We start from the raw sequence: 144,179 nt of genomic DNA, 5'->3' as shown, positions 1-144,179 counted from the left end.
AAAGTACCACTGAAAAATACAACTCATCTTGCAAAAATCAAGTCCTCAGAAAGCGACGACAATGGACAAATAAAAGAGTTATGATTTTTTAAAAGGGGACAAAAAAACATAAATGGGGGGAAAAGTGCCTTGCCCTTAAGGGGTTAAAAAGGGAGGAGAAGATTTGATGATTTAATTACAAGCAAACTACAAAAGACTGGTACACAATCTGCACAGCACTGAAAGAGTTAGCCTCAAAGTTTTTTATGACGTACTAGTAAGTTCCATTTTCTGCCACATCTTGTTGTTTACAGTTTATAGGAAAATGGCGACACCGCAGGAGAATTTGTTTTGTGTGCTTGAGTTTGCTGAGTGTGAATCCATTGTTCAAGTGCAACGTGAATTCCGGTGTCGCTTCCAAAAACAGCCGCCTCGTCACAAGCAAATTTAAAAGTGGCACAGAAAATTTGTTGAACTTGGTTGCATATGTATACAGAAAAGCACTGGTCACCCATGCACATCCCACGAAAATGTGCTGCAATCTGGCAAAAAGTGGAACTTTAAACCTTTCTCTTTTCAGTGATGTGAGGATTGTGTCCCTCTCTTTTGTAGATTGTTTGTAATTAAATCCCCAAATCTGCTGCTTCTTTTTTAATAACCCTGTACATTGCATTGATAGGCGGTCTGTATGCATTCTGCTTATGCAAAAAGCAACAAGATAGCAGCATAACCACTAAAGAACAGCTCAGTGAATAAATACTGTACCAGAGCCAAGCTCATAAGTACAATAAGAATAAGAGTATAATTCATGCAACTCCACATGACGCTGCTATATGGAGGAAGATCATCTTGCCAGGTGGATCTAAGGGAGGAGAACACCCAAGCCTACATCCACTGAGTGCCCTCCTACTATACAGGTTGGTGGCTGGCACTGCACAATTTTACAAGGAAATTGATAAGACCAGGGACTAATTAGGCTGCAGAGCCTTTTCAGTTACGGCATAGGGGTATCCCACGCCGATGTGAACGGTCCCCAGCAGCGCAAAAAGTACAGTAAAATGTGCTAAAATGTGAGAGATAGCACGGCCTTCACAGCGCAAAGAGTCGTGCTATCACAATTATTTTGTCTTTATGCTTATGTGAAGCTGCCTTTAGACTGTGATGTGGTCTCCAATCAATGAGGAACAAAAATGGGATGGGGACACCAGGACCACCTTCTCTGGGTGAGGCGAACGTCACATGGGTGAGTGTGAATCACAGCCCGATATTGCACTCACCGACATGCGATTTTTGCCTCAGATGCGAGGCGTTTTTGTAACAATACTGCCTTGCACCACTTCGGTGAAGTAGTGATACTCCGCCGCGGCTGACAGCGATATGGGAAAATGGGGTTCATATTCGTGCAAGATTTGTGCATCTCGCAACACACAAATCTCGTGCGATTTTCTTGATCGTGTGAAGCATATAGATGGGACGACAGTCAGCTAGAAGACTGCACGAGCGCAGCCGCTAAGGTCGTCAGCGCTCGTGCAGAATGTTTAGACAGCTAGAGTTCGCTGCTGGACCACGGGCTTCTTGCTCAGCACTTCACATTCTATGTAAAGTGCTGGGCGGGGAGCGTCTAAATGCAGCAAGAAGTCCGCGTTCGAGCAATGTTTTTTATAATAATCAGCAATAACGAGAAGTGAACGAATAGTAAATGATTTTTTTGCACTTAGACTCGACAATTCTAAATTTTTGAAAGAATTTTGAGCGCTAATCGTCCCGTGAAAAAAGCCCTGTAGTTTTTATATCCCATCCCTGATGTTTCAGGTGCATTCTACATTATATATACACCAGTTTCCCTTTTCCTATTGTAACAGGGTGAGAGGTGTGGTCTGGAGTGGAAGGTATATGTCACAGAGGTTATTAGCCTCTGTGATGTAGTCCGGTCCTCTTTTACTCCAGGCCAGATCTTACAACCAGTCCAGCATGCCATTTAAGGAGACAGGTGGAAGGTAGAGGGAGGTGTGTGTGTGTCTGGGAGATTTAGGCTGCAGTTAAACTGTGGCTTCCTTTGTGAGCAGAGAGGTGCTGTGGACGAGGCGTTGCGTGGTTGTTACCATGCAGGGCGGCGCTGGGTCCCGCGGCCGGCGCGCGCCGCTTCGAGCTCGGCTTCGGCGCCCCGGAGCTGTGCTGTCAGGGATCTCCCGGCGGCGTGGAGCAGCCAGCGTGCAGCAGCGTGGAGCAGCCAGCATGCTGCGGCGTGGGCGTGTCCGCCCGTAGGGTGCCGCCCGCTCTCATCCACCTCCCTTATGCAACAGGGGGAGAGTCGGCTCCTCCCACTCTCCGCCCCGGGGCGGAGGCTTTTAGTTAAAAGGCTGGCAGTGACCTGAACTCACTGCCAGTTATTGGTTCTGCTAGCCTCTAGTCAGGTCTATTCTAGTCTGTCCTAGTTGCTTGTCAGTTTCCTTTCGTTTGCCTGTGAGCTCCACCTCCAGCCTTGTTTCACCTCGTAGTTTTGTTGGTCTGTTTCACCTGCCTCTTCTGTCGGCACTCTGTCCCCTGTTAGTTGTTCCATCCAGGTAGTCGCCAGGCCCCTAGCCAGTGCAGGGACTGCCGCCCAGTTGTCCGCCTGGGGTTAGCCAGGGCCGAGGCAAGTAGGCAGGGACAGTGGGGTGCAGGAGATCAGGGCACCCCAACTGGCGCTCGGGGGGCAGAGTGCCGTAACATAATAACTGGCCATTTAAAACCGTTTTTGTCATGGAGGCGATCAGTTCCCTCACGAACCAGCTGCAGGCCCTGGTGCCTGTGATCCAGGATTTATCCGCCCGCATGGTGGCCCAGGAGCAGCGGGGGGTGTCGCAGGGGTCGGACGCCTCAACCAGCCCCGAACCCAAGTGCCCTCTTCCCGAGGTGTTTTCTGGGGAGAGGAACAAGTTTTTTGTTTTCCGACAGGCGTGTCGCCTGTTTTTTCGCATGCGTCCCCGTTCTTCCGGGTCGGAGGCTCAGAGGGTCGGGCTGATAATGTCCCTGCTGCGGGGCTCGGCACAGACATGGGCTTTCTCCATCCCCGAGGGTTCCTCCTGCCTGCAGTCCGTGGACTCCTTTTTTCAGGAACTCGGGGGTATCTTCGACGAACCGGACCGAGCGGGGTTGGCGGTTTCACAGTTGTTGGCGCTGCGGCAGGGGTTGTCGTGTGTGGAGGATTATTGCTCCAACTTCAGACGCTATGCGGGGGATACGACATGGAACGATAGCGCGCTGAAGGACATTTTTCTGCAGAGCCTCTCGGACGCAGTTAAAGACCTGTTAATTTCCCATCCCGTTCCCGGGTCCTTAAGGGAGGCTATGGAGCTAGCGGTGAGAGCAGATAGGAGGCTCAGGTCTAGGAAGCAGGACAGGCAGACCCGTAGAGTCAGGGAGGTCAGTGGCCCTGGTCCCTCCTCCTCCTTACCAGTCTCTGCGCCCGAGCCGATGGAGGTGGACCCGCTGGACCCCAAAGAGCGACGCCGGATCCGTTTGTTGCATCGTCTCTGCCTCTACTGCGGGAAAGCTGGACATCGGGTGATAACCTGCCCACTGAGGTCTCAAACGCCCGCAGCCGGGACCGGCGGAAAACTCCGAGTCCTAGGCGATTGCAGGGAGGATCGCCTAGGACTTCAGGTACTTCCTAAACTTTTGGTACCGTGTCATGTTAGATTCGGGGATTTTTCCCGATCAGGGCGGGCGTTTATTGATTCCGGAGCAGCCGCTAACTTGATAAGTCTGGGTTTTGTCCGTTCTCTGATGGCGGAATTTGTGGCGTTGAAGACGCCAATTCATTTTACCAGCATTGATGCTACCCCTCTCTCTACAGGCTTGGTACGATGGAGGACCCCAAGATTACAGTTCACGGTGGGGGTCCTCCACTCGGAAGAACTGTCTTTCTTGGTTATGGAAAAAATGTCGGTTGATGTGGTGCTTGGTATGCCCTGGTTGGCACTGCACAACCCCCAATTTGATTGGTCCACCCGGGAATTGACTCATTGGGGGTCATCGTGTCACAATCACCTGTCTACTATAGCTGTGTGCTCCGCAGATACGGTGCTCATTCCGGAGTATTTGTCAGACTTTCAGGATGTATTCTCCAAACGACTGTCTAAGGCTCTGCCCCCCCATAGGGAGTGGGACTGTGGTATCGACCTGATTCCCGACGGTCCCATCCCTAAGGGAGCCATATTCAATCTGTCAGGTCGTGAGCATGAAGCCCTCAAGTCCTATGTCTCGGAAGCTCTGGCCAACCGACATATCCGGCCGTCCAGGTCCCCGGCCGGGGCAGGTCTCTTCTTTGTAGAGAAGAAGGACGGGACACTAAGGCCTTGTGTGGATTATCGGGCCTTGAATAAAATCACTGTGAAGAACCAGTGCTCCTTGCCCCTAATTCCTGACTTGTTGAATCAGGTGGTAGGGGCTCACTGGTTCTCCAAACTGGACTTAAGGGGGGCTTACAATTTAATTCGCATCAGAGAGGGAGATGAATGGAAGACAGCGTTCAACACCCCGTTAGGACATTTTGAATGTCTGGTCATGCCTTTTGGACTCTGTAATGCCCCCGCTGTGTTTCAGGGTTTTATGAACGCAGTCTTCCACGACTTCCTGGGGGTATTTCTGGTCATTTATCTGGACGACATCCTGGTGTACTCACCTGACTGGGATTCACATGTGCGGCACCTGAGGTTGGTCCTGACCCGTTTGCGCGAGTATCAACTTTTTGTCAAATTAGAGAAATGTACATTTGGCTCTAAACAAGTATCCTTCCTTGGTTATGTAATTTCCCCCACAGAGATTCAGATGGAGTCTGATAAAGTAGCAGCAATCTCCCAATGGGTCAGACCCGACAACCTCAAGGCTCTCCAGCGGTTCTTAGGTTTTGCAAATTTCTACCGCAAATTCATTAGAAATTACTCAGTTATTGCTCAACCTCTGACCGACCTGACTAAGAAGGGGGCTGACTTGGGTAAGTGGTCGCCTGCAGCCCTTGAGGCCTTTAGCCGTCTAAAAAAGGCATTCACGACTGCCCCGGTGCTAATACAGCCGGACGCACTACTACCCTTTTTTATTGAGGTAGACGCGTCGGAAGTGGGGACAGGAGCAGTATTGTCGCAGGAAGTCAGTGGGAGGTCTGGCTATAGCCCATGTGCGTTCTTTTCGCGAAAGTTCAATTCAGCAGAGCGCAACTACGACGTGGGTAACCGGGAATTGTTGGCTATCAAATGGGCTCTGGAAGAGTGGCGACACCATCTTGAGGGTGCTAGACACCCAATTACCGTATATACTGATCACAAGAATCTGGTATATCTCGCCAATGCGAAAAGACTCACTGCTCGTCAAGCCAGGTGGGCGTTGTTCTTCGCCAGGTTTAACTTTGTCGTGACATATATCCCCGGAGAGAAGAACGTGAAGGCGGATGCTCTGTCACGGAGTTTCGGGGTACCAGACAGTGGGACCATGACTCCCAAGAATATCTTAGCCCCCGGCGTGGTGGTGGCAGTGTTAGAGTCTAACTTCGTCCCTCAACTACAGGATGCCCAGCAGGACGCTCCGTCAGGGGTGCCGGAGGGCAGATGGTTTGTGCCAGAGACCCTACGCCCTAGAGTCATGGATGAGTCCCACTCGTCGGCTCTCGCCGGGCATCCAGGGTTCCAGGGGACCCTGGAGCTTTGCTCCCGATACTTCTGGTGGCCAGGCATGTCTCAGGAGATCCGCAACTTTGTGAGGGGTTGCTCGGTCTGTGCTCGCAATAAGAGTCGGCGGCGTCCTCCGGAGGGTCCTCTGAAACCACTACCGGTTCCTTCCAGTCCCTGGTCTCACTTATCAGTAGATTTCATCACTGACCTACCAGAATCCCAGAAATGCACCACTATCTTAGTGGTGGTCGACCGGTTCTCAAAGATGGCACATTTTGTGGCGTTAAAAAAGCTACCCTCGGCAAAAGAATTTGCCACGATTTTTGTAAAGGAAATAATTCGCCTACATGGGGTTCCCCAAAATATTGTATCTGATCGCGGGGTTCAGTTTGTGTCGCAGTTTTGGCGTGCCTTCTGCAGAAACCTGGGAACGTCGCTTTCCTTCTCGTCAGCGTTCCACCCGCAGACTAATGGTCAGACTGAGCGGAAGAACCAAGACTTAGTGCAATATTTACGGTTGTTTGCCAGCGAAAAGGCTTACCAGTGGGCAGAGTTCCTGCCGTTGGCAGAGTTTGCACTAAACAACCGCCTTTGTTCTTCTACTGGGGTGTCTCCATTTTTTAGTGTATACGGTCAGCATCCTCGCTTCCTTACAGCAATCCCTACTCCGTCGCTCTGTCCGGCAGCGGATGACGCCACAGATACGCTTCGGGGAGTATGGAAAGAGGTGCAGAGAAACTTGGAGGCAGCGGGGGCCCGTATGCAGTTGCGCAGTGGGAAGAGTCTGTCTGTGTCTGAACCTTACAGGGTGGGACAGAAGGTATACCTGTCTTCTAAAAATCTCAAATTGCGGGTCCCGTCCTTGAAGCTGGCGCCACGTTACGTGGGGCCGTTTGCCATCACACGTGTGGTGAACCCACTCGCCTACGAGCTGGGGTTGCCAACCACATGGAGGGTTCACAGGGTATTCCATAAGTCGCTGCTGAAACCTTTTGTCCCTTCGGTGATACCCACCTCCGGTCCCCCTCCGCCCACCCTGGTCCGGGATGAAGTCGAATACGAGGTCCAGGAGATACTGGACTCTCGTCGGTGTCGAGGAATCCTACAATACTTGGTGGCCTGGAAGGGTTTTCCACCAGAAGATCATTCCTGGGTGGCCGCATGTGATGTTCATGCTCCCGTGTTGGTACGGCGGTTCCACCGTCGTTTTCCAGATAAGCCTGGTCGAGTTTCCGGGGGCCCGGAGGTCCCCCGTCAGAGGGGGGGTAATGTTACCATGCAGGGCGGCGCTGGGTCCCGCGGCCGGCGCGCGCCGCTTCGAGCTCGGCTTCGGCGCCCCGGAGCTGTGCTGTCAGGGATCTCCCGGCGGCGTGGAGCAGCCAGCGTGCAGCAGCGTGGAGCAGCCAGCATGCTGCGGCGTGGGCGTGTCCGCCCGTAGGGTGCCGCCCGCTCTCATCCACCTCCCTTATGCAACAGGGGGAGAGTCGGCTCCTCCCACTCTCCGCCCCGGGGCGGAGGCTTTTAGTTAAAAGGCTGGCAGTGACCTGAACTCACTGCCAGTTATTGGTTCTGCTAGCCTCTAGTCAGGTCTATTCTAGTGTGTCCTAGTTGCTTGTCAGTTTCCTTTCGTTTGCCTGTGAGCTCCACCTCCAGCCTTGTTTCACCTCGTAGTTTTGTTGGTCTGTTTCACCTGCCTCTTCTGTCGGCACTCTGTCCCCTGTTAGTTGTTCCATCCAGGTAGTCGCCAGGCCCCTAGCCAGTGCAGGGACTGCCGCCCAGTTGTCCGCCTGGGGTTAGCCAGGGCCGAGGCAAGTAGGCAGGGACAGTGGGGTGCAGGAGATCAGGGCACCCCAACTGGCGCTCGGGGGGCAGAGTGCCGTAACAGTGGTTCCAGCAGGACCCCTGGGGTACGCCTGCCCTTGGACTAGAGTCTGAAGATACTGAAGGCATAAGGACCAGCTGCGCTCTGGACATCCACAGGTCTGTGCAAACCTACGGACTTGTATTGTTTCCTCAGCTAAGGATGTACTTGCTTCGCCTACGGACTGTGGAGGGTTAAACTTGAAAAGAGACTTTGTTGTTGACATCATTTTTTATTTCTCTGGAGACCCAGTCGTCTATGTTTTCTGTTAAAAATTATATGAATAAACCAAACAAGAAGAAAAGTGACCGTTTGACGTGCTCTTTAACCCCCGCTGTGCTACACTATGTTGTTGTATAACAGGCCATAATACTATCACGCCTTAGAATGGTTTATGTATTAATATATCCTTTAGCCTCCAAAATCCCAGATATGTAGAATAAATGGGATTGGATTTAGAAAGGGCATTAAGATATTTAGGATGTTGTCCAACTTTAACAGACACCTCCCAGTCAGGGAATTTGCGTCCAACAATGTAACGTCTTGTATAAATACAATTCTGAGTCATTACTTTGGCTTTTAAATATAGTGAAAAAAAACCTTATGAAAAAAACTTGATGTGAAGAATTTAAGACACTTCGTAAAGTTTTATACATTGGATTTCACGGCTCCTGGAATCGAGCTGACCTTCTATAAGTGTTAAGTGCGCTATCTTCCAACAATAAGATGCTCCACCCAAGTCTGTGGATCTCGTAGATTCATTTGCCTGAGAACAAGTAGAGAATGCAGACAATGCGGACGTCGCTGTTAACCGGACGGATTGGAAAGAATGAACTTCTAAAAGTTACATAAGAGAACAGCAAAACCCATTTGGAAATAAATGCGTGCCTAATAGTAGCTGGACATGACGAGACGGAATCATAAAAAGGGAACAATTTAATAAAAATAGGAAAAAAATGAATTGTCCTATTGAATTTATTACGCATTTGTGATAACATTTAGTAATGATCTCACACCCAGCGCAGCGTACAGTTTGTCCAGACCTGAGCTAAGCAGGCATTACTGGGGACTAGTGTGTTCCCCTAATAAAGATAAGCAGCCTCTCAGTTACTAAGTAAAGGTCAGTCTAACCCCCTTACGGTCTCAGTTTTAACCCTAACCCGAACACATCATCAGAAAATAACATATTTTTTAAATCAGCTGTTTGTTTTATAACTTTTTTATGTGGCTATATATATAAGAACTCTTAATTCCTTAAATTATCGGTTTTTCCTCCCCCCTTTTAAAAAATCATCACCCTTTTATTTATCCATCGCCATCCCTGTCTGAGGGCTTGTTTTTTGCGGGAATAGTTGTATTTTTTAATGGTGATATTTAATGAAGCATATAATGTACTGAAAAACTTTAAAAAAATTCTAAGTGCAGTGAAATGGAAAAAAAAACAAAATTCCACCATCTTTGTGTGCATCTTGTTTCTACAGCATACACACTGCAACAGAAATAGCATGATAACTTTATTCTTTGGGTCAATATGATTACTACGATACCAAATTTATATAGTTTTTTTTTTCTTTTAGCGGTACTACTTTTATTTTTGTTTTTTCAAAGATATTTAATTTTTTTAATTATTTTCTGCCGCCATCTTCTGGCCACCACAACTTTTTTATTTTCCTGTTGACATAACTGTGCGAGGGCTGATGGTACCATTTTGGAATACTTGCAACTTTTTGATCATTTTTTTTTAACATTTTTCTTGGAGACAGGGTGACCAAAAAGGGGAATTCTGGCATTCTTAATTTTTTTTTTCTGACGACATTCATCATGTGGAATAAAGAATGCTTTACTTTGATAAAGCGGACTTTTACAGATGCAGCAATACCATAAATGTGTTTTTGTTTTGTTATTTTGGTTATTTTATGATAAATATGGCAAAATATTTTTGTTATAATGATTACTGAAACTTTTGAAAACTTATTTTTGCTTTTTTTTTAGTCCCCATAGGGTACAAGAACTTTCACTGCTTTGATCACTCCTGCAGTATGATGTAATGCCATAGTATTACATTATACCGTGATCTGACAGGCATTCTATCAAGTGACGGCAAGGGCATGGCTTGATAGCCAATATACAATAAAGGCCCTGACTGCCATGGCAACTGCACAACAACCTGCAATCTTATCGGGGAAAGCAGTGTGGGACACCCGAACATCTGTAGGGACATTTAAATGCCACTGTCAGAATTGACAGCAGCATTTAAAGGGTTAACAGCTCCAATGAGTGGCGTGGCTTATCGGAGCTGTTGTGGGAAGGACGTAGGGGTGTCGGCTGTAAGAAACAGCTGGCGCCCACGTTGTATGCAGCGAGTTCGTCTCGTCATCCCCCTTCATACATACCCCGAAGCTGCAGAATGTAACTTTACACCCTGCAGTGTTATGGGGTTAACCCCTTAGTGACGGAGCTTTTTTGCTTTTTGCCATTTTTGTTTTTTCCTACTCCCTTTTAAAAAATCGTAGCTCCTTAATTTATCCATCGACGTCGCTGTATGTGGGCTTGTTTTTTGCGGGATGAGTTGTATTTTTCAATGGCACTATTTATTGTACCATATAATTTACTGAAAAACTTTTTAAAAATTCTTAGCGGCGAGAAATGGAAAAAAAACGACATTCCACCATCTTTCGGTGCGTCCTGTTTCTACAGCACACAAACTGCAACAAAAACGACCTGATATTTTTATTCTATGGGTCAGTACGATTGCTACGATACCAAACTTGTATAGTATTTTTTTGCTGTAGTACTTTTATTTATTTTTTTAAGATATTTAATTATTTTCAATTATTCTCTGCGGTCACTTTGTGCGCGCAATACCTTTTTTTTTTTTCATCGATGTAGTTGAGCAAGGGCTCATTTTTTGCAGGATGTCCTGTAGTTTCCGATAGTATCAATTTGGAATACATACGACTTTTTGATCGCTTTTTATTGCGTTTTTTTCTGGGAGACAGGGTAACTAAAAAAGTGTATTTCTGGCGTTCTTTATTTTTTTTTTCAGACGACGTTCACCGTGCAGGAAAAATAATGCACTACTTTGATAGATCGGACTTTTACGGACCGGCGATATCAAATACATATTTTTATTTTATGATTTTGATTTTTTAATAATGGATATGGCAAAAGGGGGGTGATTTAAACTTTTATAACTTTTTTTTTTTTTTTTAACAATTAAAAAAACTTTATTGATTATTTTTTTTACATTACTTTGAAGTCCCCCTGGGGGATTTTAACATGCGATGCTTTGATCGCTTCTGCAGTATGACGTAATGCTATAGCATTAGGCCCCCGGCTGCCATGACACCTGCACGGCTCCCCCGAGGGGGGGCCGTGCGGGACCCCCGAACAGTGTTCGGGGGATTTAAGTGCCGCTGTCAGAACTGACAGCGGCATTTAAAGGGTTAATAGCCGCGATCGGCTGAACGGCCGAGCGCAGCTATTCCCCGCGGGTGTCAGCTGTAATAAACAGCTGATGCCCGCGCTGTATGGAGGGAGATAGCAGCGCTACCTCCCTCCATACACGTCCTGCAACAGCAGAACGTAGTTTTACAATAGGGCTGTCACTAAGGGGTTAATAGGTTGCCCCACAAAGATATTGGAGGAAATTTATCATTAGTGGAATTTCTAAAGCCAATTTCCTGCCGCTTTTCTTTACTTCTCGACAATATTAATAAGCTTCTTGCATTGTTAAATAGGTCTAGAGATGTGGAGTCACTTTGTACACCACCCAGCATCTACAGTGATGTTGCGCAAAACTTTTATGACTTTTTAAAAAGTTGCATCCTCAAAATGTCTCTAGAAATCTTAACCCTTTACAACCCACTGTCTGACGTCTTCAGGCATTCTGATTGAAGGCTGTACAGCTCCGATGTTGAAAGAGATTCGGCAGGGTATTCTTACTGTATATTACTGGCCGCTCTGTTGTCGGGTCCTCTCCAGCATGTCCCCTACCGCAGTACTGGCTTTAGCTAGCAGATGGCGCCATTGTATAATGGCAGAAAGAGAAAGCCCCCTAGGAAACCCGGAATCCAAAATTGGATTGCAAAAGGGTTAATGCACTTAAACCCCGCCCCCTTTTCTGGACACTTTTGAAAAGTGGAGTGAGAGGTGTAACCTCTCAATATCTGTTCTTCAGGAGAACTGCCGGCCGGCCGCGGCTGAACTCCCTCTGCCAGGACAAGGTGAGTATATTTTTTTTTTTACTTTTTACACATTTCTGGATGAATTTCAGGGAAGGGCTTATATTTTTAAGCCCTTCCCGAAAATTCATCCTGAGATCGCCCGCAGCCCATTGCTTTCAATGGAGCTGACTGTATTGCCGGCTCCATTGAATTCAATGCGCTGGACAGCACTGCACTGCTCCGGCCCGTTACTAATGAAACGCGACTAGGAGCAGATTTTTCGGGCGATTTTTTTTTTTTTTTTTTTTTTTTTTTTTTTTTTTTTTTTTTTTTATTTTTTTTTTTCCCGGCCCCGCGATTTGCGGATGCGCATCCATCATGCGATCCGCAAATCACGGGACAAACCGCTCGTGTGACCGAGGCCTAAGGGATTCAGAATGACGAGGCTCCAGTGAGCAAAAGAGTGCAAAAATTTGATCATTGAGTAGCGGAAAAACATTGCCTGGTCAGATGAATTCAGATTTCTGTTGCATTATGCTAATGGGAGGTCAGAATTTGGTGGAAGTGTTATGAATTGAAGAACGATTCTTGTAAGGTGTTTAGAGCATGTCAACTGCAAGACCTGGGCTCGGGACAAAGGAGCTGCAACGTGTTACGAGGTGGGTCCTCAACCTACCATGTACCATTTACAATACTGATGTCTTATGTGAGTCTTTAGAGCCTCTGCAACACCAAGGTCTGGGGGCAACTGCTACTTCTGCAGCTTCTACATCTTCATCGCTGGAGAGCTCTCAACTTCCCACACTTTGGTTTCCTATTTCCATTTTTCAGCATACCAGATCATTCTACAGTTCAATATAATATTTTTGCACTTTTTGGCAACTATAAAAACAACAATGTAACATCCATAAAATTCTACGATCCCACAATTGTTCTTCTATTAAATCTGGCACAAAAGAAAGTAAAGATCAGGATTTAATCAGGAGAAACCAATTTCAGGAAATTGTGAATTGTTAAAAAAGTTGCACTTTATTGACTACTTTCCTCGTCATTCTGAAATAACTTCCTTTTTCATTCAGCTTTGCAACTAAACTGATGATTCATGTGACCGGCATATTAAATACTGGTGCTTTTGTGTTCACAGAGAGTCTTGGAAGATGAAGAGAATATTCTGGGAATATTCTTCTTGGCAATGCAAGAATTAATCTAATATTCTAAGCATACGGCTTAAATCAAGGCAGAGCCAAATGGTCTACGCAATTACTTGCCGAGATGTACAGCCTACTGTAGCTATAACTGGATCCCATCCATGCTGTCAAGGGAGGACGAAATATTATGTGAACGCGAAAGTTTAAGATTTAGCGTGTACAGAGAGAAGAACAAAGGAGGACAGGCAACATAATACAAGACATCTTGAGTTGGTTTTTTTGGGGCTCTCCCAGTCTATGGCTCGAAGTCAATTGGCTATAGTAATTATGAAACCTTTGTGGTGCCTAATAGGACCTTTTGGAGACAATGAATATAACTGTGGCCAACCACTCATTGTGTCATCATCCTGCTAGCTTCCACACCCATCTAGTAATACTAGTCATTCACCATATGACCTTTACCATTGCCAACAACATAAACAGACCATTGCCAACAACAAACCAAAAACTGGAGCAAGAATCATACTGTTACACAAGCTTTCTGGAACTATTAATCTTTGGACAAGAAATGGGTGGGAATCCATAATGTCTGAAAAATGAGGAAATTGAACCTCCTTCCCTGAGATTGGTATCGCTATAGAGCTTGCACTTTTGATCATTCGACAGAAGCAGAATCTTAGAGAGGTTGTCTCAGGTAGACAATATCGCAAGCCGTGCTTTGACCAGCCGTTGTCGGTCTGGTCAGTTAATATGATTGCAAATTTCCTTACCTCATTACTAGAGATGAGCGAACGTACTCGTCCGAGCTTGATGCTCGTTCGAGTATTAGCGTGTTCGAGATGCTCGTTACTAGAGGCGAGCACCACGCAATGTTCGAGTTACTTTCACTTTCATCTCTGAGACGTTAGCGCGCTTTTCTGGCCAATAGAAAGACAGGGAAGGCATTACAACTTCCCCCTGCGACATTCAAGCCCTATACCACCCCCCTGCAGTGAGTGGCTGGCAAGATCAGGTGCCACCCGAGTATATAAATCGGCCCCTCCCGCGGCTCACCACAGATGCATTCTGACAGAGATCAGGGACAGTGCTGCTGGTGCCGGAGCTGCTATAGGGAGAGTGTTAGGAGTGATGTCTGGCTTCAAGAACCCCAACGGTCCTTCTTAGGGCCACATCTGACCGTGTGCAGTACTGTTGAGGCTGCTTTTTGCAGTGTTGCACCATTTTTTTTTTTTTGTTTGGATATCGGCCGTGCAGAGCATTGCGTCCTCAGTCTGCAGTAATTTTACATAGTATAGGGCCAGTAGTGCTGAGGCAAGGACAGTGAAAAATGTGAAAGACATATACTGTCTATATAGGCAGTGGGCTTTTCCAAAAAAATTTGGGACAAAAAAATATATTTGGGCTGCCTGTGACCATCCTGACTGTACTGCATCTCTGCTGGGGGTAGTAGTCCTAATTAATACGCAGCCAGCTAAGTGTTACAGCAGGCTTGCGCAAAATTCTTTCCTGGCTCTGCATTGCCCGTTACATCATTGCTGTCATGCTGTCCAGAGGGAAACAGTCTGCACTGCAGTAATTTTACATAGTATAGGGCCAGTAGTGCTGAGGCAGGGACAGTGAAAAACGTGAAAGACATATACTGTCTATATAGGCAGTGGGCTTTTCCCAAAAAATTTGGGACAAAAAAATCTATTTGGGCTGCCTGTGACCGTCCTGACTGTACTGCGTCTCTGCTGGGGGTAATAGTCCTAATTAATACGCAGCCAGCTAAGTGTTACAGCAGGCTTACGCAAAATTCTTTCCTGGCTCTGCGTTCCCCGTTACATCATTGCTGTCATCCTGTCCAGAGGGAAACAGTCTGCACTGCAGTAATTTTACATAGTATAGGGCCAGTAGTGCTGAGGCAGGGACAGTGAAAAACGTGAAAGACATATACTATCTATATAGGCAGTGGGCTTTTCCAAAAAAATTTGGGCTAAAAAAATATAATTGGGCTGCCAGTGACCGTCCTGACTGTACTGTGTCTCTGCTGGGGGTAGTAGTCCTAATTAATACGCAGCCAGCTAAGTGTTACAGCGGGCTTGCGCAAAATTCTTTCCTGGCTCTGCTGTGCGTTCTGTAAGCGAAGTCAGCCTCCAACCACAGGCCAATAAGCGGCACATTTATTTACAGCATTCTGTTTCTGCACTACTGGTAATACACCATGCTGAGGGGTAGTGGTAGGCCTAGAGGACGTGGACGCGGGCGAGGACGCGGAGGCCCAAGTCAGGGTGTGGGCACAGGCCGAGCTCCTGATCCAGGTGTATCGCAGCCGACTGCTGCGGGATTAGGAGAAAGGCACGTTTCTGGCATCCCCACATTCATCTCACAATTAATGGGTCCACGCGGTAGACCTTTATTAGAAAATGAGCAGCGTGAGCAGGTCCTGTCGTGGATGGCAGAAAGTGCATCCAGCAATCTATCGACCACCCAGAGTTCTGCGCAGTCCACTGCTGCAACTCTGAATCCTCTGGCTGCTGCTCCTCCTTACTCCCAGCCTCCTCACTCCATTACAATGACACATTCTGAGGAGCAGGCAGACTCCCAGGAACTGTTCCCGGGCCCCTGCCCAGAATGGGCAGCAATGGTTCCTCTCCCACCGGAGGAGTTTGTCGTGACCGATGCCCAACCTTTGGAAAGTTCCCGGGTTCCGGGGGATGAGGCTGGGGACTTCCGGCAACTGTCTCAAGAGCTTTCAGTGTGTGAGGAGGACGATGACGATGAGACACAGTTGTCTATCACTCAGGTAGTAGTAATTGGAGTAAGTCCGAGGGAGGAGCGCACGGAGGATTCGGAGGAAGAGCAGCAGGACGATGAGGTGACTGACCCCACCTGGTTTGCTAAGCCTACTGAGGACAGGTCTTCAGAGGGGGAGGCAAGTGCAGCAGCAGGGCAGGTTGGAAGAGCCAGTGCGGTGGCCAGGGGTAGAGGCAGGGCCAAACCAAATAATCCACCAACTGTTTCCCAAAGCGCGCCCTCGCGCCATGCCACCCTGCAGAGGCCGAGGTGCTCAAAGGTCTGGCAGTTTTTCACTGAGAGTGCAGACGACTGACGAACAGTGGTGTGCAACCTTTGTCGCACCAAGATCAGCCGGGGAGCCACCACCACCAGCCTCACTACCACCAGCATGCGCAGACATATGATGGCCAAGCACCCCACAAAGTGGGACGAAGGCCGTTCACCGCCTCTGGTTTGCACCACTGCCTCTCCCCCTGTGCCCCAACCTGCCACTGAGATTCAACCCCCCTCTCAGGACACAGGCACTACCGTCTCCTGGCCTGCACCCACACCCTCAGCTCCGCTGTCCTCGGCCCCATCCACCAATGTCTCTCAGCGCACCATCCAGCCGTCGCTAGCGCAAGTGTTTGAGCGCAAGCGCAAGTACGCCGCCACGCACCCGCACGCTCAAGCGTTAAACGTGCACATAGCCAAATTTATCAGCCTGGAGATGCTGCCGTATAGGGTTGTGGAAACGGAGGCTTTCAAAAGCATGATGGCGGCGGCGGCCCCGTGCTACTCGGTTCCCAGTCGCCACTACTTTTCCCGATGTGCCATCCCAGCCCTGCACGACCATGTCTCCCGCAACATTGTACGTGCCCTCACCAACGCGGTTACTGCCAAGGTCCACTTAACAACAGACACGTGGACAAGCACAGGTGGGCAGGGCCACTATATCTCCCTGACGGCACATTGGGTGAATTTAGTGGAGGCTGGGACAGAGTCAGAGCCTGGGACCGCTCACGTCCTACCCACCCCCAGAATTGCGGGCCCCAGTTCGGTGGTGGTATCTGCGGCGGTGTATGCTTCCTCCACTAAACCACCCTCCTCCTCCTCCTCCTACGCAACCTCTGTCTCGCAATCAAGATGTGTCAGCAGCAGCACGTCGCCAGCAGTCGGTGTCGCGCGGCATGGTAGCACAGCGGTGGGCAAGCGTCAGCAGGCCGTGCTGAAACTACTCAGCTTAGGAGAGAAGAGGCACACGACCCACGAACTGCTGCAGGGTCTGACAGAGCAGACCGACCGTTGGCTTGCGCCGCTGAGCCTCCAACCGGGCATGGTCGTGTGTGACAACGGCCGTAACCTGGTGGCGGCTCTGCAGCTCGGCAGCCTCACGCACGTGCCATGCCTGGCCCACGTCTTTAATTTGGTGGTTCAGCGCTTTCTGAAAAGCTACCCACGCTTGTCAGACCTGCTCGGAAAGGTGCGCCGGCTCTGCGCACATTTCCGCAAGTCCCACACGGACGCTGCCACCCTGCGCACCCTGCAACATCGGTTTAATCTGCCAGTGCACCGACTGCTGTGCAACGTGCCCACACGGTGGAACTCTACGCTCCACATGTTGGCTAGGCTCTATGAGCAGCGTAGAGCTATAGTGGAATACCAACTCCAACATGGGCGGCGCAGTGGGAGTCAGCCTCCTCAATTCTTTTCAGAAGAGTGGGCCTGGTTGGCAGACATCTGCCAGGTCCTTCGAAACTTTGAGCAGTCTACCCAGGTGGTGAGCGGCGATGCTGCAATCATTAGCGTCACCATTCCTCTGCTATGCATCTTGAGAAGTTCCCTGCAAACCATAAAGGCAGCCGCTTTGCGCTCGGAAACAGAGGCGGGGGAAGACAGTATGTCGCTGGATAGTCAGAGCACCCTCCTGTCTATATCTCAGCGCGTTCAGGAGGAGGAGGAGGAGCATGAGGAGGATGAGGAGGAGGGGGAAGAGACAGCTTGGCCCACTGCTGACGGTACCCATGCTGCTTGCCTGTCATCATTTCAGCGTGTATGGCCTGAGGAGGAGGAGGAGGAGGAGGATCCTGAAAGTGATCTTTCTAGTGCGGACAGCCATGTGTTGCGTACAGGTACCCTGGCACACATGGCTGACTTCATGTTAGGATGCCTTTCTCGTGACCCTCGCGTTACACGCATTCTGGCCACTACGGATTACTGGGTGTACACACTGCTCGACCCACGCTATAAGGAGAACCTTCCCACTCTCATTCCCGAAGAGGAAAGGAGTTCGAGAGTGATGCTATACCACAGGACCCTGGCAGACAAGCTGATGGTAAAATTCCCATCCGACAGCGCTAGTGGAAGAAGGCGCAGTTCCGAGGGCCAGGTAGCAGGGGAGGTGCGGAGATCGAGCAGCATGTACAGCCCAGGCAGTGCAACAGTCTTTAAGGGCCTGGACAGCTTTATGGCTCCCCACCAAGCCTCCAACCGGGCATGGTTGTGTGTGACAACGGCCGTAACCTGGTGGCGGCTCTGCAGCTCGGCAGCCTCACGCACGTGCCATGCCTGGCCCACATCTTTAATTTGGTGGTTCAGCGCTTTCTGAAAAGCTACCCACGCTTGTCAGACCTGCTCGGAAAGGTGCGCCGGCTCTGCGCACATTTCCGCAAGTCCCACACGGACGCTGCCACCCTGCGCACCCTGCAACATCGGTTTCATCTGCCAGTGCACCGACTGCTGTGCGACGTGCCCACATGGTGGAACTCTACGCTCCACATGTTGGCCAGGCTCTATGAGCAGCGTAGAGCTATAGTGGAATACCAACTCCAACATGGGCGGCGCAGTGGGAGTCAGCCTCCTCAATTCTTTACAGAAGAGTGGGCCTGGTTGGCAGACATCTGCCAGGTCCTTGGAAACTTTGAGGAGTCTACCCAGATGGTGAGCAGCGATGCTACAATCATTAGCGTCACCATTCCTCTGCTATGCCTCTTGAGAAGTTCCCTGCAAAGCATAAAGGCAGACGCTTTGCGCTCGGAAACGGAGGCGGGGGAAGACAGTATGTCGCTGGATAGTCAGAGCACCCTCATGTCTATATCTCAGCGCGTTGAGGAGGAGGTGGAGGAGCATGAGGAGGAGGGGGAAGAGACAGCTTGGCCCACTGCTGAGGGTACCCATGCTGCTTGCCTGTCATCCTTTCAGCGTGTATGGCCTGAGGAGGAGGAGGATCCTGAAAGTGATATTCCTAGTGAGGACAGCCATGTGTTGCGTGCAGGTACCCTGGCACACATGGCTGACTTCATGTTAGGATGCCTTTCTCGTGACCCTCGCGTTACACGCATTCTGGCCACTACGGATTACTGGGTATACACACTGCTCGACCCACGGTATAAGGAGAACCTTTCCACTCTCATACCCGAAGAGGAAAGGGGTTCGAGAGTAATGCTATACCACAGGACCCTTGCGGACAAGCTGATGGTAAAATTCCCATCCGACAGCGCTAGTGGCAGAAGGCGCAGTTCCGAGGGCCAGGTAGCAGGAGAGGCGCAGAGATCAGGCAGCATGTACAGCACAGGCAGGGGAACACTCTCTAAGGCCTTTGACAGCTTTCTGGCTCCCCAGCAAGACTGTGTCACCGCTCCCCAGTCAAGGCTGAGTCGGCGGGAGCACTGTAAAAGGATGGTGAGGGAGTACGTAGCCGATCGCACGACCGTCCTCCGTGACGCCTCTGCCCCCTACAACTACTGGGTGTCGAAGCTGGACACGTGGCCTGAACTCGCGCTCTATGCCCTGGAGGTGCTTGCTTGTCCTGCAGCTAGCGTCTTGTCAGAGAGGGTGTTTAGTGCGGCTGGGGGAATCATCACGGATAAGCGTACCCGCCTGTCAACCGACAGTGCCGACAGGCTTACACTCATAAAGATGAACAAAGCCTGGATTTCCCCAGACTTTTCTTCTCCACCAGCAGACAGCAGCGATACCTAAACAATGCGTAGGCTGCACCCGCGGATGGAAGCATCGTTCTCTATCACCATAAAAAACGTGGACCTTTTAGCTTCATCAATCTGTGTATTATATTCATCCTCCTCCTCCTGCTCCTCCTCCTGAAACCTGATGTAATCACGGCGAACGGGCAATTTTTCTTAGGCCCACAAGGCTCAGTCATATAACTTTTGTAAACAATGTTTATACGTTTCAATTCTCAATTGAATAAAGCATTGAAACTTGCACCTGAACCAATTTTTATTTTAACTGGGCTGCCTACAGGCCTAGTTACAAATTAAGCCACATTAACCAAAGCGATTAATGGGTTTCACCTGCCCTCTTGGTTGGGCATGGGCAATTTTTCTGAAGTACATTTGTACTGTTGGTAGACCAATTTTTTGGGGCCCTCGCCTACATTGTAATCCTAGTCATTTTTAGCCCACCTGCATTAAAGCTGACGTTACATCAGCTGTGCTGGGCACTGCAATGGGATATATTTATGTACCGCCGGTGGGTTCCAGGGAGCCACCCATGCTGTGTGTCCACAGGGACTTCACATTAGGGATTTGTACCTGCCAGTATCTAGGTATTAAAAACCCCGGTCAGACTGGGGCATGCAGTGTGGGCCGAAGCCCACCTGCATTAAATCTGACGTTACCTCAGCTGTGATGGGCAATGCAATGGGATATATTTATGTACCGCCGGTGGCTTCCTGGCACCCACCCATGCTGTCGGTCCACACGGAGTTGTAACTGCATGTGTCCACTTCTAAAGAACCCCAGTCTGACTGGGGCATGCAGTGTGGGCCGAAGCCCACCTGCATTTAACATGACATTACCTCAGCTGTGATGGGCAATGCAATGGGATATATTTATGTACCACCGGTGGGTTCCAGGGAGCCACCCATGCTGTGGTTGCACACGGAATTCCCATTGCGGAGTTGTACCTGCCTGTGACTATTTATAAAAAAACGCGAACTGACTGGGGCATGCAGACACCTTGACAGAATGATTAGTGTGTGGCACATAGGTTCCCCATTGCTATGCCCACGTGTGCAGCTCCAGATGGAGGTGGCACAGGATTGGATTTCTCATTGCTTCGGTACAGCATTGTGGGCTATCGCCCCGCCCCTTTTAAAGAGGGTCGCTGTCTAGCCATGCCAACCCTCTGCAGTGTGTGCCTGCGGTTCCTCCTCATGGCAGACGCACTTATAAATAGACATGAGGGTGGTGTGGCATGAGGGCAGCTGAAGGCTGCGCAGGGACACTTTGTTGTGCGCTGTGGACACTGGGTCGTGCGTGGGGGGGGGGGGCAGCATGTAACCCAAGAGAAGTGGCAGCGGAGTGTCATGCAGGCAGTGATTGTGCTTTGTTGGAGGTAATGTGGTGCTTAGCTAAGGTATGCATTGCTAATGAGGGCTTTTCAGAAGTAAAAATTGTTGGGAGGGGGGGGGGGGCCCACTCTTGCCACTATTGTGGCTTACTAGTGGGACCTGGGAACTTGAGATGCAGCCCAACATGTAGCCCCTCGTCTGCCCTATCCGTTTCTGTGTCGTTCCCATCACTTTCTTGAATTGCCCCGATTTTCACAAATGGAAACCTTAGCGAGCATCGGCGATATACAAAAATGCTCGTGTCGCCCATTGACTTCAATGGGGTTTGTTACTCGAAACGAACCCTCGAGCATCGCGAAAATTTCGTCCCGAGTAACGAGCACCCGAGCATTTTGGTGCTCGCTCATCTCTACTCATTACCTGTTCAGCTCTGCTAGATCATTTGAGTTACTACACCCAGGGTCTCAGAATAGTAGTGGGGAACTCTGCTCATTGGTCTCAGTTACTGAACTGTACAGTCTTTACTAATTTACTTGGCTACAGACTTTTGCTGTTTCAGAGCTCTGCTGCCTATTAAAGGAGTTTTCCAGGACATAAAAAAAGAATTAAGGGCTTAAAATGGTACAAAATAAAGTAAAAAAATGCATACTCACCTACTCCATCGGTTCCTTATCTAGAGCTGGAGTCCTGGTGCCCGCTGCTCGATACCAGAAGAACCTGACAGGTGGTTACTTGCTGTTCATTGTGCACATAACCGCTTAGCCAATCACAGTCTTCAGTGGTGATTCGTCCATGACCACTGAACACTGTGATGGCTGAGCTGTCACATGCACAATGAATGCCTGATGGCTTCTTCTGGGTTACGAGTGGCGGGCATCAGAGCTGCTTTTTAAGCCCATACATTTTATAAAGTCCTTGAAAACCCCTTTAATGTTGCTTTTTGTCAATGTGCTCTGGTGTGATTTATTCAGCTTGTCTACCTGTCTTTCTGAAGTGTGTTGGGCTCTAATTTATGATTTCTGTCTGTTGTGTTGGTCTTTGCTGTCCTCCTGGTTCTGACTCTGCTTTGCACCTGATTTTGTCTTCAGCATATCTTTTGGCTTTGGCATTCTTCTTTGATTACTCTGTACTGACTAGCCATGACTAAGGGCGTGTGTAGCGTATGAAATGCATTGGAATGACATTTGTTCCCCACTATGTGACAATTTTTATGGAGCATGTATTTCTACAATGAAGTTTTTGAATCATCTTATTCCTTGGCTGGAGCTGGATCGTTCTGTTTTTGACTGATATTTTTGACTTGGCAATAAGCCTTTCATGCTTGCAGAAATTGCAACAGTATTTAGATGAGCTGGTCCCTCTTTCTTTTACTGAATACTTTGTACTGACCCCAGGCTTGTTTTCTGGCATCCTCATGGTTCACATTCATCCCATCTGCTTGCTGGATGGTCACTCTTTGGATATAACCAGTGGGCTCCCTGCAGCCACATCCAACATGGAAGTAGACGGCCAAAAGCTGTGCTCAATGATATACCTGGTGCTTTATAACAGGCACTGTGAATATGAGCCTCTGTGTGCAGGACGCTGTCTACCCCGTCTGATGGTGATACTAAAGCTAAAAGTCCCAGTTACACCCTAAGAAAATAGAGTGAATAATCCCTTTTGTGTGGTGAAGAGATATATGACACAGTGGGGCCTATTTATTAAATCCTGGATGCCAGAATCTGGAGTCGAAAAATCGTAGTTTTGCAGACTTGCCAAAACTGAGATTTTTGTTTTAGAGTATTTTTGCCCATCTGTAGGGAGCATGGCCACGCACAGCCCATCAAATTTGTTATAAAATTTACCAGAACTGGCAATAGCTGCAGTAGGCATAGAGGTGCCACCAAATGGGACGGATTAATTAAGAGGCTTGTGTCTCTTAAAGGGGTTGTAGGTTTTTGCTAAAAAAGCCTTTCCTATGCAGTAAAATAACTAAGTCATATACTCACCTCTCCCTTCTTCCACTGTGGCTCATGCCGCTGCTCTAGGTCTTCCCTCTGACGTCACATTTACACACTGAGCTCTGCTATTGGCTGCAGTCCCCTGTGACGTCCCATAAACCGCACCTTGTAAATAAACAAAGCAGGGGCGGGCCTAGAAGCGATGTGGGACACAGCAGGAGAGATGAGTATACCCTGTTAATTATTTTACTGCATGGGAAAGGCTTTTAAGTAAAAACCTACAACTCAGACAATCCCTTTCATACATATGTTTCTCATCAGCAGGGGCGGTCTTTACTTAGATTGGCATATGAAATGCCAGTGTATTCAAACAAGTATGTTAGAGGAGGCGAGCTGGCACCAGGACTGTCTAAAAAAATAAAACACATCCTGTGAACCTACACCGGTGCTGCGAATGGTTAACCCTTTCCAATCCACTGTCTGACATCTTCCTACATTCTGATTGAAGCTTGTACGGCTCCAATGTCAGAAGACATCCGACAGGGTATTCTTACCATCTATTGCCAGCCACTCCGCTGTCAGAGCCTCTCTGGCACACACACTGGCTTTAGCCAGCAGATGGCACCATTGTATAACAGAAAAAAAAAGAAAACCTTTTAGGAAACCCTGAATCCAAAATTGGATTGGAAAGGGTTAATCTATGCAGTCTGTTGCCACAGACTCCTCCTGAGAAGAGGAGAGGTAAATCACGACATTCACAGCAGGTCTTATGGAGGCTGTGTAGTCAGCCACAACACCACTGCTTCAGGCAAGAATTATTAATATTTTGCGCACCGCAAGGAGATACCACCAATACCAGTTGGGCCACACTGGCACTTGTGAGATATACATTTACTATTTTTAAGAACTGGGCCTCCCGCTAAAGACAACTGCCTTCAGAATTACATAATACTTTGCAGTATCCCATCGTTTTTTTCTTTATAGTTTATTACACAATAACCGACAATTCTTCTGCTGCCAACAGCTCCGATTTCGTATTGTGAACCTTAATTTGCTCATTTGTTATTAATTACCAATGCTGTGGGGGAAGTGAGAGCAACAATACAACATCAGACACATTGTGAGAGCTCACTTCTCATTTTTTGTGGAATCAGACGACCTCGATACCCTATCAACACTTAGCCGCCCTCTAAAACATGATAACTGTTATTATTTATTGCTGGTGTGTCAGGGAAACGCGTACGGCTCATGTGGCACCTGCTGTATGCCTCACTGTATGATACAATGTTGTTTCCTTTGTTCAGATGACTGTAGAAGAAGATACTATTTGGGGCACAATGCAACTGTAACAATAGCAAAAGAAAATTACCAAAATAGTAGAAGAAGAAAAATAATATAAAAATGTATATACGAAATACATAAAAAGCAGTATAATAATAGTTTTATTGTTACAACTGAGAAATTTAAATCTATGAGAACATTTTTTGTGACCGTTTTTATGTATATTTGTTGGAAGTTCTGTGGTTCTTGATTGCAATTGTCAATTTAATGGAAGGAAGACTCTCAAAGTAGTTCAGTGTTGCATTGTTGCATTTCACCGCTGGGGTCTTTGGTTCAAATCTGACAAGGACAAGATTTGCACAGCAGATAAGAACTAGGACTGCTAACCACTATATATATAGTATATCTACTTCCTACTCCAGAGGAACTACAAATAAAGGGAGAACATACAAACTTCATTCAGATGTTGTCCTCGGTCCAGCGCTTACAGGTAATTTATTTATTACCAAGCTGGGTACTCATTTTACTGACCTCGGAGGGATGGAAGGCTGAACCTGCAACCTTCAGGCCTCCCTGAGCCATGCGGGGATTGAACCTGCAACCTTCAGGCCTACCTGAACCATTCGGGGATTGAATCTGCAACCTTCAGGTCGTGAGCGTTCTGCTACCTCAAGACTCTGCGCTACATGATTTTAGAATCTATTAGAATTTGGGACTCCAGTACTGCAAGGCACTGCTGCTGCTTTCTTTCTAGTTTTAGGGATTTTTACAAACTTACTTCCAGTTCAGTCACAATTTATGCACTTGAGGTTCAGGTTCGTTCAGAACCTAACTTTTAGTAAAGTTCGACCTGAATTCTAATTCTTTAGGTTCGGTTCACTCATCTCTAATTAGATGGTCAATAGAGATGAGCGAGCACGCTCGGATAAGTTTTGCACTTGTACACATTGAAGCATATTTACTTAGGACTCGCTCACACAAGCCGAGATCCGTGTGTATTTCCACGTGGAAAAAAAACCACACTGCCTGTGCGGGCGAAAATCCACAACTACCAAAAAAGAACATATGGGTGGCAATGGACGTGGTCATGCGGATTGTTTCCTGCACGTGATGCGGATGTTTTTACGCAATGATCTCCGCTCGTGTGACCGAGCCCTTAGACTGGTAGTTCATAACTGGGTTCCTATGACAAATGTACTAAGAGGTTTGCGCCTCTTAATACATCATTCGCATTTGCTGGCACCTCTGTGCTTCTAGCTGATGTAGATTTTGGAAGTTCCATGATACACTTAATATATGAGGAGGCCTGTGTCTTATTATATATTAGGTGCATCGTGCACCGACAGTGATAGTATTAAGAATAGAGATGAGCGAGCACCAAAATGCTCGGGTGCTCGTTACTCGGGATGAACTTTTCGCGATGCTCGAGGGTTCGTTTCGAGTAACGAACCTCATTGAAGTCAATGGGCGACCCAAGCATTTTTGTATTTCGCCGATGCTCGCTAAGGTTTCCTTGTGTGAAAATCTGGGCAATTCAAGAAAGTGATGGGAACGACACAGCAACGGATAGGGCAGGCGAGGGGCTACATGTTGGGCTGCATCTCAAGTTCACAGGTCCCACTATTAAGCCACAATAGCGGCAAGAGTGCCCCCCCCCCCTCCCAACAACTTTTACTTCTGAAAAGCCCTCATTAGCATGGCATACCTTTGCTAAGCACCACACTACCTCCAACAAAGCACAATCACTGCCTGCATGACACTCCACTGCCACTTCTCCTGGGTTACATGCTGCCCAACCGCCCCCCTCCCCCCACAGCGCACACCAAAGTGTCCCTGCGCAGCCTTCAGCTGCCCTCATGCCACACCACCCTCATGTCTATTTAGAAGTGCGTCTGCCATGAGGAGGAACCGCAGGCACACACTGCAGAGGGTTGGCACGGCTAGGCAGCGACCCTCTTTAAAAGGGGCGGGGCGATAGCCCACAATGCTGTACAGAAGCAATGAGAAATAGAATCCTGTGCCACCGCCATCAGGAGCTGCACACATGGGCATAGCAATGGGGAACCTATGTGCCACACACTATTCATTCTGTCAAGGTGTCTCTGCATGCCCCAGTCAGACCGGGCTTTTTAATTCATAGACACAGGCAGGTACAACTCCCTATTGTGAAGTCCCTGTCGACCGACAGCATGGGTGGCTCCCTGGAACCCACCGGCGATACACAAAAATATCCCATTGCATTGCCCAACACAGCTGAGGTAGTAATGTCGTGCTTAATGCAGGTGGGCTTCGGCCCACACTGCATGCCCCAGTTAGACTGGGGTTCTTTACAAGTGGACACATGTAGGTTAAACTCCGTGTGCACCTACAGCATGGGTGGCTCCCTGGAACCCACCGGCGATACACAAAAATATCCCATTGCATTGCCCATCACAACTGAGGTAGTAATGTCGTGCTTAATGCAGGTGGGCTTCGGCCCACACTGCATGCCCCAGTCTGACTGGGGTTCTTTACAAGTGGAAACAGATGCATTTATAATTCCCTGTGGACCCACAGCATGGGTGGATGCCAGGAAGCCACCGGCGGTACATAGAAATATCCCATTGCATTGCCCAACACAGCTGAGGTAGTAATGTCGTGCTTAATGCAGGTGGGCTCCGGCCAACACTGCATGCCCCAGTCAGACTGGTAATATGTACCTTAACAGTAACCGCGTTGGTGGTAATGTGGTGGTGACTGCGGACCTAGTAGCGCGGTTTTATTTTGTTGGTGTTCGGAATGTGGCCAGGATTAAGTGGGCCGTGGCGGGGGATGTTTTGGAGGCACTACGTGTCCTCTCCACGTGTCCGTGGTTATATGCACCTTAACAGTAACAGCGTTGGTGGGAAATTTCCACACCCCAGAGACATACCATTAGCAGCGGTATAGGCAGAGCCCAGAATTAGTAACATTTCAGCCGTAGCATTAGCGACAGGCCCCACTAACATATCACTAGCAGCATTATAGGGGGAGCACAGTCTTAGTTCCATTTCAGTAATAGTAGCAGCCTACACAGGCCCCAGTAACAATTCCGAAGCAGCAGTATAGTGGGAGCGCAGTCTTCGTTCCATTTCAGTCATTGTAGCAGCCTACACAGGCCCCAGGAACAATTCCGAAGCAGCAGTATGGGAGGAGCATAGTCTTCGTTCCATTTAAGTCATTGTAGCAGCCTACACAGGCCCAAGGAACAATTCCGAAGCAGCAGTATAGTGGGAGCGCAGTCTTAGTTCCATTTCAGTTACTGCAGTATAGCAAAGGCCCAAGTTACATTTATGTAGCTAAAGTGTAGGCCAACCCCACACACACTTCTGTACCATGAGTGCAGGCGAAGAACATACAAATTGCTATGATTACACTGTAGGTGAGGGCCCCAAAACATTGGTGTACCAACAGTACTAATGTACCTCAGTAAAAATTGGCCATGCCCAACCAAGATGGCAGGTGAAACCCATTAATCGCTTTGGTTAATGTGGCTTAAGTGGTAACTAGGCCTGGAGGCAGCCCAGTTTAACGAAAAATTGGTTCAAGTTAAAGCTCCAACACTTTTAAGAGCATTGAAACGTATAAAAAATTTTTAGAAAAATTATATGAGTGAGCCTTGTGGCCCTAAGAAAAATTGCCCGTTCAGCGTGATTACGTGAGGTTTCAGGAGGAGGAGCAGGAGGAGGAGGAGGAGGAATATTATACACAGATTGATGAAGCAGAAATGTCCCCGTTTTGGATGGTGAGAGAGAACGTAGCTTCCATCCGCGGGTGCAGCCTACGTATTGCTTACGTATCGCTGCTGTCCGCTGGTGGAGAAGAGAAGTCTGGGGAAATCCAGACTTTGTTCATCTTGATGAGTGTTAGCCTGTCGGCACTGTCGGTTGACAGGCGGGTACGCTTATCTGTGATGATTCCCCCAGCCGCACTAAACACCCTTTCCGACAAGACGCTAGCCGCAGGACAAGCAAGCACCTCCAGGGCATACAGCGCTAGTTCAGGCCACATGTCCAGCTTCGACACCCAGTAGTTGTAGGTGGCAGAGGCGTCACGGAGGACGGTCGTGCGATCGGCTACGTACTCCCTCACCATCCTTTTACAGTGCTCCCGCCGACTCAGCCTTGACCGGGGAGCAGTGACACAGTCTTGCTGGGGAGCCATAAAGCTGGCCAGGCCCTTAAAGACTGTTGCACTACCTGGGCTGTACATGCTGCTTGATCTCCGCACCTCCCCTGCTACCTGGCCCTCGGAACTGCGCCTTCTGCCACTAGCGCTGTCGGATGGGAATTTTACCATCAGCTTGTCCGCCAGGGTCCTGTGGTATAGCAACACTCTCGAACCCCTTTCCTCTTCGGGAATGAGAGTGGGAAGGTTCTCCTTATAGCGTGGGTCGAGCAGTGTGTACACCTAGTAATCCGTAGTGGCCAGAATGCGTGTAACGCGAGGGTCACGAGAAAGGCATCCTAACATGAAGTCAGCCATGTGTGCCAGGGTACCTGTACGCAACACATGGCTGTCTGCACTAGGAAGATCACTTTCAGGATCCTCCTCCTCAGGCCATACACGCTGAAATGATGGCAGGCAAGCAGCATGGGTACCGTCAGCAGTGGGCCAAGCTGTCTCTTCCCCCTCCTCCTCATCCTCCTCATGCTCCTCCTCCTCCTGAATGCGCTGAGATATAGACAGGAGGGTGCTCTGACTATCCAGCGACATACTGTCTTCCCCCGGCTCTGTTTCTGAGCGCAAAGCGGCTGCCTTTATGGTTTGCAGAGAACTTCTCAAGATGCATAGCAGAGGAATGGTGACGCTAATGATTGCAGCATCGCCGCTCACCACCTGGGTAGACTGCTCAAAGTTTCGAAGGACCTGGCAGATGTCTGCCAACCAGGCCCACTCTTCTGAAAAGAATTGAGGAGGCTGACTCCCACTGCGCCGCCCATGTTGGAGTTGGTATTCCACTATAGCTCTATGCTGCTCATAGAGCCTAGCCAACATGTGGAGCGTAGAGTTCCACCGTGTGGGCACATCGCACAGCAGTCGGTGCACTGGCAGATTAAAGCGATGTTGCAGGGTGCGCAGGGTGGCAGCGTCCGTGTGGGACTTGCGGAAATGTGCGCAGAGCCGGCGCACCTTTACGAGCAGGTCTGACAAGCGTGGGTAGCTTTTCAGAAAGCGCTGAACCACCAAATTGAAGACATGGGCCAGGCATGGCACGTGCGTGAGGCTGCCGAGCTGCAGAGCCGCCACCAGGTTACGGCCGTTGTCACACACGACCATGCCCGGTTGGAGGCTCAGCGGCGCAAGCCAACGGTCGGTCTGCTCTGTCAGACCCTGCAGCAGTTCGTGGGCCGTGTGCCTCCTATCTCCTAAGCTGAGTAGTTTCAGCACGGCCTGCTGACGCTTGCCCACCGCTGTGCTGCCACGCCGTGCGACACCGACTGCTGGCGACGTCCTGCTGCTGCTGACACATCTAGATTGCGAGACAGAGGTTGAGGAGGAGGAGGAGGAGGAGGGTGCTTTAGTGGAAGAAGCATACACCGCCGAACATACCACCACCGAGCTGGGGCCCGCAATTCTGGGGGTGGGTAGGACGTGAGCGGTCCCAGGCTCTGACTCTGTCCCAGCCTCCACTAAATTCACCCAATGTGCCGTCAGGGAGATGTAGTGGCCCTGCCCGCCTGTGCTTGTCCACGTGTGCGTAGTTAAGTGGACCTTGCCACTAACCGCATTGGTGAGGGCGCGTACAATGTTGCGGGAGACGTGGTCGTGCAGGGCTGGGACGGCACATCGGGAAAAGTAGTGGCGACTGGGAACTGAGTAGCGCGGGGCCGCCGCCGCCATCATAGCTTTGAAAGCCTCCGTTTCCACAACCCTATACGGCAGCATCTCCAGGCTGATAAATTTGGCTATGTGGACGGTTAACGATTGAGATTGCGGGTGCGTGGCGGCGTACTTGCGCTTGCGCTCCAACACTTGCGCTAGCGACGGCTGGACTGTGCGGTGCGAGACATTGGTGGATGGGGCCGAGGACAGCGGAGGTGAGGGTGTGGGTGCAGGCCATGAGACGGTAGTGCCTGTGTCCTGAGAGGGGGGTTGGATCTCAGTGGCAGGTTGGGGCACAGGGGGAGAGGCAGCGGTGCAAACCGGAGGCGGTGAACGGCCTTCGTCCCACCTTGTGGGGTGCTTGGCCATCATATGTCTGCGCATGCTGGTTTTGGTGAGGCTGTTGGTGGTGGCTCCCCAGCTGATCTTGGCGCGACAAAGGTTGCACACCACTGTTCGTCGGTCGTCAGGCGTCTCGGTGAAAAACTGCCAGACCTTAGAGCACCTCGGCCTCTGCAGGGTGGCATGGCGCGAGGGTGTGCTTTGGGAAACAGTTGGTGGATTATTTGGTCTGGCCCTGCCTCTACCCCTGGACACCGCACTGCCTCTTGCAACCTGCCCTGCTGCTGCCCGTGCCTCCCCCTCTGAAGACCTGTCCTGTGTAGGCGTTGCACACCAGGGGGGGTCAGTCACCTCATCGTCCTGCTGCTCTTCCTCCGAATCCTCTGTGCGCTGCTCCCTCGGACTTACTGCCCTTACTACTACCTCACTGCAAGACAACTGTGTCTCATCGTCATCGTCCTCCTCACCCACTGAAAGCTCTTGAGACAGTTGCCGGAAGTCCCCAGCCTCTTCCCCCGGACCCCGGGAACTTTCCAATGGTTGTGCATCAGTGACGATAAACTCATCTGGTGGGAGAGGAACCACTGCTGCCCAATCTGAGCAGGGGCCCGAGAACAGTTCCTGGGAGTCTTCCCACTCCTGAGCAGGTGTTATTGTAGTGGAGTGAGGAGGCTGGGAGGAAGGAGGAGCAGCAGACAGAGGATTCGGATTTGCAGCACTGGACGGCGCAGAACTCTGGGTGGATGATAGCTTGCTCGAAGCACTTTCTGCCATCCAGGACCTGCTCACACTGCTCATTTTCTAATAAAGGTCTCCCGCGTGGACCCATTAATTGGGCGATGAATGTGGGGACGCCAGAAACGTGCCTCTCTCCTAATCGCGCAGCAGTCGGCTGCGACACACCTGGATCAGGAGCTCGGCCTGTGCCCACACCCTCACTTGGGCCTACGCGTCCTCGGCCGCGTCCACGTCCTCTCGGCCTACCCCTACCCCTCAGCATGCTGTATTGCCAGTGATTTCCAAGCCAGGAAAGAAATTGGCGCAAGCCTGCAGCCAAAATAGAATTTTTTCCCTAGTTTTTCAAAGGACAAGCCACACTGCGTGTATTCAATGAATACTACTAAGTTTAATAACTGTGTTGTGGCCCTGCAAATGTGTCAGAGAACTGCAGTGATGCAAAGTTATTGGCTACAGCAGATCAGGGATTTCCCATGCAGGAAAAAAATTGGCGCAAGCCTGCAGTAAAACGTAGCTGGCTGCGTCTGATTTTTTTTAACGTTCTGCACGCAGCACACACGTACCCAGAGCCCTGAGGACTGTCAGAGGCAGGCGAAATAGAATTTTTTCCCTTGTTTTTCAAAGGAAAAGCCACACTGCGTCTATTCAATGAATATAAATGTCTTCTGGCCCTGCCTACACAATTCTATCCCTGTAGTATTAATGCCGGGTGCAATGGTCTGCACAGCCGGTTTTGAGAAAAAAAATAAAATATGCAACACTGCTAACAGCAGCCTGGACAGTACTGCACACGGATAGATGTGGCCCTAGAAAGGACCGTTGGGGTTCTTGAAGCCTACACTCACTGCTAACACTCTCCCTGCCTAACCACCACTTCTGTCCCTATTGCAGGGCGCAATGCTCTGCAGATCCAATTTTGAAAAAAAAAATTAAAATACAGTGCTAACACAGTACTGCACACTATTACCGTATATACCGGCGTATAAGACGACTTTTGAACCCCGAAAAATCTGCTCTGCAGTCGGGGGTCGTCTTATGCGCCGGTAATACAAAAAAAAAAAAAGTGTAAAAAAAAAAAATTCATTACTCACCTCCCACGGCGTTCTGTCGCGCTCCGGCAGGATGTCGCTCGCTCCGGCAGGATGTCGCTCGCTCCTCGTCCCCGGCGCAGCATAGCTTTCTGAATGCGGGGCTTGAAATCCCCGCTTCCAGAAAGCTAATACACACGCCGGCAGCCATGACAGCATTGAATGGCTGTGATTGGCTAAAGCACACGTGGCTTCAGCCAATCACACTATTCAATGACATCATTGAATGGCTGTGATTGGTTGAAGGCGCACGTGTTAGCAATCACACCCATTCAATGATGTCATTGAATAGTGTGATTGGCTGAAGCCACGTGTGCTTTAGCCAATCACAGCCATTCAATGATGTCATGGCTGCCGGCGTGTGTATTAGCTTTCTGGAAGCAGGGATTTCAAGCCCCGCATTCAGAAAGCTATGCTGCGCCGGGGACGAGGAGCGAGCGACATCCTGCCGGAGCGAGCGACATCCTGCCGGAGCGCGACAGAACGCCGTGGGAGGTGAGTAATGAATTTATTTTTTTTTCTCCACTGTATACCGGCGTATAAGGTGACAGTTGGGGGGTCGTCTTATACGCCCCGTCGCCTTATACGCCGGTATATACGGTAGATGTGGCCCTGAGAAGGACCGTTGGGGTTCTTGAAGCCTACACTAACTCCTAACGCTCTCCCTACAGCAGCTCCAGCACGATACCACTGTCCCTCAGCTAACTCACAAGGCATCTGAGCCGAGCCGCGGGAGGGGCCGATTTTTATACTCGGGTGACATCTGATCGCCCCAGCCCCTCACAGCAGGGGGGTGGTATAGGGCTTGAACGTCACAGGGGGAAGTTGTAATGCCTTCCCTGTCTTTCAATTGGCCAGAAAAGCGCGCTAACGTCTCAGAGAGGAAACTGAAAGTAACCGGAACACCGCGTGGTACTCGTTACGAGTAACGAGCATCCCGAACACCCTAATATTCGCACGAATATCAAGCTCGGACGAGTACGTTCGCTCATCTCTAATTAAGAACACTGATCTTAATAAATTTCCCCTGTTGTTATTTACTTTATACTGTCCATTGGCCTGATTATCTTGGCTATATGCATACTATATACATACTACTCTTTCGTTGTTGCTTGGCCCTCAGTGACCCTTTAATGTCCCTCTCACAGTATCAATGTACTTCTCAATAATAGTCAGATGACAGTTCTACACAGTGATAGTGATTGCAGTGTACTTACCTCCCATGATCACGTGATGTATTTTCTTATTAAAGTCTGTTTCAGTATTTGTGCTCTATCTTGGCCTGGATCACCATGAAGGCTATTTCCAGCCACAACCCTTATCTGCACAGACTCCCCATCTTGCCAATACCATCAAAGCCCCTCTCAGTAATTCCCCAATAGTACTAATGCCTCCTTCTGTGACCCCAGTTAAATCCAGTTAAGCATCCTGGCCCCATTACTCATCTCATATCTATCTATCTATCTATCTATCTATCTATCTATCTATCTATCTATCTATCTATCTATCTATTTATCTCATATCTATCTATCTATCTACCTATCTATCTATCTATCTATCTATCTATCTATCTATCTATCTATCTATCTATCATCTCATATCTATCTACCTCTATCTATCTATCTCATATCTATCTATCTCACATCTATCTATCTATCTATCTCATATCTATCTATCTATCTCATATCTATCTATCTATCTATCTATCTGAACACGGACGGGCTCTTTAACAGTAAACAAGCACAGAAATCCTTTCAGTCCTCTATGCTTTGCCCTCCTAATTTTTTCTTTATTTCTCTTTCTTCTATTCTTGCAAGTATAAAGTTCTACGTTTTGTTAATTTCAGCTACTTCAGACTGTTTTTTATTCTTCTAGTACGGTCTCTTTTCTGTATCTTGCTGAAAGGACCTGCTTTATCTTATTTCTTCTGCTTTCAATCCCAACTTTATATAACTTGGCGATTTACACTTTTTCTCCCTCCCATCATACTGACTTCTCCCATCCTCACTACTCTGCTGCTAGCACTCCATGATTCTGCTCTTCTGGGCTCTCCTGCTCTACTTCAACTGCACCTACTCTCAACTTTTTAAACTAACTCCTGTCAACCTACCTGTGGGGAGGACCTGCCTACCAATTATATGCTGCCTATCTCCTGGCTATATATATATATATATATATATATATATATATATATATATATATATATATATATATATATATATATATATATATATATATATATATATATATATATATATATATATATATATATATATATATATATATATATATATATAAATATAGTGTACAGGAGAGTACACACCATTATAGCAGTGTGGATGTTATGTATATCCAGTTATTTTCTATATTACATATATAATCATCTTTATTTCTATTGTACCGACATATTCCTCAGCGCTTTACAAATCAGAGGGGCCATGCACGGGCAAATCAGACATTACATACCGTATTAACTGATAAACAATAATAAAAAAAAAGGATTAAGCGTCCTGCTCACAAGAGCTTACAGTCTATGAGAATATAGGGCTGATAGAAGAGGTACAACTACCATATGCCAATAGTCCAGCCATGTTATATATAAATAGGATAGCTTACATACAGCTGTATGAGTGCATATACAGTTTTATTTATGTATGCCGTGATACATGAAGCAATGTTCACTAGGTTGTACTGGGATAAGTGTTCACTTGTTTTATGTAACTGTTTCTTTAAAAAATTGGTACCTGGAGTTGCTGGGTAAAATAGTCCAATGGTACAGGGCATTAGCTACGGAGGTGGTACCTCCTGCAACTAATCAACCCTCAAGCTTATAAAGTTCAGCGGAGTAACAGAAGTTGGTGTGTGATGCAGCAGGTGTTGGTCCGGGAAGAAGGGAACGTGCTATACTCCAATGAAAACTGAAGGGCTGAGCATTGCTGAAAGTAGCTTTGTGAGTGAGTCAACAGTAGGCTGTACCACCTGTGCCATGAAGCTCCGCATTGGACGCTAAAGAGACTACAAGATATTTCTAGTAGGTGTGGCATCCGGTGTTTCTACCAATTAACACTTTGTTAAGTCAGAGATGATGTGGTCCTTCTATGGCAACATGGGTTTTCTCCACAGAACACCCAATGTGCAGACCTGCTGCAGATTGTCATGACGCGGGTATATCGGATGTGACCTCTGTGACCTAACCCAAACCTCCCCCTTTCTTCAATTAAAACGCTGCAACTTCTAGCTTGGATAAATTTTTGGCCACAGCGGCCATTTATTAAAATTCTTATTAACAATTGATAAAAACATCAAATAAAACAACCCACTGAAAAGGGGGAAGTCCCCGGAGCCTCCAACCCCCTCTGTCGCCTCCCCAACAGGGAAAAGGATTTCCGTCCTGCCTCCCGCCGCTCTCTCCCTCTATCCGACTCGGGAGACTGAAATCCTTCCCGCTAAAACCCTCCCGTCGCAAGACAGCCGACTCGGGAGGCAACACACAACCGGTTGCCCCTAGTCGCCCTCCTCCTCCCGACTCAGAGAGGCGCGAGCCGTTCCTCGGCTAGCCACGTTTCTCTGCAGGGACTACGGCCTGACAGAGCCGGGAGGCGACAGGCTGACCACACACACTATACCAAAAAGGGGGAGGGGGGGGGGAGGTAGCCATCAGCCCCCGTTCCCCCCCCCCCCGCCCCGCACATCAGCTGGCTCCAAGAACTCCCCCCCCCCCCCTTCCGAACGCCGCTATGACAATGTTACGATACCTCTACGACCCTTTCTACTAACTAAACTGCCCCCTATATGCTAAAGTAAGGGCGGGTGGGTGGGACTTCCTCGTGGCCTCCGTCTTCTCCTTCTGCTTCTTCTTCCTCCGTTGCCGCCTAGGGATGCTCCTCCCCCTGCTGTTCCCGCACTTTCTCTCTAACTTCCCCCTCTACTACACCCCCCCCTCTTCACCCTTCCATTAACCCTGGCCTCCCCGTTAACCCTGTCATGGGCTGCCTCCATATATATCCCCGGGGGCTACTATTCCGGCGCCTCTTGACGCGGGTATATCGGATGTGACCTCTGTGACCTAACCCAAACCTCCCCCTTTCTTCAATTAAAACGCTGCAACTTCTAGCTTGGATAAATTTTTGGCCACAGCGGCCATTTATTAAAATTCTTATTAACAATTGATAAAAACATCAAATAAAACAACCCACTGAAAAGGGGGAAGTCCCCGGAGCCTCCAACCCCCTCTGTCGCCTCCCCAACAGGGAAAAGGATTTCCGTCCTGCCTCCCGCCGCTCTCTCCCTCTATCCGACTCGGGAGACTGAAATCCTTCCCGCTAAAACCCTCCCGTCGCAAGACAGCCGACTCGGGAGGCAACACACAACCGGTTGCCCCTAGTCGCCCTCCTCCTCCCGACTCAGAGAGGCGCGAGCCGTTCCTCGGCTAGCCACGTTTCTCTGCAGGGACTACGGCCTGACAGAGCCGGGAGGCGACAGGCTGACCACACACACTATACCAAAAAGGGGGAGGGGGGGGGGAGGTAGCCATCAGCCCCCGTTCCCCCCCCCCCGCCCCGCACATCAGCTGGCTCCAAGAACTCCCCCCCCCCCCCTTCCGAACGCCACCGCCAGCATGGCATGACCACCTCATGCCTGCGCAGCACCCCACAGAACTAACGCGCGTTCTATTCCCTCCTGAACCCCCTCTAACCACAGATCCGTCCCAATCTCGTTGAGATGCACGCCATCGCTCCTCCAATAGTTTCCTACTCCCTTCTCAAGATCTATGTGCCGAACGGCCACTCCTCCATTACGCGCAACGAAGCGTGAAACCTCCCGGTTAACCTTGATCCTGGCCTTGTCTATCCCCCGCACTGAGCGCGCGTTGCGCCACACCTTGCGAGGGACCATCTCTGACCAGACCACGATCAAGCCCCGGTACATCTGCATCATACGAAGCATATCGTACCGGATGTCCCTACCTAGGTCCCTAAAGGGTCTCTGCCCCAAATCGTTGCCCCCGACGTGCAGTACGAGGATGTTAGGCGGCCTGTCTAGGGAGACTAAGCGCTGAACGTCCTGTAACACCCGGAACCAGGCCATGCCCCGCACTCCGATCCATCGAATTACCGCCGTCTCTCTACTCAGCCTTAACTGTCTACCGTTAGGCCTGATCTTAGCCCTCTCCCCCCCCCAATACACAAAAGAGTGGCCCATTATCCACACCAACGCGGCTCGATGATCTGTAACAAAAGAAAAAACAACTAGTCGTAATTAACCCCGCCGCAAAACGTACCCCCCCCCCCCGCTTAAAGCAAGTGCGGCCTGATATAACGTTTAAACCGTCCCGACTTCCACCGACCGATGCCCATCACCGCCTGACTATCCAGTCCCCTCTCTGCTGCCTCCGTTGCCGCGCCTATTCTAAAAGAATGTGTCCCGAAATTAGAGCTGTCTAACCCCAGCGTATCTATCGCTCTTCTTAACACCGCCTCGAACTGGAACCTTGACAAAAAACGACCATCTCGGTGCTGCAGAAGAGGCCCCACCCTGACTCCTGCTAACAAACTATAGTCCTCCCAACATTTAACTGGGCACATGGACTCTCCCCGCACTTGTCCTAGCGACACTCTCCGACCTCTACCCTCCTGATCCATCTTAGAACGACGGATGACTAATTCCAACCGCCCTTTTATAACCTTGGTATCCTCGCTTTGTAAACCCCCCCCTTTCTTTTTGCTGGGGGAAACCAGTTCCCCCAGCCGAAGAGCCCCAAAGAAAGCTAATGAAAAAGCCAACTTAAAAAGCGAGTATTCAAACCCTTCCCCGCATATCTCCCCCAATGCGCCCCCCAATCTCTTCAACAAGTCGAACGAGATTGGCCGACGCATATCTGACCCCCCCCGCCCCCTTCTAAACCCCTTTAGTGCCTGTCTGACTACAAAATTCTTTGTAACATCAGTCAAACCCCGCAACTTAGCGCCAAACGCCACTCCTCCCATAAATTTGTTAACTCTGGCGACTGACAACCCTGTCTCAGAACTTTTCCCCAACCATCCTAACAACGCCCCTACCCTGTCCTCGTCTGAACGCACGATTCCCCACTGCTGCAGCCACTCCTCCCATTCCGACCAGGCTGCCCTATAAGACGTCCACGTACTCCGACCCAGTGAGGTACCTATCAAGTGCCTCACTGCTCGCTGACCACGCTCCAGATGTGTCTCGGGCAAGACACCCCTTCCTTCTCTGCTGCCGGGGCCAAACGTCGGAATCGCTCCCACTGGCAACGAGAAAGAGCATCCGCTAGTGAATTGCTCACCCCCGGCACATGTACCGCACCTATCCAAGCGTTAAGTGATAACGCTTTCAGCACCAGGTGGCGCAGTAAGGCCACCACTGGAGGGGACGATGCAGACAATTTATTTATCGCCTGCACGACCCCCAGGTTGTCGCAGTGAAAGCGTACCCTCTTGTTCCTAAATTGCTCGCCCCATATCTCCACCGCCACTATAATGGGGAAGAGCTCGAGTAGCACCAAGTTCCTTACCAACCCTGACGAGAACCAATCGCTCGGCCATCCGGCCGCGCACCACTGGCCCTGGAAGTAAATCCCAAAACCCGAACTCCCTGCGGCGTCAGTAAACAATTCCCAATCAAAATTGTTTACCATTTCCTCCATCATTACTGACCGACCGTTGTAGTTCTCTAGAAACGCCGCCCATACTGCTAAATCCTTCTTGAGTTCCTTACCTAGCCGAATAAAATGGTGGGGTAACCGAACCCCCGCCGTTGCTGACGCTAGCCTTCTGCTGAAAATTCGCCCCATCGGCATTATTCGGCAAGCGAAATTAAGCTTGCCCAATAACGATTGGAGCTCCCTCAAAGTGACCTTGGTGACAACCCTTGCTCTCTTTACCTCCGCCTTTAACTCTGTCAACTTCTCCTCGGGCAATCTGCATTCCATTGCAACCGTGTCAATGGTAATGCCCAGGAACTTTAAACATGTAGTGGGCCCCTCTGTCTTCCCAGGCGCCAAAGGCACCCCGAATTGACCGGAAACCCATTGAAGTGACCCCAGCAAAGTTGCACAAATAGGCGAACCTGCTGGCCCTATGCATAGGAAGTCATCCAAATAATGGATCACAGACCTAATCCCCGTGCAATCCCTAACTACCCATTCTAAAAAGGAACTGAACGCTTCAAAATAAGCGCAAGAAATGGAACAGCCCATGGGTAGGCACCTATCCGCAAAATAACTTCCCTCCCAAAAACACCCTAACAAACGAATGCTCTCGGGAGCAACTGGGAGCAACCTAAACGCAGACTCGATATCCACCTTTGCCAGCTTCGCTCCCTGCCCATACCTGCGGACCCATTTTATTGAGGCGTCAAATGAAGTATACACCACAGAACAAATTTCCGGGTCTATACCGTCATTTACTGACGCCCCCTTTGGGTATGACAGATGGTGTATGAGTCGAAACTTGTTAGGTTCCTTCTTAGGAACAACCCCCAGCGGTGAGACCACCAGGTCCGCCACGGGCGGGGAACGGAACGGTCCCGCCATGCGGCCTAACTGAACCTCCTTAAACAATTTTTCGGTCACCACAGCCGATTGCCGAATCGCTGACGGCAAATTCTTGGTTGTGACCGGAACCCTATGAACTGGGGCGGGAATCCTAAAACCGTCCCTAAAACCCTCAAACAGTAAACTAGCCTTATCTCGGTCGGGGTACCTATTTAGAAACGGCACCATCTTTGCCAGTTTCACTGGTGTCATCCCTTTTCCCAGGTGCCCCGAAACCCTTTCCTTTTCCTTTTTTAAAGCACTTTGCTGCTCCATGTGACGTGCCGTTACACACGGAGCAGACGTGCTTGAACCTGCAAGAGTTCCCGAATTTGCATTGGCCGTCGTTAAACTGCCAACACAATCCGAGCCTATGACTCCCTGACTGACCTCCCTGCCCCCCCCCTTGGGAACCACTGGCCGAGCTGCTAGTCCCGGCCCCCCCCTGAAAGGGCTGGCCAAACCTAACTGGGGCCATTACCCGCAACCATAGGCCAATATCTTTCTGATCCCACCGAATAGACGGTCGGATCGCTTTCCGCTGACGAAATTGCTCGTCGTACCTAAGCCACGTTTGGCCCCCGTACACCCTGTACGCCTCACCTATCGCATCGAGATAGCAAAAAAGGCCGGAGCAGTTCTCCGGCGCCTTTTCACCTATAACGCTGGCCAGAATAGCGAAGGCTTGCATCCAGTTGGAGAACGTCTGTGGAATCAGTTTCCACCGACGTTTCTCCTCCTCTTCCTTCTTATATTCTGTCCTTTTCCCTTTATCTAAATTGAATTTTTCCAAAGGGAGAAGGGAAAAGATCTCGACGTATTCGTCGCGCCAAATCTTTTCTCTAACCTCCTTCTTTAAGTGTGCACCTAGGGGGCCCTCGAAACACACATAAACTTCCCCCTTCGCTCTGTCATCCAAGCGAATCCCTTCCCCATCTTTCTCCGTCTGGACCCCTACCGTAACGGGCGCTACCTGCTGCCCTACAGACGCCCCCGCCGTGCTACCACCCCTAGCGCTCTCGTCGGCGATCGACGCGTTGGACGGTAGCGTCCAAGCAGCTACTGGCGACGGCCCTGCTCTTGCGTCTTGCTTGCGCCACAACTCCCATAATCCACCCAGAAATAACCCAAAATCACTCGCTGCGCCATGTGTGCCTGCCATCGCCCCCCCATCCCCTGTCCACCCCCCAAAACTATCTCCCGCGTGCGCAACGCGGCTAACTGCATGTAATGTAGTGTCCCCGTGTGTTTGCTCACCTGGCTGCGTAGGGGCTGTAGTCCCACCAGCCGCCGATCCTCCCTCCAGCGGATCCGATTCCTCGTCCGAATGTGGTCCGAACTGACGACCGGGGTCCTCCTCTGGCTGCATACGCACCTCCGGATTCGCAGCCGCCTGCCTGCTGCTCGGCCTGGCTCTCACGGGCCGCACTTCAGCTTGTCCCTGGAAGTTACTGTGGGGCTGCTCTGCTACCACCGGCTCTCCTGCAGAGCGGCCCCACGCTGTAGCTCGGTTCACCGCCGACAGCCCGGTATTAGGCCCCGCCCCCCTGGCAGCACGGGACCTAGTGCCGGACGCTGCGCCGTGCCGCCCGGCGAGATTCCTCCCGGGCCTGCGCTCCCCCGATGGCATGGATGGTGCAGGGAGCCGGCCCGGAGGGGCCCGTGAGGGACTCTCTATGCGGCGCCGACGCTGTGGAGCCTGATCCGGGCTCAGACGCGCCGGAGCGCGGGCCCTCCTAGTACTCGGCCCTCTCGCCGATGCTGCCGGTGTCTGCCTGCTCCCTCCTGCCTCCTCCCTCCGGCCGCTAGCAGTCCCCGACAGCGCTCCCGCTGCTGCCTCCGGTGTGCGGCTCCCCGCAGCGGCTGTCCTTCGCCCCCTTTCTCTCACCGCAGTTGCTGCAGGGGCTCCGGACGCCTCTCCCCCCGATGCTGCTGACCGTGCGGGTGCCGCTTCCACCTCCGATGGGCCCGGGGCCCCGACATCCAGGATCCTCATGAGCCAGTCGATGCCCCGCTCCTCCGCCGCTGCCCGGATCTTCTCCATGGCGGCCTCCATGTCCGGTAAGTCCTCTTCTGGGCGCTTCCTGACGATCACCTTCGGGCTCTTCACGGACAGGTCTTGGGACTTCGGTCTGCAGACTTCGGTCTTGGGACTCCTGTCTGGGGTCTTGGGACTTCTGCCTGGGGTCTTGGGACTTCTGTCTGGGGTCTTGGGACTTCTGCCTGGGGTCTTGGGACTTCTGTCTGGGGTCTTGGGACTTCTGTCTGGGGTCTTGGGACTTCTGCCTGGGGTCTTGGGTCTTCGCTACCTCTTCCCTCTTCTTCCTCGTGGCCTCCGTCTTCTCCTTCTGCTTCTTCTTCCTCCGTTGCCGCCTAGGGATGCTCCTCCCCCTGCTGTTCCCGCACTTTCTCTCTAACTTCCCCCTCTACTACACCCCCCCCTCTTCACCCTTCCATTAACCCTGGCCTCCCCGTTAACCCTGTCATGGGCTGCCTCCATATATATCCCCGGGGGCTACTATTCCGGCGCCTCTGGAAAGGCCTTTGAATGGACCTTCCCTTGCTTTGGACAGCATAAACCTGATGATCGGTGCTCTTTAAGAAAAAAAATCTGACAACTCTTCTAAGATACATGCCTGAAACTTCACACACATAGACATATTGCTTGAAAAAGGCACTTGTATGTGCCAAAACGCGTTGCACTTAGATTTTTATAATAGTGAATAAACTAAGTATGCTAATTAGCACAGTGGATACTTGTGCATGACACCTATCGTGCGCGGAGGGATTTTCTGGTATTATTGGATATATTACACATAGACATATAGACTATGTACACCTCCTAACTAGAGGCTCCTGAGTCCCAATGCAATATCAGTAATAGAGCACCCAACTACCATGTGCCATTTATAATATTAGAGTCCTTATATGTGACAAAGGCAACTTTGGACTCCCTCGAACTCCAAGACCCAGGAGCTACTGCTAGTGGACGTCCCTATAACGGTCTCTCTGGAGAACCTGACATGGTTGTGTATTACGCAGATGGCCCATTAATTTCAATAGGCACTATGCATTTCTCATGTGGTGATGCTATAGAGTCATTGAACACTTGATGAGAGGCTCGCCAACAGATTACTGCTTATCTATTTTGCTATTATTATTGCCTCTATGACAGACATTTACGTCATCGGTCCTGCGCCCGAAGGATCACAGCAAGATCCCTGTGTTAACTGGCAGCCAGGCTACCGCTGTAATGGCCAGCATCATAGTAAAATGTGTCTGCCATTTAACTCCCTACATGCTATGGTCAATGGCGACCGCAGCATCTGGGTGGTTAGACGGAGGTAACCACGGTAACCATAGGCCTATGAAAGGTCTCCAGGCATTCCACAGCTGTATGTGCATTAGGTTGCGCTTTCAGCACCGCGTAATACATTGCTTTGCAGTTTTAGACTCACAGGGAATAATTCTTTGCTATACTGACTGTATCAAAGCAATATAAAAGAAATCAGACAATCACATTGGGACGTCCCCGGTGGAGCTAAATAAATAGCAGAAAAAAATTCAGAAAGTTTATTTTAAAAATGTACACAGTACCTTTTTGTGCATACAGTACTATTATATCCACTGATCACAGGTGACATCCTCTCTGACTGGAGTCAGTCATTTTGCCCTGTCTTCTCTATCTGGCCCAGATGCCATGACATCTTCTCCGGGTCACAACCTGTCTGCAGAATTTGACACATAGACATCTTTCACTCCTCAATTTTACAGCCACCTGGCTTTGCATTACAAATGTCTACATAATGTTCCCATTCATAGTACCCCAGATAGTAATAATGCCCATCAAGGCCTCCATTCAGCAATAATGTGCCTCATGGCCTAAATAAAGTAATAATGCCCGTCATGGTCAGGATAAAGTAGTAGTGCCCCGCATGGCCTAAACAAGGTAATGATGCCCCTCATGGCCTGAATAAAGTATTAATGCACCTCATGCTTCAAGTAAGGTAATAATAGTCATCATGGTCCAGGTAATGTAATAATGCTTCTCATGGTCTAAATAAGGTAATAATGGCACTCATAGAATAAAGTAATAATGCTCCTCACTGTCAGGATAAAATAATAATCCCCTCATTGTCAGATAAAGTAATAATACCCCTCATAGTCAGCATAAAGTACTAATGCCCTGAGGCTGAGGACTGGTCATAGCAATCACATGATTGCTCTACCAGGTAGTCCCATGCGGTGTAGACCACAGAAGCTAGGAGAAGGAGGAGTAATGCAGTTGAGTATATCTCTTTTTTATTGTTTTGCACTTCCCCAAATGAATTGGAAATCAATTATCAACCCTATACAGGCCAAAGACCTAGCTGGCCCGTGGGAGTTTTCCTAGTTGGTTCAATGGCCAATCCACCCCTGTCTATAACTTTAAAGCAAACATCCCTTTTAGGAATTGTATCAGTACCAAATTATGTGATCAGTAAATGATCAAGCCGCAAACAAACTGTATTCTGTATGACACAGTACTTTGGCATACAGTTTTACAGACTCTACATGACACAACCATATACTCTCATATCATATCACAGCATGGATTTATTTCCCCGCATTGCAGCTGCTGTTGTGCTATATAACAGTTATTCTACTGATTTATATGACTACATTTTACAGATTACTCTGATTCTTTATGGAGTGGTTACATAAAGCGATGACAAGGGCTCAAAGGCTCAATCTTATCATGAGGTTGTTTATATTAATCGGCTAAGTATTTAGACATGACAGAACAATAAACCCCATTATACGATCTTAAGACTGGAAATTTACTAAGCATAGGTTTGTATAATGGTTGTTTAAATGTGAAACATCTCATTTTACTGTAGTTAATATGGCAGATCTAGACTTTAAATAACCATAGATATTAGACCATAGAAATATGTTTCGAGAAATGCCAATCTTTATGAAGAATTTGGAAAGTTTCAAAATAATATACTAGGAATAAAGTATGTACATGATAATCTGTTTTTTATTCACCTTTTCTCTTCTTTGGTTTTGTTAAGCATATTCAGCCATAGGACCAATACAGTACACTACCTTTTAGAGGCCATCATCTCACTACTTTCTGGAAGCCAACAACTCAATACCTTCTGGAAGCCAACATCTCACTAGTTCTAGAGCCCCACAGCTCATTTTTTTCTGGAAGCCAACATCTTTGTGCCTTCTGGAGACCAACATATTGCTTCCTTCTGAAAGCCAACATCTTAATACCTTCTAGAAGCCAACATCTCAATATCATCTAGAGGCCAACATTTCACTAACTTCTGGAGGCCAGCATCTCATTATCTTCTGGATGAACAATATTACTACCTTCTGGAGTCCAACATCTAAGTACCTTCTGAGACCTTCCTATTCTTATTAATTTTCTAGTTTGTAGGCTGACCAAGTACTCTTCTAGTACTCTGACGCCTCTATCTTGGTTTCTGATACTATTATTTGCTTGACTGCTGTCTGTGATGTGATTTGAACAAATTTTCCCAGCCATGATGCTAGCATAGGCTGTGATTAGAATACATTCCGTCTGTTAACAATATTTAAACATGTCAGCTTACTTAAGAACTTCTGCTGTCTGGTGTCATCAATATGGGCAACATCATCAGCTGTCAACAGAGAATGGTGATACCTCCTTGTAAATATGATGGATGAAGACTCTAATTCTGGACTTAGTCAATCCTACTAAGATATTCAATGGCTCCCAATCATTTAGTTATAAATAAGAGTGGTGCAGTACATTGCAAGATGTCACACATAACACAGTAATCCAATGTGGTACGAGAGTCAAAAATCATATAAAGAAGCTGTCATTTGCTGCATAGATGATTATTCTTAATCTACATAATGATTATGGTCATTATCATAATTAGTACTGTAGGACCAAGACTGCATGTTTGGAGATATAGAGTGTTTCATCAATTAAATTTCGTCTTCCCTCAGTATAGTACCAGTTATACCAGATACTTTTTTGTTCCCATTATTCTACTTCTTTCATGGATGTGATCTTTGACCCCTGATTTTGACCCAGTTTGTCCTGATTTCTATTATGTTTCATGCCTGGTGCTATTCTATTGTCTCAATAGTCTTAATATATGCATTAGATGAATGTCGTCTGAACTAGCCAATTTTGGTGGGACCGGCTGACCTTCTAATGTCTATGGTAATGTCCAAGCTCCCCCTTTAGGTAGATGTTGGTGGAAAGATAGGTTGGGCATGTTTTAACATGCCTGACCCTTTGTTTTCAGGGGGGAAAAACACTGCCAGAGGTGATTGGCAGCGGTTTACTCTCTTCACCCTATTAAGACCACAATTGGCCAAGCTGTTAGGACATGTGTAAGGGGGGAGGGAAGAAATAGCTGTTGGCTCAATGATTATTTGAATAACCGATATCTAAAGTGGATAGCCATATTTACTTACCATTTCTCATTTTAATAAGCATTCTTATTGTTTTTCTACAATATTGTAAAATCCCTTATCCTCACCAACATTATCATCCATTTGAATCTGTGGAATCCTCCATAACCTGACTATCAAGCTTAGTAGGAGACTGTCCTCAGATAGATTCATTCAACAAAGGTTTCACTCCAAGAAAAGTCTAAGATATGAGCTTTTACTGTAGTGACATTGACTACAGAACCCACTACTGTGTGTTCATTTGAAAAACCTCAATACCAGGTTGGTGTAAGAAAGACCACCAATTGCAAGCAGATATTTTTTTCTAACATTTCTTGGGTTTATTTCCTGTTGAGTTACAATTACAACATTTGCATTCAATCTTTCCTTAATGGATAGCAGAATGATTAATATGTGTAAAAGTTATTAGGATATCCTCTTCTTGACCTTGACTTTCACCATGTTGGTGCCATGAACATTTTCACACCTACGGGACCTCCATGATCCTAGACCATCAACATGATCTCCTGTGATTGCTACATGGTCTTTATTGTTAATACAAGCAAGGTAGCTCATTTGTATGTGTGGCTGCACCTGGTACTGCAGCTGCTCCCATTGAAGTGAAAGGGGCAAGCTGTAATGCCAGGCATAGTCAGTCACATGGAGTAGTAGGGATCAATGTTAAAGTCTGGAGAGCCACTTTAAAATTACATAAGTCTTTGGTATGAAACCACCATGAGAAGAATGTCTTTTAGCACAATATCCCTTGTTGCATTTGGGCATCTTGAAGAAACAGAGATGTGACCTAATAGCAACTCGCCAATAATAGCTAGGGCCAGGAATGGTGTCTTGTGTGACCCTCTTCAGATGCCCATTGAAAGCACTATTCATTTAGTACTTTACACACAATTTATGGATTCATTTAGTGTTGGGGGATAATACATTGGCCTCTATAGTGTACAGTATATGCCTATGCTCTACAGTAGGTGACATTGTATAATATTGTCCATCTCCTACCACACTGCAGGAGTAGTAATCATCTGGCTGAACTCTATGTCACTGTTGGAGGGAACATGTCCTGTTCTATCCTTGTCTTCTAAGTTACACTGCAATTATTAGTAGTCATCCAGAAGAGTTTTACACGGAAACATAATTTTTTATTTACCACATAACATAGATTTGATGTTTCTTCACATTCCTGCTGGTTTCAAGCCAAACGATTGTAACCCCGGACCTCCCATGATGAGTCAAGATGCAGATTATTTTTCTTAGAAGATATTCTATGCATCAAGTTCTGAAACAGGAGAGTTCCAGGAACCCCATTAAGGGTGATTATTTCAGGCTGTAAAGCTTTGAGCTTGGAAATACTTAAGTCAAATTCAACATCTTTCTTTAGTTCATCAATATTGACAGGCAGAGAGGTGCGGAAAGGTTCTCACAAAAATTCCTATATTTCCTGCTGAGTATGAAAGGGGTCATAAAATCAGAAAACACTGAGGCTTAGGCGCTATAAGGTGAGATAGCTTCCAGTTAAATTGAATTCCCACTTGCCACCCAACATTTTACAAGGTCGAGTTGCTAAAAAAAATTAATTTTAAGTAATTTAGTTGTTATGACTACCGGCTGTAGCCAACAGTACGTCTCCTCACCTCCCATCTCACAGGTTGCAGCCATCAGCATCTTCTGGGTCTTCGGTGTGGCAATCACCGCATTATTTACCCTGCTGTGTTTTTTACCTGTAGGGTACGCATGCATGCCTCTGCCTGTCCCCTAAGGGGCCAGCACATGCACCCAGCTTTCCTTTCCCCAGCCTATCCAGATGCTTTCCTGATTAGACTCCTAGTTATACCGTGAAGGTGTTTCTGTATCCTACTTGATCCTTGGTTTTGATCCTCTATCTGTATACCCAGCTTTTCCAAATTCTCCCTGTCCTGACCATGTTTATGGAATGAACTCTGTCTGTCCTGACCTCAGCCTGTTATACTAACTATAGGTGCTTTTACACGGAATGATTATTGTTAAAAAAAAAATGCTGGATCGTTCAAATTTGAATGACAATCATTCCATGTAAACACGTCGGTGAACGATAATTCATTCACTTATCATTCATTTTAGGCTAAAGTAAAAATCATTGTTGCTTCTCTTGATAATCGTTCAGTTTAAACATTGATTGTTCAGTTGTTCTCATTCACTGGTACAGCAAACTGAATGATCCTTCTTAAAAAAAACAACAAAAAACAATTTATCTGTGTTTTTAAACTGACCCCCCCCCCCCCCAGTGAATGAGAAAACTGTGACATATTTGCTTGTTCGCCCACGAAATTGATTTCTCGTAGTGTGTAAAATCACCTTACGTCCTTGCCTGCCCTTTTAATACCCCATTCTAGTGCCTTTGACCCACCCAGGTCAGCTTTCACAACATAGAGACTGCTCCTTGGAATATAACCTGGGGGTTCCCTGCAACATAGACCAGATCCCTTAATAAGGGTTTACAGGGTAAATACCATGGGGATCCTCAGAGCAGCCCTCAGGAGTAGCCCAAAATCAAATCAGTCACACAGGGTCCATATCATCAGTGGTAATACAAAGGATGCAAAGAGGTTCCAATAAATTACTTAACATTAACAGTATACAAATATTTCATCATCGTAATAAAGTGCAAAGTGTCAATAATGTATATCCATTCATTATATACATATTATATATGCGAAACATGGACCGTCTACAAACGTCACTCTCACCTTCTGGAACGATTCCATCAGTGTTGCCTTCGAAAAATACTGCAAATCTCTTGGGAAGACAGGAAGACAAATGTCAGCGTTCTGGAAGAAGTAAAGACCACCAGCATTGAAGCGATGATCCTTCACCATCAACTTCACTGGTCTGGCCACATCGTGCTAGTGCCCGACTACCATCTCCCGAAGCTATTACTATATTCTCAAACATAGAACGGAAAATAGAATGTTGGTGGACAGCAAAAGAGATTTAAGGATGGACCTAAAACTAACCTTGAAAGCTGTGGCATAGTGAAAACTGAAGCCCTGACCCTCGAGTGCTGAATTTGGGGGTCAGCCGTTACCAACAGCACTGCGAATTTCAAAGAAGCACAAATGGAGGGGGAAAGGGAGAAACATATTAAGAGGAAAGCACGTCAAGCCAACCCTTGTCGGGACTGTCTTCCACTTGGAAACCAATGTCCCCACTGCGAAAGAACCTGTGGATCAAGAATAGGTCTCTATAGTCATCTACAGACCCACCGCAAAGCCCCCATACTTGGAAAACAATCATGTTTGGCCACGAGTAGAGATGAGCGAGTATACTCTGTAAAGGCAATTGCTCGAGCGAGCATTGCCTTTATCGAGTACCTGCCCGCTTGAGACGGAAGGTTCGGGTGTCGGCGTGGGGGAGCGGTGAGTAGCGGCTGTCAGCAGGAGGGAGCGGGGGGGGGGGGGGGGGGAGAGGGAGAGAAAGATCTCCCCTCCGTTCCACTCCGCTCTCCCCCGCAGCTCCCTGCCCGCCGCCGGCACCCAAATCTCTCATCTCGAGCGGGCAGGTACTCGCTAAGGGCAATGCTCGCTCGAGCAATTGCCTTTAGCGAGTATACTCGCTCATCTCTAGCCACGAGTCATAGCCTATGATTATATATATATATATATATATATATATATATATATATATATATATATATGAATAAATATAAATGCCAGTCTGCAGTTATCCATAATCACTCCTTTGCAAAGTTACCCTAAACCTTACCCATACAGCTTTTTATAGTGTATTTTACATATAGTGATAAGGCTTTACATTGACCCTTTGACCATCGGTATGCGCTATTCATCACCAGTGCTAATTATCAATGAGCTGGCCAAATCACAATAATTCAGCGTTAAATTCCCATTTTTTTAATACATTGCCTTCTCCACAATTGAGTGCTGACGTCCATAAAGGGTGATGCACTGTCTATACATTTTGTGATTTCAGCTGTTCTTGCTGCATTAAGTAATATCCTATGGTTTTCCATTAAGTTCTCTTCTTGCACAATACTTACTGTATAACTGTCCAGTCATTCAAGGCAACTCCCTTCTCTTACACGTCTTATGATGCACTCAGCGTCCCCTCTATAAGTGTTTCCCTAGTTGTGGTCTCAGAGTGTACAAACCTCTTGACACTAGACAGACTAATGACTTGTAATTGGAGTTTTGCCATACAAGATAAACATAAAAATAGAGAAAATGACTGCAGGAACTGATGATAACATGACCTGTTCAATATTTCCTGTACTGATCTGGAAATAGTGGAAAAAGTAAAAAAAGAAAACATTTATATATATATATATATATATATATATATATACACTACCGTTCAAAAGTTTGGGGTCACCCAAACAATTTTGTGTTTTCCATGAAAAGTCACACTTATTCACCACCATGCGTTGTGAAATGAATAGAAAATAGAGTCAAGACATTGACAAGGTTAGAAATAATGATTTGTATTTGAAATAACATTGTTTTTACATCAAACTTTGCTTTCGTCAAAGAATCCTCCTTTTGCAGCAATTACAGCATTGCACACCTTTGACATTCTAGCTGTTAATTTGTTGAGGTAAGCTTGAGAAATTGCACCCCACGCTTCTAGAAGCATCTCCCACAAGTTGGATTGGTTGGATGGGCACTTCTGGCGTACCATACGGTCAAGCTGCTCCCACAACAGCTCAATGGGGTTCAGATCTGGTGACTGCGCTGGCCACTCCATTACCGATAGAATACCAGCTGCCTGCTTCTGCTGTAAATAGTTCTTGCACAATTTGGAGGTGTGTTTAGGGTCATTGTCCTGTTGTAGGATGAAATTGGTTCCAATCAAGCGCTGTCCACTGGGTATGGCATGGCGTTGCAAAATGGAGTGATAGCCTTCCTTATTCAGAATCCCTTTTACCCTGTACAAATCTCCCACCTTACCAGCACCAAAGCAACCCCAGACCATCACATTACCTCCACCATGCTTAACAGATGGCGTCAGGCATTCTTCCAGCATCTTTTCATTTGTTCTGCGTCTCACAAACGTTCTTCTTTGTGATCCAAACACCTCAAACTTGGATTCATCCGTCCACAACACTTTTTTCCAGTCTTCCTCTGTCCAATGTCTGTGTTCTTTTGCCCATCTTAATCTTTTTCTTTTATTGGCCAGTCTCAGATATGGCTTTTTCTTTGCCACTCTGCCCTGAAGCCCAAAATCCCGCAGCCGCCTCTTCACTGTAGATGTTGACACTGGTGTTTTGCGGGTACTATTTAATGAAGATGCCAGTTGGGTACCTGTGAGGCGTCTGTTTCTCAAACTAGAGACTCTAATGTGCTTATCTTCTTGCTTAGTTGTGCAACGCGGCCTCCCACTTCTTTTTCTACTCTGGTTAGAGCCTGTTTGTGCTGTCCTCTGAAGGGAGTAGTACACACTGTTGTAGGAAATCTTCAATTTCTTAGCAATTTCTCACATGGAATAGCCTTCATTTCTAAGAACAAGAATAGACTGTCGAGTTTCAGATGACAGTTCTCTTTTTCTGGCCATTTTGAGCGTTTAATTGACCCCACAAATGTGATGCTCCAGAAACTCGATCTGCTCACAGGAAGGTCAGTTTCTGTAACGAGCTAGACTGTTTTCAGATGTGTGAACATGATTGCACAAGGGTTTTCTAATCATCAATTAGCCTTCTGAGCCAATGAGCAAACACATTGTACCATTAGAACACTGGAGTGATAGTTGCTGGAAATGGGCCCCTATACACCTTTGTAGATATTGCACAAAAAACCAGACATTTGCAGCTAGAATAGTCATTTACCACATTAGCAATGTATAGAGTGCATTTGTTTAAAGTTAGGACTAGTTTAAAGTTATCTTCATTGAAAAGTACAGTGCTTTTCCTTCAAAAATAAGGACATTTCAATGTGACCCCAAACTTTTGAACGGTAGTGTATATATATATATATATATATATATATATATATATATATATATATAAAGTATAAAGCAATTTCTACTACTAGGATAGAGTATGTCTACAAGATGGCAGACCCGAAGAGCCCTATAGCTCCAAACATGTATGGACAGTTATAAGGCTGTGTTCTCTCTTGTCTCGATACTGCCCCCTCAGATCTGAAAGGGGCACTACTTTATATATCTTGCCTTAAAGAGGTTGTCTGATGGGTACATTTTTTTTAAAGGCTTGGAATGGCTTAAAGTAATAAAATAAATTATACTTACCTTATCAATTCCCCACCACAGATGTTCCAACACTTTCTAGGCTCTACTTCCTGGTCCCTCTCAACATAAAAAGGTGATCAAATGTGAAGCAATCACTGATTAGGGGCTTCATCACATGACCGTATTTGCGCAGGAATTTGCTCATTCAAAATCTGCACACGCTAAACACAGAGAATAGAACCCAATGGGTGCGTTCTCATAAGCGTCCTTTGCTTGCATTTCGTGCGCAAAAAAAATAGATCCTGTGAAGAGATGAGCGAGCATCGCTCTTCTCGAGTGACTGCATACTCGTCCGAGCAAACGCGGGGGGGTGGGGGTGGGGGGAGAGTCTGAGAAATCTCTTTCTCCCTCCCCCCGCTCCCACCATCTCTCCCTTGCCCCCCCCCCCCTCCTCCGCATTTGCTAGAAATGTCACTGGAAAAATAAAAAAGTGGCGATGGAAAAATGAAAGCAAAATTAACATATAGGGTAGCAGCTGGCAGAGGATAAAGTAGGCGATCTAAGATGAGTAGATAGGGTACGCGTTTTTTCTTGAAACAGCGCCACTCTTGTGAACTGTTAGTATTGAGGGTGCCTTCACACTTGCGATAGTGCTGCGTTTTTTAACGCGACTGTCAATAGGACTTACTAATGCTGAAAACACATCGCACAAAAATCGCAAAGCACAAATTTCCGATTTTTGTGCGATGCATTTTTAACATTAGAAAGTCTTATTGACAGTCGCGTTAAAAAACGCAGCGATATCGCAATCAGAAGTGTGAAGGCACCCTTAGTGCTTATTCACACGTCCATATATCGGTCGGGTTTTCACGCCCGGCCGATATACGGTGTCCCTTTCTGCAGGGGGAGGAGGCGGGTCATGCCAGGAGCAGTGCACTGAGCTCTGCCCCCTCTCCGCCCATCGCCACTGATTACAACTGGAGTGCCGGGACAAGGGTGGAGCTAAGTTCCGCCCTGCCCCCTCCCATTGCAAATAGTGGTGAAGGGCAGAGAGGCGGCGGGAGCTCAGTGCACTGCTCCCAGCTCCGCCCGCCTCCTCCCCCTGCAGAAAGGGAAAACCCAGCCAATATACGGACGTGTGAATAAGCCCTTAGGCCTCCCTCACACAGGGCGTTTTATACAGTGTTTAGCGCTGCCTTTTCAGCCCAGCGCTAAACGCTGTACAACACTCCCATTCATTTCAATGGGGTCGCTCACACAGGGCTGAAAACGCAGCGCCTCCCAACGCTGCGCTTTGACAGCGATGCATGTTCTATTTTTGGGCATTTTCAGTCCTGCGTTGCCCATTGAAATGAATGGGCAGCGGTTTTGGCACTGCTAAAAACGCGGCAACACTTGGTGCCACGTTTTTGGCAGCATTAACCGCTCGCCGATTTTGGGGGGAGGGCTTGTAGTAGAAGCCCTACCCCGAAAATCAGTCCCAGTGGGCTAGAGAACAAAAAAGAAAGTAATACTCACCTAGCCGCTGCAGTCCGGGTCGCGGCCGCTGCTCTCTGCCGCTGATTTGGGCTTCCTCGGCACCCCAAAGTCTATTGCAATAGACTTTGGGGTGCCGAGGAAGCCCGGATCAGCGGCAGAGACCAGCGGCCGTGACCCGGACTGCAGCGGCTAGGTGAGTATAGCTTTTTTTTTTCTTCTTTTCAGCATCCTTGGCTGCATTTTCAGCCGAGCTGGAAACGCAGCCAAAACGCTGGCATAAAGTATGCCAGCGCTGCTGAAACGGGGCGGAATCTGCAGTAACGCAGCGTTGAAAAACGTCCTGTGTGAGGGAGGCCTTAGGGTGAATGCACATGGGTGGATTTGAATTGCGGAATCCGGAGTGGACGACCGCCTCCAGGTTCATGTGCAAGTCTTTACAAGTTTTCATACCGGCAGCAACGCATCGCACGCACATGTGGCTTAACCAGCATTATGGACTATCGCAAGAAAGTTTTTGATAGCTTTCCATCTTCATACCGCGTGGAAAGGCGTTTCAGCGCAGTCGCCAATCTTCTTATGAAAAAAAGGAAATCAGTTGCTAATCCCTGGAGGTTGAAATCTGAGTATGTAGCGCACTAATTTGAAGCCAAATATTGAACGATTGCTATCAGAGCGTCCGGCTCCTCCCTCCCATTAACGGCATTATTTGTGGATTAAGTTTACCAGGTTCTGATGGGTTTCGTCCCAAATCCAAATATTTGCTTGCATTTTGTGTCTTTTCAATAAATATCTGAATACAAATTGTACGTTTTTCATTTTTTATCATTGTCAACTCTGCAAAAACCTGAGCAACACTGTTAACCCCTTCCCGCTCCTGGACGTACCTGGTACGTCATGGTAGCGGGATACTTCCCGCTCCTGGACGTACCTGGTACGTCATGCCATTAAAGTGTCACCGCGGTGACAATCGCGGCGACACAGCAGTGATGTCTGCTGACATAGTCAGCAGACAAGTGCTGCGTCCGGGCTGGGGACCAATCAGAGCGGTCCCTCCCCCACGATCGCTGTGATTGGTCAGGGAAAAACTCCCTGACCAATCACAGCGCAGCAGCGGACTTCGCGCTGTTTACAGTAGGGGCTTCATGTGCAAGCATCCGGTGCTTGTAGATAGAGCACCTACTGTGATAAAAAAGAGCGATTAGTGTGTAGATTAGGCAGGGAGTGAGTGTAGTGTAGTGGAGTGTAGTGTAGTGGAGTGTAGTGGAGTGTAGTGTAGTGGAGTGTAGTGTAGTGGAGTGTAGTGTAGTGGAGTGGAGTGTAGCAGAGTGGAGTTAGTGATCAGTGTAGTGGAGAGGAGTTAGTCATCAGTGTGGTGTAGTGGAGTGAGTGTTAGTGATCAGTGTGGTGTAGTGTAGTGAGTGTAGTGAGTGATTGATCAGGCAGTGTAGTGTAGTGAGTGTAGTGAGTGATTGATCAGGCAGTGTAGTGTAGCAGAGTGGAGTGAGTGATCAGAAGTGCAGTGTAGTGTAGTGAGTGAGGGATCTGTAGTGTGTGATCAGAAGTGTAGTGAGTGAGCTGTAGCGTGCGATCAGCAGTGTAGTGTAGCGCAGCGTGTAGTCAGTGTATCCCTTGGTGTAAAAAAAATAAAAAATAAAAAAAAAGTTCCTGTTGTTCCCATTTCGTTACCTGTCCCGTCACCCGTTATTAGTTAGTGTAGCGTTTAGTTAGTCCGTCTAGTGTGTAGCGTGTCGTTAGTCCGTGTACTGTCAGTGTATTCGTCTGTGTAAAAAAAAAAAAAAAAAAAAAGTTCCTGTTGTTCCCATTTCGTTACCTGTCCCGTCACCCGTCATTAGTTAGTGTAGCGTGTCGTTAGTCCGTCTAGTGTGTAGTGTGTCGTTAGTCCGTGTTGTGTCAGTGTATTCGTCTGTGTAAAAAAAAAAAAAACACTTACGTGAATACACCACATAAGTTTCCGCGTTCTTTCCGACCCCCGTCCCGTGGTCACCCCATCCCGCAGTGTCCCATCTAATAAAACTTTTTCCCCGTGTGCCCCATTTTATATAAATATGGCCCGCAGGAGGTACACTTCAGAGGAACTGTATGCAATCATTGCATCAGACTCGGACTCAGGTAGTGGTGATGACGACCCCACTTTTTTGGCATTCTCCGACTCCTCATCCTCATCCTCATCCAGCGAGTCTGAGCTCCCTGCACCCCCGAGAAGGCGTCCAAGGACCGCCACTGACCCCAATGCATCAGATGCTCACTGGAGTACCCCGGAAGATTACAGACCCCAGATCCCTGATTTTATTGGGAACCCAGGGATTCAATTTGACACGGAAGGGCTCAGAGGGAAGGACTTCTTCAAGTTTTTTTTTTCTGAAGAGTTCATTGCCCATATTGTTACCCAGACGAATTTGTACGCCCAGAATTTTATAGAAGAAAATCCCACCTCCAGCTATGCCAGACCCGATAAGTGGACCCCTGTGGATGCACCAGAGATAAAAAAAATGTTGGGGGCTTATACTAACCATGGGGCTAATAAAGAAGCCAACAATCATGGCGTACTGGTCTACCGATATTTTGTACCACACCCCAATGTTCCGCATGGCGATGTCGAGGACGCGCTTTGAGTGTATTTTAAAATTTCTGCACTACAATGACAACCAGCTGTGCCCCCCCAGCGATCACCCCAATTACGATCGGTTGTATAAGATCAGGCCCGTAATAGACCATTTTAACGCCAAGTTTGCCCAGGCGTATGCCCCACAGATAAACATTGCAGTAGACGAGTCCCTGGTACACTTCAAGGGGAGGCTAAAATTCCGCCAGTACCTGCCCAGTAAGCGGGCACGGGATGGTGTGGTGTACAAGCTGTGCGAAAGTACATCAGGGTACACCCACAAGTTCCGTATTTACGAGGGGAAGGACACTAAAATTGAGCCCCCAGAATGCCCCCCCCCCCCCCGTGCTGGGAGTAACAGGGAAAATAGTGTGGGAACTGGTGCACCCACTATTAGACCAGGGTTACCATCTGTACCTGGATAACTTTTATACCAGTGTCCCCCTGTTTCAGTGCCTCGCTTCCAGAGGAATAGTGGCATGTGGCACTGTTTGGAAAAATCAAAAAAGCCTCCCTAAGACGCTGCTAGGGGCAACTGCTCAGAAGGGGTGAGAGCCGGGCCCAATGCAGCGACAATGTATTGTGCGTTAAATATAAGGACAAGAGGGATGTCCTTATGTTGACGACAATACACGGCCACAGCAGTACCCCCTGCCCAGTACGAGGTACCAGTGCAGAGACCCCCAAACCAGACTGCGTCCTCGACTATAATAAGTACATGGGAGGGGTCGATCTATCAGACCAGGTACTGGAGCCCTATAGAGCCATGCGGAAAACACGGGTGTGGTACAAAAAACTGGCCGTGCACCTCGTACAGATGGCACTGTATAATGCCTACGTGCTGTTCCGAGGTGCAGGCCACAGGGGGACATTCCTTGAATTTCAAGAGGAAGTTATCAAGGACCTAATATTTGGGGACCAGGAGGTGGGGGAGAGGCCCAGTACTTCTGGAAGCGAGGCCACAAGAATTGTACCAGGGCAGCATTTTCTCAGTGAAATTCCCTCCACTGCGACGAAGGGAAGGACCCAAAAGAGGTGCAGAGTGTGCTACAAACAGGGGATAAGAAAAGACACCAGATACCAGTGTGAAACGTGCCCCACACAACCCGGCCTTTGTATAAATGAGTGTTTTAAGATCTACCACACGTCCCTGAAATTTTAATTTTTTTATTGCCCTGACGTTTTACCCTGATGTACTTCGCACAGCTTGTACATAAAGCCACATGCTAAGTCCTTCCCTTCTGAGCCCTGCGCCCTAAAAACAGTTTAGATTCACATATGGGGCATTTCCCTGTTGGGTAACATCATGGGTTACGTTTTCTCCTTCTGCCCCTTCGAGAGTAATTGGGTAATGCATTATGGACTATGTTTTCTCTTTCTGCCCCTGGTAAAAAATAAAAATCTGGGCCTAAACTGAGCATTATTGGAAAAATGTGAATTTTTCGTTCTCAACTAAAAATGGTTAAAAAAAATTCCTCAAATACCTGTGGGTTCAAACCGCTCACTACACCCCTTAAAAAATTCCCTGAGGGGTGTAGTTTCCAAAATGGGGTCAGTTGTTGGGGGTCTCAAATGCACTGGTACCTCAGGGGCACTGCAAACACTACATGGGGTCTGAAAATTATTCCAGCAAAATCTGCATTCAAAAAAAGCGCTCCTTTCTTTCTGAGCCCTGCCATGTGCCCAAACAACAGTTTACATCCACATATGGGGCATTTCCGTGCTCGAGAGTAATTGGGTAATGCATTATGGACTATGTTTTCTCCTTCTGCCCCTGGTGAAAAATGAAAATCTGGGCCTAAAGCTGAACATTATTGGAAAAATGTGAATTTTTCGTTCTCAACTCAAATTGTTAAAAAAAATTCCTCAAATACCTGTGGGTTCAAACCGCTCACTACACCCCTTAAAAAATTCCCTGAGGGGTGTAGTTTCCAAAATGGGGTCAGTTGTTGGGGGTTTCAAATGCACTGGTACCTCAGGGGCACTGTAAACACTACATGGGGTCTGAAAATTATTCCAGCAAAATCTGCATTCAAAAAGCCAAGAAGCGCTCCTATCCTTCTGAGTCCTGCCATGTGCCCATACAACAGGCTACGTCCACATATGGGGCATTTCCGTGTTCGAGAGCAACTGGGTAACGCATCATGAGGTACGTTTTTTCCTTCTGCCACTGGTAAAAAATATAAATCTGGGCCCAAAGCTGAACATTATGTGAAAAATGTGATTTTTTTGTATTGAACTCAAACTGTTAAAAAAATTCCTCAAATACCTGTGGGTTCAAACCGCTCACTACACCCCTTAAAAAATTCCCTGAGGGGTGTAGTTTCCAAAATGGGGTCAGTTGTTGGGGGTTTCAAATGCACTGGTACCTCAGGGGCACTGCAAACACTACATGGGGTCTGAAAATTATTCCAGCAAAATCTGCATTCAAAAAGCCAAGAAGCGCTCCTATCCTTCTGAGTCCTGCCATGTGCCCATACAACAGGCTACGTCCACATATGGGGCATTTCTAAAAACTGCGGAATCTGGGTAATACATTCCAAGTTTTGTTTCTTTGCTAACTCCTACTGTTTTATATAAAAAAAAAGGTTTTATATTGAAAATCAGTAGAAAAAAGGAACTGTTCTAATTTTTGATGCACTTTCCTTTAATTCCTGTAAAACATCTAAAGGGTTAATAAACTTTCTAAATGCCATTTTGAATACTTTGAAGGGTGCTTATTTTAAAATGGGGCAATTCATGGGGGATTCTGATATACAGGCTCGGCAAAACTATGTCTGAACTGCATTGGTCCTTAAAAAATTTAGATTTTGAAATTTGCTAGTAAATGTGAAAAATTACTGCTAAATTTATATACTTTGTGGAGTCTGCAAAAAGTAAAATAACACTTAGAAAATGATTGCTGTGTAAAGTAGGCCTATGGGAAATGTTAATTAATAACTATGTTGTGGTGTTTGACTTTCTATCTTACAAAGAAAACAATTCAAAGTTTGAAAATTGTGAATTTTTCCAAATTTTCAGTAAATTTGGATTTTTTTTCCTAATAAGGACAAAATTTATTGATGAAATTTTTACACTAACATAAAGTACAATATGTCACGAAAAAACAATCTCAGAATCACCTTGATAAGTAAAAGCATTCAAAAGTTATTAGCACAGAAAGTGACAGATGTCAGATTTGAAAAATAAGGCTTGGTCCTTAAGCTCAAAATAGGCCATGTCATTAAGGGGTTAAACCCATTTAACTTTAATAAGTTAAGGAAAATTCAATATCAGGATAAGTTTTTTGAACGCATATATGTGCATGAAAAAAAAATGCACAATGCATGCGTCAAACATTTACGTGACCAAAGCGGCCGGTGTGTTGTAAAATTCGCACAGTGTCCAGGGACAAGGGGACTCCCCGCGGAGATGAAGAAATCCTCGTCCAGAGCTGTGGCAGAGGATCGCAATCTTCTCTGTATGTCTATGGGGCCGCCGCAGCTGCTGATGGGCCCGTTGATCAGAAAGGTGAAACCCCTGAATGTGACAGCATCCAGGGGTTTCACATCCAATGGCACCACTGTATGCAGTTAGGTGCGTTTCGCGAATCGCTGTCCTATTTTTTACAGTTGCGAATTTTATTTGCGTGTAAAAAAACACACATGTGACTGCTTTCATTGGAAAGCATTGGTTCTAAAAAGCATTGGTTCTAATAGATGCGAATCACAAATGCACCTAATGTGCCTTTAACCCTTTCCAATCCCCTGTCTGACCTCTGAAGACATTATGATTTAAGGCTGTACAGCTCTGATGTTGGAAGACGTCCGTCGGGGTTCTCTTACTGCATACTGCCAGCCTCTCTGCAGTCGGAACCTATCCAATGTGTCACCTCATGCAGTACTGGCTTTAGCCAGCAGATAGCGCCGTTGTATAATGGCAGAAAAAGAGTAAGCCCCCTAGGAAAACCAGGCTACGAATTGGAAAAAAAGCAGTCGTCTGGCTGACCCCTTAGGCAGGCAGGGGGTCTACAGAAATGGAAAAAATCGGCAAGTGGTCTACGGGGCAAAAAAGTTGTGGAACCTCTGTTCTAAATCTTTGGATGGTTTCATCCACCTCAGCACAAGTCAACTGTGTTAGCTGCCGAGGCTATGGTAGTGCTGGGCAAGACAAGCAAAGATTGCTTGATGAGGCTCCTGCGGAGGGTTAGCGGTCAGACCTATGGATGAGGAAGCTCTGTTCAGTGAAGCATAGTTGGAAGAGGCCAGAATATCATGAGCCTTGCAGCTGCCATTGGGAGTAACTCAGAGATGTAGAAGCTGATACATTTGCCACTGTGTTATGTCGTGCATGGAAATGACATTTTATGTCCGCAGTAAATACTTGATTACTGTTGCTTTAACAGCATATTAATGTGAGTTATGATGCAACATTTGATGAACCCTCCTGTGGAGCGAAATAATGAAAAAGTTACTTTTGTCAGTAAAATGTATTTTTGCAAAAAAAATGAATAATGTAACTGACTTCACCTCCATGTGTCATTGCAGTGTCATCACATACCATCCACCTGCTACAAGAGTGTTGTGTAGCACACCAAAAATTATGCAACTGAGAAAAAACATTTAACGAAAGGGGTTCCTGTGGGTGTATATAACTTGTCTCCGCAAGGGGTCAGAGAAGGATGTTAAGAATTGTTATGACGAACAGGCAGATCTGTTTATACCCAGGACTGTGACTGTAACAAGGGGGCGCTCTCTACGTCTAGATGAAAGAAGGTTTCATCACCAACATAGAAGGGGGTTCTTTATGGTAACAGCAGTGAGACTATGGAACTCTCTGTCTGAGGACGTGGTGATGGAGACTTCGATAAAAAAAATACGCTGCAGCGTAGAAAAAAATCCTCAGAATGATTTCTAATGCGCAAATAGAGGCAGCTGTCTTCTTTCCAGAGCGCCAGACATAAGTAAACTCCCTACCCATCCCTTTTTTTTCAACTCCCATTAAAGTCTATGGGAGCTATCCTTTGATGCAGCGTGACCAATCGGCGACCGTAAACGCTCGCCAATTTCACATTTGACGGTGCGATTTTTTTAATGCGCATAAAAATCACCCATGTGAATAAATGCATTGGAATCCAATGCTTCACATCGCGAGATTCTGAGCAGACAGTTCATCATGGCTAAATAACCGCATAAAAACGCTTGTGTAAATGAGGCCTCAGCGTGCTTCACATTCTTGGCCAAATTTTGCAGTATTTAAGAATCTCCAAAAACACAAGTTCTTTGCACAGGAATTCTAAAATCCTAAGGGGCCGGTAAGAAAGTTCATTATACCCATGTGGTTGAGTCAAAAATGAAAAGCATGAACCAGTCCGGAGATGAGAGTCTATCCAAGTGTCTGGATGTGACACATCCTATTAGTGTTAATGCTCTAACTATGACTCAGGGACATTTCATTGCATAACAACACAACTTGTAGATCAAAAGTCAACCCTCCATTCTGATTTGTTTCCGCTTTTTAAGAGAAATATGTGTTTTGCCAAATGTAAAAGTCAAAACCCAAACCACCTAAATAGATATTAACCATTTATGTATAAATAATTGCAAAATATGTTGTTTTAATTAACTGTGACTTCACATGCACCGTGATGCTGGCCTATACTTGAATATCCAGAAAACCAAGATCATGGCATGAGCCGGTAACAGTACAGGAAAAATCAAGATAAACAATGAAGAAATCAAACTAGTTCGAGAATTGATCTTCCTCGAATCGAAAATCGACCGCAATGGATAAGCAGGATCTGAAATAAAAGAACCAATCGCGCAAGTCACAGCGCAATGTTAGGTATGGATAGGATGTGGAAAAACAAAGACATGAGCATTGCAACGAAACGCAAAAATAGTCAACACAATTATCTTCTTAATCACAACTTTCGGCTGCGAAAGTTGGACACTGAAGACAAAGGACCTGAAGAAGATTGATGCCTTCAAACTTTGGTGTTGGGGGAAACTCCTACGAACTCATTGGGCTGCCAAGATCAAGAACAATAAAGTCCTAGATCGCATCAAACCAAAGTTTTCATTGGAGGGCAAAATTACAAAACAGAGACTCTCATACTTCAGCCCCGTAATGTGAGCTAATTCATTAGAAACATCGATAATGCTTGGAGCGGTCAGCGGCAAAAGAAGACCTGGCCGCCAAAGAGCATGCTGGCTTGATACTATCAAAGCCGACACCAACACGCAAATGATCGGGCTGAAAGAAGCCGTACAAAGCAGAACAGCGTGGAGAGGGCGGATCCATAAAGTGTCCGAGTGTTGACTAAATGGATAAAGATGGATGGATATTAGTACTTGACATTTTGTAACACCCCAGGAGTAGAGAGGGCCAGCACTGTTTCACTAGGAGAGTCAGGACAGCTTGCTTTATATGGGCCAACCAGAAAACTAGAAAGTCAAGGCCAGAGGCGTAACTTGAAGCTCCTGGGCCCCGATGCAAAACCTGTAACAGGGCCCCAAACTATAATGCCTTATTCATAGTACTAGGCTCCCTATATGGAGAACTGAGGCCTTATGGGCCCCCTAAGGCTCCTGGGCCTGGTTGCAACCGCATCCTCTGCATCCTCTATAGTTACGCCCTTGGGCGAGGCCACATATTTGAGGTACTCAAAAGTCTCTTTTACTCAAGCACAAATACTTGGGGTGTTGGACGCAACATCCAGCTCACTTGGACCTCAGACAGTTGACTCGGGCAGTTGTCCATCTTGGCATATCACATTGCTTTACTTTTACACACCACTCACATCCCTCTGGGGACTCTCTGATCTGGATAGGGCTTAGACAGCTTTTCATTAACACTTCTGACTCATTCCTACATGAAACTCCACCTTTGCCTCAGTGCATCTCCCTTAGGCTTCCTACACATGAGCGTCATTTTGATGCTGCAATAGTCGTGCTAAAAAATTGCAACTATCGGAGCTAAAAATCTCATGAATATAGAATAACCACAACCAAGTCACGGCTATTCTTCGCGCTGTTTCATGGCTAGCTGCGGCACATTACAGTGAACTGACACTGCAGCCCCGAAATCTCTCGGTTGGCAGAACTATTTAAGTCACTTGAAATGCCTCATTAGAGGCACCTGTCATCGTTTAACAGTGCTAGCCACTGTTAAACTTCCTCCCTCTCCCTTTTTCGGCTGGCTCCCACAGACTCCCATAAGAGCCTATGGAGCTTCTGCATTGTGCTGTCAAAAGATAGGACAAGATCTATCTTTTGACGCATTGGGCGTTGAAATAACACATCTATGTTCTATCTTTTGTAATGCGATTTTTTTTTTAGGCGCGTCAAAAAATTGTTCATCTGAAGGAACCCATAGGAAACCATTGGTTCTAATAAACGCAATTTTTTTAATGCGCCTACTTTACGTCAAAATGGCGTTTCTTTGAATCAGCCCTCAGGCTGGTCACTAGTCCATCATTTATGCAGTAAGTAGGTTCTACATATTACGGAGCACCTCATTCAGACCCCCTCCCTACACGCTGATAAGTCATTCAGACATACGCTGCCTGTTGATACTTCAGGCCGTAACAATATGCTTACTCATCATTGTAATAAATTGAAATAACATTCCAATGTCACTGAAGGGCTTGGCGTGCCCCTACATGTCCTCACAATGTATACGCAAAGTACATTTTAGGCCTTGGACAGCTCTAATATGGTCAAGTTTTAGGATCTATTCCATACTGCTAATGGCCCTTTTACACGGGACGGCAGTCAGCTAAATGACTGCATGAGTGCTGACATCACTGATAAGGTCGTTAGCGCTCGTGCAGAGTGTTTAGACAGACAGATTTTGTCACTGGATCAGTGGGTTCTCATTGGCTTCTCGCTGACCTGGGAGCGTTTACACGGAACGAGAAGCCAGCAATCCAGCGATAAGTTTCATACTGACTTGCGAAGGAGTAGGAAGCATTTTTTTGCAGTTACATTGCACGTTTATCGCTCAAATTCGTTCGCCTGAATGAATTTTGAGCAATAATCGTTCCATATGAATGGCCCATAAATCTGCACCTCATGTGGTTATGGAGAGACTTAATAAAGTATTATATTAATAAAAGGTGCCTTCAAATGCACCAAAATGCAACTTTTACACATCACCATATTGTTACGTGACAGGTTCATACGGTCAGAAATTAATTTTAGGCCTTAGATATCCCCACTATGGTATAAGTTTAGGATCTATTTACATAGCAACATCTGGACCTCATGTGCTTGTGTTAAACTTTATAAAGTGTTGTATTAATGCGCCGTGATGCAACCTTCACACAATACCATATTGTTAGTATATGTTGCTTAACTTTTTTGGTTTCAGATTCATGCTAATGAAGTCCGGTCTCTTATTCAGTTTACCAAAGTTTTAGTCTGCCTCAAGCAGGATTTGTCTCAGATTTTTCCATGTGGTTTAATTTCTCAGTTTATCTCTACGATCTGCTTGTGTCAATATAAACAGGGCATGGATTAGGAATCACAAGACTAAATACATTAACTTCTTATGCGATGCTGTATCATGACGAATATTTACTTAAAAATATAAAATGTGTTGTTTTTAATATCCAATCTGTGAGTAAAAAGTCAAGTTGTAGAAGTATTGAAGAAGTTTTGTAAAACTAAGGCCCAATGCACAAGGGCGGATTTGCATTGCGGAAACCGGAGAAGGCGTCCGGTAGGAGTAGGATTCTAGTATAATATAATTTATGTCTTCTTTACAAAAAGTGGCGGGGACCAGCATAATGCCCAAAAAATTGCATACAAGCATACAGCGCATCATAGATATGCCCCATTGTCTTCAACCCTCTTCAAACATTGTATGGCACACAACATACTACAGTGGCCACATGCCCTAACCACATGAGCTGAACTTCCAATAAATCTATTACTATTAGAGTCTAAGTGATGATGAAAGGAAAAGTTAACATGTGGCCATGGCCAGTGTAGGAGGCCTGGATTTATCACAAATGCAGCAGATCAGGAAGTATAAACTAGATTAGTTTTTGCATTAACATGGTCAACTCTGGGTAATGCCAAAAACAAGTCCAGACAACTCCTTGAACACCATGTATTGGTTACTCTTGCTTCAAAGTCTACAACAAGGTAGACAACAATACCATAATGGAGTGTATTCAGAAAGAAGGAAGATGCATTCACAATGTGTGTATTGCCAAACCAAGAATGATGTCAAGGATTCCATCTGTTAGAAGCTCTCAACAATAGTACATAGCACCTGAGGTGGTGAGCTGCTAAATACAGATTACTATTTTAACGGATTAATTCAGAACTTAATTAAATGTTCTGAGAAAAACCTTATAAAAGGTTGTCCAGGCTTAGAAGAACATAGCTGCTTTCTTCCAGAACCTGTGCCATACCTACTCATGGGTTGTGCTTGGTATTGCAACTGAGCTCCAATGAAGTAATTAGGCCTGAGCTATAATCACATACAACCTGTTACCTTTCAAGAAATAATACACCAGTCCGTGACCAGTAATGAAAAGAGCATGTGCTCATTCTGAGTTAATGGCTTCAACATCATCTACACAACCCTACAATATTATGGCCATAGAAGGACTTTCATAGAAAAGTATGAGCCCTCCATGCTGCCTCCATATACTTCATTTTCAGGGGGTGTGGGGGGTTGTTGTTGGGCAAATGTGCTCCGTCCAACTTCATATGTACAAAGGTTTAGAGTACTTCTACATGGGATGACTGCCTGAGAGCCATCCCAGCAATTATCACTCCTATGCACTGGCTGCCCACCTCCATTCAGAGTAAACAAGATGTTTAAATGGGCCGACAGCCGTTCGGTTTTTAGGTGAGCTGAAAACCAAGCTACTCCAACAAATCAGCAATTATCGCTCACTTGTCTTGTTGGGTCCCATGTTAATATAGGTCAACGATTACTCATTATCGCTCTTTTGAGTGATTACTCTGGCAAGCATTGGCCCTTGTAGAAGTTGTAAAAGTACCCTTACCATCATATTTCTACATGGATTTGCATTTTGAAATGCTGCAGATCCACAAGTGCATTCAGTATCATTCAATGGGGCAAATTTGTATCAAGAATGTACATATCATTGACATGATTACAAACCTGCATGTAAAAAAATCTGCACCCCATCTAACTCTATTCTGTGGGGGACTTGAACTTGCAAACGTTTGATTGCTCATACAGTATAAAGCAATACCATAGTATTGCATTGTACTGTGTTCTGAGGGACACTCTTTCAAGATCTTTACCAGGCATGCTTTCGTGGAAGCCCTGGGGGCATCCAGAAGGCCCTAGGCTGCCATGCCAACCAAACAGTAGCTCACGATATCTTCAGAGGGGAGCTGTGTTATAAATGACGGCAGCATTTAGAGGGTAAAAAAGCTGCGATCAGCATGAACATTGATCACGGCTGTGGCTGGCAGGTGTCAGCTGTCAAAGATCATATATAGAAAAGGATCAGCTTCTAATCCTGCTCCATACAAATCTTATGTGCCAACCGCCAAGTACACATCTTCCTGCAGCTGCTGCAGAGGATGTGTGGTATTACAGGATGGCCATTCACCTGAATACCTGTCCTGTAAAACCAGGACAGCAGAAGTTCACCAGCCCAAAAGCTGCACTTACTGAGGGGTTCCCAGTTTTAGGTCCTAGTGGTGGGGACTCAAGTGAGGGATCCTTTCTAATGAACTTCATATGGCCATGTGTCGGTAGCTTAACAGTGTAAAAAAAGACCCTAAAGTCCATACAGTCTGGATTTTGAAATACGATTTGTGCTGAAATGTCAAATTGTAGCTAATTAACAGCATAAATAACCTAAACATAAGGAATTAGAAATAAAATAAACTATTAATATATATATATAATTTTTATTTAATATATATAATGATTTGTGGAAGCTACATCTAAATTTACACATATGGTCAACTTTAATTACATAATCAAGTATTCCAAAGACTCTAAGGAATTGTTTTGGCCAAAAATTTCTATGCTTCTTCCAAAAACTACAAAGTCATCCAACATCTTACAAAATTAAAAGCAGATAATTGAGTGCAAATAACTAATTGAGAGACTGAAAATCTTGGATGTTTTCTTAACTGTTTCAAGACTTGGTGATATTACAGAATATTTGATAATCCAGATTTGGATTAAATGAATTTTACAGAATTTTAAAAAACTAAGAAAAAAACTAAACATCTACCATTAGATGTAATCAAACATCTACCTCTAATGTTTGCATGTCTGCCAGAATACAAGAAAAAAAAGTCCGTAATTACAATAAGGTTCCTGTGAAAAGTTTTTCTTTTCTTTCCCCTTTTCTCTGCACACACCCGGCTCCCAGCCAGGCTACTATTTGTATATTGGACTCATTAAAGCTGTATACCAGCCCATGTTAAATAATAATGTTTTTTCTAGCCATTGGCTGCCTCTTCTACCTAGATACAATTGTTAGAAGATTGTGCTAATTACACTCTTTTCATTGGGAGATTGTGTTTCTATTGTGGTTCCAAAGTTAGTTAACATGCATGAAAACATAATCTCATTAACTCTGGACTTTACCTAAATATTCCGGCTGTTGTTTTTCACACTTCAGACAATGTAGGTTAAAGGGACAGGAAGAACTTTCCTACAAAAGACTTAAAAGATCAATGTGATAGTCAAATAGACCCAACACAACAGGCAGGAGTATCCTGGGTGGGTACCTTAGAAAAAAAATGAGAGACATGACGTTTATTTACTAAAAATGACAATTTTGGTTTGTTGTTTGCAGAGAAAATAAATATTTTGAATATATTTTCAAAATATTTCAACAATGAATAAATAAGTAAGGCTGGGTTCACACAGGGCGGAATTGCCGCGGTTTTGCCGCAGCAGATCCACCCGCGGCAAATCCGCCCGCGGCCGCTAATCTCGGGATTAGCCAGCCATGTGGATGAGATTTCTCAGAAATCTCATCCACACAGGACGGCTAATCTGCTGCAGTAAATCCGGTTGAAACCGCGGCTGTGGCCGCCGCAGCCGCGGTTTCAAAAGATGCAGCATGTCTATTTACTTTTTTTTTTGTTTATTTTCGTCGCGGCCCCGCTCTCCTCTATGGAGCACCGGCCGCAACGGAAAAGCATGCAGAATTATGTGAGCAGGTAAATCACAGTATGGCAGAAGGGGAAACCGTTAAATAAGCAATTCACTGGGGAAGCCCCACAAAAGGGTTTCCTATCTGAGCAGGTATTATTTGGATACTGTATGGCAGTTACAATCTTGTAGTCATTGAACAGGAATTCTATTCTGGCATGAAGTGGCTACATTGTATGGTAGTGTTTAAGTATATAGTACCATCAGTGCATACACTGTATATCCCTGGGTGCTCCATTTTCGGCACCATTTCCCTTTTTGTATAAATCTTCCCTGCTCATTGTCCTGTCCCTCCCATATAAAATAATGTTGCATCACCGATGTCTGAAGTTAAGTGGCGCTGACTTTGTGAACTCATAGCCAGCTCCGCATGAGAAAGCCTTGTATCCGTGCCAAAAAGGGAATTCATTAATACAGAATATCCTTGCAAGAGCAGTGCGAATGGCATAATGACTTAAGGCTGGCCCTAACTGCAACTCATCATCTCATTATGTCACATCACAGCATCTCACTAACATATCATTGATTAACCCCTAATCCTCCATCAAGGGAAACTTTCAGCTATGAGTTCTTATGGGCCATTTACACGTAACGATAGCGCTCCAAATTCATTCAAATAAGCAAATTTAAGCTATAATCGTGAAAGTGTAAATGTGCCAATAAATCGCTCACTATTCGTTCGCAAGCTGTTATTACTGACTTTCAGTCAGCATAAAAACCATTGCTGGATCGCTTCTCGTTCCGTGTAAACGTTCCCCACTCAGTGCTTCACATAGGAAGTGGAGTGCTGAGCAAGGAGCCAGCGAGAAGCCAGCAATCCAGTGGCAAAGTCTGTCTGTTTAAACGCTCTGCATGAGTGCTGACGGCCTTAGGGCTTATTCACATGAGCGTATATCGGACGCCGTTTTCACGTCAGGCCACCATATGCTACCATGTGATGCATTGGATTGCGAAGCATCAGATCACACAGGCGTATTCCCGTGGCGTAAAAGCACCCGGCTGGCAAATATATGGCCTGGCAGCAAAAATAATCCTGGAACTATCTTTGTGACCGGAATATGTCAGCTGCTGCATAGACTTCTATGGGAGCCTATGACAGCGGCTGAAGAAGAGAGGTGGGAGGGAGTTTAGCAGCATGACGGTTAAACTTCCTCCCCCTTCTCTCCTCCTCTCTCCTCTCTTCCGGCTGTTTGCAATGGGAGGGCTGCAGACTAGGGGCAGGGAGGGGCTGATTGCTTAGCTCCACCTCTGTTTCGCCCACTCCCATTGCAAACAGCCAGAGGAAGGAGAAAGGAGGTGAGCCGGTGAGGGGGAGGCAACAGCATTGCGGCCTCGGCGTATATACGCCAGGCCTGTGTCGCATGAATGGGCACACAAATGTTAGATTTGTGCGCCAGTTCACGCATTTTTATGGCAGCCGGCGCACGTAAAAACGCCTACGCTTGTGGGAAAGAGCCCTTATCGTGACATCAGCGTTCGTGCAGTCGTTTAGCCTGAGTTCTAATGACCACTTATAAGGATCACCATATATGATATTATTATGCTATGTTATGTTATAGTACATTATATCATATCCCATTTCACTGTCTCAAAAACATTTACCCCCAAATTCCCAAAAATTCATTTGTCTTTTGCTAAATTGTTAAATATTGAATCCGGTAATTTCTTCTTTACATCTTCAGCTTCTATGTAGTGTTCACACGGGGCAGGTTTGCTTTGGAATTTCTGTGCAGACCATCCACATGGAAATTCCGCTGCCCTTACAGTAGCAGCAACGTGGATGAGATTTTGAACATCTTATCTGTAAGCTGCTGAAAGAACCCAAACAAAAGCCATGTGGAAATTGACATGTGGTGCGAATTTAATTCTGCAGCATGTGAATTGTATCGCCGTATCCACTGCGGAATTCCCGTCTCCTCAAACCCACCTTTAGAACTCGCATCCAAATGGTGCGGATTTGGAGGCCGGCTTTGTGCAGCTAATCTGAAGCAGAATGCCCCCTGCAGATATTCCACTGCAAATGAGCCCCCGTGTGGGCCCAGCCTTACAGGGTTCAATAGATAAGGGGTGCATGACACGACAGTTTCACAGAAAGTGATGTCATTGTGCCAATAGTACGGCTTAACTGAGGCCAACTAAAGGCCCATTTAGACACAATGATTATCGCTCAAAGGCAATCTTTTGAGCGAAGTTCGTCGTGTGCATTTACGCACTTCGAGAACTGCTGTGTCTTCAGAGCACTCAGCTGGTGTCCCGCTGAGCGCTCCGAGTGAGGTATGCAAAACACAGCTGGAGCGCTGTCTTCTGCATACTCCTGCTGTGTTTTCCGAGTGGGATACCAGCTGAAACAATAGTATCAGCGGTATTCTGCTGAGAACTAATCGCACGGTCCTGATAAGACACATCGTTAACAAAAACTACACGACGGCCACACGTTTAGAAACAATGATTATCGCTCAAAAGATAGTTTTTGAGCGACTTTTGAGCAATAATCGTTGTCTTAATGGGGTATAACCGATGTATATCTGGGAGGGCTTACACACATGGACATTTATTTCTGCCCTAATACGGCTGTGATGATCATAGCTGTATAATGGGACAAAATGAAACCACTGATTTCAATATGTACGCCGGTACGGAACGTAGTTGCGCCTGAACGAGGAGAATCCCTTCCCCTTCACTGGTTTTCAAACTCCGTTTGAACAGAAGTTTGAAAATTACCACAGGATGATTACACTCTCCAAGGGTCCCATACCAGTAACATGGTCTGCCTCTATGGTACGTATGCCGTTGGGTAAGAGAGTGAAATGTAGTAAAAGGCATAAACCTCTTAATACATTTGTTACATCCAACAGCCCCTCCATGTGTCAAACTGAAACTTACTCCAGCTCCAGCTACAATTTGCTCCAGTTTCTGGTGTAATTAATAGTAAATCAGGCCACATGCAGCCATGCCCCTCTAATTCTAGGCCTCGCCCACTTTTTGAAAAAGTGGCACGATGTGGCATACAGCCTCAAAAAGTTGCAATTTTGGCATTTGCAACTCTTTCACACCATAATTCTGTCTAAAGACGTTTAGTACATACACCCCATTATGTTTATGTAAAGGTGCGTTTTTATATATGTGACTGCTTGTATATTTTTCTGTGTGTGCATATCGCTGTTTATATACGGTATGTTTGTGTGAGGGCTTCTTCACACAACCGTGTTTACACGGGTATCTGAACACCTGAAATCTGCGTGCGTTACACATAGAGAATAGGCCCCACTGGTTTCGTTCTCATGAGTGCGTTTTGCACACATTTTTTGCGCGTGCAGAAAAAAGTAGGATCTCCTTTAACTTTCTGTATTTTGTGCAATAAAGGCTCCCATAGAAGACTATGGGAGGTGCGCAAAAACGCAAGGGGAAGCGTGAAACTCTGCGCAAAACGAATGGCAAACACATCTGGAACTCATTAAGATAATTAGTAGAGATGAGCGAGCATACTCGCTAAGGGCAGTTGCTTGAGCGAGCATTGCCTTTAGCGAGTACCTGCCCGCTCTATAGACAAGGTTCGGGTGCCGGCGTGGGGGAGCGGTGAGTTGCGGCAGTCAGCAGGGGAGAGCGGGGGGGGGGAGAGAGGGAGAGAAAGATCTCCCCTCCGTTCCTCCCCGCTCTCCCCCGCCCCTCCCCTCCCGCTGCCGGCAGCCGAATCTTTGCTCCCGAGCAGGCAGGTACTCGCTAAGGGCATGCTCGCTCATCACTAATAATTAGCCTTTTAATCCACAGAAAAAGTGTGCAGCATGTGAACTGGCCTTTTGTGCGCAAAAAGTACAGTAATGTACGTATACAAAATTTGAGCTCGATAATAGAACATATTGTTTTCAATGGGCTCATTTTTTTGGTCTTGTGTGCATGAAATTAAACGTGGCATGCTCTATTTTAGTGTGCATTTGTGCAGCAAAGGTCCCAGGGCAGTGCGCAAATGTATACGAAAAACACTGCACATACCGGCAAACACCGGAACGTCGTTAGGGTTAATAGCCATTTAAATCAGGGCAGGGGGATTCCCCGGCTCATGTGAACTACCAGTGCTTGTGTAAATGCGCGCAGTATTTGCATAGGCATGCACACAAAAAGGATGCCTTCGAGCTACCGCCTTTTTGTGCTTCCGCTCCTGTGAGGCCGTCCTGACGTCTCCTCTGTCTGCTTGTTATGTCCTTGGGTAAATCTTCATTGTAGCACAATAATAAGGGAGTTCCCACTTTCCAGTATTCAGAGCCCCCAAATAATGCCCATTAGTGACACATATAAGACACATATGCATCATGTGTTCCGTGTAACAGACATGTAAACCCAGCGTTCCGGGAAGCAGAGACAGAGGACAGTAGTAATGTGAGACGAGGCAGAGGAATGCTCCACATCTCCGGCTCCTCTGTTAAATACTGGATTATAATTAGTCTGAGAAGCGTCATAGTTTGGCTCGCATTGTATCGTCTGCCGTCTGACTACTCTCCGGGATTCTGGGAGAGACGAGATTTCTCTTTATTTTGGCAGGAAGAGCATTATGAGTTATTCAACGCTGCCGAGCGAAGAAGACTATAACAGCAAGGGATCATATCTATCTACCTGGAAGGCCGGGCATATGATTACCGCGTATTACTCGTGCGCAGTACGCCCGTGTCATACCTGGTAACTCAAATCAGTTACATGACCTCAAGCAGTTCCGCTCACATTGGCGTATTGTGTAATACGCAAGCGCAAAAAAGAAGGCAGCATGTTCTATTCTGCAGCGTATATACTCGCAATAAAGCCCATTGTTCTCTATGGGTGTGTATATACGCACGCCCATGCGCAATTACATACCTATATCTGTTTGTATACATGCATACAAACAAACAGGTGGACTGCACATGACGCCGGCTCACCGCTGACTCCAAAGCTGTAAAACGCTGAATGACCCCTGCGGCGCCTTGCACTTGAAGTCAATGGAGACCGTCCAACCCGCAGCCCATGCGCAATTAAGCGATGGCGCAGGAACTACAAACGGGGGAAAAAAAGCGTAATGCGCATGACAGACGGCGAGCCGCCGCAGTCATCTACAGTACAAGAAAAGAAGGTACGCAGGGGCTCACAGCTGAAAACCAATGCGGGCCTCCCACATGAGGAATCCGACCTGTTCGTGTGAGCCCGGCCTTAGGCCTCATTCACATGAGCGTTTTTACGCTGCTGTTTGGCTGTGATAAAACCTTGGCTGAACCATGGCCTATCTTTTATCAAAAAATAAAGGAAACTCTCATAGACTATGAGAGCTGAAAAAAAAGGAGGGGGAGGGAGTTTACCTGCATCCGGTGCTCGGAAAAGAAGACAGCCGACTCTATTTGAGGCATTTAAGCTAATAGAAGGATTTCTGCCGACCGATGGAATTCTGCACTGCAGCTTATTTTTCAAGCGATACGCCTATGTGAATGAACGAGAAAACGCTCATTAATCTCAGGACTCGCTGGCGGCTATTCTCCATTATTGCGATTTTATGGCACGAATGGCCAGGGTAAAAACGCACACACTCGTATGAATGAGGTCTTCGAGAGATAATAATAATTAATTGTTTCAACTTGGTATTTGTGTACGCCTTGGTGCCCACTGCCTCCACACACAGTTATAGTGATCTCTCGGAGCCCACTGCCTCCTCACACAGTTATAGTTACCCCTCGGTGCCCACTGCCTCCACACAGTTATCATGACCCCTCAGTGCCCACTGCCTCCACACACAGTTATAGTGACCCCTCGGTGCCCACTGCCTCCACACACAGTTATAATGACCCCCTAAGTGTTCACTGCCTCCACACACAGTTATAGTGACCCCTCGGTGCCCACTGCCTCCACACACAGTTATAGTGACCCCTCGGTGCCCACTGCCTCCACACACAGTTATCATGACCCCTCAGTGCCCACTGCCTCCACACACAGTTATAGTGACGCCTTGGTGCCCATTGCCTCCACACACAGTTATAGTGATCTCTCGGTGCCCACTACCTCCACACACAGTTATAGTTACCCCTCGGAGCCCACTGCCTCCACACACAGTTATAGTGACCCCTCGGTGCCCACTGCCTCCACACACAGTTATAGTGACCCCTCGGTGCCCGCTGCCTCCACACACAAAGTCATACTGGTTTCTGCCAGTTCTGAGCTGATGCTACTGCTATACATCTAATTTTGAAGGGAAGAAAACATGATGTGTATTTCATCTGCTGCAATAAGTTTCCTTGCCCGACCACTGCATCTACAGTCCTCAACAGTGCCTGTTTCTTTAAGCTTCTTCAAAAGAACTTGAACGACACATCTTGAAAGCCCAGTCTGCTTTGAAATCTTTGCCTGGGAGAGACCTTACTAATGTAATACAACTTCTTTGTGTTGGTGTTGTGGTCCTCAGTCTAGCCTTGGTCTAGGACCTGTGACATGAAACTGTCTTCCACAACCTCATCTTTGTGAGGTTGCTTGTGCAAATGCACCTGAAAGATCTGTTGTTGGTTTGAAGACAAAGAGCGGTCACAACAAATATTGCTGGGATTGAGATCTCTCTTTTGTTCATTCACTTTGCATTTTGTTGACTGACAAAAATAACACATTTTTGATGAATATTCTATTTGTCTGCAGCACTCTATAATCACCTTTCATTGTCTTTGACCAATTATGCTAGAAGTTGATTATTGAGTTACTAACAAAATGCAGAGGGCACTTACCTCTCCATGATGTCAGTCTTCATTCATATCACAGTCTAGAAGGAAATGTCTCACAGATCAGGATTTCCAGGATTTGAATATCCATTTCTATTGCGTAGGGCTCCTTTTACACAGAGCGATAAATCTTTATATCTTGCACAGGATGTTGTAGAGATGCTTGTATCACGCTGCCGTGTTTGTGTGATGTTAGTAGGGCGGCCTCAGCACGACATATTTGCGCATGAGCGAGGTTGCTGAGGTTGATTTGCGCTCATGTCTGCGCATATTACTATACCTTTTGTGCACGCAGGGCCAGTTCACACGTACGGGCAACACACCCCTTCCAGGGATTAAGGGACTATTTAGCCTAATGAGGTCCAGATGTGTTCTTTTCCCTGCGGTTTTGCACAGTGTATAACGCATCCCCTTGAGTATCTGCGCATCTCCCATAGACTTTTATGGCACCTTGGTGCACAAATGCACTGGAAAATAGAGCAGGTTTCATTTTTTGCATGTGGTCCCAATCAATGGGTTCTATGTAGAGATGAGCGAGTATACTCGCTAAAGGCAATTGCTCGAGCAAGCATTGGCCTTAGGGAGTACCTGCCCGCTCTACAGGAAAGGTTCGGGTGCCGGCATGGGGGAACGGTGAGTAGCGGCAGTCAGCAGGGGGGAGAGAGGGAGAGAGAGATCTTCCCTCCGTTCCTCCCCGCTCTCTCCCGCAGCTCCCTGCCCACCGCCGGCACCAGAACCTTTCCTCTCGAGCGGGCAGGTACTCCCTAAGGGCAATGCTTGCTCGAGCAATTACCTTAGCGAGTATACTCGCTCATCTCTAGTTCTATGCTCTGTATTTGGAGCATTTATATTCTACAGTCGTGCAAAGGAAACCTAACTCTCTGAAGTAAGATAATGGAGAGGTAGGGCAGCTACAGATGAGCGTATGCATTAATACGCTCACCTCAGCGCAACGTATTTGGGCAGTGAACGACGTTGAAGTGCATGTGTGTCTGTACTCTTTGGCACATGCAGGCCGCAGTTTTAGCGAAGTATAGGCGCCTGAAAAGATCGCGGATATACAGCACTAAAGATCGCGTGAATGGGTGATTTCAAGCTATTTTAATTAGCTGTGAAGTTGCCCGTTCACAAGATCGAGGTGCGTGGTGGGTGTTATCCAGCTCCCATAGGAGTCTAAGGAAAGCACGCGCCAAAGACAGGTCAGATCCTATCTTTTCTCGCACCGCGGACCTTAGATGCGAGCATTTGCAGTCGCATGTCCTATCTTTGTTAGGTGTGAGTATTTAACGCGTCTATCATTCCTTCATGTGAACGCTTTTATGGGAAACCATTGTTTCTAATAGACGCAATCTTTTTATGCGCCTCTAATGCGCTAAAACAGCGCTCATCTGAACAAGGCCACAGGGCCAGTTTATAAGAACGCGCAGCACCCTCGCCCTAATTTTTAAAGGCTATTTAGCCTAATGAGGTCTAGATGTCTTCTTTTCACCATGGTTTTCTGAATGTTTTTGCGTATTGCGCACATTTGCGCACCTCCCATGTACTTCTATGAAGCCCTTTGGTGCGCAAACACACAGAAAAATAGAGCAGGCTCTATTTTTTTGTGCACGTGAGAAATGTGCGTGCAAAAAAAATCAATTGAGAGCAAAGTGAGAGTGTTTGCAAACATGCGTGCCAATACATCCGTGTGAAGCCGCCCGTACTACAGGTTTACCAGCACATCAATGAACAAACTGAGATAACACATTCCGTTATCTCCAGACGTAAAGCCAAATGATGCACGTTCAGCTCTGCTGTATCCATATATGTGTCTGCAGCCAACTGCTGGCTGAGGGCTTCTTTAGACTGACATAATCGCGCCGCACAATGCATGCATGGAATTAACGCGTGTAATACGCAGTAGATAGAACCCATTGATGTCAATGGGTTCATTCGCATTAACGATTTTTTGTACATATTTTGTTTGAATGAAAAAATAGGACCTGCTCCATCTTTCTATTTATTTGTGCAGCCAAGGTCCTCGTAAATCTATGGGAGGTACGCAATGTACTGCGCAATTCTATAAAAAAAGAGAACACGTCTGAGCCTCATAAGGCTAAATAGCCTTTTAAATCAGAGCGTTGGAAGGGGGAAGGGGTTGTGTGCATGAACATCGCCAATGTGTGCAAAAACCTACAATACTATGTACAGACACAAGTGCAAATCAAGCTTGTTTACTGTGCAAAGAAGTTGCGCTGAGGCCTCTTTCACATGAGTGGCATTTTACGCAAATTGCGACTATCAGAGCTTAAAATAATGTTTTTCACAGCTGGCTGCAGCATCCTGCAGTAAATTGATGCCGCAGCCCCAAAATCCTGCATTCGCCAAAGCAATGTAAATGAATTGAAAGGCATCTGTCATTCTTTAAGAGTGCTTACCGCTGTTAAACTCCCTTTTTCTCCCAACTCGCGTAAACTCCCATAAAAGTCTATGGAGCCTCTGGCATTTTGCCATCAAGGTATAGGACAAGACCTATTTTTTGATGCGATAGGAATATTGGCATTAAAATAATGCGCCAATGACCTCACGATTTTTTTGGTGCGTCATGGGTTCCAAAATGACGCTCGTGTGAACTAGCTGAGAAGATTCTGACTGGACTTGTAACAATGACTGAGAATATAAGCCGGAGCAGGGTCTTCTGTGGAAGACTCTGGCTCTGGAGAAGGCCCTTTTTAAATGGACAGAGAATCTCACGATTTTCGTCTGCCCGAGCGAACGAGCTGGTGACGTCATCATCAGCTCATCCGCTCTCAGGCCGCCTGTTTAGACTCATTTACTGATCATTCAGTGTTTCACATTCGTATGTGACGTGCTGAAAAATCCGTGTTTAAATGGCCCGATGAGTGAATGAGCCGGCGCAGATTTTTATGCCCACTGAGGCTCCATTCTTATGGGGCAGTTTGGTTGCCAAAAAAAAAACCGCACCAAGACATGCGTGCGTTTTTTTGCAACATTTTACTACAAACATAGTAAAAACACACATAGTTTCACCAATGCACTTTTTAGTGTGTTTTTTTATTGCAACCGAATCGCCCCATGTGAATGGAGTCTGAACAAGGAAAGAGAATCTCGTGTGTCGTTCAGTCATTGCCTGAACGATTATCATTCAGTTTTCCTCATTTGAATGATTTTCCATGTAGATGATATAGCTGGCACAGATTTGCTTTCTGATGCACAGGGAGTCGGAAATGATTAGCACATATTTTTTATGTTTATTAAAAGTGTGCACTAATTTAGGCCGGGCTCCGATGGCCGTAAGTAGTGGAACAGCATGCGAGAGGTACACGAATGCATGCAGCAAGTACACAGTGACATGCATACTTGCTGCGGGCCGCCAATCCCTATACACTATCTTGGCATGCATGTGCATGTAATACGCACCACGATAATGCACACTGTGATTTTTTTGTTGTGCGAGTAATACACGTATGAAAAACATACAAATGTGAGTCGCCCGGTAGAAATCAATGGTCTATTGGTGAGCGTGGAAATTGTGTATGCGACGCACATTGACAATATGCTTGTGTGAGAGAGGCCTTAGGTACATCTTACTCCAGTACATGGCCACTGCTGCTAGAGTCCTTTTATAGCACCCGACAATCGTCCCAGCGAGGCCATAGGAGAATGACAACGTCTTTACTCAGGCCAATCATCGCTTGATTTATTATAATAAATTAGATAGATATGAGATAGATATGAGATAGATAGATAGATAGATAGATAGATAGATAGATAGATAGATAGATAGATAGATAGATAGATAGATATGGGATAGATAGATATGGGATAGATAGATATGGGATAGATAGATAGATAGATAGATAGATAGATAGATAGATAGATAGATAGATAGATAGATAGATAGATAGATAGATAGATATGAGATAGATAGATATGGGATAGATAGATAGATAGATAGATAGATAGATAGATAGATAGATAGATAGATAGATAGATAGATAGATAGATAGATAGATAGATATGAGATAGATATGAGATAGATAGATAGATAGATAGATAGATAGATAGATAGATAGATAGATAGATAGATAGATAGATATGAGATAGATAGATATGGGATAGATAGATAGATAGATAGATAGATAGATAGATAGATAGATAGATAGATAGATATGAGATAGATAGATAGATAGATATGAGATAGATAGATATGGGATAGATAGATAGATAGATAGATAGATAGATAGATAGATAGATAGATAGATAGATAGATAGATAGATAGATAGATAGATATGAGATAGATATGAGATAGATAGATAGATAGATAGATAGATAGATAGATAGATAGATAGATAGATAGATAGATAGATAGATATGAGATAGATATGAGATAGATAGATAGATAGATAGATAGATAGATAGATAGATAGATAGATAGGAGAAAGGTAGATAGATAGATATGAGAAAGATAAATAGATAGATATGAGAAAGGTAGATAGATATGAGAAAGGTAGATAGATAGATAGATAGATAGACAGATAGATATGAGATAAGTAGATATGAGATAGATAGATAGATAGATAGATAGATAGATAGATAGATAGATAGATAGGAGATAGATAGATAGATAGATAGATAGATAAATAGATATGAGAAAGGTAGATAGATAGATATGAGAAAGATAGATAGATATGAGATAGATATGAGATAGATAGATATGAGATAGATAGATAGATAGATAGATAGATAGATAGATAGATAGATAGATAGATAGATAGATAGATAGATAGATATGAGATAGATAGATAGAGACAAATAGATAGATAGATAGATAGATATGAGATAGATAGATAGATAGATAGATAGATAGATAGATAGATAGATAGATAGATAGATATGAGATAGATAGATAGATAGATATGAGATAGATAGATAGATAGATAGATAGATAGATGATAGATAGATAGATAGATAGATAGATAGATAGATAGATGATAGATAGATAGATAGATAGAGAGATAGATATGAGATTGATAGATAGATATGAGATAGATAGATAGATAGATAGATAGATAGATAGATAGATAGATAGATAGATAGATAGATATGAGATAGATAGATAGATATGAGATTGATAGATAGATATGAGATAGATAGATAGATAGATAGATAGATAGATAGATAGATAGATAGATAGATAGATAGATAGATAGATATGAGATAGATAGATAGATATAAGATAGATAGTTATTAGATAGATAGATGCAGTGCAAAAGTTAGATTCAACAACTGATAACTAGATATATCAGAGCAACATGATACAGGAGATTCTTTTTCTTCTTATTCTTATTATCAATAATAATACAATAATCAGCAGTACACTTTCAGACTGTGTGATACGTTGTTGTATGTAATGTGTAGCTGTGCAGTGATTCCTGCCTGCAGCTGCTTGGAGCGTGAGATAATGCCAGTATTACAGTACAGATGGGAGGACAGCGGAGATCTCTGCCCAGGAGCTACTACTAGGACGTGACACCAGCAGTCCTTGACTTAACAAGCTAGTGCATGAAGACAGTTGTTGGCGGACATAAGGGACACACACGGGCCATAGTGCCAATATTTCCTGCTCATTGTCCCTCACACAATGGACACAGCAGGGGGAAGCTACTATAAAATCCATCTTTCACACTTGCCTGTGACTCATAGTGAGAGATGTGCAGGGCAGACAATGGACTCCACGTTTGTATATTGCTAAGACAATGGAGAATCACATGCACATTGTCATCTATAGACTGCAGCACTGCACGTATCACTACCCCATACAATGCAATCACAGGTCTATTTTATGGCATAGCACATCCTAATGTAGGGCTCTGATGTCCCCAACATAATAGGATTTAGGTTTATGGTGTCCTACAGGTGCAAATTATCTATCTATCTATCTATCTCATATCTATCTATCTCATATCTATCTATCTTATATCTATCTATCTATCTCATATCTATCTATCTCATATCTATCTATCTATCTATCTACCTATCTATCTCATATCTATCTATCTATCTATCTATCTATCTATCTATCTATCTATCTATCTATCTCATATCTATCTATCTATCTATCTATCTATCTATCTATCTATCTATCTATCTACCTTTGTCATATCTATTTATCTATCTATCTCATATCTATCTATCTATCTATCAATCTATCTATCTCATATCTGTCTATCTATCCATCTATCTATCTATCTATCTATCGATCTATCATCTATCTATCTATCTCCTATCTATCTATCTATCTATCTATCTATCTATCTATCTATCTATCTATCTATCTATCTATCTATCTATCTATCTATCCTATTTATCTATATCATATCTATCTACCTTTCTCATATCTATCTATCTATCTATCTATCTATCTATCTATCTATCTATCTACCTTTCTCATATCTATCTATCTATCTATCTATCTATCTATCTATCTATCTATCTATCTATCTATCTATCTATCTATCTATCTATCTATCTCTATCCATCCATCCATCCTCCACTATTACCAGATTCCCACGAACTCAAGTGTTGCTTTCTAGGAACAGTATAATACTTGCCATTTGCACCAGTCCTATATGTCTCTGCCAAGAGCTTTGGGTGACAGTCTTTTTTAATTATCCATTGAAGGAGGGGGAGCCTATTGACTAAATGTTACTATCCATCCATTATATATTCTCTTAACCCTTTAAATCCCACATGATCTTAACTAAAGAGCAACAGACTGAAATTTACAAATTAGAGGTTATCTACACTAATGAATCTGCTGGTCGTAAAACTGTACTTGATGACAGTAAATCCAGGATGAAGCACTTATAGTCAGCTGTATGAATGAATCTCTTACATATGTACATGAAGTAGTATATACTGTAAGTGTAGTATAGTCTAGCCATGCAGACTTCATAAACTTCTCAACAGCGCCATCTAGCGGCCATTTCCTATAACAATCCTTGCAATGAATGCCTTTCAGTCTGAGAAATAACAGCCCTCCAGGGAAGAGTTAAATCAGATTTTATAAACTTTGCCACTGTCCATGGGGGCATTGGTTCTTGGAAATCTGCAATGAAAAAAAAAAACACTATTTCAGACTCTATACATCCCCTTACAAATAAATCTTATAAGAGTAAAGTGAATGTCTTGGCATTTAACCCCTTCACATCTGGAGATGTCAAACAGGATTGCTCAAGCTCATCTCCACACAAAATATTAGTGATATTAATTAGATCTACAAAATACATTTACAAGGATGCTATTAGAAATGCTTAAAACGAGGAAACTGCAATACTTGGGCATGTCTTGAAAAGTTTTTGTTTTGCAAAAAAAGTTTAAAAAAAACCCAGACTCTTGTGTCCTTTCCTGGGTGCTAATTCCAAGCTAGAGGAAATCAGGTGGAGATAACCTTTGTGTATTGTGGGCTTTTTGCAAATGTCGGCAATTATGCAAATAGAATTGTGAAAATCTTTGAATGAGCTACTTTTTTTCTCTTCTTCTTCACTAAGCAAGAAGTCCCCACCTCCTTAAACCCTGCTCCCTCCGCCCCCATTTAAAGACAGGATCACCACCGGCATTTGCACTGGTTTAAAGACCCCCTTAACTTGAAGGAGGAAGAAAGCATACAGAGCAAAAAAAGGAAGGGGGAAACGTCAAAAGAAGGTCTGGAAAAAATTACAAGGAGACATTTACTTAAAGAGGACTCCAGAGTAGTGTGCAAGCCTCACACTGATGTACAGCACATCTGGATTGCCCACTTCTATGTGCACTGCCAAGCTCTCCCTCTACCAGCACTGGGCTATGACAGAATGACTCCTTTAAGACATTGATTTCCTACTTAGTTTAGATAGATTTTTTTTTATAGAAGTTGGACAGATCTAGTTTTTTATATTATTACCACTTACTTGCTCAAGTGGTTTTTGTGCATTTGTTTTATTACTGCCTCAACATTGCTGACCAAAGCTGATCTCTTAATATTACCTCAGTCTTGGAAACTGAAGACCACACATCAGACTGCCGCTCTGAAGACCCTGGGATTCACAAGGTAAAGTCCTTCAAACTTTTTTTTTCTACTTTCTTAAGTTTTAAAGATGCTTAGAATGAATGGTTGCAATGCTGCTGGGTTTACAAGTCTTAGGGCTCATTCACATGGGTGTATTTTTGGTCCTTTTTTTTAGTATTGTTTATATGCGTAATACGGATAGCATGAATCCCATTGATTTGCATTGGGTTATTCAAACATGCATTTTATACATGCATGAAAATAAATCAGAGCATGTCCTACTTTTGTCTGTATCACAGACTGAAATCGCCAATTAAAAGTCCATAGGTTGCTGTAAAAACGCAGCAAATACGCAATTGCATGCACATTCACTGCGTTTTTACACATGGTGGTTAAAAAAATAGTGACATCAATTTGCTTTTCTTGCGTTTCTTTTTCACATGAGAAACATATGTAGTGAATATGCGCACAAAAGAACCACATACGCACTAAGGGCTGATTCAAATGAGCGTAGGCGCAACTACGCTCGCCGTTACGGAGCGTAGTTGTACCTGAAAGAGGGGAATCCCCTCCCCTTCGACAGCTTTTGAAACTCAGCGCCAGAGCGCAGGAGTCTGAGAAAAAACCGCGAGAAGACAGGTGCCACCCGATCATTCCCACCCGTGGTATTCACTACATGCAGGAAAGATAGGGCAAGTTCTATCTTTTCTCACCCGTACAATTAACGGGTGAGAATCCTGATAGTGAAAACGAAACCACTGAAATCCATTGATACTAGTGGTTTAGTTTTGTCCCGTTATGTGGCCGTGATTATCACGAACGCATAAGGGGAGAAGACAACGTTTGTCTGGATCCACCCTAAATACACACATATATAGACTTAGTAAAAATGTGTATTTCACGGACCGAAATTGCATACATCCGTGTGAATAAGCCTTAAGGCTGTATCCACAAGGGTGATCCATAGAAAATGTTCCGATTTTTCGCCCAATTTCGTGCGTTTTTCACATGCAATTTACATTTGTTTTATATCTGTTTTTCCTGCGCATAAAAAACGCAAGGTGGACCAAATTATGTAAATAAAGGCCCACTACAGAAAAATGAGGTTGAGGAGAATGGGCTGATCATGGACTAAGGCAATTGGCCTCTCTTTGTTGACGTAATGGGGCATTATTTATTTTTTGGCTAAAGGTACCTTTACACGTGTCGATAGTCGCCCGAATAATCACTTAAATGAGCAATTACAGGCAACTATTAGCCCATGTACACACAGTCTCCAAAATGGCACTGAGCGAGTAGCCGCTCAATCGTCGCTAGTCATTCAGTTTCAGCTCACTTCAGCTTCTCGCTCAGTGTAAACAGGAGTCGCTCAATCTATGCACAATTCCTGTTCACTGTAAATGGAGGCGGGCGTTCGGAAGAGATCTCTGGTGCGCTCCACCTCCATTTTCTGACAGATGGAAGAGATCTCTGGTGCGCTCCACTTCCATTGTCTGACAGACCGAAGAGATCTATGGTGCGCTCCACCTCCATTGTCTGACAGATGGAAGAGATCTCTGGTGCGCTCCACCTCCATTGTCTGACAGATGGAAGAGATCTCTGGTGCGCTCCACTTCCATTGTCTGACAGACCGAAGAGATCTCTGGTGCGCTCCACCTCCATTGTCTGACAGTTGATGCACCCAAAAGTCATTCCATGTAAAGGTACCTTAATATTTGGCCCTAAATAGCCTTGCACAGATTCTGTGATGTGATGCAGCTATAAATTTACAGGCTCTCCACTTCCTGGTGTGAATACAGCCTAAAGATACTTTGCAAAGGGTTGTCAGGGCATGCAGAGACTTGTAGTTCTGCATGGTAAAGAAGAGGATATGCATGGTGATAATGTCATAGATACATGTGTTGATAGAAATGTATCCACTGTGTTTGTAAATATCAGTTTACTTATCTAGAAATAATACATAGAATCAAGCACGTTGATAAAATACATCCATTCATTTTACTCTGTGTCTTCCGTTGTAAGTGGGAAGTTGTGGAAGGGAAGGAGGAGGAGGGGGCTGAGTGGGCCACTTATAGCCTGCAGGGATGGAGGAGTACGTGCCAGGGTCTTGTCTAAGTATGGGGGGTGTCAAGTCCAAACTCAGAGGTAATGACAAAAGGGGTTAGGATGATGTGACACAGACACCTCTGTTCCAATGAATTGCAAATGCAGGGTGGGCTTTGTTAGGGGGGTATATGCATTGGCTGCAGTGACTTCACACCTCACCAGCTCTGCATTTCAATGAAAGATGTGAGTGCTGCTGAGATATCTCAGTTTGTGTCAAGATAAATTGTATCAAGCCAGGATAAGTTGTTGGATACTTGATTACTATCACGGACACATGGTAGAATGTATCAAGCAACTCTGCACAGAGTTCTTTGTCAATGCATCATACTGCATATATTGTTACTCTGCAAGGAGATATTGTATCAAGTACACGTTGGATACATCCTAGAATACAGTGTAACAAGCATGTGCTGTATAAACTGCTGGATGCATTCTCCTAGGAGACATTGTAACTAGCATGTGCTGTTGGATGTGTCCTAGGAGACATTGTAGCAAGCATGCATGTTGGATACATCCTAGAATACAGTGTAACAAGCATGTACCATATTAACTGTTGGATGCATCCTAGAGGACATTGTAACTAGCACGAGCTGTTAGATACATCTTAGGGGACATTGTAGCTAGCATGAGCTGTTGGAGAAATCCAGTGAGACGTTGTAACAAGCATGTACTGTATAAACTGTTGGATGCATCCTAGGAGACGGTGTAATTGGATACATCCTTGCTTGGTTAGAATACATTATGCTAAGCAATAGCATCACAGGATTCTGCAGATGTTGCTAGAGTTCCTTGTCATGTTCTCTAGTCTCATGTATCACATGGCCCGAAACACTGGATACATCCCTGTCTTGGCTGAGATACATATCATCCAGCATATTAGAATTCTGCAGAAGTTGTTACATTTTCTTGTCATACTTTGTAGTTTTACTCTGAAACGTGGCAGATGTTGTACCCACTTAAATCAAGACTACTTAATGTTGACCAGGGTGAGGTTACTGGCAGATACTCAGCATCTTAGATAGCCATAATGTATTAGAAAACCACATGGATGATCCCTCCCTGTTTGGGCTCAGAACCAGAACTGTGCTGGAAGCAGCAGTATTAAGGATATTACATAGTATGGGGAGAGAAAAGCCATGAACAGAGTGAATAGAGCAGCACATGGACTCAGAGCCCATACAATGTGATTGGGCTGGATGTCACTGGGTGTCACCTAAGGCTGTGTATAAGTGCATTTGTTTATATGGAGTCAGCAGTACGCTTCTTGCTGTTTGTTCAGCTCAGCAGTCAGTTGGGCCATTTAATCATGAAATTCACTGTACACAGAGCCCAGTGTATGAGACTTGGCTCAGCTCCTGCATTGCAAGGAATGAAGTTGCCTCTTGTACTCCCTGCTCCATGTGATCCATGTGGGGGAATACCTTTGACGTCAGGGGGGTGTAGACTTCCCTAAATGACGCAATAGCCTGCCTTCTTCAGATTGGATGAATACTTATAGGCAAGGGTTCCCTGTTCTTTATTAAGTTTGCAGCTGGAGGGAGAGATAATAGAGGGACATGGAAAGTTTAACTATAGTGATGACAGACCAGAGATTGCTGGACCCTTCATCCTAGTGTGGTAGAACATAGGGAGGAAGCTCTTATCTGGGCAGACATTTTCCATTAGGCATTTGTAGGACATTTTCCTACAGTTTGAAGGCGTCATGATCACCTCTTCAGTTATCTGTGACTTGGCTATGAATAGAACTTGTCTGGTTTCATACCTTCTATAGTCCTCCGACAATGAGAGTGGATATGCAGCACCTATAGACCATAGTAGTGCAAAAAAAGGTAGAACAGCAAAAGCAGCTAGGTTTTTCTAATCTATCTATCTATCTATCTATCTATCTATCTATCTATCTATCTATCTATCTATCTATCTATCTATCTATCTATCTATCTATCTATCTATCTACTTAACTCCACTTATTGCTATGGGACAATGCACATTACACAGTGTGTGGTCAAACGGTTTGATCCAATGTATATCTCAATTCTGGTGTTCTATAGTGAAATTACAATAGTGTACTTGAATAAGAAGGCATGGATGAGCTACACAATGGTATAGTACATGGGCCCCTGGGGGCCCCAGAACATGGATTTTAATTTTGTGTACCTGAAGTGGCATTTTCCTACTACAATGAGGGTAGATCATCCAGGAAGTCATCTAATGTCCACTACAGGAGATTCAGATACTGATCTACGTTAAGACTCCCTGGAATGAGCACAGATCCAACGACGGCTCCATGCATGTGTTGTAGGAGGAGGAGGCCACTTCTAGTACCCTTTCCTTACTTCAATCATAGCAGAGACCATGGAACTTAAAGAAACACGGAAAGCGGATTTCTGCTTCTCACATGCTACTCTTCAACTTTGCAATTGGGTTTTACTCTCTACCTTTTACAGGGGCCACAACACAAAATTGAAATCCATTTTCCTGGCCCAAGGGGCCCTTGCACCATATCATTGTGTAGCACATCCATGTCTTCCTATTCAAGTACTCTATTGTTATTTCAGTATAGGACACCAGTATTGAGATACAGTGCTGGATCCGATTTAGAATGGATGTATTATAACTACTACTATTACAACTACTGTTACTGGTTTTCCTACAATGTTACCACCATTACAACTATCGCAATGTCTAGGGCAGTGTTTCTCAACTCCAGTCCCCAGGGACCCCCCACAGGTCATGTTTTCAGGATATCCTATAGTAAGAACACCTGCGGCAATGTCTGAGGCCCCGACAATAATTACATCACCTGTGCAATACTGAGGAAATCCTGAAAACATGACCTGTTGCGGTGCCTTGAGGACTGGAGTTGGGGAACACTAGTCTAGGGTATAATCATATATTATGACCAACGATAGCATGCAGTATTTTACATCATGTAGATTTAGTGGCCTCATAGTTCTAATGCAAATAAGTGTATGTTTTGCCAAACCTCAATATCCAGACAACTCCCCTATTGGCCATTTAGGGAATTACAATTCAAGGGTGGTCTGTTTCTATCCATGGGGAGTGTAGCTTATTATTTTTATTTCCAAATTTAATGCCTTTTTGTATTTTGGAAAAGGAAATGTTCTACATTTTTCAGTGCTGGGAAACTTATTAAACTGCCCGCAATTCCATTTTCTATCATTTTCCCATGCAAGCAACCCAAATATTATTTTCTTGTTTAGTAGATCTCAAAAGTGGGCAAAAAAGGACAAAATAATGTGACAACATAACATATTCTCTTTAATATAACTACAAAACCATAAATACAAGTGTAGCAGAGTTGAGTTTGTCATGAACACAATTCATCATCATATGACAATACTGTTATATTTCTTTCCATGTTTTAAAGGCAGAAATATATGTAAAAGCAGTAAAGTTCTAAAGTACTTTGTAACAGCCAGTTGTCCTGAATGGTGGGCATTTCTCATATTTAGCATTTTAGTACTAGTGTCAATAGGTGTTGACAGGTTTACACACCAGCCATAACCCACAATGAAACATGTGAGTAATTGATGAGTGAGACAGCATATGGCTAACAAAGGGCAACACCTTGTGGCTGCTAGGCCCTCCTCATCACCTTATTGACTTGGGAAAGACTTTTCCTTGTCAATGAAGGTCAATCTTTGTATGGACTTATTTGGCAGTGAACCAGGTCCTTGTATTGTGTCCTATAGGGCTAACTGTGCCAACCATGCTATTGATACAAGTTTAGTTAAACTGTGATCACCTGTTAGGTGGTGGTGATGACGTCACCAGCTTGGGCAAATGAGAATCTTGGCCCTTTAGTTGGGTCATACATGAGCACAGAGCTCATGAAATTGATGGTTATTGAGGTACTGGCCTGTTTGTAAGAAAGTTGGGATCGTCTCTCATCATATCTCAGAACAATAAACTTGTGGTGGGGATATAATGATATTCAATCTCCCTCTTTTATGGTGATACTGATGGATGGATGAGGGCTGACCCTCCTTGGACGGACTGTTGGATTGAGAAAATTGTAAGAAAAGTGCTCTGTTCTCAATATATCTCTTCTTGTACCTATCATCTTGCTCTTGCTTGCATCCATTGTGCAACTCAATCGCGAGAAGTCCATGCATTACTTAATGGTGGCCAGATTTACTTCTGCATATAGTGTTTCTATGACTTGCTTCATAACAGAATGAGAGGACACTATGAAGTGGTCAACAAATGTATGTATGTAACTCAATGAACCACAGACCTCAGAATGAGTTGGACAATCTGAAGTGGTTTCAATCAACCAATATTACAATAAATATTAGATAGATTTAGACACAATGATTATCGCTCAAATACATTTTTTGAGCGATTATCGTTGTGTGCATTTACATGGCAAGATGATCGCTCAAAATTAGCTCAAACGGCAGTTTGAGTGACAGTTTTGAGCGTTCACTTTGCATAAGTGGGTAAATGAAGGCTCACACTGTATGCAGGAGACAAGCATGACCGCTATCTTCTGCATACAGTTGTTGTCTTCTTGGAGCGCTTAGCTGGTATGCAGCTGAGGTCTCCGAGCGGTGTATGTAGAACACAGCTGCAGCGCTGTCTTCTGCCTACTCCTGCTGTGTTCACGGCGTGCTCAGCTGGTATACAGCTGACCACTCTGAGCGAGGTATGCAGAACACAGCTGGAGTGCTGTCTTCTGCATACTCCTGCTGTGTTCACAGCTGGTATACAGCTGACTGCTCCTAGCGGGGTATGCAGAACACAGCTGGAGTGCTGTCTACTGCATACTCTGGCTGTGTTCTCCACGCAGGATACCAGCTAAAACAATAGTATCAGCAGTATCCTGCTGAGAACTCAGCGTGTGGCACTGATAAGGCTCATCATTCTTTTTCAGCTAGCAGAAAGACAACGATGAATGACTTGTTAATGAAAATTGCACAATGTCGGTGCAATTAGAGCCAACGATTCTCACTCAACAGACGGCTTTGAGCGATTTTTGAGTGAGAATCGTTGGGTCTAAATGGGCCTTTAAAGAACCCTAGACCTCACCTAAACCTTTGCAGATGAACCTCAGACAATAAACAATGGTGGCCCTTTTATACAGGACAACAGTGGACTAAACAACTGCATGAGCGTTGACGTCCCCGCTAAGGTCATTAGCGCTCATGTAGAGCATTTCAACTGACAGACTTCACTGCCGGATCCTCGCTTACTGCTTCACCTTCTCAGTGAAGCCCTGAGCGAAGAGCGTTTACACTGAATGACAACCCCGCGATCCAGCAATGGTTTTTATGATCTCTAAAAATCAGCAAATAGGACCTGTGAACGAATAGTGAGCAATTTATTTTGCATTTACACTGCACAAACATCACTCAAATTCCTTCGTTTGAACGAATTTTGAGTGATAATCGTCCCGTGTAAACGGCACATTGCTTAAATTCATCATACAGCTCAATCCTTGGAAGTCCACACATGAGCCAATGGTGGCCTGACCAACTTCTACATGTCATGTCTCCTTGACTTGCATTGTAACGGAATGAGGGGACACCATGAAGTGGTCAACAAATGCATGCATGGAACTCAAGGAACCATAGACCTCACCTAAACCTTCATATCATCATCAGATGGACCTTAGCCTAAGGGTGGGTTTGGCTACAAGTGTTGACAACCGGATAAGACACATCCACAATGCTTAGTTCTATTTATTGCTCATCTCTATTGGGCAGTTTCTTTTCTTTCTCAGACCTTTCAATTTTAATCTTAATTCCATAATTCCTGGCCTGTATAACACTTGGCAGGCAAAGGATCTTTGGGACCATTGCAGACATGATATAATTTTCCACAGCGAGATTGTGCATGTATCCAACCACACAGGCTCTGGTGGGTAATCAAGTTAGTTCTACATTCTTTATATTAATCTATTCCTTCCTATCCATTTTATGTGCTTACGCTCTACAATGATTATCGCTTAGCCTATTTCACTCAAGACAGTACAGCATTGTTTTAGAGCAAGGAAATGAAAAACTGAACTTGTTAGTTCTCCATGTATGCGGTTAGAGGTCTTGGAACAAAAGGCTATAGGTATCACTCCATGGTGAATATCAAAGCAGTTCTATCCAGATGCTGGCTCATTCTGATACCTACCCCCAGCCTGTGATGTGAGGGTTTTCTTTACATTTGTTGACCTACTCATTCCATGGTTTATAGAAGTTCTGGTGAAGTAAAGTTGTGGCGAACACAGGGCGTCTTGTATAGGCCATATAATGCTCTTTGGGAAAAAGGTATCCGGGGGGGGGGGGGGGGGGGGGAGTATCGTGTGGCTTATGTAAAGGTGACCATACATCGACAACTGTTGGATAAATGGTCAATCATCCAACATCTGTTTCCATTGACTCACCAATACACATGAACATTTGGATCGGCTGAATATACATGTATTTAGGGAGATAAGCCACAGTCAGACAGTTCTGGCATTAGCTTATCTCCTAAGGAACAAAAGGATCAGGTGGTAAAAGTCAACATCCCCAAATCTTCTCTCTCCCAACACCAGCTGTCAGCAGGGAAGCTGAGCTACCCATACACATATTAGGGAATTGTCCAACCCCTCTGCTGGACAACTAGACTCTAATGTGTATGGGGGATTAAAACTCCCTATGCCAACTTGATGCTCTCCACAGAAACTTTATTCCTCCAAGCACACATTAAAGTACTCTCACAATCGCCTGCACACGGGTGGATTTTTGCTGCGGAATCCGCGGGGGGCGTCCGCACCATGGATTCACAGCCAATACTGTCCATAGCATGCTGTGGGAAATCGATTCTTCCTGCACACGAGCAGTAATCAATTGTGATTTCCCCTAATGGAGGAAAAATTGCGGCATGCTCCATTTTTGCACTGATTCCGCGCAGACGGCTTCCATTAACCCCTTGAGTGGCACGCCCGGAAAAGTTCCGTGACGAGCTCCACTGCTCATAGCAACATAGCCCGGAAGATTTCCGGGCTATGTATCACTATGGGAGCTGCAGAGCACAATGCCACAAGCTGTGACAGTGTGCTCTGCCTGCACAGACCCACAGAGAACAAAGCAAGGGCTTTGAAAAACCAGCAGAAGATATTGCCGACATGTCGGCAATGTCCTGCTTTGTTTACAGGTTGCCATAGAGACCATCGGCTTGTCAGAAGCAAGCCGATGGTCTCTGTGGCAGGGAGAGCTGGTTGTTAGCTGTCAGAGGACAGCTAGGTACCAGCTCTTACAGCAGAGATCAGAGAAAACCTCCGATCTCTGCTGTGTTAACCCTTTACATGCTGCAGTCTATGTGACTGCAGCATGTAAAGGGTTGTCACTGCAGCATGTAAAGGGCTGTCACCATCGGACCCCCGGAATGTGATCAGGGGTCCTGATGGGTCCCTGTGGAAGTCCCCTAAAGGGACAAAAAAGAAAAAAAAAATTTTTAATAATTAAAAAAAAAAAAAGTTAAAAAATTATTTAAAAAAATAAAAAAAACACTTGTCTCCCTTTACTTTGTAAAAAATCAAAAATACAATCACACATGTGGTATCCGTGTGCGTCGTAATGACCCAGAGAAGGAAGTTAATACATTATTTAACCCCTTAATGACATGGCCCCTTTTTTCTTTTTTCCCCATTTCTTTTTTTCCTCCCCCCTGTTTAAAAAATCACAACTTGTCCCGCAAAAAACAAGCTCTTATATGGCCATGTCAATGGAAAAATGAAAAAGTTATGGCTCTTGAGACGCAACTGCAAAACTAGTTGAAATTCAATGATTAGACCATTTTAAAAAACCTGCCCTGGTGGGCACGACAGGGTGGAAGGAAACCTGCCACTCAAGGGGTTAAAGCCAATGGAAGCTGTTCAACCCACGGACAGGTCGTGGGTTCCTCGTCATTGCATAGTGACAGCATGGGAAAAATAAACATTTGAAAAAAAATCTGTACAGCGCATGTCTGACGGCGGCTCGCCGCGACCATCGGCAGTACAGAAAAAGAAGAGAAAGTACAGGTATGCAGAGCCGCCAGCGATATCCAGCTCTGCAGTGTTCAGGCGGCCTTATGCAGCCAACCTTATCCTGCTCTGCACTGACAAGGGACAAAAAAACAGAAACAGCCCAGTTGCTGATGGGTGTCTTTTCCTTCTATATCCTTAATCATGTTGCAAGGCCTATTGAAAGGTCGGACATTGACTTATAGGGAAATCATCTTCCAAAAAGTGGCACTGTGGAGGTACTTTCTACATCATATTTGCATGATTTGTAGAAAAAATAGTGGTTTGACCCTTAGCTTGGTCCTTCCTTTTTTATCAGCTTGATGAGTATGAGATCCACTTGAGCTGTGCCCGTCTCTCCTTAGGTCCAATAGCATCTTCAAAGGCTGTCTTTGTCTATATGCTCTTGAGAAGCTCTAAAATCTCGGTCTTTATTCTCGATGTTCATTTTTATGGTAGACGTAGCACATTATGGATGAAGTAATACTTATGAGACTACATCTTACAATCTGCAACGATCTTGGCTTCTCATTGTGTGTTAGACTAATGGGAACTTGTTCGTAGACAGGTAATGATGTATGAGTAGCCCCGAAGCCATTGCGCTTTTTGAAGTTTTATGTCTAGATGGTCCATTACAACCACAACATTATTTTCTGACTTTACAGTACTTAACATAAATGAATAGAGGTTAATTGCTGAGTCTGCATTGAGAACTACACATTTTATGAGTTCATTCCTAGCGAGGTTGGTGGCAACATCAATTCACTGATGTTTTTCCATAATCATCCTGGTCATTAGTACAGTCATGAGGTAATGGTCTAAACCCCGTCATCTTTTCTCTTTGATTTAGGTAAACATTACACCTCAATTACAGCTCCCTTACGGGTTGTCATGGATTCCTCAATAACAAATTATCTAATATGACATATTACGAGGCATTTTTACTCTCCAGGTTCTTGAAAAGCTTGAGAACTCCTATTGGGGCTGTAGTGACAAACATATGGATAAAAATACTATTAAGAAACACTTGAAATTTTAGCAATTTGATGATTCAAGGAATCTTATATTATGTATCTTTTGGAGCTAAATAACAATTTAGCATTAAATACTATATTAGGCCAAGTTCTGTGGATTTTTGGGTTTTGAACTTTGCTAAACATTTGGTCCACACAAACTTGAACCTTGGGCTGTTTATCTCGGCCAAACCCACTAAAATGGCATCTGTCACATGTCAGAAACAAGAAGGAGGAAGGATTACAAGATTTCAGAGTAGCCCATAGTGCCTTGCAAATTATCTTCTTCAGTCTTCTTCTTCTCCTTCCCCAGCCCCTCCCCCTCCTTCGTCTTCTTTCTCTTAAAAACAGCTCAGAAGTTAGATGCACTCCCAGGTGACCTCAGAGTGTTAAATAGGGCTTTTATGGTTCTTAAACAGTTTTATGCACCTGTTTTATGGGTACTGGGGAAGTTCAGGTTCAGTTCAAAACAAACTTTTTGCCCAAATTCAGAAAACCAGCTGAACCTCACTTGAAAAGTTTGCTCATCACTAGTGAGGGACCTGCACTTATCTTCAGTTGGGGCCTCCACCACTCCCGGCCACCCTGAATAGTCAAGTTCCCTGCGCTAGGCTGTTTCCAGAACTCCCATAGAAGTCAAATGTCCACTTGCACGCACGGATTCCACTGCTGAATCCCACAACGTGCCCGCAGACATTGACAGGAAAAGACAGTTTCTTACCTGTCCAGATCCAGCGTGGGTCTCCTCTTTGCCGTCCGGATCTTCTTTCTTCAGCCTGGGCGGATGCGATTAAAAATTTTAATCACCGGCTTTCTCGCGGATCTGCGGTACGTCCACAGTGGCAGCTGTGACTCTGCCTCGGATCAGACGGCTTCCATTGACTTCAATGGAAGCCGTCCTGCGGGATCCGCAGAAAAATGGGGCATGCTGCGATTTCTTCTCACACGTGCAATACGCACACCGGGAAAAAAAATCACATCCGTGTGCTTTAGATTGTTTTGCAGATGCTACTACATCCCCATGTGCGGGTTCCACCAATCAAATTCACCCGTGGACATTGGGCCCTACACGTTTCCCTAACTTGGAAGCTGTGGAAACAGCATAGTTCGCTGTGCAACATTGTTTGTGTAAATGCTATTGATTTCTACGATAGCAACAGAAACAGCCCAGCTCACTCAAGTTCGTCTGTTTCCATCATTCTAGCCCCTTTCTAATCAGCGGTGTTCTCATCTCAGTCATGCTTGGCTGAGATGAGAACACTCTTTTAATGTAATTGAAAAAAAATGGTGGCTGACTTCCTCCAAAAACAGCACCACCCCTGTCCGTGGGTTGTGCCTGTTATTGCAGCTCAGCTCCACTGAAGTGAATGGGGCTGAAATGCAATGCCGCAAACAACTGTGGACAGTTGTGGCGCTGTTTTAGAAGAAAGCAGCCTTGTTTTTCTAATTATATACATTTCCTTTAACCCCTTTAGTGGCACGCCCAGAAAATCTCCTAAAAATCAGTGTTGAAATGTGCTGAAGACTATCTAAACCTGCCACGGAAGGGGTTAAACTTAATCCACTATTATGGTCTCTATGGGGACAAGTGTGCTCTATTTTGCTCTATTTTCACACAAATGCGGTCTGACTAGAGACTGTGTTTTATAACATAACATATCCCAGCCCGATGTTAATTACATTATATTAGCATGTGGCACACCAGCGCCTTTGATGAATGACCCTGCCCATTGCTCATGTTTACTATAACCCTAGCTTTCATATATACTAGCTACTTTCCATAACAGGGGCCGGTCTTGTTGCCGTTCACTTCTTTTTTCCCAGGATTACAGTTTGTCCTGAAAGGCTATTTTGTCATAATCTATGAAAGTACGAGCCTTTTCTGTGAAAAAACATGTACTACTTTAGGTAAATTCATCACATTCCAGTAACACAGTGAAGCCTTTAAATATCCTGGCTTTTGGGCACAGAACAAGTCATATGTGTATGGATCCTTCTTCTCAGTCCTTGGGAAGACTTCTGTAATGTACTGTATAGAGGAACTGCAACATACCGCTCCAAAACAGCTCCACCAAAGAGTAAAAAAAATCATTTTTGTGCAACGCCCTACAAGCCACCCGTCCCAAATACTTAATTGGTGCCATTGAGTGTCTTCGGTGACCCTCCGAATGTATTGATAAAAGTCCAGGTATATACCACTATACGCTCCTCAGTCCTTCTGACCTATAGAAATCATCTGACTATCGATGATGGTCATGTACAGATGCAGCAGAGTTGTCAGGTGCCACATATTTGACTTTGTCGTGATGTGAAAATGTTTTATCTATCAATATTTTGACACCTTAAAGTGATCGTCCGTTTTCAGGACAAAATTCTGCTGGTATATAGTACCTGCAGTTGTTCTTCTTTACTATCTGTCTGATCCGCTGGGTCTGGTCCTGGTTATCAGCCATCCAAGATAGGTACTGCAATTTTTTATGTAGCTAATGCACACTGTTCACTGTTCAGCGATTGGCCAGTGCTGATCACATGAGCAGCAATGGCCAATCAGAGAGCAGGTATACTGCAATGGTTATCTAACATTCTGAAGATTGTGTTGGCCATCTTAGGCAGTTGAAAAACAGACACGAAATAGGCAGAATGGACAAATGGCAGAACAAGTGCTCCTATTCTCTGTTAGCAGGACACATGTCTCCAGAAAATACTTGCGTTGCTTGTCCATGGCCGAGGCGGAATATCACTAGCGATATTCCTCCACCGCGGGGGAGCAGGGGGGAGAACTGACAGGTCTTTGCAGTGAGCCTATCTGATAGATAGGCTCACAACGGAAAATCTCATAATGCCACGATTTGAATCCTGCGAGCGGAGAATCGCTATGATTCTCCGCTCGTGGACGGCGGACTGCGCTTTATATAGTTCTCCTATGGAAAGCGTTCCCTGCTTTACCCGTGGCCGGATTATTGCCACGGATAACGCAACGACAACTTGCCCGTGGACAGGCAGCCTTAGCCACAAAACTCGTCTACTTATGTTGGTTACATGCAGTAATTAATTGATGCAAACAGGAGGGGATAGGGTCCTGCTCCAGAGAGCTTACATGTCATGCTTGAAAGTTGACACATGATTTGGGTTGGCTGCACCTGTTCAAAAATTTCTTAGCCATGTTGGGGAAACCAAAAGTTTTTTTTGTCACGAAAAAACCTGCCAGTTTCTTCCTGGGGGTTGCTCCAGCCCTTCTTTTTTACTGCTTCTCTGACATTCAATTTCAATGAGGTTGGCTAATGATCTAATCTTCATGGGGGTATATTGACAATCTCTTGAAAGATGGTGTCCGACATTATTATTTTGAAGTTTGACTCGGAAGGGCCTACAACATTTCAGAATAAAACCTACATGAGCGCAGTATACATACCTGTCCCAGGTTCCTTTAAATGTTGAGCCACTTTACAATTTTGATGAGGTTGGCTAGAAATTTACTCTTAGTTTGGGGCATATTGACAATTTCTTAAAAGTTAGTGTCAGACATAATGAATTTCATCATCCCAATCTTTTTTTCCCAGAAAGATAAGGGCTGACAGATGAGTCTTAAGGATACTTTTACATGGTTCGAGAGTCGCCTGAGTAATCACTCAGAAGGATGATTACGGGTGACTGAAATTCCATGTAAACACAGGACCCGATAGGGCAAGCGATCAAGAATGACTGACTTTTCAGAGTCTCTTGGTTCTCAGCTCACCTAAAAACCAAGCAACTGTCTGCCCAGGTAAACAGGCAGTTGTTCATCCATGAACAGCCTGCCTGTTTACTATCAATGGAGGTGGGTGGCTGGAAGAGATCTCTGGTGTGCTCTGCCTTCATTCAGTGAGCTATTATTACTGTTGTTAATCATTGGGACGGCTGTTGGGCACCTAAGCACTCAAGAGTTGTCATGTGTTAAAGTACCCTTAGCTGGGCAATACACATTAGATGTGCACTGGTCAAACCCACCATTGTCAGTGGGACCGACCAACCATCTAATGTGTATGGGGATCCCTGACAGCAAATGTCTGGGCTGAGATGGATTGAGTTGTTGGACTTCAGTATGCTTGAGTCTTTTGTTCTCAGGGTAGGTAAGCCACAGCTAAAGGAGTCTGAGGCTTAAGGGTTATTTACTGTCCTCTGCCCAGTTGTGTATGTACCTTCAGCTGTCTGATGTCTATGATCATTTTCACTCTGTTCATATTGACCTTTTTGGCAATATTTTGCATCCCCACGTCCTAAGAAAGGAACTTCATTAATGAATTCACATATGAAGGGTTACTTTTAATAATAAGCTATGTAAGAAAATTTCAAACAGGACAAACGTTAATTGAGTAAAATGCTGAATTCTTCCATTTGAAGCCACGTGACAAGTTGTTAAATATGCATTGGCATTCCTCTCTTCCTGCATTCAAACGACTTCAGCATGTGCTTTCGCACTGGAAGACGTCGTCTTAAGTCAAGGCTAATCCTACAATGGACATTGTAACACTCTCTGTAATGTTTGGGCTGGTTCTAGCTGTACAGGAAAGGCAGAATTTGCAGTTGCATGATGTAACAGGGTGGTGTTCCAAAAAACAGCTGAAGCCAAGAGATGATGTGAGAGGAGAGAAAATCAGAGCATGCTCAGCTGGCTGATAAAATACAAAGGGAAGAAAGGCCAGAGGCAGCTTATCGAAGCGTTCCCAGGACCTCAATCTATACCCATGAATATAAACACACTGCCACCTAAGCTCCTCATCCGGGCTGTCTCGGGATTCTTGAGACTGGTGGAAAGAATTACCTATAAGATCTATGCCATTAGGTCAGCACCTCTTCAAACCCTCTACATAGAGGCTACACCCAATTTTAACAACTATAATGACTATTTACTGAAAACTAGAACATGCAGATATGTGAAGGAAGTTCACTTGGGCATGTTCCAACTAGAGGCTTTACCTTGGCCCCAATGCAAAATCTGCAATGTGTCAGTTAGGACTCATTCACACGTGCGTATGCGTTTTTAACGTCCGCCCGCAAACGTCGTAAAATCTTATTAATGAAGAATAGCTATGACCGAGTCCTGAGCTTAATTAGCATATTATCGGCCATTTACACGGGCGTATCACAGGAAAAATACGCTGCAGTGCAAAGTTTCTTTGGCTGGCAGAAATCCTCGGGATGACTTCTAATAGCTTAAATAGCAGCAGCTGTCTTCTTTTCGAGCGTTGGAAGCAGGTAAACTCCCTTTCCCACCCTTTTTTTTCAACTCCCATAGGAGTCTATGGGAGCTTCCAGCGGTTTTTGGGAAAAGATAGGTCAAGACCTAATTTTTCACGTGCCCCGAAAATCACTTATGTGAATGAATGCATTGGAATCCAGTGCTTCACATGGTCGCTCTTTTCGGTCAACATATTTACGTAGCTAGATAGCTGCGTGAAAACACTTGTGTGAATGAGGCTTTAAAAGTCTGGTGTGTACGGATGTGAAATAGAAGACATTCTGGCCCCTGAGACACCAGGATTCAGGCGTAACTGCAGTGATTATTTTCGGACATTGGATAAACAAAATCTTTCCAGTTTCACTGACCAGTTGGGTGGAGTGGATAGAAGAAGATGGCTTTTGAACGATGATTTTGCATAAACTACTACTTGGTACTAATTAATGATGAGCGAGCATACTCGCTAAGGGCAATTGCTCGAGCAAGCATTGCCCTTAGCGAGTAACTGCCCGCTCGAGAGAAAAGGTTCGGCTGCTGGCGGTGGGCAGGGAGCTGCGGGGGAGAGCGGGGAGGAACGGAGGGGAGATCTCCCTCCCCCCCCCCCCCCCGCTCCCCCCTGCTGACTGCCGCAACTTACGGCTCCCCTGCGCCGGCACCCGAACCTTTTCTCTCGAGCGGGCAGGTACTCGCTAAGGACAATACTCGCTCGAGCAATTGCCCTTAGTGAGTATGCTCACTCATCTCTAGTACTAATGCCTATTAGTACCAATTAGTAGCATGTGAGCTGCAGGGAGCTGTAATCAGGGAACAGAAAACCCGCTGTTCTCTGAATAATTCTCTTTGTTCTGCCATAGGGCTGAGAGCTGAGACAATGTAATCAGCGCTCCCAGGCAGAACACAGCGTGCGGTCCGTCTTATCAGCTGTTCTGCCAAACAATGGATTTCATGCCGAACTGAAATTCATCGTTAGGCTGAAAAGTGAAAGACGGGCACATTTACACACAACAATTATCGCTCAAAAGATGGCTTTTGAGCGAATTTTGAGCAATAATTGTTGTGTCTAAATGGACCTTAAGACTACATCAGCTGTAATCAATACATACAATAATACATAAACACAATACACATGGTAAAAACATACCGCCTAGTAATTAAAAGATATGTTCATTACAGTCAGCTGTGTCCCATCCTCATGTCTCCCTCTGTGGTCCTGTTTCTGCGTTGTACGTCATCAAGCAGCACCCGATCGGCGCTGCTGAGCAGCGTCATACGTCAGACACAGCGTCCTACATCAGGTTCTACCTGATTTAAGGTCGAAACGTAGCATTCTATGGAGGAATAAAGATTTGAAGAATGTTACATATATATATATATATATATACACTGCAACAAGTCCTTTCTTGTTACATGTAAATGTATGCCCAGGCATTCGTTTGCCCAATCTTTGACCGATCTGAAGATGCCTGTGATCAGCCAATGAATGAGTAGATGCTCACTTGTTGGCTGATTGTATCTTTCATGCCAATATAAAACTGATCACTGGTCAGCAGCTCACCAACAGCATGTGCACGGAAGTATGTGCTGTCAAGTATGGAGATAAACGATTGTAGCAAACCCCCAATCCCTACCAGCAATTCTCTGTTGGTGTGAATGGCAACCGCTGCTCCTTAAAATGTGCGGATTCCTGGCCCATGTAAAAGGGCCACTAATTTTGGCAATGTTGACTCATATTAGAAGCCACCAAGTGTTGTTATCCCTCTATAGGGTCTCCTTGCTGACTTCCAATATCCGTATAGTTAATAATTGGACGTAATATTCCAGATGTATCCTTAACAAGTTTCATATTTTTGTCATTTCAGATGCATTGTGAACGATTTATATGTATCCTAAGAATAATTGGAACTACCCTCTTCGGAGTGTCCCTCTTACTAGGAATTACAGCTGCTTATATTGTAGGGTATCAGTTTATCCAAACGGACAACTACTACTTTTCTTTCGGACTATACGGTGCCATATTAGCACTACATCTCCTCATCCAAAGCCTATTTGCTTACCTAGAACATAGGAAGATGAAGAGATCTCTTGAAACCCCTATCAAACTGAATAAATCAGTTGCCCTATGTATTGCTGCATATCAAGAGGACCCTGACTACTTACGGAAATGTTTACTGTCTGTGAAACGGTTGACCTATCCTGGAATGAAGGTCATCATGGTCATCGATGGTAACTCTGAAGATGACCTCTACATGATGGATATATTTAGCGACATTATGGGGAACGATCGAAGTGCCACTTATGTCTGGAAAAATAACTTCCACGAAAAAGGTCCCGGAGAAACGGAAGAATCGCACAAGGAGAGTACACAACTAGTCACCCAGTTGGTTCTCAGCAACAGATACGTGTGTATCATGCAAAAATGGGGAGGCAAACGTGAAGTGATGTACACAGCCTTCAAAGCTCTGGGCCGAAGCGTGGACTATGTGCAGGTAGGTAATACGTTGCTGCATGTTGGCCAACACAAACATGTCCCAAATAAAGGCCTTTTTGTACAATCTGTGTAGAGTGTTATAGGACATGCCAGGTTCTCGCGACACAGTGAACCATTCAGACTATTTAAAACACGGCGTGCTCCGTGAAAGCTGGTTTCTCCCATGTATAAAGAGGCCGAACAAACTGTAAAGTGAAATGAAAGTGGATAACGTCATCCTGAGAACTGACAGGGTGCCACCTTTAGCCATAGTCCCGCGTTCCCCTCCCCCTCCCCTCTAAGTACATCTGTTTCCTAGAAAGCCTTGACACTCCTAAAAGATGCAGAAGAGTGCGCATTCACTTGCTTGTAGTCACAACAAGCAAACCAAATATTCAGTCTTACCAGGTTAAAAAAAATAGTTAAATAGGGGGCATGTTTTTAATATCCGGGTGCAAGTAGGCCATTGGACTAATAAAAAAAAATTACCCGCAGTCATACAGAATGAGCTCAGACAAAACACAGCTGGTTGGAGCATTAAAGGTGGGAAATACATCATGAAATAGAAATGATCCTCCAAGACTCCCCTTTTGTTGTCCTTCCCCTCTTTAGGCCTCATGTACACGGGGGCATATCCGCAGCGGATCACCCGCACGCGTGATCCGCACCCCATGGGGATGCATTGGACACCTGCAGGTAATTAAATACCTGCGGATGTCATTTTCCCCTGAGGCGCGGATTGCGTGTGCGGGAAAACACCCGCAGCATGCTTCATTTTAGTGCAGGTCTCCCACGCGGACGACCCCCGCAGGCTTCTATGGAAGCCATCCGGATCCGCGGCACACCCACAGCTGAATTTCTGCTCTGCCACGGGAGAGCAGAAGTTAAAAAAAAAGTGTGTGGCGCATGCGCACGGCACATTTCTGGCAGGGTATTCTTACTGTATATTACTGGCTGCTTTGTCGTCAGAGGCCTCTCCGGCATGTCACATACTGCAGTACTGGCTCTAGCCAGCAGATGGCGCCATTGTAAAATGGCAGAAAGAAAAAGACCCCTAGGAAACCCTGAATCCAAAATTGGATTGCAAAGGGTTAATATTGCTGCATGATTCCTGTTGTTTAGCTCAGTTATAGGAAGAACTGGATCTTTATAGGAGCACCTGTTAAACCCGAATGATGTCAGATGGATCCTGTTGACTCTAACGGGGTTTGCCTGGCTTCCAGCATGCAGCCCCAACATGCACTATTTTGCATGGGATTTTGTGATGGATCTGCACTGGAATCTTTGAATGGGGACTTTGGCATGGATGTGAATGTGGCCCTGCTCACGGAATATGTCATTTTTGGAGATACAGATTTAGCTTAAGGGGGTTGTACAACAATTACAAGTTATCCTCTATCCAAGGATAAGGGATAATTTGCTGATCAGTGGGGTCTCACTGCTGAGACACCCACCGATCTCAAGAACGGGGGTCCCATATCTCTATCCTCCAAACTGCAGGGTTACTGCACTCCCTGCAGGGATAAGGAGAGTGAATGGAGCGCTGGTCGTAATAGCGCTCCATTCCCTTTCAATGTAGCTGCAGAGATGATGGCAATTCACTGTTCAGTCGAGGCCAACTGTCGGTCACTCTATGAATCATCATTCTCCATGCTTTCAAATCCATGTTCGGCTGTGATCCATAAAGTAGTTTGGCAGAAATAGTAGAGTAGTTTGCTACCCCTCCCCACTTATCAGGCTTGGGACCAGCAAGTAGCTAGCTGCAGATATACCTTATTTAAGTACACATGAACCCATCCTCCATAAGGTGTCAAGACTGCTGAAAAATTTTAACATAACTTTTTTTGGCTTTGTTAAATTGCCAAGAAAGCTACAGATATGATGGACATATATATGTAGTACAGTATTTTCGAGCACTCTGATTGGTGGTGGTGTTTTAAAGGGAATCTATTACCTCTTTTCTACCCATTAAACCATCCCCAGCCTATAGTTAGCCAACAAATCACTTTCAGAATGTTGTAGTGTGTATACATAATTGCCAATAACACCATACATGTGTGTATACCTAATTGCCAGGAAACATACTCAAATGAGGGCTTAATAGTCCCGGATCTTGCAACCAACCACAGGATTCTTTGAATCCATGCCTCTCTATTGTCCCCTACATCATGCCTTCAGCCATCCAAATCTTGCACACACGAATCTGGGACCGGCGCATGCTGTTTTTTTGCACAAGATTTGGATGACTAAGGATGATGTAGGTAAAGTCCTCTGGTGCAAGCACAGAGTCATGACTGACTCCTGTACATCGTGACGTTTTCTTGGCAGACTACTTTTTGCGGGGTGGTTTGCCATTGCCTTCCCAAGTCATCTTTACCCCCCCAGCAAGCTGGGTACTCATTTTACTGACCTCGGATGGAAGGTTGAGGCAACCTTGAGTCGGCTACCTGAACCACACGGGGATTGAGGTTAGGACCTGAACCTTCAGGTTGTGAGCAAGGGCTTAGGACTGCATTTCTGCTGCCCTAACACTCTGCACCACACAAAGGCTAGAGGGGTCTGGTTTGAAAGAATCTTTCAGATGTCTGCAGGTTTGGGCACACATGTCAGACTGTTAGGCCTCCTTCCCACGAGCGTGACGGGCTCCGCAGCGTAATATTCCGCTGTGAAGCCCGTCACGGCGCCCCCCAGAGCCCCTATACTTACCTGCGGGAGATAGCGTGAAATCGCTTCCCCGCCCACCACCGCCGCGTCACCGCTCGTCACCGCTCGTCACCGCCCACCGCTCTCGCGTCACCAGCCGTGTCACGTGACGCGGCCGGACCGCGTCATTTGGCGTCATATGACGCTCGGCGGTGGGCGGGAAAGCGTTTTTTCACGCTATCTCCCGCTGGTTACAGCGGGAGATAGCGTGAATGGACGGCTTCCATTGACTGCAATGGAAGCCGTCAGTGCGTACAGCCCGTCCTCACCCGCAGAAAATAGAGCATGCTGCGGGTGAGGACGGGAGAAATCGCGGTGCGTAATTCCGCGGTGGAATTACGCATCGTGAGCATGGAGCTATTAGGTTCAATAGAACCTAATAGCTGCGTGCAACGCAGCGGATTTTCGCCGCGAATTACGCGGCGGAAATCCGTTCGTGGGAAGGAGGCCTTAAGCCCTCATTATAATTCGTTATGGAAGTTTTACAAAACATGTTTTCTAAAATATGTGGGTATTAATGGCAATTATAGATTCTAGGGATGACTTAAAGTGAGGACCTGTCATGTTCTGATATCAGCAGGGCTGTCACTTTAGCTCAGGAGCCATGGCCCGCAGTGTCCAGTGATGACTTACTTTTGTTTATACTCCCCGCCACACACACACACACACACCGCTCCCTCATATGGACTCTTGGACTCTTCTAAGACCCCATTTACACTGATGGATGATCACTCAAAAATCGCTCAAACGACAGTTTGAGTGACAGTTTTGAGCGATCATCTTTGCATAGTCTATGGCAGCTAATTAACTACTAAAGAGCTAGGCAGGCAGAGCGGGACACCGCCACTATCTCTCGGCGAACAATACAGCTGTTTTGCATAAGCAAATAGCTGCATTGTTCTCCGTGCTTACAGCTCGCGTCCTGCTGTGAACTACTAGTGGGACACAAGCTGAAAGAATCTTATCAGCGCTGCCGACTGTGATAACAGCCTGCACCGCTGATAAAAGTTTATCGCTCAATTCTAGAAAACTAGAATTGAGAGAGGAACGAATCATGCACGAAAATTGCACGATGTCCGTGCATTTAGACACAATGGTTATTGCTTTTAAGAAATGACTTTGAGCGATAATCATTTGGTCTAAATGTGCCTTTAGATTTGGCTTGGTGCTGTGAATGTGTTAAGTGGATACTCTGTACTACTCACTGTCAATCAAGTCTGACATGATCCATTGACAGTAAGCAGTTGGGACCACGCACTTGACACATGCAGGGCACTGGGAGCCAAATCTAAGATTAGCCCATACGTGGGAGTGGGGTTGAGTATAAACAAAAGAAATACAAAGTTGGACCCAGTGGGGATAGAACTGTAAAGCTATGCAGCTAGCTAGTCCACACTGTAATGAGGATATGACAGGTCCTCGTTAATAGGTGAAAAAAAGGTGACAGGTTCCCTTGAGTTGGACAAAATTGCCCCTAGTTGTCATAACCAGGTAAGCTACCAGATGCCCAACTGCAAAGGGCCCTTTTTGGTATTGAGCAAGTCAAAACAGTTGAAACTTTTTCTAAAAGTTCAGTTCATCTCAGCCAAACCTATTAAAATTATCTTCTGATTCCGCTCCTTCTTAATAACTAGATGTGCTATGTAAATAAATGTGATTATTATGAAGAAGGAATCCATACAAACTCCATGCAGACCTCCTCATCTTCCTCCTCCTTCCTTCGTGGTTAGCACTGTTGTCTTGCAGCGCTGGGGTCCTAGGTTCAAATCTGACCAAGGACAACATCTGCATGGAGTTTGTATGTTCTCTCTGTATTTGAATCATAGAATGGTGGAGTTGGAAGGATCCTCCAGGGTCATCGGGTCCATTTGCATGGGTTTCTTCATAATAATAATCACCTTTATATAGCACATACATTTATTAAGAAGGAGCAGCAGAGGAAGAATGTTTATGGCTCTTTGACTGTGTTATACACCGGTTTTTAGGGGTATTGGTGAAATTCCTGTTTAGTTCAAACCAATTTGGACCGAACCAAACGTTTTGGGGAAGTTCAGTGAACTGGCCAAATGGAACTTTTCATGATTTGACTAAGTGCTAGCCCTGTTCTGTTGAACGGAGTTGAAATTCTAGTGATTTGAAATGTTTTTATATTTTACTATTATTTTTTATTCATTATTATTTAGCATTTTAATATCTCACTTCAATATTTCACCCCTGGCTTATTTTCGGTCACGAGTCTAAACCTCGCGCTTCAGTTATAGAAATTATACCGAAAATATTTAACCACATTTGCAACAAAGCTGTCCTTTATAAGAGAAAAAAACCCTCACAAAGATGAAACACATGTAGGGAATGTTTTCCTGCGCTACATATGGCCAACACTCTTCTCTTTTAACTCCACGATACCTGAAGTTTGGCAGCATCTTGTAATGAAAGTAGAGGTCAAGTAGCTTTAACTCCATAAACCCCAGACTGTAGAGCGTCTGCAGCCATGAAGAGTCGGATATACGGTAGATTTGTCAGTTGTTGGCAAAGGTGAGACAGAAAATGTTTTCTCTTGAGAAAGTCGTTAGTCCTGAATCCCTCGACATGTATCACCTTCCAAATCCATTTGACTGTCTCTTAGCTATGAGTCAGGCGGGTTCTCTTATCCCCTAGGATACCGTTGTATAGGGAGGGTCTCCTTGCCCCGGCACACAGAGTACATCTGGCAAAAGTTTTTCAGTGTTTGACGTTGGATATGTGAGTTTTCTAATCCCCAAAACAGTCTAGTGGCGTTTTGCCAGGAAAACTAAGTTCTGAATGTAAGGCAGGTTTTATTTGATTACGCTTTTTATTTTCTGCCTCAGCAGCTGATCATCTCATGAGTAGTCTTGTGGGAGGATGACTTTTGGCGAAAAAAAATTCAGGGCTTATCCATTTAAAGTTATGGGATACAAATAAAGAAAGCCCATGAGGTGTGCTGGGAGCTAAATCGTCTGGAAATATTTATATCAAGCCATAGACGTAGTTCTTAGAGGTCAGCTGAATGTTCTGATGCTTTTCAATCTCAAATAATGAATAAAGCAACTTTGCAAATAGTTTCGGTGAAATGTTTCCTACAGTTTAGTGTATACAGCTTCCATGCCGAGCAATGAATTTCACTGGGTTACAGATCATAAACAATTTTTCATGGTCTGTTGGCCACGAAGGGGGTTGTGGAATGATAGTCTCGACGTGTAGATGGACTGGCTGCGCTGTCTGTCTGTCCAACAGGTTGATGTTTATGTTTTTGTGGTTTGTTATTTCTTTAGCTGTCACTGATTTTGTTCTCTTGTTCCATATGTGTATTTTACCCTGGTGTTTGTGGAACTCTGTCTGTCCAATTCCATCACCTCGGTCATTATTTAAGTCTGCTTCTGGGTCTGGTTGTTGCTGATTATTTTCTCAGTCTTTGCGGAGAGAGGACATGTTCATGGGGTTTAAGAGTTCTGATGTAAAGCTAAGTTGAGCTTTTGTTTGTTCATTAGTGTTTTACTTCTTTTAGTTGCTAGAGTTAGTGGCTGAGATACGAGAGGTGGGGCCCCCTTTATCGAGGCGATAACCTCACTTTTGTTCTTGTCTGAGTAGTCAGGTTGTCCCGTACTCCTTTTAATTAGATAAAATTATATTTTACTTCATTTCGCAGTCTTCTCACTGTGTGAACATAACCTTATGTCCGTCCTGGGTGTGGTGCGTCATTCGCTCAGAGCGAACGTGACACAATTTTTGGGTAGTCCTTTATCTCATTTTATTTCTTTGCATCTGCCCTCTTCTAGTGTTAGTAAAGTAAGGGTGGCCATACACACTATTGTAAAAGGGGAAAACACCACTGTCTATGGGGGCAGAGGGCTAATCAAATCTGGCAACAGAAAATAGGAATAATAGTATCTGGATCGTAGGCACGACCCATATAGGAACCTGTCAGTAGCTGCAGTCTCTTTGGATGGGAACTTCTATAGTAGATCTAACACAAGAGAACAAAAATAGCCCTGCACTGAAACATGCCTCCTGTTGCACTGGCGATTTTTTTTCCCCGCAATTTTTGAACATCAGTGCTGCTTTTTCTCTCTAAAACATTGCTGCCATTTGTGATTTTCTCACACTTTTTTTGTGTGATTTTGATACGTTTTCATAGCGTCAATAAGACTTTCTAATGTTAAAAACACAACACATCGCATGAAAATCGCAAGTTCGTGCTTTGTAAAGCGATAAAAAGGAGGCTCCATGGGGAAATATGGGAGATTAAAAACAATGCAAAACACAGATTTTTTTTTCTTGCAACATTACAGGAGTAAAAATATTGCAAATGTGAAGGAAACCATGGAAAATCATTGGTTTCATAATTCTTCGTTTTCACTCACTCTTGCATCGCACGCCAATCGCGTGATTTTATCGCCAATATCTTGGCCACTCTGGCAAGCAGTGTCCTAAATACTTGCTTTTCCTCTTTTGTGTTGGAAACACACTAGATAGCTATCTGACAGTGTCTTGCCCCACACCCCCATACACATACATGTTCGGTTCGGGTGAGCATGGATGTGTTTAGAATGTAGTGAGGGGCGAAAGTCGCTGCCTGTCACCGTGGCTTATCTCCCAAAATGCAAATGATCATTCTGCTGAAATCATACTGCTCCAGGTTTGTCTTTCCCAACTTCTGCCAGCAGAAAAGAGTTGGGAGACCCCTAAAGCTGGCCATACATTTAAGATATTGATTGTCTGTGGATTCATTCGTATGAACAATCCCACCAGCAGTACTGCACATGAAAATGGGCAATCAGGAAGTCAGTTTTATAAAAAAACATGATTCCAAAGGGTTGAACAGTATGGCAAATGGTTGGACTAGATCCGACAGATCATGGCATACACTTGTAATTTTAGCCTCAGTCTGCCATCAGCCATAGCGAATGATCATTTGAGTCAATTTTTCAAGTGACTGTTGCTCGAAATGGCCAAAATTGGCCATTTCAGATGACCATTCTCATGTGTATGGCCAAGTTTAGTTACCAAGAAGAGGGAACAGAGAGAGTGAAGTAACATTTGAGTGCAGGATCAGGCTATTTTATAGTCAGGAAGGGTATGGTTTTGTGGCATCCGAGCTTGAGATGCGCTGTTGAGGAGAAGACCACAGGGATGTTCTTTGGATAGTTGCCACGGGTGGCTCTATGATCTCCCCCTCTGGCAATGGCAGCAAAAGCCTAGCTTGGTCATGTGCAGGTGCAAAGAGTAAAATGAACAAAATGCAAATGATGGCAACAGATATCCACGGTATTGTCACGTGACGCCAGTACCTCTTTTCCAGTAGTTAGTCACTTGTCGGTAAATAACACACAAAGTCCACACAAAGTTAACTTTCAAAACCGGAGGTACACGGTTTCCTTTACAAACGATATTCAACTCCAAGGATACAGCAAGATGACAGTTTAGACACAACACTTCTCACAGGCTTTCTTCGTGACTTGTTTCACCTGCACACACTCACACACATTCTCTTAGGAGGTACTTTCCTTCCCGTTACTAGGTGTCCTCTGCCCAAGTTACCTGAAGTGACAGTCCCCCGGGATACTCTCCTGATGTGACGTTCCTCTCGCTACTCCTGTCTCTTGCCCTTCAGTTGTCCAGTTGTAAATCTCTGCTGGCACTCTTTCAAGCTATTGTCTCTTATTGTAGTCCTGTGGTTTGTATGTCTCACCAGAATATGAGTTGTTCGCACGGCTCTGCGGGGGCAGAAGCATAAAATCTGTAACAGGGCCCCCACTAGCTATTTGTAATATCATTGCGACGGGTCAGTATGCAGCAAAGGGGACTATGGTCCAGGGCCAATGTTCGACTGCTACCTCTGTACCCCATATAGATACTCCCTGCTGATTGGTTGTAAAATGTAACAAATGTATTAGCAAATTGAGTGTGTTTTTTGTGGATGGCTCATTTCTTCTCTGTCTCTGGTTTGACTGAGTTTATTTATTACAATTCAATATTCTGTTCATTTCAGCCAAGTGCCGAACAGCTGCAAATATTCTATTTGCTGAGCAGTGAGACAGCAATAAAAATAATACAATAAGAGCCTGTTGCTGAAAGCGGTGTTATCCCATCAGAGAAACGAAACATAGAGACCAATGTTAAAGTTTGTTTTTTGTGTTCATCTTCCATTCTAACATGAGATGTTCCCACAATGCGCACCACCTGTGGCGTCCAAGTGTCTGTGTCATGTATATAGCTGGACTGGAATTGCGCTTTAATTATACTATACTTCAAGTCCGTTTAAGTGAGACAGAGCCAAAATATATACAAAAATCTTTAGCAAAATTAGCAAAAAGAAAAAAATAGCTCATTCCACAACTTTTTGGGAGTTTGAAAAAAACGTGAAACAAAACCGGATAAATAAATAATAATGAAATTAAAAAATGAATGAAAAAACTGAATTTTCAAACATCTAAAAAAATGTTCTGATTTATATGCGTAACATTCCATATTTTAATTTTTTACTTTTCTAAATGATTAGATGTAGTTTTTATCTCTACTTACATACTTTTTTTTTTAAAATTAGGTATGCGATTCTGATACAGTCCTTGACCCGGCTTCATCTGTCGAGATGGTTAAAGTTTTGGAAGAAGACATCATGGTGGGAGGAGTAGGTGGAGATGTGCAGGTAAATTGATATTGCGCTTATGTTATAAAAAAAGAATTGCAAGAGGTGTTATGGCTCATATAGTTGTGTATATGTACACATATAATGGATCCTAGTATATAGAACATACATGGAACTAAGCTTTCTTGACCTGGGACAAAAATTCAGTTTGTTGATTTTGTCTTATATCTATGGATGCATTCACATCTGCACCTTGCTTCTAGTCTGATTCCCATTGCTTGGTTGCATCCTTGGAGCAGAACAACAAGAATACTGGAAGTGCCGCTCTAGTATTTGCCTTAAGCTGGCACCAGCCGAGCCCCAAAGAGGCGTAACCTGAGGTTTTTGGGCCCTAATGCAAAATCTGTAACAGGGCCCACAACTATAATGCTTTATTCATAGTACTGGGCTCCCTAAATAGAGAACAAAGGTCTGATGGGCCCCCTTATGCTCCTGGGCCCAGGTGCAACCACATCCCCTGCATCCCCTATAGTTACACCCCTGCTATTGACTATAATTGGGTCTGATCAGCCACCAGTATTCTGTCCAGCATTTTTTTCCATAGCACAGCATGCTGTACTCTTTTGTCTCGGATTTTCTGCTGGAGCTACACTAGAGATCTGGCAAGAACAAAGCTATGTAGGGTTGATGAGGCATTTGTCCCATGTGCTAGGTGTCAGGAGAGGTTACAGCAAATCATATTGCCTTAAACCAGGATATTTACATACAATTCTAGGGCAGTGAACTGAAACTTTGCTCCAGGTAGACTAAAGCCTTACCATGACTTTGCTTATGGTTCCCAACCCTACACACATGCCTCACTAACCGCTTAGCTATGCCACTGTATGGCCTAACTGTTTGCCACAGGGCATTATTCATAAGCAGCTAGCAAGGCATGTGTGCAGAGTTGGAAACCATAAGCCATAAGACATTCATCAAACTTTGGGGACAAGTTAAAGTGACCCTCTGGTTTCAGGACGAAATTCTGTCTCAGTACTAGAGGGGGTAGAGTGTATATTGCCTGCAGTTGTTCTTCTCTGCCACCTCTCCAATCTGCCAGTTCTAGGTCTCATTTTCAGCTGTCCAAGATGGCTGGAGAAATTTTCTACCTACCTATTGCACACTGTACACTGCCCCCTGATTGGTAAGTGAGCAACTCTAGCCTATCAGAGAGCAGGTATAGTGCATTGATAGTCTAACACTTTGGCGGATTAGGTAGTCTGAAGGTTGTATCAACCATCTCGGATGGCCAAAAATCGGACCAAGAATTGATGGCTCAAAGGGATAGTAGAGAAGAACAATTGCAGGTAACAGACTCCAGTAGTCTCTGATACCAGGACAGAATTTTGTCCTAAAACCAGAGGGTCATTTTAAGTTTGATGGCTAAGAATAACAGGCTAGGTATAGCCCAAGCAAGGGGCATAACTGTGAGGCATACAAATGTTGAATTAGTATCCAGATGCTTTTGCCAAAAGATGAGCCAAATTACCCAAAAGTGGACACTCATGCTGTAAATGGCATATAATAGTCGTAAAGCTCAAAGTTTAACTTCACGACCACTTCTAAATAAATTCCAGGTCATTGGGTGTCATATTTTCAGACCTAAATAATATCTGCGTTGTATAGATTTACCAAACAAAAAGTTGAGAGCTGTCTATTGCCTCTGGAGATGTCTGACTGTAACCCCAGCCAGACTGTGTAGCCTGTCATTTCCAGGAGTTCCTTGCTGGTTTTGGCTAGATCTATCCCTTTGAAAGCAATACTTCTTGTAGTCACTTGGATGACATGGGGCTTGCTGAAATTCTAATTTATGCTTATCCTGAGGACTGGCAGGAAGTGCAGCCCTGCTAGACAAGCGGTTGGGCTTTTACAATTAAAATAAAATATGACCAATGGAGAAGAAACACTTGGATGTTCCTTTTGATGTTTGTCTCACTGGTCTATTGTTCCTTTATCTCATACATATAATTTAGTCTGATGTCGTTTTCCACCAGAGTCATTATTTCTGTATTAACTCCCATCCGTGTATTTAGATAGGATACTGATGTATAATGTCTTTGTGTATTTTTAGATTTGTATTAGTGTCATTTGCTAATCATACCTTACATTCATGTTAAACTCATAGTTTTTGAATCATGGATGCAAGTCAAACAACTCTATCCAAGACCGAAAAATCAATTATATAAAGGCTGTTTTAGGGTTAGAAAAGCATGGTAATTTTCTTACAGACCATTTCAATACAACTAGCTGCAATGCTACTCACAAATTGTGGACAGGTGTGCAATTGTTTTTAGAGAAAAGTAGCCATGCTTTTTGAACCCTGGACAATCCCTTTAACAAGATGAAGAAGATATTTCTTGTCTGGTTTTCCCATAAATTAATACTTTGTCTTTTTTTCCCTGCAGATTTTGAATAAATATGACTCATGGATCTCCTTTCTCAGCAGTGTGAGATACTGGATGGCCTTCAACATCGAAAGAGCTTGCCAGTCCTACTTTGGTTGTGTTCAGTGCATTAGTGGACCTCTTGGGATGTACAGAAACTCACTGTTACATGAATTCTTAGAAGATTGGTACAATCAGGAATTTATGGGTTCCCAGTGTAGCTTTGGAGACGACAGGCATCTAACCAACCGAGTTTTGAGTCTTGGGTATGCAACCAAATACACAGCACGATCCAAATGCCTTACTGAAACCCCTATTGAGTATCTAAGGTGGCTTAATCAGCAGACACGTTGGAGCAAATCCTACTTCCGTGAATGGTTATATAATGCCATGTGGTTCCACAAACATCACCTATGGATGACCTACGAAGCTGTGATTACCGGATTCTTCCCATTTTTCTTAATTGCCACTGTAATCCAATTATTCTACCGAGGACGCATATGGAACATCTTACTCTTTTTGTTGACAGTACAATTTGTTGGCCTTATCAAGTCTTCTTTCGCCAGCGCTCTCCGGGGGAATATTGTTATGGTTTTCATGTCACTCTACTCAGTGCTTTATATGTCAAGTTTACTACCCGCCAAGATGTTTGCCATCGCGACCATCAACAAGGCAGGTTGGGGCACATCCGGAAGGAAGACTGTTGTTGTCAACTTTATAGGATTGATTCCTATAACCGTTTGGTTTACAATACTTTTAGGTGGTGTCATTTACACCATATGGAAGGAAACTAAAAAGCCATTTGCAGAATCTGAACAGACAGTTCTCATAATTGGTGCAATACTATACGCATGCTACTGGGTGATGCTATTGACTTTGTACGTGGCTTTAATCACGAAATGTGGAAGACGGAAGAAAGAACAGCAATACGACTTGGTACTTGATGTATGATGATATTCAATTACTTTTGAAGTATGCAAAACATACAAGAAATTATCGAAAAGCCTTAAGAGACTTTTTATTATTTCTCTAGGAGTATTAGGGACATGAATTCATGTCTTTAAGGGAATTGCAATACTGCTGCTGGGACTTGAACAAACACTATTTGTGGCTCATTTTCACTTAATCCAATGCCAAATAGTTGAACACTTTCGAGAAAATGAAACACAACTTTGAACCAGGTCTCTCCTCGTTTTGGGGCAGGGCTAATTTTGTGCACTTTTAAATTGTGCATATGCCTGACAGTGTTATGTTCTATATACCTCACTGGTCATGCTTATGTCTGGGTGGTCAAGGTGGAGTTGGAAAGATTTCTAGGCCTCATCCACTATAGGATCTTTTCTATTTTTTTCCTCTGGAAAAGTTCCTAGTAAGTGGGCCAATCGGCTCTAGCAATATATTACAACTTTATTTATAAACTTTTTTTTATTTTAGTGATGGCTGTTTGGTCATCCATTATAAATTCCAGATGTGCTTTAAATAAAAGCATAATGGCTATGCTGTATTTTTATATTATTGTATTAATTATGTTTTTTTTATTTGTATGCCATCGTTTAAAGTTTTTACATATTTTATATTTTACATATCCGATAAATCATTTGGTTCTCTATTCTTTTTTTGAAATGTGGACTTTTTTTGTGCTTTTTTTTGTTTGTTTGTTTGTTTTACTGATACTGGCCAAAATGTGAAACTTTATAACAGTTCATATTGTTCACCAAGAAAAGAATAAAATAATTATTTGTACATCTATGTCTGAATGTATTTATGATATCCATTGCAACCACAGATACAATTTCTTCTGTTTTAGTGACTTTTTTTAATGGAAATTTTTTGAAACTTTAGGAAATTTGTATTAATGCCCAAGACAAATGTTTTTGCTATTAAATTTTCTATCTAATTTCAGTAACTTGTATAAATCTCGTTCATTCCTAGCGGGTTCTGTTCACATTGGGTTATATTGATTTAGACTGGCGTTTCATATACGGGTCTAAATAATATCTCTGGGGGCACAACTCTTAATATATTTGTCGCATCTTGCAGAACGTCTGTGCACCAGACTGAATTCTAGGCCAGATATGAGTTAACCCCTTTAGTGGCACACCTGAAAAATCTCCTAAAAATCAAATGTGCTGAAGACTACCTAAACCTGCCACTGAAGGGGTTAATATAGGCTTCAGCTATAATTTACATCAGTTTGGCATAAATCATAGTAAATCTGGTGAACCTGTGAGGTGAAATCCTTTTTTTTGCTCAGATGTACCCACTTTCAAAAAAGTGGCTGAAGCACACCTAAAGAGGTTATAAGTAGAGATGAGCGAGCATACTCGCTAAGGACAATTGCTCGATCAAGCATTGTCCTTAGCGAGTACCTGCCCACTCGGAAGAAAAGATGCAGCTGCCAACGGCAGGTGGGGAGGAACAGAGGGGAGATCTCTCTCTCCCTCTCTCCCCCCCCCCCCCCCCGCTCCCCCCTGCTCACTGCCGCAACTCACCTCTCACCCGCGCCGGCACCCGAATCTTTTCTTCCAAGCGGGGAGATACTCGCTAAGGACAATGCTCGATCGAGCTAATATTTATCTCTCCCAGCTCTCCACAAGTCCCCTATTGGAAGCTCCGAGTCTCACTTGTGACGTATTGTTAATGGGCTGCAGTAGCCTGTGTATCAATTGTCACTGGCTGCTGCAGCCACAGAGCTCAGCAAAAGAGTGCCAGGTCACAGGGGACCTGTTTAAAACATAAGTTTATCATGGAAAATCCTTAAAATTAAATGTGTCATATTTATTAAAAGTACAGACTAAATGTGTAGCGCTGATGTAAGACAAGTGAATGCCATGCAGTTGTTTATGATATCCACTGAGGTTTGCATTACAAAATAGTATGTTCATCGGCGGAGCTTTTTTATGAGACTTCTAACAAATTTCATATTTTACATATAGGGTTCAGTCAGACAAGCTTTTTTTTTTTCACGAATGTATACGTCTGTGAAAACGAACTGCAAAACGCATGTATAAAAACAAAAGCGGCAGACATGTTTTCTATTCGCACTTGTTGTGCGGTCACACAAAGCTAAAATTCGCACATATGGTGCGGCTCCATTGAAAGCAATGGGACAGGATTGCTATCCCCATGCTTTGGCTATGACAGCTGCAGCAAGGAAGTCTTTGGATGTGAAACCCCTAGATGCTGTCACATCCAGGGGTTTCATTTTGCTTTCAATGGGGCTGACGGCAGCAGCGCAGGCCCCATTGAAAACATAGGGAGAAGATCGCGCTCCTCTGCCACAGCTGTGACAACTGTGGCAGGGGATTCCTTCATCCCCACAGGGAGTCCCCTCATCACTGAACACTCATTGGTCAAAGCGCTCAGCCAATCAGAGGCAGCGCTTTTATGAACCAGGGATTTTTCAATTCCTGGCCAAAGGAACATGAAGAAGGAAGAAGAGCCAGGGACCCAGGGAGAAGACATGTCAGATGTATTATTATTTTTTTCCTGTAGCTAGGGCTTATTTAAGTGCTTTGACAGTAGGATTTCCTACTGTCTAAGTTCCATCAATTCGCACTAATACTGCGTCCTATTTTTTCCCAGATCAAATTTTAAACGCATGTAAAAACAAGACATGGGACGGCTTTCATTTGGAAAGCATTAGTTCTAATTGGTTAAACTCACCACCCTCATCCACAAAGCCCTCCACAGCACCGCACCACCACACATTGCTTCTCTCATCTCAATCCACTACCCAGTCCGCACCCTCTGCTCTGCTAACGAAATCAGACTGAGTGCCCCTTTAATTCGAATCTCTAAATCCCGCCTCCAAGACTTCTCCAGAGCAGCATCAGTCCTCTGGAACGCGCTACCAAAGCAATCCGGGCAATCACTGACACACTAAACTTCAGAGATGCTCTAAAAATGCACCTCTTCAAGAAAGGATACCATATCCCCTAAACTAAACCCTCTGTACTCTCCCTGATAACATGCTCCCTGTCCTACCGACTGCAATTCCTGCTAGCCGAAATCAACCGGCACCTGCAGTCATACCATACCACATCTCCAGCCCCTTTACCTTCTGTATCACCCCATTATCTGTAGTATCTAAGCTCGTTGGAGCAGGACCCGCACCCCTATTGTCTCCATCAATTGATTACTTCATGTAACCGTGGTCTTGATTTTATTTCCCCTGTCTTGTAAGCGCTCCAGAATATGTTAAATAAAGATTATATTATTAAAATAGATCTGTTCCAAAAAGCGGGCCTATACATGCGTTTAAAATTTGCTCGTCTAACTGAGCCCATAAAAAGATTTTTTTCTGAGAAGAAATTGGTAAAAAAAAAAAAAAGAAAAACTTTAAAACAGGCGAGACATTCTTGCAAAGCATACTAACTGTTGATTGTGCCAGTCAGGGTTAAACGAGACTAACTTGAAGAACAGGCACTTGTCCCTTTTCATTGTATTGCCGGGCATCATGAGCCTTGTTGCAGCTGGGTCTCATCCTGGTCCCACTGATGGATGTCCCTGTCCTCTGGAGGGCAGTCTGAGCCTGATACTAGTATAGAGATGTTACAGTGGCTTGATGAGTTTTGCAGAGCAGGTTTTTACCTTAATAAGGACTTGCAAAGAAAAATATGCCTGTCTTCCCAGCATCAACATTGACTTACTTTTGATCTCTTCACTCCAGTGACATGTGAATGGTGTCATTTGAAAAACTTTAAATACTTTTATAGTTTGCAAACTTTCCAGTTCAAATCCTAGCTTTAATCAATTTTAGACTGGTTTCACACGTAGCACTTTTTGCAGCAATTTTTTAAACAATTTTTTAGCCACAGCTAAAAAGGAATGAGAAATGTAAAGGAAGGACTTAGACTTCTCCTTCCTGCTTGGTCCACTTTGTGCAACGCCCCCACCCCCCCACACCCACTGCAGATTAAAAACAAAAAGTATATAAAACTAACCTAAAGTTGCTTGAAGGGGTTAAATACATGGCTGGATCACTGGGCATTTACATAACTCAAAGTCATCAGTAACATTTGGATGTTCCTTAAAGGGATTGCCCAGTTGTAAACTTTAGATGGCCTATTCTTTAGATTAGTCATCAATAGTAGATCAGCAGGGGTTCATCCCCCATAATCCCTGTCAATCAGTTGTTTGTCTTCCAATGAGTCTATGCACTAATCTGATTTGTGCAGGAATCCGACAGCTCCGTTCCCACTGCTGTGGCAAGGCTTAGTGTTTCAGGCAAAAGTCCCAGTCACTTCAATGACTGCAATACCAAGCCTGGCTACTGCAGTAGAAACAACAAAGCTGTCTGCTTCCTTCAAAAATCAGCTCAATGCACAAATGCACTACTGGCCCAGAGAACAGCTGATCTTCGGGGCAGGATAGGTCCTGGTGAAGTGTCCTCTGTTGTAAGACGCCATAACTTCATAAATAGGCCTCTTAATACATGTTTGGCGTCTCCAGCTAACCTGTGCACCATAAAAATGTAATATACACAAGCTTCAAGCTCGCCTCCAGTTTCTCGTGTAAATCATAGTAAATTGGTTCGGCAGCAAGTAATCCCGTCCCTTTAGATTTTAAGAAAAGTGGTGAGGGTGGCAGAAAAAGGCCAAAAAAAATCACAAATTTTTGCTCACTTATGGCTTGGGCAAAACATTCGCAACTTTTTTATGTCAAAATACCCACATTATGTTATATCTAGTGCAGAGCCTCAGAGAGTAGAGCATGACTCGGAGATTATCTCCCTTGCATCCTTTAAATCCATGTGTGGAGATGAGCGAGCATACTCGCTAAGGGCAATTGCTCAATCGAGCATTGCCCTTAGCGAGTACCTGCCCGCTCAGGTGCAAAGATTCGGCGGCGGGCGGGGAGTGGCGAGGGAGAGTGGGGAGGAACAGAGGGGAGATCTCTCTCTCCCTCTCTTCCCCCCCCCCCCCCGCTCCCCCCTGCTCATGGCCGCAACTCACCTGTCACCTGCGCCGGCAGCCAAACCCTTTCTTCCGAGCGGGGAGATACTCGCTAAGGGCAATGCTCGATCAAGTAATTGTCCTTAGCGAGTATGCTTGCTCATCTCTAACCATGTGATATGCAATGGTGCTTTGAACACTATACTAAGCGTACCCCAATATATACATTTTGCCCGGAGTTTTTCTTTCCTTGAAACATACTGTGCTAAAGCAAGGCCATGGCTTCTTACATACTTAGGTGTTTCGACAAGGATTTGACCAACATTGACTAATTTCCCCCATCAGGTGTGTATGCTCATTTTAACACATTGCCATTACTCACTGACATTGACCCATTGTTTATCAATCAAAACAGTCAAATAAGATGACTGCAGTAGACTTACATAGAACATCTATAGCAGCTATTATCCATGGTGCAACTAATGTAACTAATGCACGATGAACAACTATAGTTAAATGTTCCGTTTCTGATTTCTCATAGAGCTAGTCATGTTGAAACTAGTTACATTAATGTTATTCTTCTTAACTGTTTTATCCTTCTTGACTTTCTTATTTCCTGCCTTGGCATGTATGGCCTGGGGATAGTGTGGGCACTGGACCTGTGCCGCTCCGTTGGCAGCCATAACTCCTTAGGTGCAACCATCATTATGCATTGTTGCATCCAAGTGAACAGGCAAACAAAGGGGTATTCCCGCAATGCTATGACAAGGTACTGGTAGGTTGACATGGTAGCCAACGGAATAACTAAAAAGCCTTATACACGAGGCAATTGTTGTAAAAAAGAAATGTTCGGAAGAATATTCATTCCTAACGCTTGTCCAGCGTAAACATGACACACGATCAAACCCCAAACCAGAATCTGTTCATTTGTCATTGATCATATCTCATGTAGACATAAAAATGAGCATTTGTTGGCAGCACATCCTCTCATACAAACAAGGGATGTGCTGCTAACAATAATGGAAACCAATGTGCACGCAAAGATTCGTAAGTTGTGAATGATCTGCCCGGTGTTAGACCACATGCATGCAAATGGATTTGCATTGTGGAATTCGCGGTTGGCATCTACACCGCACTTCCGAAGCAAATATCATTCATAGCATGCTATGGAAAATCGCTTCTTCCTGCACACTCGCGGAACCGAATTGTGATTTCCTTGAGCGGAGATAAAATCACACCATGCTCTGTTTTTGTGTGGCAGCTGCACGGACGGCTTTTATTGAAGTCAATGGAAGCCGTCAGACCTGCGGCCCATCAGTAATTGACAATGCGGAGGATAGGTCACGGGTACCCGTGTCATCGCCTAGCGATGGCGCGGAAAAAAGAAACATTAAAAAAAACCTGTACCGCGCATGTCTGACAGCGGCTATCTACAGTGCAGAGAAAGAAGATAAATGACAGGTACACAGGGTTGCCGGGCACAGGGTCGGATTCCACTGCGGGCTCCCAAATGCCGAATCCGAACTCTTCATGTGCAGGCGGCCTAAAAGGTCCTTAAACTACCACTAATTAATTCACCACATTGTCAACCCTTGTTATGAGTTAATCTGTTTGTATTTAATTAATCTGGCCATAACACTAAAGCCCTAATTACACGAGACAACTGTCGGGCAAACGATACCCGACACCCATCCCTACATGTACTCATTCCCGTGCTGTTGCACAGGTCAAAGTATCGTTGGTTCAGGGCCCAATAGACTGCCTGTCAGTGCAATAGCAGGATTGCAGTGTATTATATAAGCAATGATCACATATTCAAAAAGTTAATGGGGTTGTCCAAGTAGTTTTCTTTCTATTAAAACCCCGTTCCCCATGAAGTAACATAACTTACTTGCATATACTTACCTCTCCCCACTCCCTGCATTTTCTTTGCAGCTGCTCAGTCCTCCACTTCAGTTGTTTGTTCACAGGCTGCAGCAGCCAATGACAGAACTCAGTGCTCTATCACTGAACTCTGTCATTGGCTACAACAGGCTGTGACATTTCGTAAACAGGCTGGGGCAGCCTATGAAGAAGACATTAGAGGGAAGACCCAGAGTGGGACACTAGCAGGAAGACTATATGCTAGTTAATTATGTTACTTCACAGGAAATGGAGTTTTAACACAAAAAAATGATAAAAGTTATTGAAAAAACCTCCAAAATAAATATAACAGAACAGTTCATGTATAAATACAGTTTAAGGCCTCGTTCACGGGAGCGTCACTTTGACGCGATGTAGGTGCGTCAAAAAATCGGGTCTAAAAGAACCAATGGTTTTTTTATGGGTTCCTTCAGGCGAACTATGTCGATGGAAAAATAAAAAAGTTCTTGCGCTCAGAAGATGCAGCAGAAAATAGTTTTAAAAAATTAAATGTCTTTGGGAAAAAAAAAACAAGTACTGCAGCAAAAAAAACTATACAAGTTTGGTATCGTAGCAATCATACTGACCCACAGAATAAAGTTATCATGTCATTTTTTGTTGCAGTTTGTGTGCCGTAGGAACAAAACAAACTGAAAGATGGTGGAATGTCGTTTTTTTTTTCATTTTCCTCTACTTAGAATTTTGTAAACGTTTTTCAGTACATTATATGGTACTTTAAATAGCACCATTGAAAAATACAACTCGTCCTGCAGAAAAAATAGCCCTCGTGTAGCGACGTCGATGGATAAATAAAGGAATTATGATTCTTTAAACGGGGGGAGGAAAAAAAAAGGAGGGGGCGGGGAAAGGGCTGCGTCATTAAGGGATTAAATAATGTACTAACTTCCTTCTCTGGGTCATGATGAGGCAGGAATACCACATGTGTAATTATGTTTTTAATTTTATACAAAGTAAAGGGAGAAAAGTGTTTTATTTTTATTATTTTTTTAATAATTTTTTTACTTTTTCTTTTTTTTACATTTTTGTCCCTTTAGGGGACTTCCACAGAGACCCATCAGGACCCCCTGATTGCATTCCAGGGGTCCGGTGGTGACAGCCCTTTACATGTTGCAGTCTATGCGATTGCAGCATGTAAAGGGTTAACACAGCAGAGATCGGAGGTTTTCTCCATTCTCTGCTGTGTAAGAGCTGGTGCCTGGCTATCCTCTGACAGCCAAGCACCAGCTCTCCCTGCCATAGAGACCATTGGCTGGCTTCTTACAAGCCGATGCTCTCCATGGCAACCTGTAAACAAAGCAGTGCAGGAGTTTGAAAATAGAAACAGGATATTGCTGGCAGATCGGCAGTATCTCCCTGCTTCTTTTTTCAAAGTCCTGCAGTGTTCTCTGTGGGTCTGTGCAGGCAGAGCACAATGACACAGCTTATGGCATTGTGCTCTGCAGGTCCCATAGTGAAACATAGCCTGGAAATCTTCTGGACTATATCGCTATGGGCAGTGGAGCTCCTCCCAAAAATTTCCAGGCGTGCCACTCAAGGGGTTAAACCCCTCTTTGAAAAGGATCTGGTCTCCACCGCAGGGAACCTCCTGGACGTTACCTCAGGAGTAGTCTCAGTATAGTGAAAAGCTGACTCTGGCGAGTTAAAGATACCAAAGTGTGGTAACGAGGGATCAGGCTACAGAGCCAGATAACTTGCCAAGCTTAGGACAGGCAAAGTTTGTGCAATACAGAAAACAGGCAAGGCAGGCAATGTGCAGGCAAGATGTAGCCAGTAAACAGGCCAATGTCAAGACAGGCATAGTTTGGGAAAGCTAGATCTTCAGTCAGAGAGTCAAACTTGGGAAGTAACTGTAGTGGCCCAGAACACCATCCTGGTCCCCTCCATAAATGTCATACATGTTGTGTCCTATGTTGATGCACTGTGCAAAGCTTGTCCTGTCATTTCCAGTGTGTGTTTTGCACGGCTGCAACGCTTGAGAGGTTAACAGTAATAAAATCATTGCCTGCATGTAGATGTATCAGTTTGTCTTGTCATGTGGTATGAATGACGTTATAAATGTGAGTGTTTGAGAGCGTGAAAGGAGTTCTGAGTCCATCTTCAGATGTTTCAACTGAGTGCTAACACAGAGCCACATGGAAGCACCTTCATCTTCCATGTAGGTGAAGAAGGAGGAAGAGGAGCGATATCCCGTAGCGTTTGGAGTGTGGATGTGAGAGGAGTGAGTCTCTGCAACAGACAGAGAGAGTGTGCTACCAAAGTTCCAAACAGGTACCCGCTCAAACTACAGGCCGTCCATAGTTAGGATCACCGCACAGAGGTACTTGAATGTAACAGCCACGTCTCTCGGTCGATCAGGGTGTTTATTGGCTAAGCCTTCTTTAGTAATTGTCTGCCTGAGAGTCTGCGGAGTGACCCCTACACCCCTTCCTCCTCTGGAGTGCTCCCAATCCAGGATCCGGTGACATACCTCTGTGCTATAGCCTGCTAATGTTCTAACGTGAATTGTACTTGCATTAACTATTGTAAAGTTTATTACTAGAGATGAGCGAACGCGTTCGTCCGAGCTTGCTATTCGTGCGAATATTAGGGTGTTCGGGATGTTCGTTATTCGTAACGAACACCATGCGGTGTTCTGGTAAATTAAACTTTCTTCCCTGAGACGTTAGCGCTTTTTTTTGGCCAATATAAAGACAGGGAAGGCATTACAACTTCCCCCTGCAACGTTTAAGCCCTATACCACCCCCCTGCTGTGAGTGGCTGGGGAGATAAGGTGTCCGCCTGATATGAAAGTCTGCCCCTCCCGCTGCTCGCTATGGATGCATTCTATATGCGCTCAATGGGGCCAGCGGCAGCAGCGCTGACCCCATTGAGAACATATAGAAGACAAATCCTTCTTCTCTGGCACAGCTGTAACAGCTGTAGCAGAGAAGAACGATGTTTGCCCATTGAATTCAATGGAACCGGCAATACAGCCGACTCCACTGAATGCAATGGGCTGCCGGCGATCGCAGGATGAATGGTCGGAAAGGGGTTAAATATATAACCCCTTTCCTGCAATTCATCCAGAAATGTGTTACACTAAAAATATATACCGGCGTATAAGGCGACCGGGCGTATAAGACGACCCCCCAACTGTCACCTTATACGCCGGTAATACAGTGGAGCAAAGAATAAAAAGCATTACTTACGTTTTTAGATGATCTGCGGCGCTCCTGCAGGCTGTCACTCCCTCCTGGTCCACGGCAGACAAGCTTTCTCCACGAAAGACTTTAAATCCCTGCCTCCAGAAGCACATGTGCCTTCAGCCAATCACAGCCAATGACAATGATGTCATTGAATGGCTGTGATTGGCTGTGTTTCTGGAGGCGGGGACTTCAAGCCTTGAAATCCCCGCCTCCAGAAACACAGCCAATCACAGCCATTCAATGACATCATTGTCATTGGCTGTGATTGGCTGAAGGCACATGTGCTTCTGGAGGCAGGGATTTAAAGTCTTTCGTGAAGAAAGCTTGTCTGCCGTGGACCAGGAGGGAGTGACAGCCTGCAGGAGCGGCGCAGATCATCTAAAAACGTAAGTAATGCTTTTTATTCTTTGCTCCACTGTATTACCGGCGTATAAGGTGACAGTTGGGGGGTCGTCTTATACGCCCGGTCGCCTTATACGCCGGTATATATTTTTAGTGTAACACATTTCTGGATGAATTGCAGGAAAGGGGTTATATATTTAACCCCTTTCCGACCATTCATCCTGCGATCGCCGGCAGCCCATTGCATTCAGTGGAGTCGGCTGTATTGCCGGTTCCATTGAATTCAATGGGCAAACATCGTTCTTCTCTGCTACAGCTGTTACAGCTGTGCCAGAGGAGGACGATCTTTATGCTGACAGTGGGGGGGGGGGGGGGCACTCTTGCCGCTATTGTGGCTTAATAGTGGGACCTGTGAACTTGAGATGCAGCCCACCATGTAGCCCCTCGCCTGCCCTATCCGTCACTGTGTCATTCCCATCACTTTCCTGAATTGCCCAGATTTTCACACATGAAAACCTTAGCGAGCATCGGCGAAATACAAAAATGTTCCGGTCGCCCATTGACTTCAATGGGGTTCGTTGTTCGAAACGAACCCTCGAGCATCACGGGAAGTTCGTTACGAATAACGAACACCCGAACATTTTGGTGTTCGCTCATCTCTATTTATTACCCAAGTAAAAGTTATATCGGGCCCTAATTGTTCCTGGGGACCCGAGGTACTACACACAAGACTCTGTGTTCATTTCTCCGCCACGTAGCATACCGGTGTGTGGGAACAGGGGCATCACAAGTGATTTGTACTACTACTCCCCCCATCCCATTCATTGGCATTCCCTATCATAGGGGTGTTGAAGCTGGCCTGCGATCCTGCTTTGGCCTTGGCTACATGTCATCCCTCCGGGACCAGAGACTGGTAAGTGCCGCCATGACGAGACAGCACTTATCCCTCCCAGCTCTTCACGTTAGCCTGGTGCCCAAGGTCACCCTTCTGGGGTGTTGCATAAGCATAATACAGAACCACCTTCACAGGAACACTAGAAACTACCTGAAAAGGGCTAGGGCAGGAAAGCTGGATGCCAATGCTAGCCCTCTACGTGGCAAACTGTGTACACACACCCTACAGCTCGGGGTAGTTGCAGCGAGGACACCCATGACAGCAAGCAGCAATACAGGAAAGCAAAAGGAGATGCTACTGGTCATGGGTGGTGGACATCGCAATGACTAATATAAATCAAATTAATCTTTTTTATATCACATGGTAAATCGTTTTAAAAAATCTCCAAAAACAATGAATTGCTTTTTTTCCATTTTCTCAAAAATTGATTAAAGTTTATTATTAAAATATATATGCCAACACAAAATGACACAATTAAAAAATATAACTTGTCTAAACTACAATTGAACAACCAGAAACAAATGTCCACAGGGCACAATGTAGAGATTTCCCCTAAACAAATATATGCGCATGGGATGTCTAGTCCAGAGAGAAATCTATCTATTCAGCCACCTAATTACCTCCATAGGAAGCTGACCTTGTTTGCATAGTCAGGAAGAGCAGGGAACCATTTCAAAGCTGACCAGGAATCACTTTATCACCTCCCGAATGTCAGTGGGGGTAATCATGCTTGGGAAATGATGAATAACACATCGGGGAACTGCAGATCTCAGGTCTTCAAAGACCTGGAGAGTCTTCACATTTGTTTTACTTGGTGTCTCTAGTCTGTTGGTATGTTTTTGTAGCTTTAATAAGCTTGAAAGACAAAAGATTAGGCATGGAGTCAGAAGGTCAGGATCCTCATACTCATTACATTGACTAAACATCATTAATAGCATACCACCCAACAAGTTCTGTCCTAGTTGGAAATGAAAACATGATAACCCGACCCTTATCACCAGTGAGACATTTGTCTGTTCCAATCATGGAAGCCACAATATGTTAAGACAGACTAATTAGCGATTCTGCCATAAATTTTGAAGGGTACATCTAAGATATTCAATAATTCTCTGGAGGACTAATGTTGAGGTGCAAAGAGCAGTTTTATCAATAGCTTATTCACAATGTACAACAAAATACCATAGGACTATTTTAGCCAGAAAAATTGTATAATTATATAACCAATCCATTAAAATTGTTTGATTTTGGATTTCTTAAAGTGTAACTAAACTTTTTAAAAACATCTAACACGTCATAATAGCATGTTAGAAGTTTTGATCAGTGGGGGTCTGGGAGCCAAAACCCAAGGGATCATTAAAACAAATGGGCGGAAACACTCATCTGAAGGCTGTGCCCGATTGTCTCTTTCCAGCTTTGTTCGGAGCAGTGTGCAGGCTCATAGAAAGTCTCTGAAGTCCGTAAAGTTGCTCTATCTTTTGGCCGTGATCAGCCCTCAGCTCCCATAGAAGCCTATGGGAACTGCCGGTAGAGGGAGGGAGTCTAGCAGGAGCTAGCACTGCTAAACTATGTAAGCTGGCTGTGTTGAGCCAGTTGCAGGATTTATGCCGCCCAAAGGAATTCCGGGCTGCGTCCTCTATACACAGGACCCGGGCACATGAATGGGCAAGAAAACTCAAGATTTAGCCATGACTTGGTTGCAGCTGTCTCTTGTTCATATGAAAAACACATCAGCCATTTGAAAGAGCCCTAAAGGTGTATGGTCTACGGGGCATATGCCCAAATCTCAGACAAATCCGTTAACCTGTTAAAGGGGTTGCCCAGTTGGAAACTATTGATGGCCTGTCCACAGCCCAGGACCCTTTTTTGAAGAGGTGTTTATGCTCATGCACTGGGCTGATTTCTGCAGGAAGCATGAAATGATATTGACCAAAGATTAATTTCTCAATTTGTATTGATAAAGCCAGCCTAACAAAACATGTTTCGAAGCAATGCAATGCTTTTTTTTCAGTATTGCTGGCGACAAATCATACATCATATATGTTAAAACTGAGAAATTAATCAGACAACACATGTGCACAACCATTATAGGGTCACGATTTTACATAGCATGCTATGAACGGTTTTTGCACCTGCTCTATGTCTACCCATGGATGAACGTTTCCTGGTTTGGCTGCACCCACTACCTCATGCATATACCACTCTTATTGCTCTACTGTCAAGATATCCAACCAGGACAAAGACAAACTCACTTCTACTGCACCTAGCCTCCACTGCGGTAGCTCCGCTCCTTTTTTCTATCTCACTTCACCTGTTCTGCAGGAAGCAGACAGCTCTGTTCACACTGCAGTGGTGAGTTTTGGTATTACAGGCAAATTTCCTATTGAAGTGAAAGGGAACTTTGCCGGCAATACCAACCCTGGTCACTACAATCTACTTTTGATGACCTATCCTGTAAATAGGCCATTAAAAGCTTACAACTGGACAACTCTTTTAATATGTATAGACATACTTGTGTATGTCCAAAGTCATACAGCAATTCAGTTTACGACTGTCAGAGGCGGTGGTGCATCTCCTGATCTTTTCTTCCCACCAGTAAAGACTGTCAGCATCCTCTGAGTTTTCTGTGTAGCATTCTCTTCTTCCTGTAGGGTATGCAGTCTCTGCCCACCTTTTAAAGGACCAGTGTGTAAGGGGAAGACATTGCCTTCCCTCCCCCTTACAGCAGACAGGCCAACAGCGGCGAGTTCAAGACCCGTCCCCTCCAATCCAATACTCAAACGTGAGGGAAAGTGGAGAATAGCAAGAGACCGATGCTTGCTAGTGCCGACCAGAGGGCAGCGCTGCTGTTCTGTGTTTTCTCCCTCTCCACTGGCCTAGTGATACAGCTGGGAAAAGGAGCAAGCAGATGCTACGGGGGCTACCATTTTGGCTTAGCCTCATGGTGGCTTTATACAGAGGGCTCTGCTCCTCCAGGTTATGTGAATGGTGACACAATTAGCACATCACCAGAAGAATGCCTCCACTGTATGGACATTGGTTAGAATGGGGCTAGGCGCCATCTAGGCCTGCCCCTGGAGCTTTTGCGGCCATATTGGCACAATATATTTTGGGGCTGCATCGCAACTGGAGCTACAGGCACAGCAGAAGACTCTCTTAAACTGGTGGAGGCCACTGAGTATGGTATAAGCATAAGACGCATTTCCCCTACTAGGGGAGCAGCCTGTATGTGGGCATCAAGGCGGCTGCCATTGAGGAGACCAGCCTGAGAGAGGAGACGCCGGAAAGGTCTAGTGACCAGGGAGCCAAAAACAAGACATAGACCACATGGAAGGAGAGGGAGTCTCCCTTCCCGCAGGGGACATGGTCCTTATAAAAGATATCTGCACCATGGACCCATAAACAGCAACAGCTGCAAGAGATGTAAGACTGGTCCAACATGACAGTTAGTGTGTGCACACTAAGGGACACTGACATTGATGGATGTGACTGGAGGAGTAGCTCCCCGAAGGGACTGCAAAAAAACAGGTTACAACATATTAATTGTTACCAGTTATTGAGTAGAGATGAGTGAGTATACTCGCTATGGCTAACTACTCGAGCGAGTAGTGCCTGAGCCGAGTATCCTCCCGCTAGTCTCTAAAGATTCGGGGGCCGGCGGCGGGCGGGGAGCGGCGGGGGAGAGCGGGGAGGAACGGAGGGGAGATCTCTCTCTCCATCTCTCCCCCCGCTCCCCCCTACTCACCGCCGCAACTCACCTGTCACCCGCGCCGGCAGCCGAATCTTTACAGACGAGCAGGAGGATACTCGGCTAAGGCACTACTCGCTCGAGTAGTTAGCCTTAGCGAGTATACTCGCTCTTCTCTATTAGTGAGTGATACTTGGTGCAGTATAGTTAGTGAGCGGTCTACATATAAAGGGATGTGATGAGGGACAGGGCACTTTGAGTATAGAAGCTCTATGCACTAAAACGAGATATCGTAAGAGGCATGTGAGACTGAAGCGTACAAGAAGTAATAGCGCTGTCATGTAGATGTTGATTCGCACTTGAGGTGCTTGTGAGTCCGCAGTAACTCAGAAAATTTAGAAGCATACTCTGGCACCTACAGTTAGTTAGGCTGCGAGGTAGTGATGCAGTGAACCTTCGGTAATACGGAGTACAAGCATGATGACAGAGCAATACTAGGATGATAAGGGAAAACCCATTCAAGCATAGGGAGAACATACAAACTCCATGTAGGTTTTGCTCCTGGTTAGATTTGAACCTAGGGCCCCAGTGCTGCAAAACAATAGTGCTAACCACAGAGCCACTGTGCTGCTTAGAATACATAAATATGTGTGACAGGGCAGAATCACGGGATAACTGACGAGTCCACAGGCCCCGTTATCTGTGGGGTTCTGTTCCCGGCCAGTCTCCTTCACTCTTTCCAGCTCTCTACCAGTCGACACTCATATTTGGCAGACAGGCATTCCATGCTGTATGATCGCTCCTTTCTCTCTCTCTCTCTCTCGGTGTTTAGGGGTAACACTGGTATCTCCTGGGTAAAGCAGGCCCAGGGCAGACTGGTGGATACCTTTCAGCCTCTTCCATTCTGGACCACACAGAGCTGATAGTGTCTGTGTGGCTCACTCGCAGAAAAACTCTCTTCTGTCCTCTCTCTTGCAAGTCTGGAACAGAACTACCCTTGCACACACTTGCAAACACATATATGGAATAAGGTCACATGACACCCAACAAGATACATTTTCCGGACATAACCCAGACAGTTAACCGATTCAGTGCTGCAGCTGTGCAATACATATCATATTCATGCAACATATAAGAAAGACACTGACAACACGTAGGCACAAGACAAATGCATGCATACTTATGAGGGGGCCCCGTTAACTCTGGGCCACTACACTGGTGCTTATCAGTGGCAATCTGAACAGCGCTGCTGCGCTGAAAGCTCTCCTCCACCGGTCAGAGCCATGGCCAGTGAGGGGAAAGGCAGGAGAAACAGGGTGCCAGGCACCGCGTTAAAGAGTGCGGGTGGCGCCATTTTGCAAAAACATGCTGTCCCATTGTACGGGCATTGTATAGAACTGTGCCAGTTCCCATGCTCAGTGGATTGTCGATGGTCATTTTGGTCACATATATAGAATTTCAGTTGCACCCCTGAGAGAGTGGGCACAGCCAGATGAAGGTACCAGTAGCATTGTTTGCTGCTTGACACATAGAAGGGCCTCAGGACTGTAAGAAGGGGAGCAGAGATGTGGTGGCTGCCATGGATCCAGAAGGCGGTGTGGGTTCTGTCCCCATCCAGGGAGACAGCATAGTAAAAGGCCAAGTGATCATGCCGATGATCTGTGGGCCGAACATGCAACAGACTCCCTTCCCGCAGGGGACATTGTCCTTGAAAAAGATGACTGCACCTTGGACCCGTAAACAATGACAGCTGCATCTTTCTTAAGACACTGTGATACACGGGTTGCAACAGGGTGTTAACGGTTAATGATTATAAGTTAGTTAGTTTGTGATGCTGGGTGCAGTATAGCTAGTGAACAATGCAAGGATTTATGTTGCATGGTACAGATGTATTATTACAGAGGGAGAAGGCACTTTGGGGATAGTAGCGCTACGCGCCAGTGTGAGGCTACGGGAGATACAGACATGACAATAGTGTACTTGAGATGTTGATTTGCACCTTGAGATCTTGATTTGCATGGGAGGCCATAATGATCAGGAACTCTGGAATGTATTGATGTACTCTGGCACCTACATTGGATTATGCTATGAGAGTGACATGCTGCGGACCTTCGATAATACAGAGTACAATGATGAGTATAAAGTACCACGAGGACAGTGTTTAGTTATGATAGACATAAGTACAAGTCCGAAGTCCCTATTCCTACCAGAGTGATCCCCTTATGTGTAATGTACGTGGTAGTGATTGACTTCAAGGGGATTGGAAAGGAGATGTACCATGCACCCATGGTGCTTCATTGATCCCCCATGTGCGAAATTCTGAGACTGACATATAGAGAAATGCTACAAGTATGATAGCCGGTTAGTTATGCAATGTTTTAAATATCAGTATCCAGTTATAGTTGTCACTATTTGTCACTGCCGTGCCATTGAGAACCTGTGTTGCACTGCCACTCACATGATTGCCCAATGCATCTGTTGTGCCTGTACAATCATGATCATGTACTTTATATACGGGAAGGTAGCCCTTCTTCTGGCGAAGATATATATGTTACTTTGTGGCAAGGATTTAAACAAAAGCATTATTAAAAAAATAGCAAACTCAGGTCTGCTACATCTGTTAAGCTCCGAGAGCTTTGAGACTTTTTATGCCATTTTTACAGCACTTAAGAATAAGGTACACCCTTTGCATGCTTATGCTATTACGTGAAATTTGACAGCTTGCCACATTCAGCTCTCACTTGGGAAGCTGGCAAAGATCTGCACCGTACTTTTTTTCATCCTTAATGTTAGAACTTATGCTAGCCAAGAGACTAGTGTTTACTATAACACAGCAGGACTCATACTTTAAAAAATGTAGTACTCGAGCTAAGACTGCAAAGTATCACAATGGACGTCTTGACGTTGATAGTGGCATGTAATGACTGTAGCCAGCAGAAGTAGGGCCAGATTAGCGTGTAAACCTGCAATAGTTACATCCGTTCATGGCCTTGGGGGTTCCATTGATGGGTAAATTTATTTTTCTTCCTGGGGTTTTTCAATGTCGATGTCACCGCTAGTCCCAGCCTCTCATCATGTTTCAATACATAACATTGTTCTACATTTTGTTCCTGGATCCTGCATGCCAATCACTGTAGATCCCACACAGGAAGTGTCAATCACTGCCATATGTTCTACAGAGAGGAAGTGATGTCAGCCTATCATGTTTCCTGTTTGTATATTTCATGTGCAAAATTATGGAAGAAATGTTAAATTTGCTGAAGGGAATGAATTGTCCAGTTTGTTTCATAAGACTGTCGAGACACCATGCTAATATGTTGGCCTACAGGTATAAAGAGTATGCCAAGCTGCTTAACATGTCTGGTTTGGTCATTCACTTACACTACACCTGGTCTGTCATATATTTATCCATCTATGACCTTAAGACTGGAGATTTCAATAAGAATAATTAAGAAAATTTAAGCTAAGGAAAGGCAAACCTCAGAACAAGGTGATGCCATAACCCAAGCTTTGAGAAGGTCAAACAAATAACCAACCCCAATGTTCATTTAAGAGGTATTGTTCCATCTTCCTTATTTGCATATATTACCCAGAGGAGCATGCATGGCCTTGTAAGTCTCCTCACTCACCTCCTCACACCCCTTCTAGGTGCTCTCCTTGAAGAGAGACGATGTCCCCCCTTCCTGACCCACTAACTTACTAGGCGTCTCCTCACACCTTCTGGGTGCTCTCCCTAAGGAGAGACAACACCCCTTCTGACTCATCTAAAAGACTGTAATTATACAAAAAGTTCAGGCTTACACTGGCTCAAAAGAATTAATCAAAATGGCAAAAAGCTGTATAAACAAAAGTGCTCTATAGCAATATACAAAGTCAAATAAGTAGGTCAGCACATAGAGCTGAATAAAAAGTATCAAACTTTATTTATACAAATCTAAATATCAAATTACGATTTAAAAACATACAGTGGTTGGATCAAGCAGTTGAAGATGGGCATCAGATTCAAGTGGAGGTTCTCCCCTGCCCATTGAAGGAGCCTAACTGGGTGTCCGAGGGCACCATTGGGAGTGAGCGACCAAGACTTCAGCATGGCTATGGTTACCCAGTCAATATAGGTTATAGGCGCTGCCAGCAGGACCTCGTGTCCCAGTTTGGGCCATACTAGTTCATCGAAGGGCCTAGACTAGAAGCAGGCCCTCGGGGTCATGTTGACATGCAGCTGCCGAAGAAAACAAAACAATTTTAACAATAGCAGCAAGAGCTTGCTATCAGGCTGGATTTCAATGGTGTGTTGATTAAGTATACTTAGCCTGTCTTCTGGGCACAATGTACTCAACTCCCTATTGGGACTGTGGATGTCATATTAGAATACTTCACAGTGTACACTTAGTAACCAGGTACAGATCAAACAAAGTCCAGGACAGAGGTAGGAGGTTCCAAGGTAGCAACTGACACCAGACTCTAGTGCAGAGACGTTTACCGGTTAGTCTATTCCGCCCATATGGCCACTACTTCTTGATTGTCTGCAATCTCTTTCCCCAGAAGCTTCTCCAATAGTTATCTGCAAATTTCCACTCATGACCTGCTGTCCTCACTTTCCGGTTTCTGTTCAGTGATTTTCAGCCTAGCACTAGCAACTCCTCAATCCTTCCCCCTGTTAAATAAACAATCCGCATGACTTATAGGCACAATATGAACAATAAAACTGCAGTAGAACAACAATGACAGCCCATCACCACTTAATATAGACCCCTAATGCAGAAGGATGCCAAAGGTCTTTTAGAAGCTAACCCAATTCAGAGCCGATTTTGGTGGATGCTATGTGATGCTTTTGAGTAATAATTCTTGATGTTTTTGGAATTTATTTTGCTGAAGTTGAGTTATAGTAGTGGACCAACTTTTTGAAATCCCTTTAAGGACAATTTCCAGATTTGGGCTTCATCCTGGATGATTTGATCAACATCTTTTTAGTAGGATGATGGCTATGGTTTGAATCTAACTATGTCAACATGTAGATGGATCTTCCATGTTCTACTTCAGCATTCACGGTTCAAAAATGATCATGATTAGATTCCTTGGCTTCCTCTTAAATTGGTGTGTAAGTCTGTGTCTAGTTAGGAAAATTAAAGTGAAGTAAGCAGAATAGTGGATGCGGCTCTGGCATTTAATATAAACTGTAGCTCAGGATCAGAAATACAACATATGTGGATTTTGATGCAGATTTTGAATGCACGTTTTTGCAGATTACAGATATGGAAATATAGAACAAAATCATTGTGTTCCTCTTCCTTGGTTACATAGAAGCCACCTTGACTGCCTTTGTGGTATGTATACCCTTGTCAAGTACATACCCAGACAGTGATATGGACCTATATAAGTCAGTCCGATTTCAAACATTCTTTGGCAGAACACTCTCCCAGTGCCACCTACTGGAAGGTAGCTTCTTTATAAGGACCTTTACCCACTAGCATTTTTTTTACGCTGCAAATTCGCTGAGTTTTTTTTTTCCATTTGTCAATGGGACTTTCTAATGTTAAATTGGCAAGTTGCCATTTTTGCATTTTTTGTGCAATGCGAATTTAACATTAGAAAGTCCCATTGACAATTGGAAAAAAAAAAACACAGTGAATTTGCAGCAAAAAAAAGCAAAAGCCCTTAGACAGTGTCTAATTATTTAACAGGCCTTGCAACACAACTAAGTATATAAGCCAAAGCAAAGTGTTCTCGAAAAGGAAAAGATGGCTATCTGCAGACAGCTACTTTGGGGTGTTTGCCCCTCATCAGTGCACTGCAGAGGAATCGGTCAGAGGCCTTTTATGTGGACCTCAGGAATAAAGTTTCTCCTTGTTTAGAACATGAAGTTGGCGTGGGGAGTCTTATATAGGCCATGCACTGCTCCCTGCCAGAAGTGTACTTTTCCAATGTCTATTTTCATACCATTTCCCAGAGAGAATTGCATGGCCTATGACTCCCTATGCCAAGTTGGGCCTCTCCACAAAGAGAAACTTTATTCCTTTAGACTCACAGGAGAGCTCAGAACAGTTGGTGTGGTTGGAACTTGTAAGTAAATTAATATGTCAGGTTGCTACTTGTTTCCTTTAGTGTCCAGATGCTATTTTTGTCTTAAGGAACTACATCCTTCTTGCATGTTCTGCATTTGTACAGCATTTATTTACATTTTATAGGCCCAAAGCTTGAAGGAGATGATGACTCAATACTCATTCAAACAAGACTTCTGGCAGAAGAAGTCCATATTCCTAACATGCCCTGTAATGCCAGCACCAGAACAGGTCTGCATTTATGGAAAAAAAAACAATCAATGGTTCGGTTTAAGTAATGGCTAGAAAGTCTTAAACTTTACATCTAATAATTTGAGCTTCATTTGTGAAAATCAGCAAAGAGAAAAGCAAAAAGCAACTAAGTAGGTCTCTGATTTTCCACCTTTTTACACTTCAAGGTCTAACTGGCCCATTATAGGATCCTCCAGTGGATCTAAGTTCTCACACAATAATGAGCCATTAAGATCCATCCAAAGAGAATTGAGTTTTTAAGCTTTAGATGTGGAGCCCATCACTGAATGGCTAACATTTGGAAGTCCGTGAAGGCTTGGTAACATCCCCTAGATTATTATAGACAACTTATATTTAAGGGGGGCAAAAACTAAAATTCCAATGTCAAGTGAAGTTCACACAATGCAATCTATGCTAATCTGTTGTTCTGACAGGATAACCCCTGACCTAAAGCATCTTCTCTAAAGATTGTCTAGTTACCACAATACTAGCTGCTAGACCCATGGGCTGCTATCATCTGGGTTAATTGATGGATTGTACACATTTCCATTTTGGGTGAGATATATTATTCCACAACATCCATTGTAGTCAATGGTAAACTATGTAATATCTGGTCACCATAAGTCTGAGACACTTTATATAGCAGCTATCTATTCTGAAAAATAGGGATCTTGAACAAGGAAGCCCCACTATAATGCCCACTTACCCTAATAGGACATATGCTAAAAGGGTTGTACCATTCTAGTGGAACATAGGTGCTCACCATAAAGGGGAGTATTTACAAAAGTCCTAAGCTGACCATACATTTAAAGCAATGACCAACTGCGATGCAGCCGATCAATAGTCAATGGAATCGTATGTATGAAAGATTCCACCAGCAACAGTAAAGACAGTTAGTCAGGGGAGGAGAAAAAAACAGATCTGTAACATTGGTCACATGCACCTAGAATGAAAACTAAAGGGAAACTAGTCACCAGAGGAATGGGAGTGGTGGGAGAGGGGGAGCAGGTCAGCATTACTTTTTATGTTATTAGAGCATATGGTAAATGATCACCAAAGTTTAGGCAAATTATACCATATTGCAATTTTATCCACAGTCAGCCAAAATCTTTCAACAGTCATGTCTATGACAGACTGCTATTGTCTATGACAGACTGCTACTGCATCGCTAACAATCGTTTTCGTTATTTTTTTTAAGTGATGGTCTTCGAAAATGAGTAAAATCAGCTATTTCAAGTGACAGTTATATCATGCGTATGCCTACCTTTAGGCCTAGACCCCCATGGATCTAACTCTGCCTTTAAACTACCTGGGTGGCCCTGTGTTTACTTTTAGCATATGACTCCAGTTTTTCTAATTTGGCTCCTATTAGCCATAGTATAATGTATCAGTTTTGCTCAGAGTGTTCCTCTAATCAAGTGTCGTACATTGTTCAGGGCATCTTCAAAAGTTCGATATACAGTACTTTTATCAACAACTGAACTCAATGCAAAGGAAAAAAGTTAGTGATAAATTAATGTACTTATAGAAAGCCAATTAGCATCCTGATGATGAAAAAGATTGTAACCCTAGTTGAATTGAAAATATACAGTATCTCTTGTCATATAATAAAACCATAAGATGCAACCATTTATAGTGATGTTTTTGGACACTATTAGTCAAATGAAACATCTTGTGTCTCCAAACAACCCAATGGTGGACTAAGACTGAGCAAAGAGCAGCGGAGGGTGTGAACCCCGGGATGGAGTTGTTAAAATAACCGTTTTGTTTGTGTTTGTTATAGCGAAAGATTTGTCAGCTCTTGTGCGAGAAAAAACATGCTCAGTGTAAGGCAGCAACATCCTCCCTAGAATTTGGGTGGTCTGTTCCATCTGACAGGGCTCACAGCTGGTTATATCTAAGACTGGGAATCCCACCAGTGCAGCTCACAACAAGACAACCACCTAAAAATGTCTCGGTTTAGTCTGTTAGAATTATTGTTATCCAGTTCTTGAATTAATATAAACTGTTTACATGTGTTCTGCATGCCTGCAGCTTTTACAATACTAATGTGTTTATCAATCCATAAAATTGAAGCGATCTGATAGAACAGCTATTACAGAACAAAATCACCGGACAAAACACAATTTTAAGTAAGATCCTTCCTTTCTCTATTTTCCTTTCTTCTGGACAACTTATTCCAAAATCACGGACAACCGACATTTTTTGCAGACAACTTGAAAAACCATAATGAATTATAGGAAAAATAAATGATACATGTTTATGGCTAAAATAGGATTGTTCCCAGCAAGAGAAACCAAGCAATCTTGTAGATATGATACCTTTTTAATGGCTAACAAAAATACAAGATGTTAATGCCAGCTTTCGAACCTACTCAGAGTCCTTCATCAAAGCATAATGAAATGGATCTGAGAGGCATGCATATTTATACACATACTTATGATAAGGCACAGACATGGATATGATTAATTTGCACTTAAAATAATAGTCACTGATAAGGGAGGGAAGGTTTTATGGTCCCTGAATTAGTGTTGGGGGGTCACCAGGCCAGCAGTGTTATCTGTGCTGTAGATTTCTCATACTTCACACTCACGCATGAATCCTCATGCAGAATTTAGCCCTCTATGAAGTGTCAAAAGCTGTTATGAATTTATATTCCCAAATTCTTCTATGACTTTGCTATTTGAAATTGCCTGTCAGTATCATAACTTTCATATCTCCTATATCATGTCAATGGCTAGAGAAATGCTCGGCCCCAGGTAACTCTGTTTTTCTCTGTTTAATCGTGTGGTGATGAGATCTCATCCTCGCTTTAAGTTTTTGTTCATTGTGTTTATGGGTCAAATACTGATATGAATTAATTACCAGTATTTGCTGTGAGCTGTAAAATGAAACTGAAAATTCTTCCTTCCTTCCTTCCTTCCTTCCTTCCTTCCTTCCTTCCTTCCTTCCTTCCTTCCTTCCCCTCTCTTCCCCTCTCTTCCCCTCTCTTCCCCTCTCTTCCCCTCTCTTCCCCTCTCTTCCCCTCTCTTCCCCTCTCTAGCCATGTTGATCCAGACCTGGATGTGGACCCATGTCAGATGAATGCTTTATGTTACATAGGTCAGTATTGTTTTTACTAGCTCCTTAAATAAGCATTTTACTCCTCTTTGGTGTGTTTGCCATTATTAGGAGGATTTCAAAACTATTTGATCATCATTATACTTTAGCAAGCGATTCTTAATTGACTTTCTGCTTAGCGCATTAAAACAGCCTCTTAAAGTCAATATGGGCATGGGCCTTAATGACAAACATCTACCTGTGTCTGCATGGAGGGTATTGACAGCAACAAAGGCTCTATTTTACATGCTAATTTGAGAATTTATTTCAATATTTGAAGTAATTGCTCCACAGCAGAGAGAAGTCTAGTCTCTCTTTTATTTGCAGGACACGGGCTAATTAAAGTTCTCACCATGACTTGAAGACAGCTGACAATGCATGGGCAAGCTCTAGGATATACAGGCGATTGTATCCCAATAACACCCATAAAGAAATAGGTGGCACTGGCAATGCATTATAACATCTCCTATTTGCATACCCATAAAGAAATTGATGGAGCAGGGCAAAAAAATAGCGTAGGCCCTGATATGACTGTGATTGTAGGGAAGGACAGGGACAAAGCATATCAATAATGTGTGTGCGTAGTGGGGGTAAATAAGGGTAAAAAGGGGGCTATTAGTGGAGCTAGGCAGAAGGGGCATACTTCCAATAGTGCAGGAACTAAGTGAAGCCTTTCTTGCCAGAGAAGAGAACAACCTGCCAGCCCTTTAGAGGAACCTTCATAGAGACTGAGCAGAAGCTTTGAAACAAACACTGGCATTCTCTCAGCAGTGGTGAATAGGTCTTGGGGGATAACTATTGAGCGGTGGCTCGAACAAATCTGAAGCATGGGACTCCTAGTTATGAAAGGTTTACTTTTGATTACCCTGGGAGTGCTGGCAGCAGTCCCATGCGGATAGGCTCAAAAGAAGCAGTGGTTGCCCAAGTATTTTATTGAGTGGGTAAGCATTGTTAGAGGGGTAGATAGAGACATCGGCAACATCTACAATACCCTAGTCATGGCTGTTAATAGTTAATCAAAGTAGCGAATTTTACTACCAGTTCATTGAGGCTTCTTCCATAATCCTTCACTTCAATTTTCAGCTTACGGTTCCAAAGAATGTATAGCTACAGAACTGGAACATACAGCAGTTCTTTATGAGTGGTTCTCACTCTGACAGACTCAAGTGATCCATGTCTTATATAGATAGCTCAGTCAAGCGTGCATGTGTGTGTATGCAGTGAGGGCAGAAAGTTGATGCCAGACACCTTTGGCAAGGGCTAATCTCCCAAGAACAAAAGGATCAGGCAATTGCAGTGCCAAATCAGTTTTGGCCAATCCACCAATCCACATATACCATAATGTGTATGGCCACCCTTAGCTGTGCTGCACAGCCGGTGGCTGAACATGTCACTGTGCATGGAAAAATGGTGAAGGGGCTTAGAGACTGGTGAGCTATTGGATTGGTATCGATATCGCTTCATATGGTGGGAAAAGTCTTTTAAGGTGTTAAGAAGGTTACAAGAACAAGCAAAATTTAGTTTGTATGAATATTTTATGTATAGATTACATAGAATTGTTCAGTTTTGTCAAATAAAGCACTTACATAAGTGTCATCGATGTCATGCACCACATTGTACTTGTGACCTTTTCTACACCTTTTTGACTCAATTTCCATCACTTAAATATGGACTTATTTTAGATTTATGGAACAATAAAACATTCTTGAAGAAGGGCACGGAATTTCAATTAATGAAAACATATTATCACCCACTCGTGTTAAGCCAATGTGTAGTTTGGCAGACACAAAAAACACTGTAAACTGGTGGAAAATTATATTACAAGGGACACGTGTCTCAAGACTGGTGCTAAAAGCTGAGCTATGACATACTACTTGCAGATGTGCTCCGCTTGTGGGAATTTTATCCTTTTGTGCTCTAATTTACAATAAGTAATTTTGTAGAGTTTAGGCATTTTTGTGTTGAAAATTGTAGTAGTCCGCAATTATAATTAAAGCCTATACAATGTCTCGCTCAAGACTCTTTCAGCAACAAATAATATACAGTCATGACTGCGGCATAGCTATGGGAGTACAAAGCTATCAATCACACATGGGTTATGGTTCCTAAGGTGCCTAAAAGCCCTCCATCACATTAGATGACACCAGCATTACAAATGGCACATGGTAGCTGGACAGAAGGCTCTGTTACATACACTATATGGACTAAAGTATTTGCACATCAGCAAATATGCAAATACTGAGTTTGCCGAATGGTATGCTGCGAAGGGCATGGGTAAAACGAAAAGCTGCTCATTTTGTACTAACTATTCATTCATCCGATGGAGCACTTGTGGGACGAACTGGAGCGACGGGTACGACACCGCCACCCACACCTATCCTCACAACAATCTCTTCTCATGGTGAGCTATTCCTGCCCAGACTTACAGAGAACTTGTGGAAAGTATGCCTCGACATTGGCAGCATTTAAATAGGTCAAAATGTTGCTCACAGGGGTGTGTGGTTCATTGGTAGGTGTGTGTTTTGAAATTTTGACCCCACCCTAATGCCTGCTCATTGGTCAACTACTGCACTAAAAGTTCATTGGATTCCAACAAGAAATAAATATTTATCTTCGAAGACTACCTTGCTGCTATGATCCTTCATTGTTTAACCCCCCCCCCCACCTTAATTTTGACTGGTTCATCTATTAGAGAAGGTAAATAGTTAAAGGGGATACATGCATATGTATCTCATCAAGATGCTAGGATGAAAGTAGCCGGAAGAACTCAATTGCCATGTGGTTTGAACAAACTTTCTTAGTTTCACTGGTTGTGAATGCATTACATTGCCTGAGTGATTTCGAAGTCTGCAAAACTACAATTTCTTGTTCATATGAAGAGCTTTAGGTGATTGATCCGGCTATTTTCCGGCTGCCAGTCTTGGAGTCAGGTAGGAACTTTTCAAATGTTTATCCAGGGATTTTTCTGACTGCCATTATGGAGTCGGGAAGGAATTTTTCCCCCCAAAATGGAGAAAACTGGCTTCTGACTCATTGGTTTTTTTTTGCCTTCCTCTGGATCAACAAGGGCTGGTGGAAATAGGCTGAACTAGATGGACATTGTCTTTTTTCAGCCTACATACTATGTTACTATATTATTTCTCTAGTCATGCTTCCTGTTATTTGATCAAAAACAAGCCGTGTAGCATGAAGAGGTGGTATACTGTAGCTTAGCATAGTCATATGGGGGTCAGCAACACAGCAAGTCAAGAATCCCTCAGGAAATCAAGGATCAAATTTAAACACTGAACTGTAATTGTTTGGTCTGGTTAACAAGTGCAATTTTTCTGTTAAACAGTTTTGATATATGAGACCCCTATATCACTGAAATTTTATAATTTTTTAAATATCATTGGACAATTATCTTTGGAGATTTAACCTTAAAATAAGGTTAATTTATGGAACTTGTTTTCAAATACTCTATTCAAATCTGCATTAAGGAGAGATATTGGATGATAACACCCTCATTCTTCAGGATTTTTATCCGGTTTCAATGTAACCACGATAGTTGCCTCATAAAAAGAGTCTGGAAATTGACCATCTGCCAATGCTTTCTTAAAAAGAGAAAGCAGCTGTGGAAGCTTGTCTCACTATATTGTGAATAAACCTCTTTTGGGGGGCCATCCGGACTTTAGGATTTACCCTTTGTCATGGAGGATAAAGCTTCAGCTATCTCCTCCAGAGTAATAGGCGAATCCAATATAACTACATGGTCTGTGGATGATTTAGGAAAAGTGATGGTTCTCAAACAGGTCCGGAGATCCTCCATTGTATGGGTTATTTGAGCCTGATATAAATCTCTATAAAACGGAGTAAATCTATCTAGTACTCCTTTGTGGGATAGTAGAGGACGCTCACATCTGTATAAACTTCCTGATTCTAGATATTGGCTAGAGCATGGAATAACATGGGATTTTTAGAGCAACTACAACAGACATATGATATACCCCGATCGAGCTTCTATAGGTTTTTTCAGCTAGGTCATGCCATGTGTGCCCAGTATCCTGAGCCTTGTCCAACCATATCGCCTATCCTTTGATTGGGATACTACATACGCAAGGGCATAAACGGTACATTTACTCTCTATATACTCACTTGATTGAGTCTAAATTTTCAGCTATAAACCTAAAAGTAGAGAATAAATAGAGATCCTTGTTCCATCGCTTACTAACGAGGACTGGTTGAATGCTATGAAATCTCATTTATCAGTATCTCAAGCAGTAGATACCAACTCATTCAATCATACATTTTGCATCAGTGCTACATTACTCCCACAGGACTGTACCTGATGGATAGTTGAATGGAGAGATACGATTAACAATATTATTCTCTATGATAAGATTATCGTTTTAAATAGAAAGTGTCCTGAAAATTTTCATAAGGTTTGGGATTTATGGTGCAGTTCTTCTAGTACATTTTTTACAGCTTTTTAATTCCTAACAGACCAAGTCTACAGTTATGTGAGTTGATAGAAACAGCAATTATTATAATGATGCGGCTCTTTGTGTTTTCTTATCACCCTCCAGTGTAATCTTACTTGCTTATGATTTATCAGCATGTTTGGTAGAAACTCGTTGATGGTAGACAGCAAATTAACGGAACACAAATTTTCATTGTTCTATAAATATTCATTTTATTTAATGCATGAAGCTAAATACTGATATTGCATTTGTTTGAATAGATTTGTTAAAATTAGTCAATAAAATGAGTAAAAAAATACTCTATTATAGAATTAATACAGAGGGAACCTCCATTTAGGGCCTTCATTTGGGGGACCAAGCATAACCATAAACAGCCCATTAATTTTATTAACACTGTGCAATACTCAATTTGCCCTGTGGTGGCACTGCTGGCAACAATTAAAAGTACGAACAGAAGTATTGCAGTATTTTGTATAAGCAATCAGGTTCAAGTTCCCTAGCAGAACTATAAAATAAATAAAAGTCTGATAATTAAAAAAAAAAAT

The 144,179-nt window shown here is 44.7% G+C and overlaps 1 protein-coding gene across 1 annotated transcript; it reads left to right on the top strand.

Annotated features, from left to right (window-relative positions):
• The first annotated feature begins 82,886 nt into the window (after nt 1-82,886).
• On the top strand, nt 82,887-115,601 carry HAS2 (hyaluronan synthase 2). Its single transcript, XM_066578465.1, has 4 exons — nt 82,887-83,358; nt 101,518-102,144; nt 111,394-111,495; nt 113,880-115,601. Exons 2-4 carry the CDS (start codon nt 101,518-101,520, stop codon nt 114,807-114,809), a joined length of 1,659 nt encoding a protein of 552 aa, XP_066434562.1. The 5' UTR covers nt 82,887-83,358; the 3' UTR covers nt 114,810-115,601.
• Nucleotides 115,602-144,179: the final 28,578 nt, after the last annotated feature.

The sequence above is a fragment of the Eleutherodactylus coqui genome, chromosome 9 (genome assembly GCF_035609145.1).
Source record: "Eleutherodactylus coqui strain aEleCoq1 chromosome 9, aEleCoq1.hap1, whole genome shotgun sequence".
NCBI lineage: Eukaryota > Metazoa > Chordata > Amphibia > Anura > Eleutherodactylidae > Eleutherodactylus > Eleutherodactylus coqui.
This window is presented reverse-complemented; position numbering and strand designations above follow the sequence as displayed.

Excerpts from the sequence above, each read along its gene's own strand:
- HAS2 (XM_066578465.1), top strand. The coding sequence starts at position 101,518 with ATGCATTGTGAACGATTTATATGTATCCTAAGAATAATTGGAACTACC. Across the intron at positions 102,145-111,393 it reads GAAGCGTGGACTATGTGCAG|GTATGCGATTCTGATACAGT; the intron begins GTAGGTAATACG and ends TTTTAAAATTAG. Across the intron at positions 111,496-113,879 it reads GAGTAGGTGGAGATGTGCAG|ATTTTGAATAAATATGACTC; the intron begins GTAAATTGATAT and ends TTTTCCCTGCAG.